Source organism: Coregonus lavaretus, assembly GCF_964263955.1.
Source record: "Coregonus lavaretus genome assembly, chromosome: 1".
In the NCBI taxonomy this organism is placed as follows: Eukaryota; Metazoa; Chordata; class Actinopteri; order Salmoniformes; family Salmonidae; genus Coregonus; species Coregonus lavaretus.
This window is the reverse complement of record NC_139988.1, coordinates 50356050-50500228: the sequence shown is the minus strand read 5'-3', so window position 1 is coordinate 50500228 and position 144179 is coordinate 50356050. Positions and strand designations below refer to the sequence as shown.

Below are 144179 nucleotides of genomic sequence, written 5' to 3'. Positions count from 1 at the left end.
CTAGGTCCAACTCCTGAACATCTAATCAAATGGCTACCCAGACTATTTGCATCGCCCCCCTCCCCCCTCCCTCCCCTTTACGCTGCCTTCTACTCTCTGTTTATTATCTTTGCATAGTCCCTTTAATAACTACCTACATGTACATATTACCTCAATTACCTCAACTAACCAGTGCTCCTGCACATTGACTCGGTACCGGTACCCCCCTTTAAATTCCAAGATGGCGTAGTAGTGCAGTTGTGTTTTTATCGTATGTCTGTAAATAGCCTGTAAATACCCTATTTTTCTGTATTTTTCGTACATATTTCCCTATCAGACTTTTCATCCTTCTACAAAATATACTTTCCTGCAACCCGCCTCACTCAATGTGGAACGGATTCTATTATTGACTTACCTTTATCTAGAATCTAGAATATCCAGTTGAAACTAGCTACCCAGCTAGCCAGCTAACTAGCTACTTGCTATTAGCCACAGCTAGCGGTATTTCACCCAGAACATTTGATTTTTTTTCTGCGGGATTAATTTTAATCACTGGACATTAATCACCGGATATTCGGCCAGTCTGCACAGCGCGTTATCGACCCAGAACATATCAGTTTTTCCGCCGGAATCACTGAATCACTGGACCTTTAACTCCGGATTCATCGCTACCAGCTAGCTACAACAAAACGGACGCTGTGGTCTGGCTAATCATCCTGAGCTAGGCCCATCTCCCGGCTATCTACCTCTATGTCAACCGGACGGGACCACCTAGTGTTGACCCGCCGATCCTACACGACTGGTCTGCCGACGAATTCGTCTGATGTGGTTACGACGTTAACCACGAAGATTCCATCCATCTGCTAGCCCCGGCCCGCTAGCACACGCTAGCTGTGGCCTCTTACTCACTAGTGCTTTACCACCGGACCTTATGATAACTCAGCTATACAGCTGATGTCTGCTGGACTGTTCCTTTTTACGGTACTACATCCTGTTTATTGTTTAGCCTCAGCCCAAACATGGTTAGTTTATTGTTGTTTCGGTTATTTCTAATTGTACTATATCACTGTAGACCCCCCAGCCTAGCTAAACCTGCCTTAGATAGCTCCTTTGCCCCTCCCCCTATACACGCGGAGACCGACTCAATTGATGCCTCCTGCGATGCTATCTCTTTCATTGTTACCCAACGCTTAGGTTTACCTCCACTTTACTCATATCCTTCCATATCCTTGTCTGTACATAATGCCCTGAATCTTTTCTATAACACCCGGAAATCTGCCCCCTTTATTCTATGTACCCAACGCACTAGAAGACCAGTTCTTAAAGCCTTTAGCCGTATCCTTATTCTAGTCCTCCTCTGTTCCTCTGGTGATGTAGAGGCTAACCCAGGCCCTGCAGCCCTCAGTATCACTCCTACTCCCCAGGCGCTATCATTTGATGACTTCTGTAATCGCAAAAGTCTTGGTTTCTTGCACATAAATATCAGAAGTCTACTTCCTAAGTTTGAGTTATTCACTGCGTTAGCACACTCTGCCAACCCTGATGTTCTAGCAGTGTCTGAATCCTGGCTCAGGAAGGCCACCAAAAATTCTGAAATTTCCATCCCCAACTATAACATTTTCCGTCTAGATAGAACTGCCAAAGGGGGTGGAGTTGCAATCTACTGTAGAGATAGCCTGCAGAGCTCTATCATACTATCCAGGTCTGTGCCCAAACAGTTTGAGCTTCTACTTCTAAAAATCCACCTTTCCAGAAATAAGTCTCTCACTGTTGCCGCTTGCTACAGACCCCCCTCAGCCCCCAGCTGTGCCCTGGACACCATATGTGAATTGATTGCCCCCCATTTATCCTCAGAGTTTGTACTGCTTGGTGACCTAAATTGGGATATGCTTAATACCCCAGCCATCCTACAATCCAAGCTAGATGCCCTCAACCTCACGCAAATTATCAACGAACCTACCAGGTACAACCCTAAATCCGTAAACATGGGTACCCTCATAGATATCATCCTGACTAACATACCCTCTAAATACACCTCAGCTGTCTTCAACCAGGATCTCAGCGATCACTGCCTTATTGCCTGCGTCCGTAACGGGTCCGCGGTCAAACGACCACCCCTCATCACTGTCAAACGCTCCCTAAAACACTTTAGCGAGCAGGCCTTCCTAATTGACCTGGCCCAGGTATCCTGGATGGATATAGATCTCATTCCGTCAGTAGAGGATGCCTGGTTGTTCCTTAAAAGTAATTTCCTCTCAATCTTAAATAAACATGCCCCATTCAAAAAATACAGAACTAAGAACCGATATAGCCCCTGGTTCTCCTCAGACTTGACTGCCCTTGACCAGCACAAAAACATCCTGTGGCGTACAGCATTAGCATCAAATAGCCCCCGCGATATGCAACTTTTCAGGGAAGTTAGGAACCAATATACACAAGCAGTCAGGAAAGCAAAGGCTAACTTTTTCAAACAGAAATTTGCATCCTGTAGCACTAACTCCAAAAGGTTTTGGGACACTGTAAAGTCCATGGAGAATAAGAGCACTTCCTCCCAGCTGCCCACTGCACTGAGGCTAGGAAACACTATCACCACCGATAAATCTACAATAATCGAGAATTTCAACAAGCATTTTGCTACAGCTGGCCATGCTTTCCATCTGGCTACCACTAACCCGGCCACCAACTCTGCACCCTCTGCTGCAACTTGCCCATGCCCCCCCCGCTTCTCCTTCACACAAATTCAGACAGCTGATGTTTTGAAAGCGCTGCAAAATCTAGACCCCTACAAATCAGCTGGGCTAGACAATCTGGACCCTTTCTTTCTAAAACTAGCCGCCGAAATTGTCGCAACCCCTATTACTAGTCTGTTCAACCTCTCTTTCATAACGTCTGAGATCCCCAGAGATTGGAAAGCTGCCGCGGTCATCCCCCTCTTCAAAGGGGGTGACACTCTAGATCCAAACTGCTACAGACCTATATCCATCCTGCCCTGCCTTTCGAAAGTATTTGAATGCCAAGTTAACAAACAGATCACCGACCATTTCGAATACCACCGTACCTTCTCCGCTATGCAATCCGGTTTCCGAGCTGGTCACGGGTGCACTTCAGCCACGCTCAAGGTCCTAAACGATATTATAACCGCGATTGATAATAGACAGTACTGTGCAGCCGTCTTCATCGACCTGGCCAAGGCTTTCGACTCTGTCAACCACCGCATTCTTATTGGCAGACTAAATAGCCTTGGTTTCTCAAATGACTGCCTCGCCTGGTTCACCAACTACTTCTCAGATAGAGTTCAGTGTGTCAAATCGGAGGGCCTGTTGTCTGGACCTATGGCAGTCTCTATGGGGGTGCCACAGGGTTCAATTCTTGGGCCGACACTTTTCTCTGTGTATATCAATGATGTCGCTCTTGCTGCTGGTGACTCTCAGATCCACCTCTACGCAGACGACACCATTTTGTATACATCTGGCCCTTCATTGGACACTGTGTTAACAAACCTCCAAACGAGCTTCAATGCCATACAACAATCCTTCAGTAGCCTCCAACTGCTCTTAAACACTAGTAAAACTAAATGCATGCTCTTCAATCGAACGCTGCTGGCACCCGCCCACCCGACTAGAATCACCACTCTCGACGGGTCTGACCTAGAGTATGTGGACAACTACAAATACCTAGGTGTCTGGTTAGACTGTAAACTCAACTTCCAGACTCACATAAAGAATCTCCAATCCAAAGTTAAATCTAGAATCGGCTTCCTATTTCGCAACAAAGCCTCCTTCACTCATGCTGCCAAACATGCCCTCGTAAAACTGACTATCCTACCGATCCTTGACTTCGGCGATGTCATTTACAAAATAGCCTCCAACACTCTACTCAGCAAATTGGATGTAGTCTATCACAGTGCCATCCGTTTTGTCTCCAAAGCCCCATACACTACCCACCACTGTGACCTGTACGCTCTTGTTGGCTGGTCCTCACTACATGTTCGTCGTCAAACCCACTGGCTCCAGGCCATCTATAAATCACTGCTAGGCAAATCCCCGCCTTATCTTAGCTCATTGGTCACCATAGCAGCACCCACCCGTAGTCTGCGCTCCAGCAGGTATATCACACTGGTCATTCCCAAAGCCAACACCTCCTTTGGCCGCCATTCCTTCCAGTTCTCTGCTGCCAATGACTGGAACGAATTGCAAAAATCTCTGAAGCTGGAGACTCTTATCTCCCTCAATAACTTTAAGCATCAGTTGTCAGAGCACCTTACCGATCACTGCACCTGTACACAGCCCATCTGAAATTAGCCCACCCAACTACCTCATCCCTATATTGTTATGTATTTTGCACCCCAGTATCTCTATTTGCACATAATCTCTTGCACATCTAGCATTCCAGTGTTAATACTATTGTAATTATTCTGCACTATAGCCTATTTATTGCCTTACCTCCATAACTTGCTACATTTGCACACACTGTATATATATTTTCTGTTGTATTTTTGACTTTATGTTTTTTACCCCATATGTAACTCTGTGTTGTTTTTATTGCACTGCTTTGCTTTATCTTGGCCAGGTCACAGTTGTAAATGAGAACCTGTTCTCAACTGGCTTACCTGGTTAAATAAAGGTGAAATAAAAAAATAAAATAAAATAAACCCCCTGTATATAGCCTCGCTATTGTTTTTACTGCTGCTCTTTCATCATTTGTTACTTTTATTTCATATTGGTTTTTTTGTTGATTTTTTGGGGGTATTCTTTCTTAAAACTGCATTGTTGGTTAAGGGCTTGTAAGTAATCATTTCACTGTAAGGTCTACACCTGTTGTATTCGGCGCATGTGACAAATACAATTTGATTTGAAATATATTTTGCACAACCAAAAATATTGTATTTTCAGCTGTTTGAAGCTGGTGTACATAACCGAAAGTAAAAGACACAAAACCAAAAATGAATAACGGGAAGCATAGAAATAGTGTACATAGAACAGATGTACCGTTTCTTAGACTTGCTTTCAATGAGAATGACAGATCTATAACACCCATTTCTATGTGAATTTGGTCGGGTCACCCAAAAAGTTACATATTGCAGCTTTAAGTAATAGTAAAATGTATTTTAACAAAAGAGAAGAGAATTATGTAAGGGATAATCAACCTTCCACGGAGTTGCATTATTTTCCTGAGAACGCATAGAGCCCCACGTTGATTATCCCTTTTATACTATGGCTATAATTTAACACATTTTCCACTAGAAATGTGTTCATTTGCAGGTAGAAATGTGTTCAACATCCACTGAAGTAGCTAGGCAGTTTACTAGAGAGCTACAGTAGTTGCCGTGGTAACCAAACAAACAGACTTGCTAGGTTAGCTAACCGAAACTATCAGTCCTAGCTTGCTAATATGAAAATCTAATTCAACAATACCAATAGGCCTACTATTTTTTTTAGACTTTTGCTTTCCAAAGCAGCTCAAACAAAACATGTAAAAATTAACTATAGCCATTGAATTATATCGTGCAAATAACTGTGCGTTATTTAAGCAATAATGCACGAGGAGGTGTGATATATATGGCCAATATACCACGGCTAAGGGCTATACTTAAGCACAACGCAATGCGGAGTGCCTGGATACAGCCCGTACCCGTGGTATATTGGCCATATATCAAACCCCCGAGGTGCCTTATTGCTATTATAAACTCGTTACCAACGTAATTAGAGCAGTAAAACGTAATGTTTTGTCATACCTGTGGTATACGGTCTGATATACCATGGCCGTCAGCCAATCAGCATTCAGGGCTCAAACCACCCAGTTTTAACAGAAATAATGCACGCTCTAGGATGCCCTTCAAGCCAATCAGAAAGGACTATTCAACAATGTAATGTGAGCATTTTATTTTTAAAGGCAATTACTTTATATGAACATGTATTGCAATCTGAAACATGCATTTCAAGACGAAACACTGATTAGGTTGTGAAAAAGTGACTGATTTAATTGAAAATGTGCTTAGAGTTATGAAACTTCTGCCCTTTTGATGATCTGTTTTGAGTTTTGTACTAAGGGTTGTGAAAATGTACCATATAGGCCTACTTGTGAAATTTGCACCAAAGCTATTGAAAAAACAGTATTATTTGTATTTGTACAAAGAATCTCTGCATTCTTGGGAAGGGCTCATAAGCATTTCACAATCAAGTCTACACCTGTTGTATTTAGGGCATGTGACAATGTGTTTTTATTTTATTTGATTTAGAAGTAGGAATAAACAAAACCATTTCAATCATTATTATCTCCCAGTAGAATGAAAAAAGGCAGTTGCCCATAATTGCCCACCTTGCAAAGAAAAATATAGCCTGTCATGCATTAACAGACTAGTCATAGTTCGTTCTAGCCCAGTATTGGACTAAAGGATCCTAACGTGGCTCCTTAGTCCAAGGACATTACATGTTCTGTTTAAAGGGCTAATTGGCTCTGGAAGACAAAACAGCCAAATACTCCAGCTAAACATGAATCGATTCCCAATTGCGGTACGGTCCTAGAAACATAAAGTCCTCTACTTTCATATCACACAAATATAATTTCACAAATACAAAATACACACTTAGTGTACACCACAGGCTGCCGATGGCACCTTAAATGGGGAGGAGGGGCTCATAGTAGGCCTAAAGGTTGTAACAGTATACATGGAATGGTAAGGAACACATCAAACACATGGTTTCCATTTATTTGATACCATTCCAGCCATTATTATGAGCCGTCCACCCCTTTGAAGCTTCCTGCGCTGTACACTCAGTTGCAGCCTACAGTATATTTCAGTTACAACACATTTGTGGCATCAGTCTTCCCTTTACACACGCGTTCAGAGATGCATAAAGCCTATTAGCACAGGTAGTCCACTGTCTTCCATCCGTTTTCCGTAAACAAGCGCTGTAACATGGAAATATGGCCGTGTGGGAACCCTAACCCTAGGTGTGTATCAATTTAACCTTTTGTTAAAAAATTAAATAAAATGTTGCCAATATAAAAGATAACCTCCCTTATGCTTCCAAAACCGTACCGCAAGTGATGCTTGTTAATGTTCAGACCGAGCACACGGCTCTTAACAAACCCTCCCCCTTACAGAAGACGACTTCATCCAATGACTTGTGAAATGTAATGGAACTGAGTCATGATCAAGGGCTAAGTTCATTCTATCACAAATTGATCAATACTAGGCAGCAGGCTCCTTGGCGTGAAGTAACAGGCGTGAGTCGGCTATGCTTCACCATGGGAACCAGCCATGACGAAACAAAGATCAGGTAAAATAGAAGAAAGAAAAGGCTACAAAGTAGCCTATCCAAACTATCCACTTTTCGCGCACTCTAGGAACTAAAACCGTTACTATGTAGCGTTAGCCTATGCATTTGTAAAGAATTGCCATTTAGCCATTCTCTGACAAAGAACAGGCTAGCCTAATAATAATTGAATTGCTCTTACCGTTAACAGTAGCCTACACCGAAGCCTCTAAAAATAGTCACGGCTGGTCCAACATCAGCATCGGATAATGTTTTATCATTTTGAAAAGATTAAGATGGGTCCGTCTGTCTCGGTGTTCTTTTATGAAAACGGGTCATGTTTCCATAGCTCTTCTCTATAAAGTGACCACAAGTAGATATATGCGTGGCGGGTGAAATCTCCCTCCTTCGGTGGGCTACAGAGTGAAGAGCTATCTCAATATCCTCCTAGCGTCCACTGGAGGCTGGCGTCTCCGGTACGGAAAACGGAAAGCGAGGCTACACTGTGCTTTGATGCTTAGCGCGAGCCTTGGGAAATTTGAAGAAAACGGGCGCGTTCTTCTGCACAGGCGTTGCTGACGCAGCCCTGATCTTACAACGCTTGGAAAGGAATTTTAAGTATCAGCTAACCATATCATAATAAATAGGAATCTGTCAGTCGATTACACAGTTGATGACGTGGCACGCAACCATTGGTTGATGCATGCAACGTCTGAGCAGGGGAATGCAACCATTTTCATGCTGGAGGCTCAATCTCGCAGCCCCTACTGGTCAGGCAGTTGTCTATTTGTGTGTAAAATGTTTGGACATGTAAGAAGTGTCTGCAGACAGGAGAAGCCGAGATATAGGATGTGTGGGAAAGACCACTATGAAGGAGATTTTGCATGTTTAATAGAAGAGAATGGTCAAGGAGCAAAATGTTGTAACTGTGGTGGAGCACATGAAGCACAATCCTTGGAGTGCCCAGTTAGGGTGAAAGAGAATGAGGTTGCTAAAATCAGGGCAGCTGAGAGAGTCTCCTATGCAGTCTGTCAAAAGGGTATAAAGATCGTGAAGACCAGTAGACCTACAATGGAGCCTACACCGCAGCCTGAGTATCAACAGCAGGATCCAGAAATTCTTCATGTGAAGAAAGTGGACTTTCTATCATTTTGAACAATGATGATAAATGGAACTGCACAGGTTAAAAGGAATTCAAGAACGATCAATTTTGTTTCTGCAGCTAAACTCTTTCTGGGCTTCATGAGCTTCATGATGTACTGTCTCGTGCGGTCCCACCCTGTCAGGCCCCAGAGCCTGAGCAGGGTATTTTAGTTTTTGAAGGAGTGGGAATGTATACTGAACAAAAATATAAACATGTAAAGTGTTGGTCCCATGTTTCATAGCTGAAATAAAAGATCCCATACATTTTTGAGGGAGTGCGCAAATGGCATACTGACTGCAGGAATGTCCACCAGAGCTGTTGCCAGAGAATTGAATGTCAATTTCTCTACCAACGTCGTTTTAGAGAATTTGGCAATACGTCCAACTGCCCTCACAACTGCAGACCACGTGAAACCACGCCAGCCCAGGACCTCCACATCCAGCTTCTTCACCTGCGGCACCGTCTGAGACCAGCCACCCGGACAGCTGATAAAACAGAGTATTTTTGTCTGTAATATAGCCCTTTTGTGGTGATAAACTTATTCTGATAGGCTGGGCCTGGCTCCCGAGTGGGTAGGCCTGACTCCCAAGTGGGTGGGCCTATGCCCTCCCAGGCCTACCCATGGCTGCGCCCCTGCCCAGTCATGTGAAATCCATAGATTAGGGCCTAATTAATTTATTTCAATTGACTGATTTCCTTATATGAACTGTAACTGAGTAAAATCGTTGAAATTGTTGCATGTTGCGTTTATATTTTTGTTCAATATATATATTTTTGTTAATATTTTTTGGGGAGTGTGTGGATTTATCTAAATTTTCCCATCCCCTAATGGAATGTACAGTCGTGGTCAAAAGTTTTGAGAATGACACAAGTATTGGTCTTCACAAAGTTTGCTGCTTCAGTGTTTTTAGATATTTTTGTCAGATGTTACTATGGTATACTGAAGTATAATTACAAGCATTCCATAAGTGTCAAAGGCTTTTATTGACAATTACATTAAAGTTTATGCAAAGAGTCAATATTTGCAGTGTTGACCCTTCTTTTTCAAGACCTCTGAAATCCGCCCTGGCATGCTGTCAATTAACTTCTGGGCCACATCCTGACTGATGGCAGCCCATTCTTCCATAATCAATGCTTGGAGTTTGTCAGAATTTGTGGGTTTTTGTTTGTCCACCCGCCTCTTGAGGATTGGCCACAAGTTCTCAATTGGATTAAGGTCTGGAGAGTTTCCTGGCCATGGACCCAAAATGTCGATGTTTTATTCCCCGAGCCACTTAGTTATCACTTTTGTCTTATGGTAAGGTGCTCCATCATGCTGGAAAAGGCATTGTTCGTCACCAAACTGTTCTTGGATGGTTGGCAGAAGTTGCTCTCGGAGGATGTGTTGGTACCATTCTTTATTCATGGCTGTGTTCTTAGCCAAAATTGTGAGTGAGCCCATTCCCTTGGCTTAGAAGCAACCCCACACATGAATGGTCTCAGGATGCTTTACTGTTGGCATGACACAGGACTGATGGTAGCACTCACCTTGTCTTTTCCAGACAAGCTTTTTTCCGGATGCCCCAAACAATCGGAAAAGGGATTCATCAGAGAAAATGACATTACCCCAGTCCTCAGCAGTCCAATCCTTGTACCTTTTGCAGAATATCAGGCTGTCCTTGATGTTTTTCCTGGAGAGAAGTGGCTTCCTCGCTGCCCTTCTTGACACCAGACCATCCTCCAAAAGTTGTCACTTTTGCACTCACACCTGCCTGCTGCCATTCCTGAGCAAGCTCTGCACTGGTGGTGCCCCTATACCGTAGCTGAATCAACTTTAGGAGACGGTCCTGGTGCATCCTGGACTTTCTTGGGCGCCCTGAAGCCTTCTTCACAACAATTGAACCTCTCTCCTTGAAGTTCTTGATGATCTGATAAATGGTTGATTAAGGTGCAATCTTACTAGCAGCAATATCCTTGCCTGTGAAGCCCTTTTTGTGCAAAGCAATGATGACAGCACGTGTTTCCTTGCAGGTAACCATGGTTAACAGAGGAAGAACAATGATTTCAAGCACCACCCTCCTTTTAAAGCTTCCAGTCTGTTATTCTAACTCAATCAGCATGACAGAGTGATCTCCAGCCTTGTCCTCGTCAACACTCTCACCTGTGTTAACGAGAGAATCACTGACATGATGTCAGTCTGTCCTTTTGTAGCAGGGCTGAAATGCAGTGGAAATGTTTTTTGGGGGATTAAGTTCATTTTCATGGCAAAGAGGGACTTTGCAATTAATTGCAATTCTTCTGATCACTCTTCATAACATTCTGGAGTATATGCAAATTGCCATCATAAAAACTGAGGCAGCAGACTTTGTGAAAATTAATATTTGTGTCATTCTCAAAACTTTTGACCACGACTGTACTATTCTTTAGTACATGTTTTACCCCAGTCCAGTTGGTGGCGACAATTCTCCTTTTGTAGTTTGCCATAAAACCCAAAGAAGAAAAAGATGCGTTGCTCTTGAGCATCCCACTGCTACTGTTCTAGATGACTGTTGGGAATATACTAGTAGACAAGGCAGTGGTTTTGGTTGGCCAGTTTGCTGATGAGAGTGGTATGAGGGAGTTGGAGGTTGGTCCTTCTGTGGTGATAGGGGATGTTCCTCCATGGTTACTCCCAGATCCTGTTGTTGATCTTACCTTGGTAGAGAAAAGGAAAGATTGGTCAGAAGACAGTGATATACGGAAACTGGTTGACAATTACATTGGTAGAAGCTTTTAAGCTTTTTTACCGCTTTTCACAGATGGATTCAAGGACCCAGATAGTTGGCGCACAGGAGCAGGCGTTTACGTTCCTGAATTTGATGTGCAGATATGTAGAAGACAAACAGATGAACAATCAGTATACTCAGTTGAACTGTTGGCAATAGTAGTTGCCCTTCAGTGGGTGGAGGACATACAACCTGTTAGAATTATAGTATGCTCAGATTCTCTGTCTGTATTGAATAGTTGATCATCTGGTAAATCGAATAGGAGTGACCTACTATTGGAGGTATTCATATTATTATGGAGAATTGAGAGACTGGGTGTAGTAGTGAGATTCTGCTGGGTCCCAGCACATTCGGGTGTGGAAGGGAATGAAATTGTAGACCAGTTAACCAAAAGAGCTTTGAAACGAGATCATTTATATGAATGTTCCACTGGGTAGAGGTGAGATCAAATGTAAGATCAGAGCCATTTTGATAGATGTGTGGCAGAAGAGATGGGACTCTGAGCCCAAGGGCCAGCATTTATATGCCCTCCAAAGAAAGGTTGGTGGACCAAGATTCAAAGGTCAGATTAGGAAGGAAGAGGTGGTGTTTGCTCGATTGCGCTTAGGACATTGTACATTGAACCCGAGTGGTGCAGTGGTCTAAGGCACTGCATCTCAGTGCTTGAGGCGTCACTACAGACCCCCTGGTTCGTTTCCAGGCTGTATCACAACTGGCCGTGATTGGGAGTCCCATAGGGCGGCGCACAATTGGCCCAGCGTCATCCGGGTTTGGCCGGTGTAGGCCGTCATTGTAAATAATAATTTGTTCTTAACTGACCTGCCTAGTAAAATAAAGGTAAAATAAAATAAATAAAAATTACATCTGGTTGGCAAGCATGTGAATGGTTTGAGTCTGGAGTGTATGGTCGATGAAACGGTGGAGCATGTATTGATATATTGTTGTAAGAAAGGTCCAAAAGGCTCCTTAACAGCTTCTACCCCCAATCCAAAAGACTGCTGAACAATTAATCAAATGGCCACCTGGACAATTTATATTGACCCCCCCCCCCCCCCCCCCAGTTTTTACACTGCTGCTACTCGCTGTTTATTATCTATACATAGTCACTTTACCCCTACCTGTACAAATTACCTCGACTAACCTGTACCCCCGCACATTGACTCGGTACCTGTACCCCCTGTATATAGACTTGTTATGTTATTTTATTGTGTTACTTTTTATTTTATTTTTTATTTTATTTTATTTAGTAAATATTTTCTTAACTCTATTTCTGGAACTGCATTGTTGGTTAAGGGCTTGTAAGTAAGCATTTCACAGTAAGGTCTACAACTGTTGTATTCGGCACATGTGACAAATAACATTTGATTTGATTTGATTTGAAGTATGTGAGAAGTGTGCAGAAAGGCATGAGACAAAGGAATGTGTAGCATTGGGGAAAGTAGTGGTATGTGCTAATAGTAGGGGTGCCCATGGGGCTGGGGATCAGAAATGTCCTGTGCGAGAGAGGCAGGTTGAGGTTTCCAGGGTAAGAGTAGTGAAAAAGTTGTCATATGCAGAGGCAGTGAAGAAAGTAGAGGAAGATGGGTCAAGGGGGGGAGTGGTGAGAGTAGTAGACATGTACCAATGCAGAGGGATAGGCCAACAAGTGATATATGTTTCAGTAAGATTGGATTTTTAGCGTTTATAGCAATGGTTAGTAATTGTACTGAAGGGATGGAACATAAGTCGAAGAAAATTGAGGTTGTGGTGGCAGCTGCAGAGAGGTATTTGGGTGTGCGAGACTTGACATCAGAAGAGGTACAGGGAGTGTTAAGTGGTGATGTTCCATCATCTCAGGTTGAGGGCATGAGGTAGGAATGAATATATTTAAATAGTGGAGTAGGGTGGTGTTCATTATTAATAATAATTTTGAATTTGTGAGTGTGGTGTTAGATGGTAGGGTATTTCTTTATTTTATTTTATTTTTCAAGCAAAATATAAGGGAGTTGTACACCAGTCTAGTAGGTGGCGGTAATGCAACAAATTGGATGCCAACCGCCATTAAACCTCATCGAAGAAGAATATTTGAAGTATGTTGAAGAGAGGGAAAGATTGAAGTGTAGGGTGATTGAGGTTGGACGGGGTTGGAAAGGGATTTGGGGGATGGGAGGGTCTATTAGAAGTTAGTAGGACTCTTTTTTATTTTCTCAGAAGTACTGAGTTAGGTAGGAGGATTTAGACATGTTGTAAACCGTGATTGACCACACACTCCACCACAGTAAGTGGCGGCATGCACCTTTAACGTTTGTTTGCGGACCGCCATTATATCATAGAAGAAGAAGAAGATGAAGCTGCGACGCTCTTTGAAACAGTAAATCAAATCTAATTTTATTTGTCACATACACGTGTTTAGCAGATGTTATAGTGGGTGTAGCAAAATGCTTGTGCTTCTAGCTCCGACAGTGCAGTAATATCTAACAATTTCACAACATATACCCAATACACACAAAACTAGTAAGGAATGGGATTTAAGAATATATACATATATGGACAAGCAATGACAGAGCGGCATGGACTAAGATACAGTTGAATATTATAGAATAGAATGCAGTATATACATATGAGATGAGTCGTGCAAGATATGTAAACATTATTAAAGTGACTAGTGTTCCATTTCTTAAAGTGGCCAGTGATTTCCATAGGCAGCAGCAGCCTCTAATGTGCTAGTGATGGCTATTTAACAGTCTGATGGCCTTGAGATAGAAGCTGTTTTTCATTTTCTCGGTCCCAGCTTTGATGCACCTGTACTGACCTCGCCTTCTGGATGATAGCGGGGTGAACAGGCAGTGGCTCGGGTGGTTGATGTCCTTGATGATCTTTTTGGCCTTCCTGTGACATCGGGTGCTGTATGTGTCTTGGAGGGCGGGTAGTTTGCCCCCGGTAATGCATTCGGCAGACCGCACCACCCTCTGGAGAGCCCTGCAGATGCGGGCGGTGCAGTTGCCGTACCAGGCGGTGATACAGCCCGACAGGATGCTCTCAATTGTGCATCTGTAAAAGTCTGTGAGGGTTTTAGGTGCTAAGCCGAATTTCTTCAGCCTCCTGAGGTTGAAGAGGTTCTGTTGCGCCTTCTTCACCACACTGTCTGCGTGGATTAAAGAACAACAACATTGGAACACACGTGGAGAGACAAGAACCAAAACAAAGCGAGGTTGGTGTTCGATTGCTAACTGTGTGCCGACCTTCCTTCACATTTTTATACAGTCATGGCCAAAATTGTTGGCACCCCTGAAATTTTTCCAGAAAATGAAGTATTTCTCACAGAAAAGTATTGAAATTACACATGTTTTGCTATGCACATGTTTATTTCCTTTGTGTGTATTGGAATAACACAAAAAAAAAACAGGAAAAAAGCAAATTTGACATAATTTCACACAAAACTAAAAAAATGGGCCAGACAAAGTTATTGGCACCCTTTCAAAATTGTGGATAAATAAGTTTGTTCCAAGCATGTGATGCTCCTTTAAACTCACCTGGGGCAAGTAACAGGTGTGGGCAATCTAAAAATCACACCTGAAAGCAGATAAAAAGGAGAGAAGTTGACTCAGTCTTTGCATTGTGTTTCTGTGTGTGCCACACTAAGCATGGAGAACAGAAAGAGGAAAAGAGAACTGTCTGAGGACTTGAGAACCAAAATTGTGGAAAAATATCAACAATCTCAAGGTTACAAGTCCATCTCCAGAGATCTAGATGTTCCTTTGTCCACAGTGCGCAACATGATCAAGAAGTTTGCAACCCATGGCACTGTAGCTAATCTCCCTGGACGTGGACGGAAGAGAAAAATTGATGAAAGGTTGCAACGCAGGATAGTCCGGATGGTGGATAAGCAGCCCCAAACAAGTTCCAAAGAAATTCAAGCTGTCCTGCAGGCTCAGGGTGCATCAGTGTCAGCGCGAACTATACGTCGAAATTTGAATGAAATGAAACGCTATGGCAGGAGACCCAGGAGGACCCCACTGCTGACACAGAGACATAAAAAAGCAAGACTACAGTTTGCCAAAATGTACATGAGTAAGCCAAATTCCTTCTGGGAGAACGTCTTATGGACAGATGAGACCAAGATAGAGCTTTTTGGTAAAGCACATCGTTCTACTGTTTACCGAAAATGTAATGAAGCCTTCAAAGAAAAGAACACAGTACCTACAGTCAAATATGGTGGAGGTTCAAAGATGTTTTGGGGTTGTTTTGCTGCCTCTGGCACTGGGTGCCTTGACTGTGTGCAAGGCATCATGAAATCTGAGGATTACCAAAGGATTTTGGGTCGCAATGTAGGGCCCAGTGTCAGAAAGCTGGGTTTGCGTCCGAGATCATGGGTCTTCCAGCAGGACAATGACCCCAAACATACTTCAAAAAGCACCCAGAAATGGATGGCAACAAAGCGCTGGAGAGTTCTGAAGTGGCCAGCAATGAGTCCAGATCTTAATCCCATTGAACACCTGTGGAGAGATCTTAAAATTGCTGTTGGGAAAAGGCACCCATCCAATATGAGAGACCTGGAGCAGTTTGCAAAAGAAGAGTGGTCCAAAATTCCGGGTGAGAGGTGTAAGAAGCTTATTGATGGTTATAGGAAGCGACTGATTTCAGTTATTTTTTCCAAAGGGTGTGCAACTAAATATTAAGTTAAGGGTGCCAATCATTTTGTCCGGCCCATTTTTTGAGTTTTGTGTGAAATTATGTCAAATTTGCTTTTTTCCTGTTTTTTTTGTGTTATTCCAATACACACAAAGGAAATAAACATGTGCATAGCAAAACATGTGTAATTTCAATACTTTTCTGTGAGAAATACTTCATTTTCTGGAAATATTTCAGGGGTGCCAACAATTTTGGCCATGACTGTATATAGTTGAAGTCGGGTTCGATTATTCAATGAACTGTCGCTAGGCCAAAAGGAGCAGAGGGTGCACAAGCATAGATCAGCGTACAAACAGCGGGGGCGTACAGCCGCGAATTGCTCGTTGCGCGGCTGCCACAACACTGGAGCAAAACCTAGGCGACTGCCACAACACTGGAGCAAAACCTAGGACATGGATGCAAGACAGTGGCGTGTATTCATGGATGCCAAGGGAAGCCAGGCTTCCCCCAAAATTTGAAAAATAATTTATCTTTCGTCTCTCTGTGTTTCATAATATTCCTTCAATTAGCAAGAGGCTGAATGTATCTCACCTGAGATATCTGCTCCTCTGTCTGTATGTGTAGCCCATCTATCTGATGCTGTCTGGTCAAAAATAGTATGATATTGTTGCCGCCCGTAGCATTGAATGCAAGGGAAGCCAGAGTGCATTTGGTCTCCCTTGATAAAAAAAACTAATAGCCAATCAGCATTGAGCTCAACTTTGAATGGTCCTGTGCACCAAAAACAAAAGTGTCAAGGGAAGCCAGTTTGGATTTGGCTCCACACCAATCGCATCAAACGCAAAACTTGAATTGTTGCATGTCTATGTCCTCCGGTGGCTAGCTTAAATTGGCCCTTTCCTAAATTAGCCATGGATGGAGATAGGGATTTGGACTTGGGGTTTTACTTAGTTCTCTGTACTGGCCAATAATTATGACAGCGATTCTGATCCAACCATAAATTAATACATTGTGCCCCTGACCTGATGTCACGCCCTGACCTTGAGAGCCCGGTTTTCTCTAGTTGGCTTGGTCAGGGTGTGAATTCTATGTTATGTATTTCTATGTTGGCCGGGTGTGGTTCCCAATCAGAGGCAGCTGTCGATCGTCGTCTCTGATTGGGGATCATACTAAGGTAGCCATTTTGCCTACCTTTAGTTGTGGGATCTTGTTTCTGTGTGTTTGATGTATAGCCTTTAGAACTTCACGTTCAGTTGCGTTGTTATTTTGTCGAGTGTTTATTATTAACATGAAACATGTACGCATACCACGCTGCACCTTGGTCCAATCCTTTACTCAACGAACGTGACAGAAGATCCCACCACCAACTAGAAGACCAGTTCTAGAAGACCAGTTCTTAAAGCCTTTAGCCGTATCCTTATTCTAGTCCTCCTCTGTTCCTCTGGTGTTGTAGAGACTAATCCAGGCCCTGCAGCCCCCAGTATCACTCCTACTCCCCAGGAGCTATCATTTGTTGACTTATGTAACCGTAAAAGCCTTGGTTTTCTGCACGTTAACATCAGAAGTCTACTTCCTAAGTTTGAGTTATTCACTGCGTTAGCACACTCCGCCAACCCTGATGTTCTAGCAGTGTCTGAATCCTGGCTTAGGAAGGCCACCAAAAATTCTGAAATTTCCATCCCCAACTACAACATTTTCCGTCTAGATAGAACTGCCAAAGGGGGTGGAGTTGCAATCTACTGTAGAGATAGCCTGCAGAGCTCTATCATACTATCTAGGTCTGTGCCCAAACAGTTTGAGCTTCTACTTCAAAAAATCCACCTTTCCAGAAACAAGTCTCTCACTGTTGCCACTTGCTACAGCCCCCCCTCAGCCCCCAGCTGTGCCCTGGATACCATATGTGAATTGATTGCCCCCCATTTATCCTCAGAGTTCGTACTGCTTGGTGACCTAAATTGGGATATGCTTAACACCCCGGCCATCCTATAATCCAAACTAGATGCCCTCAATCTCACACAAATTATCAACGAACCTACCAGGTACAACCCTAAATCCGTAAACATGGGTACCCTCATAGATATCATCCTGACTAACTTACCCTCTAAATAAACCTCCGCTGTCTTCAACCAGGATCTCAGCGATCACTGCCTTATTGCCTGCATCCGTAACGGGTCCGCGGTCAAACGACCACCCCTCATCACTGTCAAATGCCGAGCAGGCCTTCCTAATTGACCTGGCCCAGGTATCCTGGATGGATATAGATCTCATTCCGTCAGTAGAGGATGCCTGGTTGTTCTTTAAAAGTAATTTCCTCTCAATCTTAAATAAACATGCACCATTCAAAAAATAAAGAACTAAGAACAGATATAGCCCCTGGTTCTCCTCAGACTTGACTGCCCTTGACCAGCACAAAAACATCCTGTGGCGTACTGCATTAGCATCAAATAGCCCCCGCGATATGCAACTTTACAGGGAAGTCAGGAACCAATATACACAAGCAGTTAGGAAAGCAAAGGCTAGCTTTTTCAAACAGAAATTTGCATCCTGTAGCACTAACTCCAAAAGGTTTTGGGACACTGTAAAGTCCATGGAGAATAAGAGCACCTCCTCCCAGCTGCCCACTGCACTGAGGCTAGGAAACACTATCACCACCGATAAATCTACAATAATCGAGAATTTCAACAAGCATTTTGCTACGGCTGGACATGCTTTCCACCTGGATACCACTACCCCGGCCACCAGCTCTGCACCCTCCGCTGCAACTTGACCATGCCCCCCCTGCTTCTCCTTCACACAAATTCAGACAGCTGATGTTCTGAAAGAGCTGCAAAATCTGGACCCCCACAAATCATCTGGGCTAGACAATCTGGACCCTTTCTTTCTAAAACTAGCCGCCGAAATTGTCGCAACCCCTATTACTAGCCTGTTCAACCTCTCTTTCAAAGGGGGTGACACTCTAGATCCAAACTGTTACAGACCTATATCCATCCTGCCCTGCCTTTCGAAAGTTTTTGAAAGCCAAGTTAACAAACAGATCACCGACCATTTCGAATCCCACCGTACCTTCTCCGCTATGCAATCTGGTTTCCGAGCTGGTCATGGGTGCACCTCAGCCACGATCAAGGTCCTAAACGATATTATAACCGCGATCGATAATAGACAGTACTGTGCAGCCGTCTTCATCGACCTGGCCAAGGCTTTCGACTCTGTCAACCACCGCATTCTTATTGGCAGACTAAATAGCCTTGGTTTCTCAAATGACTGCCTCGCCTGGTTCACCAACTACTTCTCAGATAGAGTTCAATGTGTCAAATCGGAGGGCCTGTTGTCTGGACCTATGGCAGTCTCTATGGGGGTGCCACAGGGTTCAATTCTTGGGCCAACTCTTTTCTCTGTGTATATCAATGATGTCGCTCTTGCTGCTGGTGACTCTCAGATCCACCTCTACGCAGACGACACCATTTTGTATACATCTGGCCCTTCATTGGACACTGTGTTAACAAACCTCCAAACGAGCTTCAATGCCATACAACACTCCTTCAGTAGCCTCCAACTGCTCTTAAACACTAGTAAAACTAAATGCATGCTCTTCAATCGAACGCTGCTGGCACCCGCCCACCCGACTAGAATCGCTACTCTCGACGGGTCTGACCTAGAGTATGTGGACAACTACAAATACCTAGGTGTCTGGTTAGACTGTAAACTCTCCTTCCAGACTCACATTAAGAATCTCCAATCCAAAGTTAAATCTAGAATCGGCTTCCTATTTCGCAACAAAGCCTCCTTCACTCATGCTGCCAAACATGCCCTCGTAAAACGGACTATCCTACCGATCCTTGACTTCGGCGATGTCATTTACAAAATAGCCTCCAACACTCTACTCAGCAAATTGGATGTAGTCTATCACAGTGCCATCCGTTTTGTCACCAAAGCCCCACATACTACCCACCATTGTGACCTGTACGCTCTTGTTGGCTGGTCCTCACTACATATTCGTCGCCAAACCCACTGGCTCCAGGCCATCTATAAATCACTGCTAGGCAAATCCCCACCTTATCTTAGCTCATTGGTCACCATAGCAATACCCACCCGTAGTATGTGCTCCAGCAGGTATATCTCACTGGTCATCCCCACAGCCAACACCTCCTTTGGCCGCCATTCCTTCCAGTTCTTTGCTGCCAATGACTGGAACGAATTGCAAAAATCTCTGAAGCTGGAGACTCTTATCTCCCTCACTAACTTTAAGCACCAGTTGTCAGAGCACCTTACCGATCACTGCACCTGTACACAGCCCATCTGAAATTAGCCCACCCAACTACCTCATCCCCATATTGTTATTTATTTTGCTAATTTGCACCCCAGTATCTCTATTTGCACATCATCTCTTGCACATCTATCATTCCAGTGTTAATACTAATTGTAATTATTTTGCACTATAGCCTATTTATTGCCTTACCTCCATAACTTGCTACATTTGCACACACTGTATATATATTTTCTGTTGTATTTTTGACTTTATGTTTTGTTTTACCCCATATGTAACTCTGTGTTGTTGTTTTTATCGCACTGCTTTGCTTTATCTTGGCCAGGTCACAGTTGTAAATGAGAACTTGTTCTCAACTGGCTTACCTGGTTAAATAAAGGTGAAATAAATAAATAAAACCAACGGACCAAGCAGCGTGAACAGGAAGAGCAGACAACATGGACATGGGAGGATATTTTGGACGGTAAGGGATCCTGGACTTGGGAAGAGATCCAGGCAGGTATGGGTCGCCTTCCTTGGGAGCAGACGGAGACAGCGAGGGAGAATCAACGGCGATGCCGAAGGTGCCGACGACGAATGAGGCCCGAGAGGCAACCCCAATAAAAAAAAATGGGGGGGGGGGGGGCACACGGGGTGGTCGACGAAGCAGCAGGAGGTCGTGAAAAGGCTGACTGTGGAGGAAGAGGAGGCCACTATAGTAGAGGACCTCCAAGACCTGCAGCTCAGCAGTCTGAGAGAGGAGACCACCACATTGCGGGAGCAGGAGTTCTCCCTTCAGAGGGTGGCGCTACAGGAGGCTCACAGGGAGAAGGAGTCAGTGGATGCACTGAGAGAGGAGTTGGCTAGGCAACAGGAGGAGCTGAGAGAGGAGTTAACCCTTCAGCAGCAGAGAACTCAGTACTTAGAGCAGAGGCTGGCGAAACCAGGTTGCAGAGCAGAGCCAACTCCCTGCACTCGCTTTGAGGAGCGTGTGACCATGCAGGCACCAGGCTATACGCCGGCGTTGCGCACTGTGCCGCCAGGGCGCCTTCACAGACCTGTGGTGCGGTAAGGCCCGTGCCTGCTCCTCGCACCAAACCAGTGGTGCGTGTCTCCAGTCCGGTACGGCCCGTGCCTGCTCCTCGCACCAAACCAGTGGTGCGTGTCTTCAGTCCGGCACGGCCCGTGCCTGCTCCTCGCACCAAACCAGTGGTGCGTGTATCCAGTTCGGTACGACCCGTACCTACTCCTCGCACCAAACCAGTGGTGCGTGTCTCCAGTCCGGCACGGCCCGTGCCTGCTCCTCGCACCAAACCAGTGGTGCGTGTCTCCAGTCCGGCATGGCCCGTGCCTGCTCCTCGCACCAAACCAGTGGTGTGTGTATCCAGTTCGGTACGACCCATACCTGCTCCTTGCACCAAACCAGTGGTACGTGTATCCAGTCCAGTATGGCCCGTTCCTGCTCCTCGCACCAAACTAGTGGTGCGTGTCGCCAGCCCGGTACGCCCCGTACCTGCTCCCCGCACCAAACCAAAGGTGCGTGTCTCCAGTCCTGTACGGCCCGTACCTGCTCCTCGCACCAAACCAGTGGTGCGTGTCGCCAGCCCGGTACGCCTCGACACACACACACACACACACACACAGAGAAATCAGAACCATAGACAGCCACATCATATTAAGTTTACGTTGATTGTACTAAATCGTTTTTGGTATCTTTTTGTTGTCACTGCATTAGACTAAGCAGAGGTGTTGATGATGTTGAAATGGTGCTGGAATAGTGGAGGCAGCTCCTGTTTTCTTTGCGACTTGCAGTAACTCTCCGTGGTTCTGAGTCAATAGTTGTTTAGTAGTCAGACAATGTCAGAAACATTAACTTGCTTGACCATGCTGTAGGTCATATACAGTGGGGAGAACAAGTATTTGATACACTGCCGATTTTGCAGGTTTTCCTACTTATAAAGCATGTAGAGGTCTGTTTTTTTCATATCAACTGTGAGAGACAGAATCTAAAACAAAAATCCAGAAAATCACAATGTATGATTTTTAAGTAATTAATTTGCATTTTATTGCATGACATAAGTATTTGATACATCAGAAAAGCATAACTTAATATTTGGTACAGAAACCTTTGTTTGCAATTACAGAGATCATACGTTTCCTGTAGGTCTTGACCAGGTTTGCACACACTGCAGCAGGGATTTTGGCTCACTCCTCCATACAGACCTTCTCCAGATCCTTCAGGTTTCGGGGCTGTCGCTGGGCAATACAGACTTTCAGCTCCCTCCAAAGATTTTCTATTGGGTTCAGGTCTGGAGACTGGCTAGGCCACTCCAGGACCTTGAGATGCTTCTTACGGAGCCACTCCTTAGTTGCCCTGGCTGTGTGTGTCGGGTCGTTGTCATGCTTGAAGACCCAGCCACGACCCATCTTCAATGCTCTTACTGAGGGAAGGAGGTTGTTGGCCAAGATCTCGCGATACATGGCCCCATCCATCCTCCCCTCAATACGGTGCAGTCGTCCTGTCCCCTTTGCAGAAAAGCATCCCCAAAGAATGATGTTTCCACCTCCATGCTTCACGGTTGGGATGGTGTTCTTGGGGTTGTACTCATCCTTCTTCTTCCTCCAAGCACGGTGAGTGGAGTTTAGACCAAAAAGCTCTATTTTTGTCTCATCAGACCACATGACCTTCTCCCATTCCTCCTCTGGATCATCCAGATGGTCATTGGCAAACTTCAGACGGGCCTGGACATGCGCTGGCTTGAGCAGGGGGACCTTGCGTGCGCTGCAGGATTTTAATCCATGACGGCGTAGTGTGTTACTAATGGTTGTCTTTGAGACTGTGGTCCCAGCTCCCTTCAGGTCATTGACCAGGTCCTGCCGTGTTGTTCTGGGCTGATCCCTCACCTTCCTCATGATCATTGATGCCCCATGAGGTGAGATCTTGCATGGAGCCCCAGACCGAGGGTGATTGACCGTCATCTTGAACTTCTTCCATTTTCTAATAATTGCGCCAACAGTTGTTGCCTTCTCACCAAGCTGCTTGCCTATTGTCCTGTAGCCCATCCCAGCCTTGTGCAGGTCTACAGTTTTATCCCTGATGTCCTTACACAGCTCTCTGGTCTTGGCCATTGTGGAGAGATTGGAGTCTGTTTGATTGAATGTGTGGACAGGTGTCTTTTATACAGGTAATGAGTTCCAACAGGTGCAGTTAATACAGGTAATGAGTGGAGAACAGGAGGGCTTCTTAAAGAAAAACTAACAGGTCTGTGAGAGCCGGAATTCTTACTGGTTGGTAGGTGATCAAATACTTATGTCATGCAATAAAATGCAAATTAATTACTTAAAAATCATACAATCTGATTTTCTGGATTTTTGTTTTAGATTCCGTCTCTCACAGTTGAAGTGTACCTATGATAAAAATTACAGACCTCTACATGCTTTGTAAGTAGGAAAACCTGCAAAATCGGCAGTGTATCAAATACTTGTTCCCCCCACTGTAACTGTTTGTTACATGCAATATGCTTTGTGGACTTCACTGGACAGAGGTTGCGCTCTAGTTTTATGATGAAACAAAGGTGTGGTTAAATTTATTCTGCCACTGTCTTATTGTCTTGGCCTTAGGCCTGTGTATTGGTGGCAAGGCATATGAACTAACAGTTTATAGAGCAAACAACGCAATTATCAAATCAAATCAAATCAAATGTTATTGGTCACATGCGCCGAATACAACAGGTGCAGACATTACAGTGAAATGCTTACTTACAGCCCTTAACCAACAGTGCATTTATTTTTAACAAAGAAAGTAAAAATAAAACAACAACAAAAAAAGTGTTGAGAAAAAAAGAGCAGAAGTAAAATAAAATAACAGTAGGGAGGCTATATATACAGTGGGGTACCGGTGCAGAGTCAATGTACGGGGGCACCGGCTAGTTGAGGTAGTTGAAGTAATATGTACATGTGGGTAGAGTTAAAGTGACTATGCATAAATAATTAACAGAGTAGCAGCAGCATAAAAATGATGGGGTGGGGGGGCAGTGCAAATAGTCCGGGTAGCCATGATTAGCTGTTCAGGAGTCTTATGGCTTGGGGGTAGAAGCTGTTGAGAAGTCTTTTGGACCTAGACTTGGCACTCCGGTACCGCTTGCCGTGCGGTAGCAGAGAGAACAGTCTATGACTAGGGTGGCTGGAGTCTTTGACAATTTTGAGGGCCTTCCTCTGACACCGCCTGGTATAGAGGTCCTGGATGGCAGGAAGCTTGGCCCCAGTGATGTACTGGGCCGTACGCACTACCCTCTGTAGTGCCTTGCGGTCGGAGGCCAAGCAGTTGCCATACCAGGCGGTGATGCAACCAGTCAGGATGCTCTCGATGGTGCAGCTGTAGAGTTTTTTGAGGATATGAGGACCCATGCCAAATCTTTTCAGTCTCCTGAGGGGGAATAGGCTTTATCGTGTCCTCTTCACGACTGTCTTGGTGTGTTTGGACCATGATAGTTCGTTGGTGATGTGGACACCAAGGAACTTGAAGCTCTCAACCTGTTCCACTACAGCCCCGTCGATGAGAATGGGGGCGTGCTCAGTCCTCTTTTTTTTTCCTGTAGTCCACAATCATCTCCTTTGTCTTGGTCACGTTGAGGGAGAGGTTGTTGTCCTGGCACCACACGGCCAGGTCTCTGACCTCCTCCCTATAGGCTGTCTCATCATTGTCGGTGATCAGGCCTACCACTGTTGTGTCGTCGGCAAACTTAATGATGGTGTTGGAGTCGTTCCTGGCCATGCAGTCATGGGTGAACAGAGAGTACAGGAGGGGACTGAGCACGCACCCCTGAGGGGCCCCCGTGTTGAGGATCAGTGTGGCAGATGTGTTGTTACCTACCCTTACCACCTGGGGGCGGCCCGTCAGGAAGTCCAGGATCCAGTTGTAGAGGGAGGTGTTTAGTCCCAGGATCCTTAGCTTAGTGATGAGCTTAGAGGGCACTATGGTGTTGAATGCTGAGCTGTAGTCAATGAATAGCATTCTCACGTAGGTCTTCCTCTTGTCCAGGTGGGAAAGGGCAGTGTGGAGTGCAATAGAGATTGCATCATCTGTGGATCTGTTGGGGCGGTATGCAAATTGGAGTGGGTCTAGGGTTTCTGGGATAATGCTGTTGATGTGAGCCATAACCAGCCTTTCAAAGCACTTCATGGCTACAGACGTCAGTTCTACGGGTCGGTAGTCATTTAGGCAGGTTATCTTAGAGTCCTTGGGCACGGGGACTATGGTGGTCTGCTTGAAACATGTTGGTATTACAGACTCAGTCAGGGACATGTTGAAAATGTCAGTGAAGACACTTGCCAGTTGGTCAGCACATGCTCGGAGTACACGTCCTGGTAATCCGTCTGGCCCTGCGGCCTTGTGAATGTTGACCTGCTTAAAAGTCTTACTCACATCGGCTACGGAGAGCGTGATCACATAGTCATCCGGAACAGCTGGTGCTCTCATGCATGCTTCAGTGTTGCTTGCCTCGAAGCGAGCATAGAAGTGGTTTAGCTCGTCTGGTAGGCTTGTGTCACTGGGCAGCTCGCGGCTGTGCTTCCCTTTGTAGTCTGTAATAGTTTTCAAGCCCTGCCACATCCGACGAGCGTCAGAGCCAGTGTAGTACGATTCAATCTTAGTCCTGTATTGACTCTTTGCCTGTTTGATGGTTCGTCGGAGGGCATAGCGGGATTTCTTATAAGCGTCCGGGTTAGAGTCCCGTTCCTTGAAAGCGGCAGCTCTATCCTTTAGCTCAGTGCGGATGTTTCCTGTAATCCATGGCTTCTGGTTGGGGTATGTACGTACGGTCACTGTGGGGACGACATCATCGATGCACTTATTGATGAAGCCAGTGACTGATGTGGTGTACTCCTCAATGCTGTCTGAAGAATCCCGGAACATGTTCCAGTCTGTGTTAGCAAAACAGTCCTGTAGCTTAGCATCTGCGTCATCTGACCACTTTTTTATTAACCGAGTCACTGGTGCTTCCTGCTTTAGTTTTTGCTTATAAGCAGGAATCAGGAGGATAGAGTTATGGTCAGATTTGCCAAATGGAGGGCGAGGGAGAGCTTTGTATGCGTCTCTGTGTGTGGAGTAAAGGTGGTCTAGAGTTTTTTTTTCCTCTGGTTGCACATTTAACGTGCTGGTAGAAATTAGGTAGAACGGATTTAAGTTTCCCTGCATTAAAGTCCCCGGCCACTAGGAGCGCTGCATCTGGATGAGTGTTTTCCTGTTGATTTATGGCCTTGTACAACTCATTCAGTGCAATCTTAATGCCAGCATTGGTTTGTGGTGGTAAATAGACAGCTATGAAAAATATAGATGAAAGTTCTCTTGGTAAATAGTGTGGTCTACAGCTTATCATAAGATACTCTACCTCAGGCGAGCAAAACATAGAGACTTCCTTAGTATTTGATTTTGTGTACCAGCTGTTGTTTACAAATATACACAGACCGCCACCCCTTGTCTTACCGGAGTCAGCCGTTCTATCCTGCAGATGTAGCGTATAGCCCGCTAGCTGTATGTTATCCATGTCGTCGTTCAGCCACGACTCTGTGAAACATAAGATATTACAGTTTTTAATGTCCCGTTGGTAGGATAACCGTAATCTTAGGTCATCCAATTTGTTATCCAATGATTGAAGATTGGCTAATAGGATTGATGGAAGAGGCAGTTTACTCGCTCGCCGTCGGATCCTTACAAGGCACCCCGATCTACGTCCACGATATCTCCGTCTCTTCCTCACGCGAATGACGGGGATTTGGGCCTTGTCGGGTGTCTGTATGATATCCTTCGCGGCCGCCTCGTTGAAGAAAAAATCTTCGTCCAATACGAGGTGAGTAATCGCTGTCCTGATATCCAGAAGCTCTTTTTGGTTATAAGAGACGATGGCAGAAACATTATGTACAAAATAAATTACAAATAACGCGGAAAAACACACATAATAGTACAAATGGTTAGAGGGCTGTAAAACGGCAGCCATCTTCTCCGGCGCTGTTCTCCTTCAAAAAAAATAAATATATATATATAAAAAAATAAGATTTTAAATAAAAAATAAAAAAATAAAATGTTGTAATATGGCTCTTATTTCTGGCTTGGCTTCCCCAGTGATTATTTTTATTTATTCATTTTTGTATTTTACCCCCTTTTTCTCCCCAATTTCGATCTTGTCTCATCGCTGCAACTCCACAACGGACTCGGGAGAGGTGAAGGTCGAGTCATGCGTCCTCCGAAACATGACCCGCCAAACCGCGCTTCTTAACATCCGCCCACTTAACCCGGAAGCCAGCTGCACCAATGTGTCGGAGGAAACACAGTTCAACTGACGACTGAAGTCAGCCTGCCACAAGGAGTCGCTAGAGTGTGATGAGCCAAGTAAAGTCCCCCCGGCCAAACCCTCCCCTAACCCGGACGACGCTGGGCCAATTTTGCGCCGCCATATGGGACTCCCGGTCATGGCCGGTTGTGACGCAGCCTGGGATCGAACCCTTAGACCGCTGCGCCACTCGGGAGGCCTTCCCCAGTGATTTTACCCACGCACCGCTATTGATGCAAGGAGAATGTTTTGAACATAAACCCAAAGCAGAATTTCCTTGCTCTAAATTGTATAGTTTTTATAGTATGCCAAGTGGTGAAGACAAAACGAATGTGGCTCAAGTCGTTGAATTTGAAGAACCCGCCACAGAGTGTTTGTTCTTTCCACTTCATCGACAAGAAACCCACTGCTGAAAATCCCTACCCCAGTGAAAACGGAAGACAAAGCTGAAAAGTAACAACGACGTTGTAATTGGTAAATCAGTGCTATACTGTGTGTTATTATAGCTTCAAAAAGTATATTAAACTCGAGATTGAGTGGTGCCTATTGTATTTGATATAAGTAAAAGCAAGGGAAGCTCACTTTTGCAACATGTCTCTATCTGCAACAGTTTGTTCATGTAAATCAAACCCACAATGGTAAGACTAGTGTAAATTAAATCCATCCATATGCAGTGAGTGGCAAAATAATCTCATCCACATACCTAAGGAGACATTATAGGAAGAAACATCCCACAGAAAAACCTCCACTTGTTGACAAATCGAGAATTGGGAAAAGGTATCCATGTATACTGTGTTAATAATTTAGTAACATAAACAGATATCTGAGGACACATTTCAGAAAAAGAGTCGGAAAGAGACCAAGGGAATAAGTGTGCTGTCTGTGCGAGAAGATAACAAATCAATTATCTAACTATACTGCAATTCCAACCACAAAACGTCATAGTTTTACAACAACAACTTGCCTAGCTAACAGCTAAATGTCTGTTTTTGTCTTTGTTATACAGTGAGGGAAAAAAGTATTTGATCCCCTGCTGATTTTGTACGTTTGCCCAGTGACAAAGAAATTATCAGTCTATCATTTTAATGGTAGGTTTATTTGAACAGTGAGAGACAGAATAACAACAACAAAAATCCAGAATTCGAATGGTCATGCAACTCGGAATTCCATCTCGGGAACTCTGGCCTCTTTCTAGAGCTCTGACTTTCTGACCTGAAGATCACTGACGTCATGATTTGACCTTGTATTTTTCAGAGTTCCCAGTTGTCTTGAACACACCATGGGAATTCGGGACAAATCATGACGTCAAATCATGACGTCAATGATCTTCAGGTCGGAAAGTCGGAGCTCTAGAAAGATGCCCAAGTTTCCGATTTGGAATTCCAAGATTTTTCCCAGTTGGTGCTGTTTTTTTTCATGAGTTACCAGTTGTCTTGAACGCATTGAAGTCGGAAGTCTGAGATTTCCGAGTTACCAGTTCCCAGTTGCTTTGAACGCGGCACTAACAGATCAGCTAGCTTGCCACTGTAGCTAACTAGTTAGCTGGCTAACATTATAGGTTTACAGAGTCACGGTTTAACAATCATAAAAAAAAATATATAAGCCATTTTGGGTTAATAATTTATGATTCTTGTTAATACTTTTTATGCATATGCTTATGGTGTGATTCACTTTTTCACAAGTCGAAAATGTTTGTTTACTCCGCTGCTATGGTCACCTGCGGCTGTCGTCCTCACTAGTTAACACAGCCACAGAGTCATAATTATGGCTAAACCAAATCATATTTTATTTCTCACATGCACTGAATACAATAGGTGTAGACCTGACCGTGAAATGTTTACTTACAAGCCCTTAACCAACAATGCAGTTTTAATAAATTGTCAATGCAAATAGTCTGGGTGGCCATTTGATTAATTGTTCAGCAGTCTTATGTTTTGGGGGTAGAAACTGTTAAGGAGCCTTTTGGACCTAGACTTGGTGCTCCGGTACCACTTGCCGTGCGGTAGCAGAGAGAACAGTCTATGACTTTGGTAACTGGAGTCTTTTACCATTTTTTGGGCCTTCCTCTGACACTGCCTAGTATAGAGGTCCTGGATGGCAGGAAGCTTGGCCCTAGTGATGTACTGGGCCGTATGCACTACCCTCTGTAGCGCCTTACGGTCAGATGCCGAGCAGTTGCCATACAGTTCCAACCGGTCAGATGGAGCAGCTGTAGAACTTTTTGAGGATCTGGGGACCAATGCAAAATCTTTTCAGTGTCCTGAGGGGGAATAGGCGTTGTCATGCCCTCTTCACGACTGTCTTCGTGTGTTTGGACCATGATAGTTTGTTGGTGATGTGGACACCAAGGAACTTGAAACTCTCAACCCGCTCCACTACAGCCCCGTCGATGTGAATGGGGGCGTGTTCGGCCCTCCTTTTCCTGTAGTCCACAATCAGCTCCTTTGTCTTGTTCACATTGAGGGAGAGGTTTTTGTCCTGGCACCACACTGCCAGTTCTCTGACCTCCTCCCTAAAGGCTGTCTCATCGTTGTGTCAGCAAACTTAATGATGGTGTTGGAGTAGTGCTTGGCCACGCAGTTCTGGGTGAACAGGGAGTACAGGAGGGGACTAAGCACACACCCCTGAGGGGCCCCTGTGTTGAGGATCAGCGTGGCAGATGTGTTGTTGCCTATCCTTACCACCTGGGGTCGGCCCGTCAGGAAGTCCACGATCCAGTTGCATATGGAGGTGTTTAGTCCCAGGGTCCTTAGCTTAGTGATGAGCTTTGTTGGCACTATGGTGTTGAACGCTGAGCTGTAGTCTATGAACAGCATTTTCACATAGGTGTTCCTTTTGTCCAGGTGGTAAAGGGCAGTGTGGAGTGCAATAGAGATTGCGTCATCTGTGGATCTGTGGGGGCGGTTGGAAATTGGAGTGGGTCTAGGATTTCCGGGATGATGGTGTTGATGTGAGCCATGAACAGTCTTTCAAAGCACTTCATGGCTACTGACATGAGTGCTACGGGGCGGTAGTCATTTAGGCAGGTTACCTTCTCGTTCTTGAGCACTGGGATTATGGTGGTCTGCTTGAAACATGTCGGTATTACAGACTCAGTCAGGGAGAGGTTGAAAATGTCAGTGATGACACTTGCCAGTTGGTCAACGCATGCTCTGAGTACACGTCCTGGTATTTAGTCTGGCCCTGCGTCCTTGTGACTGTTGACCTGTTTAAAGGTCTTGCTCATATCGGCTACGGAGAGCGTGATCACACAGTCGTCCGGAACAGCTGGTGCTCTCATGCATGCTTCAGTGTTGCTTGCCTCGAAACGAGCATAAAAGGCATTTAGCCCGTCTGGTAGGCTCATGTCACTGGGCAGCTCATTGCTGGGTTTCCCTTTGTAGTCCATAATAGTTTGCAAGCCCTGCCACATCCGACAAGCATCAGAGCTGGTGTAGTAGGATTCAATCTTAGTCCTGTATTGACGCTTTGCTCTAAACCCTGCCTACTTGTACAATTTATTTTCTTAAAATCTGATTTAAAACGTAACCCTAACCACACTGCTAACCTTACAGTGGGGAAAAAAAGTATTTAGTCAGCCACCAATTGTGCAAGTTCTCCCACTTAAAAAGATGAGAGAGGCCTGTAATTTTCATCATAGGTACACGTCAACTATGACAGACAAATTGAGAAATAAAATCCAGAAAATCACATTGTTGGATTTTTTATGAATTTATTTGCAAATTATGGTGGAAAATAAGTATTTGGTCACCTACAAACAAGCAAGATTTCTGGCTCTCACAGACCTGTAACTTCTTCTTTAAGAGGCTCCTCTGTCCTCCACTCGTTACCTGTATTAATGGCACCTGTTTGAACTTGTTATCAGTATAAAAGACACCTGTCCACAACCTCAAACAGTCACACTCCAAACTCCACTATGGCCAAGACCAAAGAGCTGTCAAAGGACACCAGAAACAAAATTGTAGACCTGCACCAGGCTGGGAAGACTGAATCTGCAATAGGTAAGCAGCTTGGTTTGAAGAAATCAACTGTGGGAGCAATTATTAGGAAATGGAAGACATACAAGACCACTGATAATCTCCCTCGATCTGGGGCTCCACGCAAGATCTCACCCCGTGGGGTCAAAATGATCACAAGAACGGTGAGCAAAAATCCCAAAACCACACGGGGGGACCTAGTGAATGACCTGCAGAGAGAGGGACCAAAGTAACAAAGCCTACCATCAGTAACACACTACGCCGCCAGGGACTCAAATCCTGCAGTGCCAGACGTGTCCCCCTGCTTAAGCCAGTACATGTCCAGGCCCGTCTGAAGTTTGCTAGAGTGCATTTGGATGATCCAGAAGAGGATTGGGAGAATGTCATATGGTCAGATGAAACCAAAATATAACTTTTTGGTAAAAACTCAACTCGTCGTGTTTGGAGGACAAAGAATGCTGAGTTGCATCCAAAGAACACGATACCTACTGTGAAGCATGGGGGTGGAAACATCATGCTTTGGGGCTGTTTTTCTGCAAAGGGACCAGGACGACTGATCCGTGTAAAGGAAAGAATGAATGGGGCCATGTATCATGAGATTTTGAGTGAAAACCTCCTTCCATCAGCAAGGGCATTGAAGATGAAACGTGGCTGGGTCTTTCAGCATGACAATGATCCCAAACACACCGCCCGGGCAACGAAGGAGTGGCTTCGTAAGAAGCATTTCAAGGTCCTGGAGTGGCCTAGCCAGTCTCCAGATCTCAACCCCATAGAAAATCTTTGGAGGGAGTTGAAAGTCTGTGTTGCCCAGCGACAGCCCCAAAACATCACTGCTCTAGAGGAGATCTGCATGGAGGAATGGGCCAAAATACCAGCACCAGTGTGTGAAAACCTTGTGAAGACTTACAGAAAACGTTTGACCTGTGTCATTGCCAACAAAGGGTATATAACAAAGTATTGAGAAACTTTTGTTATTGACCAAATACTTATTTTCCACCATAATTTGCAAATAAATTCATAAAAAATCCTACAATGTGATTTTCTGGATTTTTTTTTCTCATTTTTTCTGTCATAGTTGACGTGTACCTATGTTGAAAATTACAGGCCTCTCTCATCTTTTTAAGTGGGAGAACTTGCACAATTGGTGGCTCACTAAATACTTCCCCCACTGTATATTAAGCCCAAAAATCAAATTTTCATTCATTTTTACGATAGAGACTTTTGACTTTGTGACTGTGTTATCTAGTGGAAACCCAGTCTTCTTATGAAAGTGATGCAAACGGATACAAATAGTGGAATCATTCCATATTTGGACTAGGTAATGCAAAAAAAAGTTGGAATGTTGTTACATAATTTAAAATTAAGTGCATTCGGAAAGTATTCAGACCCCTGGACTTTTTCCACATTTTGTTACGTTACAGCCTTATTCTAAAATTGATTACATAACATTTTTTCCTCATCAATCTACACATAATACCCCATAATGACAAAGCGAAAACAGGTTTTTAGACATTTTTGCAAATGTATTAAAAATAAAAAACAGAAATACCTTATTTACATAAGTATTCAGATCCTTTGCTATGAGACTCGAAATTGAGCTCAGGTGCATCCTGTTTCCATTGATCATCCTTGAGATGTTTCTACAACTTGATTGGAGTCCACCTGTGGTAAATTCAATTGATTGGACATGATTTAGAAAGGCACAAACCTGTCTATATAAGGTCCCACAGTTGACAGTGCATGTCAGAGCAAAAACCAAGCCATGAGGTCGAAGGAATTGTCCGTAGAGCTCCGAGACAGGATTGTGTCGAGGCACAGATCTGGGGAAGGGTACCAAAACTTTCTGCAGCATTGAAGGTCCCCAGAAACATAGTGGCTGATGGTTTTAGTAAACTATTGGATAAACAAAGTTAAATCACAGACGTGACGAACATATAGTCAGGATTCTCTGTTGCTAGCCAAGAACTTGAATGGTTCCTTTAACTGGGCTTGGGTGTGTGTGTGAAGTGGGGATCTGACCTAGGGTCGAATTGCTCGCTCTTACCTAAATCCATGGCTGTCCTACCTTATCAGAGACTGAAACCAGACTGTTGCCTAATGCATCTCTCCTCAAACAAAGTAGAAAGAGCGGCACCAGAGTTGAACAGAGTTTAGACTAATCATGAGTAATTACAGCATGACAGGAGGGAAGAGAGGAGTGGGTTTGGGTACGTTTGAGAGATTGAGTGTGGACCTGTCATGTCCAACAATCGATCTTCAGGGTGAGCCGGGGTTGAACAGAGTTTAAAACTGAACATGATTGTTTTTGCATGACAAGGGCGTGATTGATTGTAATAATATTGTTTCTAAACTGAATGAAAGTCAAATTTAGCCCTATCATAGACTAAGGAAGTGGGCGGAGCGGTAGAGAGAGGGAAACTGAAGATAATGGTGTGGGAACCCAAGAGGGAGGGGCTTTGAGCTAGGATGTATGTGAATGTGACTATATAGACGGAGAGCGGAGAGGGAGACTGGAGGTGCTCTGCAGATCATCTCTGCTTACATTACTGTGTGTAATACAAAAACTCTGGAAGAACTTTGATTTTTAATAAGTATAGTGATAATTTACCACAACATATTCTCCATCATTCTTAAATGGAAGAAGTTTGGAACCACCAAGACTCTTCCTAGAGCTTTCCACTCTGCGAAACTGAGCAATCGGGGGAGAAGGGCCTTGGTCAGGGAGGTGACCAAGAACCCGATGGTCACTCTGACAGAGCTCCAGATTTCCTCTGTGGAGATCGGAGAACCTTCCAGAAGGACAACCATCTCTGCAGCACTCCACCAATCAGGCCTTTATGGTAGAGTGGAAGCCACTCCTCCTCGGAAGCCACTCCTCAGTAAAAGGCACATGACAGCCCGCTTGGAGTTTGCCAAAAGGCACCTAAAGGACTCTCAGACCATGAGAAACAAGATTCTCTGGTCTGATGAAACCAAGATTGAACTCTTTGGCATGAATGCCAAGCGTCACGCCTGGAGGAAACATGGCACCATCCCTACGGTGAAGCATGATGGTGGCAGCATCATGCTGTGGGGACGTTTTTCAGCGGCAGGGACTGGGAGACTAGTCAGGATCGAGGGAAAGATGAATGGAGCAAAGTACAGAGAGATCTTTGATGAAACCCTGCTCCAGAGCGCTCAGGACATCAGACTGGGGCGAAGGTTCACCTTCCCAACAGGACAACAACCCTAAGCACACAGCCACAGGAGTGGCTTCGGGACAAGTCTCTGAATGTCCTTGAGTGGCCCAGCCAGAGCCCAGACTTGAACCCGATCAAACATCTCTGGAGAGACCTGAACATAGCTGTGCAGCGACACTCCCCATCCAACATGCCAGAGCTTGAGAGGATCTGCAGAGAATAATGGGAGAAACTCCCCAAATACAGGTGTGCCAACCTTGTAGCGTCATACCCAAGAAGACTCGAGGCTGTAATCGCTGCCAAAGGTGCTTCAACAAAGTACTGAGTAAAGGGTCTGAATACTTATTTTTAAAATACAATTGCAAACATTTCTAGAAACTTGTTTTTGCTTTGTCATTATGGGGTATTGTGTGTAGATCTGATGAGGGGAAAAAAACAATTTAATACATTTTAGAATAAGGCTGTAACAAAATGTGGAAAAAGTCAAGGGGTCTGAATACTTTCTGAATGCACTGTAGGCTATACGTCCACTAGGGCAGAAGGTTTCTGACCTGGAGCTCAATATGACCCACAAGGACATGGTGATTGTGACCGACAAGGATACAGAGATCACTGCAGACCTCGTCATCTGCTGCACAGGGATGAAAATCAACACTGCTGCCTAAAGTTCCAACCTGAGTAAGTTAATGCTGAGTAATAGTCTTTCTTGGCCACTAGGGGGAGGCTTTGTGCCATCTGTGATTCCAAGGCAGCCAAAACCCCATGATATACTGCTCAAAGCGCTGTTGATATAACTACTCCTAGAGAGTCCAAGATCTATGTAAAATAGTTTTGCTGGATATAAAACAAAAACTTGTTTTATTCATCACAGTAATGCCCATGAAAGCTAGCTGGTTAGAGAAACCATATATACAGTACCAGCCAAAAGTTTGGACACACCTACTCATTCCAGGGTTTTTCTTTATTTTTACTATTTTCTACATTGTAGAATAATAGTGAAGACATCAAAACTATGAAATAACACATATGGAATCATGTAGTAACCAAAAAAGTGTTTAAGAAATCAAAATATATTTTATATTTGAGATTCTTCAAAGTAGCCACCCTTTGCCTTGAACTGGCCTATTTAATGTTTGTTTTACCTGGGTACATACACATACTGTATGTTACATCATGATAACGAACCTCACTTGAAATTTAGCTCATTGGTCATGTACAGTAGTGGCTAGGCTAGCTATGCTAATTTTTTTGGGAAGACTATCCAGTCCTAGCCTTAGAATATTGTGTACTGGGAGCAGTGGTGTAAAGTACTTAAGTAAAAATACTTTAAAGTACTACTTAAGTAGTTTTATGGGGTATCTGTACTTCACTATTTATATTTTTGACTACTTTTACTTTTACTTCACTACATTCCTAAAGAATATATTGTACTTTTTACTCAATACATTTTTGTGAAATTCGCACACTTATCAAGAGAACACGTGGTCATCCCTACTGCCTATGGTCTGGCGGACTCACTAAACACAAATGCATCTTTTGTAAATATTGTTTGAGTGTGCCCCTGGCTATCGGTCAATTTTTAAACAAGAAAATGGTGCCGTCTGCTTTGCTTAATATAAGGAATTTGAAATGATTTATACTTTTACTTCTAATTTTGATACTTAAGTATATTTTAGCAATTACATTTACTTTTGATACTTAAGTATGTTTAAAACCAAATACTTTTAGACTTTTCCTGAAGTAGTATTTAACTGGGTGACTTTCCCTTTGTTTTGTTACCCCTATTTTGTGATATCCACTTGGTAGTTACAGTCTTGTCCCATCGCTGCAACTTACGTATGGACTCAGGAGAGGCGAAGGTTGAGCACCATGCGTCCTCCGAAACACAGCCTGGGATCGAACCCGGGTCTGTAGTGATGCCTCAAGCACTGCGATGCAGTGCCTTAGACCGCTGCGCCACTCGGGAGGCCCGTGACATTCACTTTTACTTGAGGAACTTTCTATTAAGGTATCTATACTTTTACTCAAGTTTGACAATTGGGTACTTTTTCCACCACTGACTGGAAGTCATTCAGGTGGGTATATAAACTATTGTACAATGTGTATGCCTCAACCCTGTATTGTGCTATCTACATACATTTACTGTTGTTTCGCTGTTGATATTTCAGATGGATGCCTAGCAGGGAATGGGTCCCTGAAAGTGAATGAGCACCTGCAGGTGGAGGGTTATGACAACGTGTATGCGGTTGGGGGCAGTGCTAACGTCAACGAGCCCAAGATGGCGTATCACGCAGGTCTCCACGCTGGGGTTGCTGTTACCAACATCAACAACAGTCTGATGGGGAAGCCCCTGATATCTTACACTACATGACCAAAAGTATGTGGACACCTGCTCATCGAACATCTAATTCCAAAATCATGGGCATTAATATGGAGTTGTTCCCCCCTTTGCTGCTATAACAGCCTCCACTCTGCTGGGAAGGCTCTCTACTAGATGTCGGAACATTGCTGCAGGGACTTGCTTCCATTCAGCCACAAGAGCATTAGTGAGGTCGGGCACTGATTTTTGGCAATTAGGCTGGCTCGCAGTCGGCGTTCCAATTCATCCCAAAGGTGTTCAATGGGGTTGAGATCAGGGCTCTGTGCAGGCCAGTCAAGTTCTTCCACACTGATCTTGACAAACCATTTCTGTATGGACCTTGCTTTGTGCACGGGGGCATTCTCATGCTGAAACAGGAAAGGGCCTTCCACAAAGTTGGAAACACAGAGTTGTCTAGAATGTCATTGTATGCTGTAGCGTTAAGATTTCCCTTCACTGAAACTAAGGGGTGTAGCCCGAACCATTATTCCTCCTCCACCAAACTATACAGTTGGCACTATGCATTTGGGCAGGTAGTGTTCTCCTGGCATCCACCAAACCCAGATTTGTCAGTCGGACTGCCAGATGGTGACGCGTGATTCATCACTCCAGAGAATGTGAGTCCAATGGTGCGAGCTTTACACCACTCTAGCCGACGCTTGGCATTGCGCATGGTGATCTTAGGCTTGTGTGTGGCTGCTCGGCCATGGAACAGTTATTGTGCTGACGCTGCTTCCAGAGGCAGTTTGGAACTTGGTAGTGAGTGTTGCAACCGAGGACAGATGATTTTTACGCGCTACACGCTTCAGCACTCAGCGATCCCATTCTGTGAGCTTGTGTGGCCTATCACTTCGCGACTGAGCCGTTGTTTCTCCTAGACGTTTCCACTTCACAATAACAGCACTTACAGTGGACCGGGGCAGCTCTAGCAGGGCAGAAATTTGACGAACTGACTTGTTGGAAAGGTGGCATCCTATGATGGTGCCACGTTGAAGGTCACTGAGCTCTTCAGTAAGGCCATTCTACTGCCAATGTTTGTCTATAGAGATTGCATGGCTTTGTGTTCAGTTTTATACACCTGTCAGCAATGGGTGGCTGAAATAGCTGAATCCACTAATTTGAAGGGGCGTCCACATACTTTTGGATATATAGGGTATTTCCCAGGTAAGTTGGCCTCACTCTCCTCTTCCCTTTCCTCTCCTGTAAGCCCTTGTCCCGTCAGAATGTTATTGTTTTGACCTTGATCTCTGACTATACTCATCAGTATCGTACCAATCAATCTTCAAAACAGTTTTTCCCTAGTATTGTTTTTGACAAAGCTGTCAGTGCCTGTTCTCAGATTTGCCTCTGGTTCCTCTTTGATCCAACCAGATGATTGGAGGTAACATAGCACAGCACTGTAAATAACATTTTATCGTGGTTATCTGTCCAGCTGTTGTCCTGACAGGGAGTGTGACCATGCTGTTGGACATGGGCCATAATGATGGAGTGGGCCAATTCAATGGGCTAAGATTTTCCCGCTGCCTCATCACCCAGGGAAAGAGCAAGAACCTACTGCTGTGGAAGAGCTGGAAGGAGATGGGCCAGAAAGCTCCTTAACAAGCCATACAGAACATTCTGGAGCAAAGAGAGTGCCGGCACAGCCATGAATGAGTGCCTTACTCCGGTGACAGCTTTCAGATGGTTTGGTGTTCTTACATCTTGATATTAAACCAGTGGCATATCTGAAAATGTCTTTATATTTTGTAAAGTACATTGTATATATTTGCCATTTAATGCTAGTGTGTCTTCTTGAAACATTTTTCAGCATTTCATTATTATAAATCTGTAATTTGTTACAATTTAAATAAATGTTTAAACGTAAACAGAATTCTTCACCAGCACCACACCACATACTGTAAGTGCTGTACGAACATTAATAGCTCTCACTTACCTGCTTACTCATCAACTCTTTTCTTTCCATCTTTGTCAAAAATACTACACTGAACAAAAATATAAACTGAACATGTAACAATTGCAAAGATTTGACTGAGTTACGGTTCATGTAAAGAAATCAGTCAATTGAAATAAATTCATTGGGCCCTAATCTATGGGTTTCACATGACTGGGAATAGAGATATGCATCTGTTGGTCACAGATACCTTTAAAAAAATGTTGGGGTGTGGATCAGAAAACCAGTCAGTATCTGGTGTAACCGCCATTTGCATAGAGTTGGTCAGGCTGTTGATTGTGGCCTGTGGAATGTTGTCCCACTCCTCTTCAACGGCTGTGAGAAGTTGCTGGATATTGGTGGAAACTGGAACATGCCGTCGTGCACGTCGATCCAGAGCATCCCAAACATGCTCAATGGGTGACATGTCTGGTGAGTATGCAGGCCATGAAAGAACTGGGACATTTTCAGCTTTCAGGAATTGTGTACAGATCCTTGCGACATGGGGCTGTGCATTAACATGCTCAAACATGAGGTGATGGGGGTGGATGAATAGCACGACAATGGGCCTCAGGATCTCGTAGCTTATGCCTGCCCATAACATAACCCCACCGCCAACATGGGGCACTCTGTTCACAATGTTGACATCAGCAAACTGCTAGCCCACACAACACACGCTGTCTGTCCAATACAGTTGAAACCGGGATTAATCCGTGAAGAGTACACTTCTCCAGCAGTGGCCATCGGTGAGCATTTGCCGGTTACAACGCCGAACTGCAGTCAGGTCAAGACCCTGGTGAGGATGACGAGCACGCAGATGAGCTTTCCTGAGACGGTTTCTGATAGTTTGTGCAGAAATTATTCAGTTGTGCAAACCCACAGTTTCATCAACTGTCCGGGTGGCTGGTCTCAGACGATCCTGCATATGAAGCCCGATGTGGAGGTCCTGGGCTGGCGTGGTTATATGTGGTCTGCAGTTGTGAGGCCGGTAGGACGTACTGCCAAATTCTCTGAAACAACATTGAAGGCGGCTTATGGTAGAAAAATGAACATTCAATTCTCTGGCAAAAGCTCTGGTGGACATTCCTGCAGTCAGCATAACAATTGCACACTGCCTCAAAACTTGAGACATGTGGCAATGTGTTGACAAAACTGCACATTTAAGTGGCCTTTAATCCCCAGCACAAGGTGCAACTGTGTAATCTGCTTCTTGATATGCCACTCCTGTCAGGTGGATGGATTATTTTGGCAAAGGAGAAATGCTCACTAACAGGGATGTAAACATTTGTGCACAACATTGAAAAAGAAGCTTTTGTGTATGGAACATTTCTGGCATCTTTTATTTCAGCTCATGAAACCACTTTACATATTGAGTTTCTATTTTTGTTTAGTGTAGGTAAATTGTCCTTATGTAGCAATGAAAGCCAATACTGAATTACTGTACATTGGTCCTTGTTTTTCCCCCCATAATACTGTCACTAACCAACTGTAGTTACTTGGCTGTATAACTGAACAATGATTGAAATACTTGAAAGAACTTGCCACATTTATATCTGACTGTAGCTAGAAATGAAAGTAGCTAAAAACAAACATCTCATTTGGGATACAAGTACAGTGCCTACTGCCACTGGCAACTACAGGGAGGGAAAAAAGTATTTGATCCCCTGCTGATTTTGTACGTTTGCCCATTGACAAAGAAATGATCAGTCTATAATTTTAATGGTAGGTTTATTTGAACAGTGAGAGACGGAATAACAAAAAAATCCAGAAAAACGCATGTCAAAAATGTTATAAATTGATTTGCATTTTAATGAGGGAAATAAGTATTTGACCCCCTCTCAATCAGAAAGATTTCTGCCTCCCAGGTGTCTTTTATACAGGTAACGAGCTGAGATTAGGAGCACACTCTTAAAGGGAGTGCTCCTAATCTCAGCTTGTTACCTGTATAAAAGACACCTGTCCACAGAAGCAATTAATCAATCAGATTCCAAACTCTTCACTATGGCCAAGACCAAAGAGCTCTCCAAGGATGTCAGGGACAAGATTGTAGACCTACACAAGGCTGGAATGGGCTACAAGACCATCGCCAAGCAGCTTGGTGAGAAGGTGACAACAGTTGGTTCGATTATTCGCAACTGGAAGAAACACAAAATAACTGTCAATCTCCCTCGGCCTGGGGCTCCATGCAAGATCTCACCTCGTGGAGTTGCAATGATCATGAGAACGGTGAGGAATCAGCCCAGAACTACACAGGAGGATCTTGTCAATGATCTCAAGGCAGCTGGGACCATAGTCACCAAGAAAACAATTGGTAACACACTACGCCGTGAAGGACTGAAATCCTGCAGCGCCCGCCAGGTCCCCCTGCTCAAGAAAGCACATATACAGGCCCGTCTGAAGTTTGCCAATGAACATCTGAATGATTCAGAGGAGAACTGGGTGAAAGTGTTGTGGTCAGATGAGACCAAAATCGAGCTCTTTGGCATCAACTCAACGTGTTTGGAGGAGGAGGAATGCTGCCTATGACCCCAAGAACACCATCCCCACCGTCAAACATGGAGGTGGAAACATTATGCTTTGGGGGTGTTTTTCTGCTAAGGGGACAGGACAACTTCACCGCATCAAAGGGATGACGGACGGGGCCATGTACCGTCAAATCTTGGGTGAGAACCTCCTTCCCTCAGCCAGGGCATTGAAAATGGGTCGTGGATGGGTATTCCAGCATGACAATGACCAAAAACACACGGCGAAGGCAACAAAGGAGTGGCTCAAGAAGAAGCACATTATGGTCCTGGAGTGGCCTAGCCAGTCTCCAGACCTTAATCCCATAGAAAATCTGTGGAGGGAGCTGAAGGTTCGAGTTGCCAAACGTCATACTCGAAACCTTAATGACTTGGAGAAGATCTGCAAAGAGGAGTGGGCCAAATCCCTCCTGAGATGTGTGCAAACCTGGTGGCCAACTACAAGAAACGTCTGACCTCTGTGATTGCCAACAAGGGTTTTGCCACCAAGTACTAAGTCATGTTTTGCAGAGGGGTCAAATACTTATTTCCCTCATTAAAATGCAAATCAATTTATAACATTTTTGACATGCGTTTTTCTGGATTTTTTTGTTGTTATTCTGTCTCACTGTTCAAATAAATCTACCATTAAAATTAGACTGATCATGTCTTTGTCAGTGGGCAAACGTACAAAATCAGCAGGGGATCAAATACTTTTTCCCCCTCACTGTACTTGCTCGTTTACCAGGGTTATAGCAAATAGTCACAGGATTTAAACAGATTGCAAAAGAGACTGCTTTATTATAATACATTTCAAATATTACAAGGCCTTAGTTTGTCCGTTTTCATTTATAACACGTAGTACATGTCATGTCAAACACTTCAGATCAGGATCAAAGTAGAATTCATAGGCTGATGGCCATCTGCTCAATATGGCAATACATACAGATGAGAAACAGATCGTCATAATATTGACATAGGGTTGTTCAGCATCATTTGGCACATCTTAAAATACATTTAGCTTTTTCTGCTGCACATTTTAACAAAATGTAAATATAGCAATCAAATTCCACTGGCAAGTTTTGGTAGAGTGAAAATGGTGTTGAACTCTGAGCATAATAAAAGTATCTTGCTCAGCATCTCACCCCCACAGGTACAACATACATTCATATGCAATCCCTTTAATCTGTAAAGTAAGCCCAATAAATATGCTTAAATAAACAGAACTGAATTAACAGCAAGACAACAAATAAAGTTAACCATGTCAAGATACCAAATCGGTTTCCAGCTACTTAAAACAAAGCTCAAAACATCCCCTTTCTAAAAACCAGTCTTAATTTATTTTAGAATGAGGGACAAAAATACCTGACATTTCCACAGCAGAACAGGCTTCTCTTTTAGTTAGGAATTCCATTCAGGATACACAGCATTCTCACCAGATTGCCAGAAAGTGACAGTGAAACCAAAAACCACTCCTGTGATGCATCAGAAAAAAGCAACATGGCATCACTTGCATCCTAAGAATATACAAATAAATAACTTCATCTCTGGTGCAATAATCGAATAATTGTGCAGTGAGAGACCATGGGAAAGTTGGACTTTTCCGGCACTATTCCAGCTGCCATCATACGATCAAATGAATTAATAAATACAGTTATATTATATGAACACCCAACAAGTAGCTGCTTTCAGAGGGATTCCTTCGAGCCAGAACACAACTACTCCTCCGTTCAAAAAAGTGACAAATATCTCAGTGTGAATTTTGGAAACAAGTTTAGAGAAACCGAAGGCCCACACCAACACCTAAGAGACAGTCACAATGAGATATGCTGATGTAGGCTAATCCAAGGTAATGAATGAGAATTGCCAAATATTGGGGTTGGGTATGGGCGTACCAGCTGTCTGTCCTCTTAGTAGTTAGTTGACAAGTTCATTAGAGCACCATGGAACTGTATGAAAACCAGTCGCACCAGTCTGAACAGAAACTCGCAGGGGATGCCATTACATGTGCCTTTTGAAAAGCACAGATCGGAACTTTATGATACAAAGAAAAAAATGTACGGCTAAAAACAGATGAGTCAACATCTTCATGAAAACATTTCTGGAAACACTTCAGACAGTGGATGTCACTTGACGGGTTCTGAAAAATAGTTCACTGCTGGTAAACTAATGGCATAAGGTGTATAGAGAATGGACAGAGACTTATCGCTGCCATTGTTGCGAAAAGCTTAAAAATGGACCGTGTCAGGCAATGTAGCAATCCCTCCCCCCACAATTTAGTCTTTCTTGGAGCTCTTGCCACCTTTGCCTTTCATGTAGGTCTGGTAGAAGAAGGAGGAGAAGAGGACCAGGTAGCTGAGGTACATGAGGGAGCTCCACACAATGTTGTTCAGGTAGGAGTGGCAGTCCCCCTCCTGCATCCAGTGGTAGACCAGCCAATTGACCGTCAGCCCCATGGCCATCTGAGCAATCTGGAAGGTGGTGATGACCATGGCAAAGGGGCGTGGCACACGGTAGCCGGCCGCCCGCACTGCGTAGTAGCTGTACATGAGTGCGTGAACAGAGTAGTTCATGGTCATGAACCAGCCGCCTCCAGCCACCTGGTCCTTGTAGGAGTACCAGGAGTAGAGCAGCACGGTAATGTGGTGGTACCAGTGCAGGAAGATCAACCGCTGCTTACGGAGCACAATGAATGCAGTGTCACCTGCGGAGGTCATGGAGAGAACACATCAGGACCGGCAAAGTTATGGTCCCAGCCATGCAGACACACTTAACATTTACTGCATATCTTTGACTAAGTTATATGGTTTGTCAAAAATTAGACACTCATGGTAGAGTGGACAAAATACCAAGTTCAGACAAATGACTGGCAGTTCCATCCCCGGTTCTTACCCAGTTCAGGGCCTTTGCTCAGGACAAAGGCATAGGCCCAGAACTTGCTCACTGGCCCGTTGTAGAAGCTCTGGTCACATATAGACTGTCTGAAACCACTGGTGGAGAGGATATACAGCATGTACCATCCTGTTCGAATTGCTCCAATGATACTGCAATTAAAATAAAGTTAAGCATTGCACTAAATGGCAAGGGCAAAACTAAACAAGTTATACTAGCCTTGCATCACAGCCTTGCACAAATGAGTATTTCATAGGGATGGTTTGTTTTGAGACAGTGATAAGATTTAACACATTTTGGAAGGTTTTGTTTTGGGAACTCTGACCAACATTGGTCACCATCCCATTAGCCAGACACCTGTAATGACACCTGAGGGGTATACTATGACTGAAGCTAGATCTAAATCAGGGTTTTCTAAAGCTAGCTTCACATTCCAGCTCGGGTTTCATCCGCACTATGATGGTGGATATTGCTCGTCCGCTTGCCGCCAACTCTAGCAGGCTTATAACTGCATGTGCATGTCGCACGTGGCTAGTCGAACACCAAACTTTTCATTGAGACAATGCTGAAACATCAATCCATGGATGAGTTGGTGCCAAATTTTCATTTGTGCCAAAATCAAAATGAAAGAGGCTATGGTGTGAAATAGGCTTGTTGAAGTGCCATCTTTATTTGTATTATCTTTAACGCAGTCATTGGTGTGCTTATCAACGCACAAGCACCTTTTAAATCACCAAGCCTATCGATAAAATAATTATATTAAGTCATACAAGTTTCACCATGTGAAAAGTGTGAAGTTTCAATGCATTCTGTAATCACTAAATCTATGTGATAAATAGTAATATTAAAATACCTAACAAAAATGAAGGGGATGATGCAATGTTTGCGAGAGGGAGGGAATCTGATGTCTTTGGTCCTCAACTCACATGTCAGACACTTCAAGATAAATGGAGTTGGCCCCGAGTTAGCCTGCCCGTGAGCAGGTTAGTTCTGAAGGATTCGTTGCCATAGAAATGTACCTGGCTAAAAAGGTGAACCACTTGTGGTACCAGTTTCCGAGTTGAACTCTGAGTTCACTAAAGTTATGTCGCTAACTCCTCCAACCACGTACGTAGTATAGGGCTCGTTGACCCTGTTCCTGAAGAGCTACCCTCCTGTAGGTTTTAACTAACCCGATTCAGTTTATCAACCAGCTAATTATTAGAGTCAGGTGCGCTAGATTAGGGTTGGAGTGAAAACCTACAGGATGGTAGCGCTCCAGGAACAGGGTTGGAGAGCCCTGCACTAGGGAAACATATGTAGTAAGGTCACGTTGGTGTCTAGGAAACTGCCCTAACAAAGCAGTGCACATGTATGCTTAGTTCCACCACGTTAAAAGCAGCTCCATGAGGGTGCTTTTTGCACAAATAATGCATCATTTCAGCACAAATTGTAATCTTAAAACAGTAACATAGGAGTAAGATTTTTAAACGCTTAACAAATGATTGTGACAGCCATCTTTCTACCATCAGGATTGTTAACAGATGGATGCATAATGAAAAAGTGACTTGTTGGCAGATGTAAAACAAAAAAAGCTCACTATAGATTTGGAGCTTTGGGTATTTAAGTTTCCAGAGACATGACATGATTACTGTATTCATTCACTCAAATGTCAGCGGTAAATGTGGGTGTTCTGTGCTTTAACTCACCTGAAGATGGCCAGGCTGAGTGACCACAGCACCAGTGGTCTGCGCAGACTAAGTTTAGGCCTCTCCTTCATGAAATGTTGGCCTCCAAAGACCAGCGCTGCATATAGGCCACAGAACACAAAGGCCTTGCTCCTGGTGAGAGAGAAACAAAAATCAACAATGTCAGTAAAAATGTCCTTAATTGTGCTCATGGCAAGGTTACTCAGCTGCAAAGGTATTTCAGTGATTGAGCACACCCTTTAATGAAGTGACGTTTTTACATACTCATGCTAAAGGTATTTAACATGGCACACCCAGTTTGCTATGGTGATAAGTGAAATGTATTGACTAAAGCAAATCAGCCCTAGCCACTTTGGTTAATCTTAGCTGGCTTGAATTTTTTTTTAATGTTACATTTGTACAAGAAACCATAAAATCTTTCTGCATGCAGTTTAGCTGACATTTATTTTTTACTTTTCTACTAGACATCCTGATTAAACCACTACTAGATGTTGATATTCTAATTTCAAAGCAAGAACAGGACAATGTGGCTGCTATTTGAATAATAAGGTGGTAAAGTAAATGGTATAATATTTGGCTTCAACCTTAGGCTGTCAGCATTGGGATGTCACACCTGACACTATTCAACTTATGAAGTGATCAAGGGCTTCAGCTGTCCTGTTCGACAACACGAACAAGATGAATTCATAATTATTTTGAAAAACAAACAATGTTATAACATACTCACCAGTTCTCCTGCATCCATTCGATAGCGCCTCGCTCGTCAAATTGCTGCTCGAAACCATATTGGGAAAGTGGTAGTTGATGATATTCAGTCTTATTCATTTTCGAGCTTACTCACTCTAAACTAGGCTATGTAGAACTTATTCTCTGTGATTTAAAACCCCCAGTAGATAGTAGACTACATAGACTAATGTTTGTTAGATTGGTCCTAAGTGAAAGCACACAGGCGTGCTCTCCACCACTACTTTACTCGCACCTGATTTCATTTACGCGCAAATAAAACCTTTTATATACGGGCGTGGACTATGATGGCCTTCTGCCCTGCCCTCTCTCCTCCCACTGTGGGAGGATACTTTGGGGATTTTGGTTTCGACAGAGGTCGTCATAAAATGCTTAGCAAAAGAAAACCTCACAGAAGTAATTGTAGGCCTATAATTGATTATTCAGGTATGCTAACTTTGTAGGCTACAGATTATTACTTTGTAGCTGCGAAAATGCCGAGGCATGTGGCAGACACAGACAATTGTGCCGCGGATAATTGGTTGCCAGATTTGGTCAGATAGATCTGAACATGTCCAAAGGCTTTGACCACATAGTACAAAATTATAACCTGGCAACTCTGCCGAATTTGAAAAGATTCTTTGAGCAGACAATTTGATAGATGTCATAAATAGTGACGACAGTTGGTTACCGCGCCAACGGGCAAGCTAGGCACATGAAATAGCTCCAGAATGTTCAATTTCCCACACACTTAATTGTATAACACACAGCTAGTCAGCTAGTAGTTTGAGTTGTAATGTTTAGTCATTGTCTTTGAAAATTTGGCTATATTTGTAATCAAAATGGCACAGCGCGCCCACAAGGAAGGGCTGTGCAATATCAACATTTTATGTTTGGCATTTATTTTCTGTCTCATAAGGCCAGTTGATGCAAAGCCACTTCCTGCAAATGTTTTGCCTTCTTCATCCTCGCTGGAGCACATGACTTTGATCAACCCTGTTCAGAACAACCCCGATGTCACAACTCCAAAACAGACCAATTTTTTAAACACATTGCTTGGACAATTTGAGAGTTTGCTGGTGAAAGGTGAGACAGGAATCCAGAAATTAGCCTAGGCCTAGCGTTAACAGAGAGAAGTCAGAGAGGCAAATGTCTAAGCTTGAGTTGGGGCAACATTTGACATTTACCTCTGATTTTCCACAGATGGTACTTCTCCAGGTAATGTGGACCAGGTGACTCAAGGATATCCCGAACCCTACACAAATGCTAAAGACCCCCAGAGGCATGTGAAGGCCCTAATGTCTGTTCTACAGACTTACAAGACGCAAACAGCATCACATGGTGATTTGCCCTTTATTCTGTTCCTACTCTTTGTGTGAATGCGCAAACCTGTGTGAATTTCACAATTGTTGAATTGTAAAATCCATTGTGAAATGGATTTTGAAATGGATTGTACATTTTGTTCCGATGCAGGTAATGATCACGTCTTCAAACTGTGGGGAAAAGCTCCAAAAGCAAAGAAGAGCACCAATGAAATCAAATCCAGAGTCAACATATTGACAGACCCCACTTACTCCGAGCCACTTGTGAAAGTTAACATGATTTTGGGCATCTTTTTCTACGGCTTCATCGTGATAGGTAGCTACATAACATTTTGCTGTCTTTTTACTGCATGGAAATGTATTGTTCTGCTTCATGAGTTGATATTGACATAGCTATAATGTAGAATGTTCTGCTTTGTATGTTAACATGAGCAACAGCTGGGGTTTGTTCCAGCTACAATGTTATCGTGTTTGTTCTGTGCCTGGGACTTTTTCATCAGTGTTTATCTATGACTCTGTCCGAGTCTCCATGGAGGCCAGAAGGAGATCTGATGCTCTAGCTGCTGCCAGGCTGAAGAGAAAAGAACCACCCCCTTTTGAACCACAGTCAACTTTATCCAAATGTACAATCTCTATGATACCTTACTCTGTGTGCCGTTAACTTGCTTGGGGCTTACATTAGTAATAAACATATCTTGCATTCAAAATCTAGGCCTATGTGAAAGTTGTTTTTGGTATATATGATTACTTCTATTTTAATTTATTTCTTGATTACTTATTAAAATGTAAAAAGAGAATGGTAAAATATTAAATTAACATTGTTTGTTAGTTACAAATACAATTGTGTTGTAAATGCTGTACATTATTTCCATTATTATGTTTGTTTTTAAGACTGTTATTATGCAAAAATCAATATAGCAATATTATACTGTTGCTCATTTTAGGTTTCCTATGTGTTAGTTAGGCCTAACCTTTTTCCCAAAGAGAGATATGACTTATCTCCTCTGATGTCATAGGAGCTCTATTAAACAATATTTATCCAACAGCTCCCTAGTTTACCATACTATACACCACAGGAGGCTGCTGAAGGGAGGATGGCTCATAATAATAGCTGGAACGGAGCAAATGGAATGGCATCAAACAGCCATTATTTATTGAACATTTGAGCCCATCAAGCTAATCTTCCCCTTTTGGCATAGCTTATGAATGAGCTGTAGTTTATTACAGTGTATGTGACATTCCTATGATGACAGAGCAACAGAACCTACCCAGTTAAACAATGTAGTTAGCCTGGTTCTGTTTTATCTTAATTACCATTCTTCCAGAAGAGCCTAGTTCTTGGAAAGGATTTACTTCGTCAACCTCAGGTTGGTGTCTCAGAGATCAATAATGTCTCATATACTGTAGGAATACGCTGACCACATGATTACATACAAAAGTGGGGATGAAAGTGAGAAATGCTTCCATCTGCTGGAGAAGACTATAAAGAGGTTGTCAGCCACGGTATCTGACTGGTTCATCAAGACTCCTTGGGTGTGTAATCATTAGTCCAAACCGTAGCAAACAATTGCATTTTGCAACGAAAACTAGAGTTTCTATTGGTCAAATTCTGTTAGGTCCCTCCCGTTTTTTCCCTTCCGTTTTCTTCAGTTTGGTTCTGTTTGGTTCCTAGTGAATAGGAAACAGTGAGTGATGAGATGAAAAAGTATTGTGGGTTGGATACAAATAGGCCTAGTATTTTGAAAATCTGGTTTAGGAGAGGAATAATTAAAAAATGTCATTTACAGGCTAGAATGGGCTCCCTAGGGTGTGATTTCTGTGCACCAAGCCAATCTGCAGGGCTTGTGGGCTGGGTGAGAGTCACCTCTGTGTGCAGCAGAAAACACCATATACATTCCCACTATTCAAACAGGGCTGAGGTGTGGGTGGTTTTTTCAGGGAGACCTATACGTGGGTGGTTTCTCTCTCCGAGCACTAAACTTACTTCTGACAGGCCACAGCAAACTACACACCAGTTTTTGCACAGAAAGAGGATATAGAGAAAGGAGAGGGGCTTTGGACAGGGCTTAGTGGAGTTTTTATATGAGAAGTTGTGTTTGAAAAACCATGAGTTATGGGTGGCCTTACACCTTTACATAGTGCATATCATGGTTCACTGCTGTTTTCCTTCAGCTGAGCTCAGAGGAACAATAAGTGTGTAGTGATGAGACAGTAGAACAGGGGTCACAGAGGGAGATTTAAGAAGGATTCCCCAGTGAGTGAGGTTGTTTCCACCCAGCCACTTCAGCTCACGGTCCTCTCTCATAGCATGTCCAAAACTGAAGAATAATGCAATGTCATCGTGGCTTTAAACGAATGACAGGGAATTGCTTGAGGGATGCTTACATTACACTTGGGCTCTGCAATGCCTGGATAGCTATAGAGGGGATGAGACCGGTACAAAAAGATGGTTTATTTACTGAGCAAAAGCTGTGAATATTATTATGGGACTATTACTAGTAGGCTATGTGGTCAGAGTGGATGACTCATCCCAGGTAGCAGCCATGGCAACATGCTGCAGGTGAGAGATTATTTGTATTTGTCTCTGTTCTATCTACAGTGCATTCAGAAAGTATTCAGACCCCTTCACTTTGTCCACATTTTGTTAAGTTACAATCTAATTCTAAAATTGATTAAATTGTTTCTCCCCCCTCATCAATCTACACACAATACCCCATAATGACAAAGCAAAAACAAGTTTTTATAAATTTTTAAAAATCTATTTAAAAAAAAGTTATAAATGAAATATGACATTTACATAAGTATTCAGACCCTTTACTCAGTACTTTGTTGAAGCACCTTTGGCAGCGATTACAGCCAAAGGTTGTCTTCTTGGGTATGACGCTACAAGCTTGGCACACCTGACTTTGGGGAGTTTCTCCCATTCTTCTCTGCAGATCCTCTCAAGCTCTGTCAGGTTGGATGGGGAGCGTCGCTGCACAGCTATTTTAGATCTCTCCAGAGATGTTCGATCGGGTTCAAGTCCGGGCTCTGGATGGGCCACTCAAGGACTTTCAGAGACTTGTCCTGAAGCCACTCCTGTGTTGTCTTGGCTGTGTGCTTAGGGTCGTTGTCCTGTTGGAAGGTGAACCTTCACCCCAGTCTACGGTGCTGAGCGCTCTGGAGCAGGTTTTCATCAAGTATCTCTCTGTACTTTGCTCCGTTCATCTTTCCCTCGATCCTGACTAGTCTCCCAGTCCCTGCCGCTGAAAAACATCCCCACAGCATGATACTGCCACCACCATGCTTCACCATAGGGATTCCTCCAGACATGACGCTTGGCATTCAGGCCAAAGAGTTCAATCTTTGGCAATCAAAAATGTCTAAAAACCTGTTTTTGCTTCGTCATTATGGGGTATTGTGTGTAGATTGCTGAGGAAAATAAATACATGTAATCCATTTAAGAATAAGGCTGTAACGTAACAAAATGTGGAAAAAGTCAAGAGGTCTGAATACTTTCCGAATGCAAGTCGGAACTGTTTTGATTGATTTACTTTTGTGTGGTATGTGTGAACATGTGCCAATAATTGTGTGGTGGAGTCGGTGGCTAGGTAAGCACTCATTATGGTCACACAGTGGGTGGTGTAAGGAGATATGGATGAAGGAGAGGTGGACTCACTGGAGACAGAACCTCAGAGGAGAAAGAGGGTAGAATTGATGAGTTGAGATGTACAGTACAAGAAGAGAAAGAGAGAGAGGGAGAGAGAGAGAGAGAGAGATGTGAGCGTCAAATTATGTAGACAGGCCCAAATGTGCACAGTTTACCCCAGGCAATACCCACACAACATGTTTAGGCAATACTCAATATGAAATCCGCTCAATGCAACGAATGTCATCTATGCAAAACAGCGAAGTTTATTAACTACCCCCTGTGTGCCTTAGTATAGGGATTATACCCATGATCCCCACCACATTCTTTTTGCCATGTTTTAGTGTTTGATCAGGTGCCAACAACGAGTCTACGGTAAATTAGCAAGGTCATGGAAATTGTTAAAAGCTTTTAAAAACAATTCTAATACATGCAACATTTGAACAATGGATGAAGATACTCCAAACGTTTAGAATTGTATAATCCATTCGATATTGACTAAATTATAGCACATAAAACATTTTATTGGCACAGACAAATAATGAATGGAGTTTTTTCTTAGAATGCAATCATATATACATTTTCTTATATTTTGTGTTCAAATAAAGAAAATTATGTGTGCCTCATTTGCATAAATACCATGGGTGTATTTACATATATGAGAACATTAACATAAAGGGGTGGAACAGGGCTGCAACCATCAAACGCTCTGTCTACCGTACCTGCACTCACCTGCGCTGTCTAGAATGCCTCATTAGGTACTGTTGTTTTCATGTTCTGTTGCATAATTCAACAAGTGTGTCAATAGCAGGATACCCTTGGATAAAAAATTAACACTTGGCTCTAGATTACAACTATCTAAACATACTTTGCAATGTTTGCAAGATCAGACATAATATAATATGAGTGTTCATTTTCAGAAGTTGCTTTCAGTTCAGCACATCTAATTTGTAAAAATGCCAACTGTATTAAATCATTACTTTTTTCAATTCCACAAAAAATGAACACCCATCAAAATAAAGTTATCTTGCTTCTCTAAAGCAATCGATCCAGCGAGATTTAAGTGACAAGTGTATTTTGCACCCCTTAAACACAGGAAATACACTATATATACAAAAGTATGTGGACCTCCCTTCAAATTAGTGGATTCGGCTATTTCAGCCACACCCGTTGCTGACAGGTGTATAAAATCGAGCACACAGCCATGCAATCTCCATAGACAAACATTGGCAGTAGAAAGGCCTTACAGAAGAGCTCAGTGACTTTCAACGTGGCTCCGTCATTGGATGCCACCTTTCCAACAAGTCAGTTCGTCAAATTCCTGCCCTGCTAGAGCTGTCCCGGTCAACTGTAAGTGCTGTTATTGTGAAGTGGAAACGTCTAGGAGCAACAAAGGCTCAGCCGTGAAGTGGTAGGCCACACAAGCTCACAGAACGGGACCGCCAAGTGTTGAAGCACGTAGCGTGTACAAATCGTCTGTCCCTGGTTGCAACGCTCACTACCGAGTTCCAAACTGCTTCTGGAAGCAAAGTCAGCACAAGAACTGTTCGTTGGGAGCTTCATGAAATGGGTTTCCATTGCCGAGCAGCCGCACACAAGCCTAAGATCACCATGCGCAATGCCAAGCGTCGGCTGGAGTGGTGTAAAGTTCGCTGAAACGCGTTCTCTGGAGTGATGAATCACGCTTCACCATCTGGCAGTCTGACGGACAAATCTGGGTTTGGCGGATGCCATGAGAACGCTACCTGCCTCAATGCATAGTGCCAACTGTAAAGTTTGGTGGAAGAGGGATATAATAATAATAATAATAATATGCCATTTAGCAGACGCTTTTATCCAAAGCGACTTACAGTCATGCGTGCATAAATTTTTTTGTGTATGGGTGGTCCCGGGGATCGAACCCACTACCTTGGCGTTACAAGCGCCGTGCTCTACCAGCTGAGCTACAGAGGACCACAGGGACCACAGGGATAATGGTCTGGAGCTGTTTTTCATGGTTCGGGCTATGCCCCTTAGTTCCAGTGAAGGGAAATCTTAACGCTACAGCATACAATGACATTCGAGACGATTCTGTGCTTCCAACTTTGTGACAACAGTTTGGGGAAGGTCCTTTCCTGTTTCAGAATGGTAATGCCCCCCGTGCACAAAGCGAGGTCCATACAGAAATGGTTTGTTGAGATCAGTGTGGAAGAACTTGACTGGCCTGCACAGAGCCCTGACCTCAACCCCATCGAACACCTTTGGGATGAATTGGAACGCTGACTGCGAGCCAGGCCTAATCGCCCAACATCAGTGCCTGACCTCACTAATGCTCTTGTGGCTGAATGGAGGCAAGTCCCGCAGCAATGTTCCAACAGTGGAAAGCCTTCCCAGAAGTGTGGAGGCTGTTATAGCAGCAAAGGGGGGACCAACTCCATATTTAATGCCCATGATTTAGGAATGAGATGTTTGACGAGCAGGTGTCCACATACGTTTGATCATGTAGTGTATATGGCTGAAAGAGACAGGGCATGTACAGTAAGTTGCTAGGTAAAGAGATAGCCGCCTAATATCCATTATTTCGTATAATAGTTGACCTACTATGCTATTTTTGAAATAAGTTAGCCTAGTAGTAGTAAGCCGTGAGTGCTATCTGGTCTGTCTGTTAGATAGGCTAATACAGATTCAAGTCCGTTTTTAGTGCAAGTTGCATTGTTAACACTCCTTCGAGGAGGCGTAAATAGCACGCGCTCTGTGAGAGAGGAGCTGTTGATGCTCGCGCTAGGAGGGTGCGCGTGTGTGAGCGGCGCGCATGGCGTGCTCCTCTTCAGGAGTAGAGGTGTGTCAGAGGAGCTGTCCGTTTCAGAACGATTTAGCTATGAATGGAAAGCTGTTTTTCAACCAAGGTTACTACGTCAACCTACTCAATGCAGAAAAAGGGGATAACCAGCAGCGAATGAAAACACGCCTACTCCGTGGCTCTATCGGGATTCTGCTGCATCTTATATAATTAGCATTCATGTAATGGCAGGGGTAAGTGACTATCTTTCTTCATGAACCGTGACAAGCTTGCAGTGTGGCTTGTTATTGTAGGCTAGCAATGCTACTCTTCATTAATTAATGAAAAGATCTCTCCAGGAATTGTTCCAGCTATAATAGCCTATTGTTTTCTGTTTTAAGATAGCTCTTGTGTTGAAGCCTATCATTTCCATCTGCGCCCAATTCTCCAGTTCACCCAACAACATCACTTTACAGTTCTGTCGCAGAACAGTTGCCATAGGGCAGATGCTAGTTGTTTGGGACAGATTTTAAGGTGCATAGCTCACCTGTAAACTATTGATATGACAGTATTCCCCATTGCAGACCTACAGTATCTTAAAATCTGACATAGGCCTAACTCCATTCAAAACTTTTCAGTGGTCTGTTATTTTTGTTGCTCAAGCCATTGGCAATGCAGATTTATGTTTGGATAATCAAACACCTCATCCCTACTGAAGTATTATTTCACTAAAGGCATTCAACAACCATAGGGAATTACAAGACTGAACATAGCAATCTTCCTTTGTGTCAGAGATGTCTACCAGACATTCATGTGCAATTATTCTGCCATGTCAAACTGTTGCCCCTAACTGGTAACCTGTGTTGCGACCTGGTATCATTGCTGTTCACAAACCACAAAAAAGATTATTTCAATATCGATGTGTCTGACAAGCCTTTTGAAGTTCAGAGGCAGTAGGCCTATTCCATTTCCTCCAGCCTATCGGATGACAGTTTTTCTATAAACTGCACTTCACTGACTTCAGTCCCCTGGCCCAGTTGCTACTCAGTCAGCAAGGCTGTTGTATGATACTTCTGGGTCTCTCTCTCTCTCTCTTACACACACAAACACACTTTTTTCTCTCTCACTCTCACACACTCTGTCCTTCCTTGTACTGTACATCTCAAATCAAATCAAATTGTATTTGTCACATGCGCCGAATACAACAGGTGTAGACCTTACCGTGAAATGCTTATTTACAAGCCCTTAACCAACAACCAACATCTCACCTCATCAATTCCACCCTCTTTCTCCTCTGATGCTCTGTCTCCAGTGAGTCCACATCTCCTTCATCCACATCTCCGTCCACCCCCCACTGTGTGGCCATAATGATTTATGCAGCTGTTGCCTGGCTGATAAGAGCAGTGTGCATGCCTGATAGATAGATACAGGAGCCTATGACACAGTGTTAATGCTGATGATATTTCAGCAGTCCTTATAGGCCCATAACCTGTATGTTACCCTGTTATTGCTTCATTATAGTGTGTGTTGTAGGAACCACATTTCTGCTGAAATCCTAGAAGACCTGTATAATATTCCCTGGAGGAATCAGAATTATATTGTCACCTGGAGGTGACAGACTGAATGTATTCTAAAAATGCCCCCGTTCCCCCTCTTAGAAATTCCCTTCTCCCAATGTCCCACCCACTGGGCACACACTGGTTGAGTCAATGGTGTTTTAAACATAATTTGTCAATGTATTGTGACGTGGAATCAACCAGTACTGTTTTTGAGATTAGGGTAAAACTTCAACTTAAATACATTGACTTAACCTGATTAACAGGTTGTTATATCAATCTAATTTCAACATAATCATCAGAACTATGTATACGTTGAAATTGCATTGAAAATTCCATATATATATACATTTTTTTTTTCATCCTATATGTTTTGTACTGAGTGTAGAAAACATTTGGAACAACTGCTCTTTCCATGACAGACTGACTAGGTGAATCCAGGTGAAAGCTACAGTATGATCCCTTATTGATGTCACCTGTTAAATCCACTTCAATCAGTGTAGATGAAGGGGAGGAGACAGGTTAAAGAAGGCTTTTTAAGCCTTGAGACAATTGAGACATGGATTGTCTATGTGTGTCATTCAGAGGGTGAATGGGCGAGACAAAATATTTAAATGCCTTTGAGCGGGGTATGGTAGTAGGTGCCAGGCGCACCGGTTTGAGTGTGTCAACCCCGCTGGGTTTTTCACACTCAACAGTTTCCCTTGTGTATCAAGAATGTCCACCACCCAAAGGACATCCAGCCAACTTGACACAACTGTGGGAAGCATTGGAGTCAACATGGGCCAGTATCCCTGTGGAAAGCTTTCGACACCTTGTAGAGTCCATGCCCTGATGAATTCAGGCTGTTCTGAGGGCAAAAGGGGGTCCAACTCAATAATGTTATGGACACTCAGTGATTGGGTAGTTGAAATTATGTTGAATTTTAGATTTGATTCGATATATTTTATTTGACCTTGTTTCAATGTTGATAGGAAAATGGTTTGAATCAGCATCATTGTTTCAATGTCATGCTATCAACCTAGCCTAGGCAGCCGATAGTGGCCGCTATCCCTTGGCTGAACGCGGTGTGCAACATCCTAAATTGTCAGAAAATCAGAAAATGGTGGTGGAAAGTTGTGTTTTATTAAGACAGCACACACATTTTTGCCTTTGCAACCTGAGTGGAGGATGCTTTATGTACGAGCCGGACCACAGGGGACATGACTGTATTACCATGAATGCACATCAATCCTAGACTATAGTGCTGATCTAGCGGCCACTATCGGCTGCCTAGGCTACCATCAACCTAAAGAAAATGTGAAGCCACAGTCCAATGATTTGTGCCTGAACAGTGACTCCTACTGGTATATGATATGCACTTCAGTTAGAACTCTTTTATATGAAGGATGATTGGTTGATTTAAAATGTAATCTACAAGTTAATAATATGTTGGATTCACGTCTCTATCTCTTTTACCTTTGGATATTGTATTTTATTTATGTTATTCACAATATACAGTGTATATAATATCCAAGCAGATATACATCTCCTTTAAATGTTAATATTTGGTTGCCTTCTGTCACGGTTTCGGCCGAGGCTGCTCCTCTTCCTTGTTCGGGCAGGCTTCGGCGGTCGTCGTCTCCGGAGTACTAGCTGCCACCGTTCTATGTTTCATGTTCTTTTGGTTTTGTCTGTTCATAACACCTGTCCCTTATTTGTGTCTTAATTGTTCCCTTATTTAGTTCGTGTGTTTGGGTCAGGTGTTATGCGTGATTGTTCATTGTCAGCCTGCCTCTGTGAAGTTTATATTATTCTCTCGTTGTGTTTTCCCGAGAGCTCGCACTGCGTGCGCTTTTCTTGTTTTGACGCACTGTGTATTTTGTGCGTAATTGTGTGCGCCACCCGGTTGGGTTGGCGACTCCTTGTTCTCGTTGCTTTGGGAACATTACTAAAGACGGTTGAAGTCATCCTGGGTCCTGCGCTTGATTCCTTCCACTCACCTACACACACCACTCTGACAGAATCACGCATCAATCATGGAATCAGCAGGAGCGACCACGCCGACAGCCGAGATGGCTGAACGTCTTCGTGGTCAGGAGGACCGCATCAATCAGGTCTGTCACGCCCTGGAGGGGGTGATGAATACTCTGCACCGATGGGAGACCAGCGGGGTTCCCACACCTCCACGAACCGAACCAGCCCCATCGGTCAGCCCCCCTGTCTCATCTCCGGAACCTAGTGGGATTCGGCTCTCGCTACCGAGGGCGTACGACGGCTCCACTGCCGGGTGTCAAGGATTCCTGCTGCAGGTGGAGCTCTACCTCGCCACCGTACACCCGGCGCCCTCGGGACACGAGAGCGTCTCAGCCCTCATCTCCTGTCTCACCGGCAAGGCGTTGGAGTGGGCCAACGCCGAGTGGAGGAGAATGGACGCCGCTACCACGAACTATGCGGAGTTCTCCCGCCGCTTCCGTGCTGTGTTCGACCATCCACCGGAAGGGAAGGCGGCGGGGGAACGTCTATTCTACCTCCGACAGGGGATGAGGAGCGCCCAGGACTTTGCCTTAGAGTTTCGGACCCTAGCGGCTGATGCAGGGTGGAATGAGCGGGCCCATATCGACCATTTCCGCTGCAGCCTCCGGGAAGACGTCCAGCGAGAGTTGGCGTGCAGGGACACGTCGTTGACGTTCGACCAGCTGGTCGACATGGCCATCCGGCTGGATACCCTGCTCGCCACCCGTGGGCGTTCCGGAGGGGGGGGTTCGCCCATTCCACTCTCCAGCACCTCCGAGCCGAGCCCTATGGAGCTCGGAGGTGCTGGCGCTAGGGAACGGAGGAGGAGGAGCCCGAGGGGACCCGGCCCTTGCACCAACTGTGGTCGTGGAGGGCACACCACGGCTAGGTGTTGGGGCGGGTCCTCCAGTGAGGGAGATGGCAGGTCACGCATTGGGGGGTCCCCCCAGGTGAGTAGGCGCCCTGCTTACCCAGAGCTTTCTGTCGTGCACCTAACCTTGCCTGTTTGTTTCCCACAGGTTGCACCTCGTTCCCAGCATAAGGCGCTGGTAGATTCAGGCGCAGCTGGGAATTTTGTAGATCGCCAGTTCTGTATAGAGTTAGGGATTCCCCTCCTTCCAGTGGATAAGCCTTTCCCCGTCCATGCCCTAGATAGCCGTCCGTTAGGGTCTGGGTTGATTAGGGAAGTCACAGCACCCATTCAGATGACGGCGCAGGAGGGTCATGAGGAGAGAATTCAGCTCTATCTGATTGACTCTCCTGCGTATCCGGTAGTGCTGGGTCTTCCCTGGTTGATGACTCATGACCCTATTATTAGGTGGCGAGAGAAAGCTCTTAAAGGGTGGTCTGCTCAATGTGAGGGGCGGTGTCTGGGTGTTTCCATAGGGGCGACCTCGGTGGAGAGTCCGAATCTAATGCCAGCACTGCAGATTCCCCCCGAGTATGAGGATTTGGCACTGGCGTTCAGTAAGACCAGGGCGGCGCAGCTGCCGCCTCATAGACGGGGGGATTGTGCGATAGATCTCCAGTCAGGAGCAGCTCTCCCGCGGAGCCATGTGTATCCCTTGTCTCAAGAGGAGAGAAAGGCTATGGAGACATACATCTCTGAGTCTCTTAGACAGGGATACATACGGGCCTCCGTTTCACCCGCTTCCTCAAGTTTCTTTTTTGTGAAGAAAAAGGATGGAGGTCTGCGCCCGTGTATTGATTACCGCGGTCTCAATCAGATCACAGTGAAGTACAGCTATCCACTTCCTCTGATTGCGACTATGACGGAGTCACTGCACGGTGCGCGGTTCTTTACAAAATTGGATCTTAGGAGCGCATATAACTTGGTACGCATTCGAGAGGGCGATGAATGGAAGACAGCGTTTAGCACGACTTCCGGACACTACGAGTATCTAGTCATGCCATATGGGTTGATGAATGCTCCCTCAGTCTTCCAATCCTTCGTCGATGAGATTTTCCGGGACATGCAGGGACAGGGAGTAGTTGTGTACATCGACGACATTCTGGTGTATAGTCCTACCCGTGCTGAGCATGTAGCCCTGGTGCGCCGAGTATTGAGGAGGCTGTTGGAGCATGACCTATATGTCAAGGCAGAGAAATGTCTGTTTTTCCAGAAGTCGGTCTCCTTTCTGGGTTACCAGTTATCTGCGTCAGGGGTGAAGATGGAGGTAGACCGGGTGTCAGCTGTGCGTAATTGGCAGACCCCAACCACTGTGAAGGAGGTGCAACGGTTCTTGGGTTTTGCGAATTATTACCGGAGGTTTATCCGGGGTTTTGGACAGGTGGCAGCTCCCATAACGTCTCTGTTAAAGGGGGGTCCGGTGCGCTTGCGGTGGTCAGCTGAGGCGGACAGGGCATTTGGGAGACTAAAGGACCTGTTTACCTCGGCGCCGGTGTTGGCGCATCCGGATCCCTCTTTACCGTTCCAAGTAGAGGTGGACGCGTCAGAAGCCGGGATAGGGGCCGTTCTTTCCCAGCGTTCTGGCACTCCACCTAAACTCCGTCCCTGTGCGTTCTACTCTAAGAAGCTCAGTCCGGCGGAGCGGAATTATGACGTAGGAGACAGGGAGCTGTTAGCCGTGGTACAGGCCCTAAAGGTGTGGCGGCATTGGCTCGAGGGGGCTCAACACCCTTTCCTCATTCTAACTGACCATCGTAACCTGGAGTACATCCGGGCAGCTAGGAGACTGAATCCTCGCCAGGCTCGCTGGACTATGTTCCTAGCCCGGTTTGTGTTTAAGATCACATACATCCCTGGGTCCCAGAACGGGAAGGCAGATGCTCTGTCTCGGCGGTATGACGCAGAGGAGAGGTCAGTTGAGTCCACGCCCATACTACCGGAGTCTTGTCTGGTTGCTCCGGTGGTGTGGGAGGTTGATGGTGAGATCGAGCGGGCGTTACGCACCGACCCGAGTCCTCCACAGTGTCCTGTGGGTCGGACGTACGTTCCGCTCGAGGTACGTGATCGCCTCATTTGTTGGGCTCATACGTCCCCCTCCTCTGGCCATCCGGGTATCGGCCGGACAGTGCACTGCCTTAGCACGAAGTACTGGTGGCCAACGTTAGCTAGGGATGTGAGGATTTATGTCTCCTCCTGTTCGGTGTGTGCCCAGTGTAAGGCACCCAGACATTTGCCCAGGGGTAAGTTACAACCCCTGCCTATTCCACAACGACCCTGGTCCCACCTCTCGGTGGATTTTGTTACTGACCTTCCCCCCTCACAGGGGAATACTACCATCCTGGTCGTTGTGGATCGGTTCTCAAAGGCCTGTCGTCTCCTTCCCATGCCGGGTCTACCCACTGCCCTACAGACCGCTGAGGCTCTGTTCACCCATGTCTTCCGGCATTACGGGGTACCCGAGGATATAGTGTCTGACCGAGGCCCCCAGTTCACCTCTAGAGTGTGGAGAGCATTTATGGAACGATTGGGGGTTTCGGTAAGCCTTACCTCGGGGTACCACCCGGAGAGTAATGGGCAGGTTGAACGTGTCAACCAGGATGTGGGTAGGTTTCTGAGGTCATACTGTCAGGGCCGGCCGGAGGAGTGGGCAAGATATGTGCCCTGGGCCGAGATGGCACAGAACTCTCTTCGCCACTCCTCCACCCAACTAACCCCTTTTCAGTGTGTGTTAGGGTACCAGCCGGTTCTGGCACCATGGCATGAGAGCCAGATCGAGGCCCCCGCTGTGGATGAGTGGGTGCGGCGCTCGGAGGAGACGTGGGACGCTGCACACGTCCATCTGCAGCGTGCCATACGTCGACAGAAGACGAGCGCCGACCTACACCGCAGTGAGGGGCCAGTGTACGCACCTGGAGATCGAGTCTGGCTCTCAACCAGAAACCTGCCCCTCCGCCTGCCCTGCCGGAAGCTGGGTCGGCGGTTTGTGGGGCCATTTAAAGTCCTGAGGAGATTGAACGAGGTGAGTTATAGGTTAGAACTACCTGTTGATTACAAAAATATTAACCCCTCGTTCCATGTGTCTCTCCTCAGGCCGGTGGTAGCTGGTCCACTCCAGGACTTTGAGATTGAGGAGACTCCTCCGCCCCCGTTGGACATCGAGGGGGCTCCGGCGTACACCGTGAGGTCCATCCTGGACTCGAGACGCCGGATGGGGGGTCTTCAATATCTCGTGGAGTGGGAGGGGTACGGCCCGGAGGAGCGGTGCTGGGTGCCAAGGAGGGACGTATTAGACCAGTCCCTACTGACCGATTTCCATCGGGGTCATCCTGCGCGCCCTGCTCCGCGTCGTCCGGGTCGTCCCCGAGCTCCGGGTCGGCGCACGGCTGGAGCCGCGCGTCAAGGGGGGGGTACTGTCACGGTTTCGGCCGAGGCTGCTCCTCTTCCTTGTTCGGGCAGGCTTCGGCGGTCGTCGTCTCCGGAGTACTAGCTGCCACCGTTCTATGTTTCATGTTCTTTTGGTTTTGTCTGTTCATAACACCTGTCCCTTATTTGTGTCTTAATTGTTCCCTTATTTAGTTCGTGTGTTTGGGTCAGGTGTTATGCGTGATTGTTCATTGTCAGCCTGCCTCTGTGAAGTTTATATTATTCTCTCGTTGTGTTTTCCCGAGAGCTCGCACTGCGTGCGCTTTTCTTGTTTTGACGCACTGTGTATTTTGTGCGTAATTGTGTGCGCCACCCGGTTGGGTTGGCGACTCCTTGTTCTCGTTGCTTTGGGAACATTACTAAAGACGGTTGAAGTCATCCTGGGTCCTGCGCTTGATTCCTTCCACTCACCTACACACACCACTCTGACACCTTCAAAATTCAATGTCCAGTTGGTCTACACATTTTTTACAATGCTGATTGAAATGAGATGAAAACAGGACTGGTTGATGACTTTTTTCAAATCCAAGGTATTTTCCACATTGATTCCACGTCACAATATGTTGACAAATTACGTGAAAACAACATTGATTCAAACAGTGTGTGCCCAGTGGGTGCGGCCATGGGCATTTTTTTAATACATTCAGTCTGTCACCTCCAGGTGACAATAGAATCCTGATTCCTCCAGGGAATATTATACAGTTCTTGAACGTTGATTCAACCAGTGTGTGCCCAGTAGTCAGGGTCCCCACTGCAGCCTGACTTGGCACTGCATCTCCTCAGAGAATAGATTGCTCCAATAACAGAGGTAGTGCATTGCGCCATTCTCCAGTCCAGATTGATCTGACTGTGTAAGGCACTTGGTTAAGCATATGAGCCATCGATCTGTCTGCCAGTGCATAAAGTGGGATTTCAGGGCCATAAAACATTCTGATGCGCTATAGCTGGACTGAAGTCAATGCAGGGGCATTCTGTGGTTAATGTTTTCATTCACAGGCTGTGATGTTTTTCTTAGAATCTAAGCTATGATGATGGAGCTTTTAAACTGTCTTCAGATGAAATGGCTCACTCTGCATGGTCAGTGGACGTGACTGTAATTCCGTGTAGGGTGATAACGTGGGGAAGTCAACCTGAGCATCCACAAATCAAGTTTGTCATTTCCAAATGAAACCACGTTCATAATTTTCCTTAAGGTGTATATCAGCCACCTCCAACCCTGTTCCTGGAGAGCTACCGTTCCTGTAGGTTTTCACTCCAACCCTGTTCCTGGAGAGCTACCGTTCCTGTGGGTTTTCACTCCAACCCTGTTCCTGGAGAGCTACCGTTCCTGTAGGTTTTCACTCCAACCCTGTTCCTGGAGAGCTACCGTTCCTGTAGGTTTTCACTCCAACCCTGTTCCTGGAGAGCTACCGTTCCTGTAGGTTTTCACTCCAACCCTGTTCCTGGAGAGCTACCGTTCCTGTAGGTTTTCACTCCAACCCTGTTCCTGGAGAGCTACCGTTCCTGTAGGTTTTCACTCCAACCCTAATCTAGCGCACTTGATTCTAATGATTAGCTGGTTGATAAGCTGAATCAGGTTATATACAACTTGGGTTGGAGCGAAAACTGACAGGAGGGTAGCTCTCCAGGAACAGGGTTGGAGAACCCTGGTCTATATGCTGGAGTTCAGGCTTTATTTAAAAAGTTTAAGTAGGAAATTGCATGAATTTTGACCATTACAGACAATGTGTCCAAGTCTGAAAAAAAGCTTTTCAGTCAGTCATATCTTATGGCTTTTAAAAAGGTGTCACAGAGCTTGTTTTTCCATTCACAGCTTTCCCCAGTATTAGTTATGAAGATGAGCTGTTAATGAAGCAATACAGACCAAATCCAAGTGTCTACAGACCAAATTCAATGGAGGTAAATGGGACATACAATGTGACATCCGTAAAGTTTTTTAGGAAAGGTTTTTGTAAAACATGCACCTTACATCGGATCATCATGCAACTTTTTCTGTAAAGCTAACTTACGTCAAGGTTTTGTATGGTCTATAATTGGATTCTCTCTTTTCATTATCAGTCTCCTTTTCCAGTGTTATGATATCCGTAATCCATAGTGGTTGTGGATGTGATGGGTATTGATGCATCATATCTTAGCTTCAGAATGTTGTGCATTCACCACATTGTGTGTGCTTGTTCTGAGATGTATTCTTCAGACGTTTAATGAAGCAATTGTTGATATGTTGAAAATTATGTGTTCTTGCTAATATTCTCTTGGAAAATATGTTGAAATCCATTTCTCATACATGACAGTACTATTCTTTAGATAGAAAGATGAGAACAGGCCTAGTATTTTTCAAATGAAAGCCCCGCAAAATATACTGACTTCATCCAGTGTCCAGAAAAGTGGATTTGCAGTATACATTTACATTTTAGTCATTTAGCAGACGTTGTTATCCAGAGTGACTTACAGGTAGTGCATTCATCTTAAGATAGCTTGGTAGGACAACCACATATCTCAGTCATAATAAGTAAATTTTTCCACAATAAAGTAGCTAGTAGCTAGCAAAGGCAGTGCTAGTAAGGGGATACAAGTCAAGTGCGAGTTTTAGTTCACAATTTGGGTGGGGGGGAGGGTGCTGTCTGTCTATCTATCTCTTATATTTGATATACAGGACCAGTCAAAAGTTTTGACACACCTACTCATTCAAGGGTTTTTCTTTATTTTTACTATTTTCTACATTGTAGAATAATAGTGAAGACATCATAACTATGAAACAACACATATGGAATCATGTAGTAACCAAAAAAGTGTTAAACAAGTCAAAATATATTTTATATTTGAGATTCTTTAAAGTAGCCACCCTTTGCCTTGATGACAGCTTTGCACACTCTTGGCATTCTCTCAACCAGCTTAACCTGGAATGCTTTTCCAACAGTCTTGAAGGAGTTCCCACATATGCTGAGCACTTGTTGGCTGCCTTTCCTTCACTCTGCGGTCCAACTCAGCCCAAACCATCTCAATTGGGTTGAGTTTGGGTGATTGTGGAGGCCAGATCATCTGATGCAGCACTCCATCACTCTCCTTCTTGGTCAAATAGCTCTTACACAGCCTGGAGGTGTGTTGGGTCATTGTCCTGTTGAAAAACAAATTATAGTCCCACTAAGCGCAAACCAGATGGGATGGTGTATCGCTGCAGAATGCTGTGGTAGCCATGCTGGTTAAGTGTGCCTTGAATTCTAAATAAATCACCAACAGTGTCACCAGCAAAGCACCCCCACACCATCATACCTCCTCCTCCATGCTTCACGGTGGGAACCACACATGCGGAGATCATCTGTTCACCTACTCTGCATCTCACAAAGACACAGCGGTTGGAACCAAAAATCTCAAATTTGTACTCATCAGACCAAAGGACAGATTTCCACTGGTCTAACGTCCATTGCTTGTGTTTCTTGGCCCAAGCAAGTCTCTTCTTCTACACCTGTTTTTTTACGAATCAGATGACGAATAACATTTGATTTGATTTGAACGGGTGGAATCCTATTAGGCTGTTTTTTTTCTGTACTCTGCCTAACTGCCCTGCTTATCAGGGTGTGTGGGGTGTGCTCCATCGTGTGTAGGTGAACAGATGATCACCACATGTGTGGTTCCCACCGTGAAGCATGGAGGAGGAGGTATGATGGTGTGGGGGTGCTTTGCTGGTGACACTGTTGGTGATTTATTTAGAATTCAAGGCACACTTAACCAGCATGGCTACCACAGCATTCTGCAGCGATACACCATCCCATCTGGTTTGCGCTTAGTGAGACTATAATTTGTTTTTCAACAGGACAATGACCCAACACACCTCCAGGCTGTGTAAGAGCTATTTGACCAAGAAGGAGAGTGATGGAGTGCTGCATCAGATGATCTGGCCTCCACAATCACCCAAACTCAACCCAACTGAGATGGTTTGGGCTGAGTTGGACCGCAGAGTGAAGGAAAGGCAGCCAACAAGTGCTCAGCATATGTGGGAACTCCTTCAAGACTGTTGGAAAACCATTCCAGGTTAAGCTGGTTGAGAGAATGCCAAGAGTGTGCAAAGCTGTCATCAAGGCAAAGGGTGGCTACTTTAAAGAATCTAAAATATAAAATATATTTTGATTTGTTGAACACTTTTTTGGTTACTACATGATTCCATATGTGTTATTTCATAGTTTTGATGTCTTCACTATTATTCTACAATGTAGAAAATAGTATAAATAAAGAAAAACCCTGGAATGAGTAGGTGTGTCTAAACTTTTGACTGGAGAAAAAAATTACCTATTAGGGTGTGGTGCCTTGCCTTGTATACTATTCAGACTACCTGTAATGATGCAATCCTAAAGTACTATGCCTTTTGCTGACATTTTAAAAACATCCCAAATGACAACAAATCTGTTATATTGGATTTTGACCAAGACACCTTTAAGATTTGAATGTCTATTTCAGACTCTGTAACGTCCATAACTGAGGGTGTAACATCCATAACGGTAGTTTTTTCTCTTAAGTAATCATTGAAATTTTAAAATTTTTTAATTTATTTTTGTCATTTAGCAGACGCTCTTATCCAGAGCGACTTACATGAGCAATTAGGGTTAAGTGCCTTGCTTAAGGGCACATCGACAGATTTTTCACCTAGTCGGCTCAGGGATTAGAACCAGCGACCTTTCGGTTACTGGCACAACGCTCTTACCCACTAAGCTATCTGCCGCATGACAATGACAATCTGATGACAATCAGATTTTTTGAAAATGACAATCATTTAAAAAAAATAGTTTTTGTGTTCAGCCAAACCTTTCCTTTGAAATGCCTATTCATGTTTTGACCTAAGACTTACAAACTCAAAGACTTATGCTAATATATTCAGTCTCCCCAAAAAGCTTGTCCATTTCATGTAACATCCATAACGCATCTTTATTTGCATTATGTCTCCAACATGCCAATATTTAGAAGTCCGCTTTTTGGGGTATACACTCCCCCGAAGGGGGACTATAGACACACTCATCAAACGTTTAATTAAAAAAATTGTGTAAATTATGTGAGACATTAAAGTTTTGATTTTGCATGCAAATGTAATGTCCATAACGCTGGACCCTTAACAATTGACTGTTGGTGATAAGCATCTTGGTGAGTAAGGGGTTGATTGTTCCATTCTGTATATTGAATTGATCTGCTTATATGCTCAGCTGCTGTTGGGTCAAAAGATTAGGAAATAGCTACATACAATTGACTTTAGGGTCAGTCTTGTGACATTAAATTGAATCTGTCTCACGTGAATCTGTCTCAGTTTATAGGCTCCATTGTTTTGAAATCGGACATTGTGTTTGGGTCTGAGGAGACTCTGAATCCCACTTGGTGTCAGCCAAGTGAAGTCAAACCAGTCACACGTTAACTTCAGCGAAGCCACAGCACCATTTATAGCTTCTAAAGATCACCATTTGTAAAGCTTGTTTTCCGAGTCTGGATTTTGGATTTTGCATTGTCGGGGTAAGCTCTCTGTCTGGAAAGCCAAATCCCAGAGAGGAAATGCAGACACAGACCTTTCCCCTCGTTCTTGTCTGGAAGGATCGAACACCAGCCAGGAGAAGATTGACTGCAGCCAAGCCACAGAAAATAGAGAGTGGGGCAGGGTGGCAGGGTGGGAGGGGTAGGACTGGCACAATACAGTGGGGTGCCATTTATTAAGTTGTCACTTCCATGTGGCAGCGAGAGGACAATAACTTACATGGTCTCTGCTCTGCTATTTATCTGTCATCAAACGTGATTGACAGAATGTATTACATACAATTCCCAAGTCCAGAACCTTCTAGTGAGGTATAGAGACAAGCTACAGCCAGCCAATCAGTGTTGATACCTAGAGAGAGTGCTAGTAGGGTTATCAGAGGGATAGAAAAACGGACTTTCTGTCCAAGGGTGAGCGTGTGAAGCTGACGCCCCGGATTTGTCTATCTTTGTAGTTCCTCAGAGGATCACAACTTTTACCCCGGCCTCTACGACTCAAATTAGCCCCCTGTCTCTTTATCCTGGCGTGCCAGTCCTGTCTGACCTTGTTATCTTCACACGAACTATAAGCTGCACTGTCCTCCACCATCTGTTAGTGCTAAACATACTACTTTACACTACTAGCCATTGGGCCGGTAAGACAGCACTGGATCAAGGGATCTGATTGGTCGAGAACTCTTCCTGGAGGGAGGGACACAGCACCATGAGTGGCAGGAGGTGGAAGACAGAGCTCTATTGGACTTAGGGAGTCTAGAGGAGGAGGAAGAAGAGGGAGGGAGGAGCACACACTGAGGAGTGTGGAAGGCGTAAATCCAGTATGGATGAGCTGGCAAAGCGGACAGCCACTGTGAGTTTAGAGGTGGTGAAGAGGAGAAAGGGAGATGAAAGAGAGAGGGAGGAAGAAGGAAGGAAGGAGGCAGTCCCAGCCTGTGTTGCTGCCACTCAGGGGATGCTGTTAGCAAGATGAGGAGTCTGAGGTAAAGGAGTTCTGTGTTATAGTAGGACTGTGTGTACAGTGTGTGTGCCTGTGGATTGAACAAATCAAATCAAATTATTCATCACATGCTTTGTAAACAACTGGTGTAGACTAACAGGGAAATGCTTACTTACTTTTAGTCTACACCTGTTGTTTACGAAGCAGGTGACAAATAACATTTGATTTGATTTGAACGGGGTGGGGTGGGGGGGGTGGAATCCTATTAGGCAGAGTACAGAAAAAAACGGCCTAACTGCCCTTCTTATCAGGGTGTGTGGGGTGTGCTCCATTGTGTGTGTGTGTGTGTGTGTGTGTGTGTGTGTGTGTGTGTGTGTGTATGAGAGATAATGTGTGAGAGAGAAAGAAGGAAGGGTGGGGTGGGGGACACATGTTGATCCTTGAGTGTGTTTTTATGAGGTTGTACTCTACTCTGTGTGCCTTTTTCAACAACCAGTTCAACATGTGACTGTGTGATGTTATTAATATGAAGGTCTATTGGCCTCCTTGTTTTAGAAATACTTTGATATGTCAACGGTTTTTTAATTGACAGATGTGTTTTTAAATTCTATACATAGTTGCTAGTCTGTGGAAAACAAAAAAACACAGACATGATTTTTGAGGCGTTATGATTTAGGAGCAAGCGTTTTTATAATCAAATCTCCCTAATTATCTTCCATCTAGTCATCGGGAGATTGATATGCGTGATAATTGGGGTTTGAATTGGATGAAAGGAAATGGATCTGACATTTTAAAAGGCTATAAAATAAAAATGATAGTTATGTCTCATGGTTGTAATAGTCTCCAGCAGTATGGTTGATGTCCTCAGTCAGGGCAAAATCTAGATAGATAACTTTAGAAAAACTGGGCCCTGGATTTATTCCACTTCACACAGGCCCAACTAACTAAACTATTTATACAGCCTTTCCTCCATTGTTCACGTCCGACTCCTGCCAGACTACTTTGTATTCAGTGACGTAAGCGCGGGTCCCCGTCTCAAGAACAGTTAGTTAACCTTGTTGTCTAATTCGATACAGAAATAACCAAACTATAGATTTAGTATATCTAAGTAGTCTTCATTTTTACATGCATAAGGACATCAAAACGTTTTCTGGCAAGCCAGCCAGAAGTTATTTGGACTAAATTCTTTTGACTCATTTTCCCCCCTGTTGTTTTGTGTTTTTTGTAAAACTCAGTCACCCAGCAGTTCTATTACACAAGTAGGTGTCCAGTTCAGGTTGTTGTCAGTTACCTTGGCATTCACATATTGTGTTACAACTTGTCTTGTGACTCGACTCTTCATTGCCTCTCCATGTGTTCTGTAGTTAACACAAAACCTTACTATTCTTGACCAGTGTGTAGGGATAGCTGAGGTGAACTACTGTATGTGTTGTGGTCTCAAACAGCAATGTTGTACAGTGGGTATCATAAGTATTCACCCCCCTTGTATTTTTTCACATTTTGTTGCGTTACAAAGTGGGATTGAAATATATTTATTCATTTTTTGTCAGGGATCTACACAAAATACTAATGTCAAAGTGGAAGAAAAATTATATATTTTTTAAGAAAAGATGAATGAAAAATAAAACATTAATTTACCTTGATTAGATAAGATTAGCAGTTTCCTTCCTGCCCTGCATCTCAGTTCAGAAGGACGACTGTATCTTTGATGTGTCTGGGTGGTTTAATACATTATCCACAGCATAATTATTAACTTGACCATTCTTAAACATTGAACATTTTAGTCATTTAGCAGATGCGCTTATCCAGAGCGACTTACAATTAGTGCATTCATCTTAAGATAGCTAGGTGAGACAATACATCACAATTGTATCAAGTACATTTTCCCTCAACAAAGTATTTATCAGCAATGTCAGTGCTAGTGGGAAAAGAGAAGTGCCTTTTTTTTTGTCGGTAGGGGGCGTCGATGGCGCTGTGAGAGTTATTTAAGATACTCATCAAAGAGGTAGGGTTTCTGACATTTTCTAAAGATGTGCAGGGACTCCGCTGTCCTGACTTTAGGGGGAAGCTTGTTCCACAATTGGGGTGCCAGGATAGATAAGATCTTTGACTGGGCTGAGCGGGAGCTGTCCTCCCATAGGGGTGGGAGGGCCAAGAGATCAGAGGTGGCGGAACGGAGTGCTCGGTGTAGGGTTTGAGCATAGCCTGAAGGTAAGGAGGGGCAGTTCCCCTTGCTGCTCCGTAGGCAAGCACCAGGTTCTTGAAGATGATGCAAGCTTCTACTGGAAGCCAGTGGAGTGTGCGGAGAAGCAGGATGACATGGGAGAACTTAGAAAGGTTGAAAACCAGGCGGGCTCCGGCATTGTGGATAAGTTGCAGGGGTTTGATGGCACAAGCGGGGAGCCCAGCCAACAGAGAGTTGCAGTAGTCTAGACAGGAGCTGACAAGTGTCTGGATTAGGACCTGCGCCACTTCCTGTGTGAAGAAAGGTTATACTCCACGAATGTTGTAGAGCATGAACCTGCAGGAGCGAGTCACTGCTTTGATGTTTGCAGAGAACGACAAGGTGTTGTCCAGGGTCACGCCAAGGTTCTTTGCACTCTAAGAGGGGGACACAGTGGAGTTGTCAACCGTGATGGAGGGGTCCAGGAGTGGGCAGGCCTTCCCCGGGACGAAGAGCAGCTCCGTTTTGTTGAGGTTGAGCTTGAAGTGGTGGGCCGACATCCAAGCTGAGATATCTGCCAGGCACGCAGAGATCCGTGTCGCCACCTGGGTGTCAGAAGGGGGGAAGGACGAGTAGTTGAGTGTCATCCGCATAGCAATGATGGGAGAGACCCTGTGAGGATTTGACAGAGCTGAGTGACATGGTGTAAAGAGAAAAGAGGAGATGGCCTGGAACCAAGCCCTGGGGGACACCAGTAGTGAGAGCACATGGTGCAGACACAGATCCTCCCACGCCACCTGGTAGGAGCGACCTGCAGGTAGGATGCAATCCAGGAGTGTGCAGAGCCTGAGATGCCCAACCCTGAGAGAATGGAGAGGAGGATCTGATGGTTCACTGTGTCGAAGGCAGTGGATAGATCTAGGAGGATGAGAACAGAGGAGAGCAAGTCAGCTTTGGCAGAGCGGAGAGGTCTCAGTTGAGTGTGCCGCCTTGAAGCCTGACTGGTTAGGGTCAAGAAGATCGTTCTGAGAGAGATAACGAGAGAGTTGGTCAGAGACAGCACGCTCAAGTGTTTTGGAAAGAAAAGAAAGAAGGGATACCGGTCTGTAGATTTTGAGGCCAGAGGGGTCGAGTGTTGGTTTCTTGAGGAGGGGAGTGACTCTGGCCATCTTGAAGTCAGAGGGGACGCCAGTGGTCAGGGAAGTGCGGAATGGGAGAAGGTCTCCAGAGATGGTCTGGAGAAGGGAGGAGGGGATGGTCAAGCAGGCAGGTTGTCGGGAGGCCGGACATCCCTAGTCGCAGGATTTCATCTGGAGAGAAAGGGGAGAAAGATGTCAAGGCGTAGGGTAGTTCTGTGTGAGTGGGACCAGTGGACTCAGTAGGCTGAGTGAATGAGGAGCAGATGTCGTCAACCTTTAAAAAAAGCTACATTGAGGGGGGTTGCAAATGTCTGATTGGTTATTGTTACCATCTACAAATCAATGCCGTTCTTTATGAGGCTTTCAAAAAGCTCCTTGGTCTTTTTTAGTTGAATCTGTGCTTGACTGAGGGACCTTACAGATGTACAGTATGTATGGGGGAAAGAAGGGGTAGTCATTCAAAAATAATGTCAACCCCTATTATTTCACACAGAGTGAGTCCATGTAACTTATATGTGATTATGTGATTTGTTAAGCAAAATTGTACTCTATAATTAATTTAGGCTTGCCTAAACAAAGACATACTTATGCCACGACTATATTTTTGTTATATATTTTGTAAATTAATTTGTAAAAATTTGTAGAATTTTCTTTTCACTTTGACATTATAGAGTATTTTGTGCAGATCAATCTATTTCAATCCCACTTTGTAATGCAACAAAATGTGAAAAAATCCAAGGCGGGTGAATGCTTATGATACCTTCTGTAGTTTAGTATTTGGCACTGTGGGGGGCCCTACCTGCTTTCCTGAAATGCAGCCCTCTCTGTGCTGTTGTTCAGAGAGGTGCAATGAAACAGGTTTATTCTTTCTGTTCTCAGGTTAGTGTATGACCCTGCTAAATTTGGTTGCATGTTCATATTTCTCCCCAGGATTTTTCACTATGACATTGTGGAGTATTTTGTGTAGATCAATCACAAAGAAATACATTTAAATATATTTCAATCCCCCTTGGTAACGCAACAAAATGTGAAAAATATCCAAGGGGGGTGAATACTTATGATACCTACTGTACAGGGCTAAAAGTTAAAGTGCACCGGGAGGCTCAGGCCAAAAGATGAGGGTAAATGGTGCTGGGGAATTTGATTAGCAAGATGGTCACGTAGCCTAACTGCAGTCAATTCAACAGGTTCGTAATCACAAAGGCCATGCATTTATAACAGACATCTTCTCAGAACACTCCTATTAGAGTACGTGTTTGTATGAGTGTGTGTGTCAATGTGGATCTCTCTGTATAATTTATAATATGCTGTGATCTTGACATTTCATTACATTTTCTACAGTGTGAGACCAGAGGCTGCTGTGTTGAATCACTAATAAAGATTTTGTCCCTTCTCTTTATAAAGGTTGTTGGACACTGTACAGGCCAGGGTAGGATAGCTGATATACTACTGGAAAGCATCCCTCCCTTCCCTGTGTGTTAGTGTGTGTCTGCAGTGACTGTGCATCTGTGGGTGTGTGACGCACATGTGTGACTACCCTCTACCATGTCTGGCACTTTCCCAGGAGAGTCATTACACAACCCAACTTTTCCTGGGATCTCGGATAGTCATGATCAGCCCCTGCATCCAGCTGTTGTGTGTGTGTTTAGGGTCTGAGATGCCCAAAGGGCATTTCGAGGCCTACATACACAGATGTGTGAGATACTGCTGAAATGGGAGATTATTGTTTATCTTTTGTGATCCAATTTCCAGACAAAAAAGCATAATAATCTTTTCAAACTATTCATTACTTTGCCTTAATTACCATTATCTGGCCTTGGTAACTACCTGCTACACTATAATCATTGGTGTCTCTGAGTGTCTGTACGTGGTGTGTGAGGATCAGACTGACAACATTGCGTCCGGTTGGAGCTAATATTAGAGCAGTGTGCTGGCAGTGGCAATGGTTGGGGCTTTCCTCCTCCTACTTATGATTTGTATGGTAATGACTGTCCTGCCATGACTAAGGTAAAGACGATGTGGAGACAACATAGAGAGAACAAGTTCCTCTAAAGGTGGGCCCATGACCTCTGATGTAGAACTGAAAATATTAAGAGGTTGACACTGTCAGAGCCACTATCGAATTTAACCAGACATTATATCAATTTCAATATCAGAATTTGTTGCCTCTCTCTGGTATCTGTGTAATCAAACTCAAACTGAGGGAATATCACACTTGCTATTCTAAACTGAGGACATGATGTGAGTGTGAACTTGACAGACATTTGGATTGATAATGAAAAACTTGGAATGTTTTGGGTAACCACAGTAACTGCCTGCTGTTGTGTCTCTTGTTTTGGTTCATTCTGAGCCTCCAAGTTCAAGGATCCCTCACCTTTTGAAAATAGCTTTGAACAGAGCTCTAACAGGTTGTTTCCAACTAGCAATCAGACACATTTGTGGAGTCCATCACAGATACAACCATCCAAGCAAGACCTGTACTGTATGATAACCAATTGTTTACAGCCAGGAGCCATCACTTATGATACTATGATACATTACTATTTCTGGCAAGACATTTTCAGGTTTTGCTCTTCTGATGCACTATTTTGACAGGGGTCAGGCTGTTCTCTGTAGTTGAGGATTCTCTGGTAACAACAAATGACTCACTCTCACTCCCTCAGGCCTGTGAGAAGGATACAGAACACCTAACAGAGCTGAGAACACCAGAACACTACTCTTACCTACCTCCACAGACACTCCAGCTGCTTCGCCATGGCTATTAATAGCAGGAATAGAAGGCACATGTGGAAGTCCATGCCAGTCAGCCTGACAGCCAAGGACGCCTTGCTTTGTAGACCAGGGTGTCTCTAGAACAGCCTACCTCTGGCTTCTGCTGAGACTAGATACAGCCTTGTGTTACCATATCTAATAGCTGTTAGGATATGGAAATGTTGTTTAGGTCGGCATTTGAACAATTAGCCAGGGAATAGTGAGATGATAATGGTTGTGTGGAAAAAAAACTTGATGTATGTATTAAGTGTTGACTGTGCTGTGGTTGATGTTGAGTTTTAATCGATGAGTCAGTTACAAGACGTTAGTACTCTATGCATGCACTTTCTCCAGCATTTCTCTATGCACAATTGTGCTCGACTGGTTGATAAGGATACAGCAGGACCTGACCCGACTAACCATGATAGTAGGGTCAGAGGTAACAAACTTGAGCCTCACCAAAAATGACTGGGAGTAGCTGTTTATTCGAGATATGTGTTGCCTACAGTCACCCGCCCAGGGGGTCAGGGGAAAGCACCATGACCACAGAGTAATGCTGTGACTCAGGTAGACAATGGCAAGACCGAATCACCTCAGGTTACGCAAATGGAAGTGGATCAGAGGTCTTTATATAGCATAACACGCATTCGGCTCCTCCAAGACAAACCTAGGTGAACACACACAAACAAAACACACACATTCAGCCATGGATTCTGAATACATTAACAGTCTCTGATATCCTTCTGTGTCAGTTTGTTTTATTGTCTTTCTTCTAAATGTTCCTAATATATTATTGACTCTTTTTCTTTCTCTTTGGCAGACTGAAAAGAAGAGACCTGCCAATCATCCTCCAGCTTACTGACCCTCACCAAATGGACCCATTTTGTTAAATTTTGGGTTAGAAAGGAGGTTCAGGATAAGAGCACTAGTACTATCAAAGACTAAAAAATAAAATAAAAGGGACAGAAGCCTCCACTGAGGCTCGTGTGGGGACCATGTCTCAATCAGGCAAGATCCTGCACCTGTATGTGGAGGTGAGGTCTGTCCCGGAGGAGGAGGGGGAAAGGAAGGAGTTGGGTGGTGGTGTGGAGGGGATGCACCCACTAGTGCTCCAAGGGCCTGACATCCTACCTCAGTCCCAGCGCACCCCCAGCCACTCCACCTCCACCTCTAGCTGTACCTGCACTTGCCCCTCTACCTCCACCCCCAGCCCAGCCTCCATGTCCCCAGGGGTGTTGCATAAAGATGGGGGCAGCAGTCCCAGCCTCACCTCCAAGTCCTCCTCCAGACACTCTGTCAGTTTCCAGCTGGACCTACCGGACAACTCCGGACCGCCCACACACCACAGGCAGAGTCTGCCTTACAAGGGGATTGGTCAGCTGCTCTCCACTCTCCAGCCTGCACCCAATGGGCCGCAGCATGGCACTCTGGTGCGTGGCCGCTCCTCAGATATTGAGCACTACCACGGGAGGGTGCCCCTATCCCCTGCCTCCTCTGGGAGAATAATGTCCCCCTCGACTCCAACCAGTGGGCGCAGGTCCTATGATGGCTCTGGTGTGGGGGACGGGGGCAAGTGCTCTGTGGTCAGCTTTAGCTACATAGAGAAAGCCAGCATTAAGTCTGTGGACAGCCCCCACAGTGCTGTGTGCCAAAGTGTACCTGAGAACCCTTTCAGTAGAGGCATGGAGGAGAGGCATATGCCTGCCCACCTTAGGAAGAGGCTCAGTGACCCTGTGTGGTCAGACAGCTGGCAGCCCTCCGGTAGCTCCAGCACCAAACTGTCCTGTCCCACCTCGGGCAGGTCCCCCAGGAGCTCCCCTTGTCTCCGCAGGGCCACTCTGGACACTGTAGCCAGAGAGGCCACCTACAGGGCCATGGAGGAATTTGGCTCCCCGGAACTGAGGCGCAGACTGGCAGCCTACAGCCCAGACAGAAGCCCAAGCCTGCCTTGGCACTACCAGCAGCAGCCCCGCTGCCAGTCCTGTGGTGGGTCCCCGGACCTGCCTAGGGGAGCCAAAACACTGCCAGTCAATGCACACCTCATAGACTCAGACAGGAACCGTGGTTTGAATGGCCTCCCCAGAAGCCCAGCTTCTCACCAGCTCTCTGTTCAAGCCAGGCAGTCCTACTACAACTACACCATGTCCCCTACCAGTGTTAGCCGCCACCATGGTGTCCAGAACCACAGGCTGTGGCTAGGGGACGAGAGTCCTAGGTTGTCCTCAAAATGTGGGGACGAGAGTCCCAGGTTGTCCTCCAAGTTTGGGAACGAGAGTCCCAGGTTGTCCTCCAAGTTTGGGGACGAGAGTCCCAGGTTGTCCTCCAAGTTTGGGGACGAGAGCCCCAGGTTGTCCTCCAAGTTTGGGGACGAGAGCCCCAGGTTGTCCTCCAAGTTTGGGGACGAGAGTCCCAGGTTGTCTTCCAAGTTTGGGGATGAGAGCCCCAGGTTGTCTTCCAAGTTTGGGGACGAGAGTCCCAGGTTGTCTTCCAAGTTTGGGGATGAGAGCCCCAGGTTGTCTTCCAAGTTTGGGGATGAGAGCCCCAGGTTGTCCTCCAAGTTTCGCCCACCTTTACCTGCAGGCAGGCCCACTGCAATTCAGCATGAAATACCAGCAAGCATGATTACCAGCACTTCAGCCTCTTGCGACCAGAGGGCTAGCAGCCACACCAGCAGCCACACTCCTAGCGATAGTCCCTGCTTACCCAACAAGGTCAACTCCAAACAGTCAGGTCAGTCAAATGACAGCAAGATGGGAGAGGGAATGAACCAGACGAGTGACAGAAGAAGTATCTCCCCGGCCACTAGCCCTCACATGGCCTGTAAGCTGGCGGAGGAGGCTACCAAGTTGTCCACCATCTTCATGGACAGGAGGACTCCCTCCCACACCCCGTCCCAGGCTGACTCCACCAGGTCAGAGAGCCCCAAGCCTGGCTACATCTCCAGGGAGTCTCAACCCTACGCCACCCTCCAGGGCCAGGGTTCTCCAGCACAGCCCCACCCTGAACCTAACACCAACACACACCTACAGGACCATAGGTGGACAGACAAGGAGTCTCCTAGAGCTGGACCCCACTACAGAGAGTACAGACCAGGTCAAGAACCGGGGCAAGCCTCCCCCCTCCTACAGCAGAAGGATATCTCCTCCCCTGCTATGCCAGCAACACTGCACCTAGTGGTGGCGTCCCACACCCCTATCATAGACCCTCGGCTGCAGAGAGCTGAGCTGCTGACAAAAGACAGCCCAACCCTGCACCGCCATCAGCCCCCGCAGTACATGGGAGACCTGGGCTCCCCCAGCCTGGAGAGGAGACAGTATGACACCCGCTTCGACAGAGGGGGTCCGAGGGACAGCCCGGAGAGCAGCAGGCGCCTGGTTATAGGACTCGACATGGAGCCACCAGAGAGCTGGAGCTCCAGGATGCAGCAGTGGAGGGAGAATGGGTCCGTTGCGGACAGGGAGGAGTCCATTAGAGAGAATCTGACTGTTGATGGTGATGAAGTGTATGTGGTGACCAAGGAGGAGCTACAGCAGAGGAGGGATGGAACAGCTGTGTTGGGGTATCAGGGGTATAAACATGGGGTAAACAGGGAGCAGAGGGGGGAGACCCAGGACCATAGCGGGGCACTGGGGTCTTCCCAAAGCTCCAGTGGAGTGACAGGCAGTCTGGGGGAGAGCAGTCAGCCAGAGAGGGACTGTCTCTCTCCAGAGACATCCAGCCAGTCCAGCCAGAAGAGCAATGACACTGAAGAGACTGCTTCTGGGATGCAGGTGTGTGTGTGTGTGTGTGTGTGTGTGAGACCGTTTACAAGTGTACATTATACCTTATGTATCACCTACTCAATCATTCTGAATGTCTGTCGTGTTGTAGTCGGACAGCGGTTCCTCTGTGCTGGGCCCGTCCTTGCACTCCCAGAAGATTGCCCGTGCCAAATGGGAGTTCCTGTTCGGACAGCCCATAGAGGACAGCCATGATTCTAAAGGTGCGTGGTCCTGAAGGAGGTCTAATGCTGCATTCATAACCAAGTGAGAAGGTGGTATTTACCATATACGACTGGTAAAAATCCACTTGAATGCCCCTCCAACTGGTAATTACTAGTGGGAAACTCGTCTATCATCCCTGAGCTCTGACTTCTCCCACATGCTGACCTCTGACGTCACCTACTAAGGAAATTACCTTGATAACAGCATTTTCGGCAGTTACATTAAATGCAACAACAAAACATTATTTATAAAAAGCAATCTACACTGAGTGTAGAAAACCTGCTCTTTCCATGACATAGACTGACCAGGTGAATCCAGAGGCTATGATCCATTATTGATGTCACCAGTTAAATGATGAAGTGTAGGAGACAGGTTAAAGAAGGATTTTTAAGCCTTGAGTCATCGCTTGTGTATGTGTGCCATTCAGAGGGTGAAAGAGCAAGACAAAAGATTTATGTGCCTTTGAGCGGGGTATGGTAGTAGGTGCCAGGCGCACCGGTTTGAGTGTGTCAAGAACTCAACGCTGCTGGGTTATTCATGCTCAATAGTTTCCCATGTGTATCAAGAATGGTCCACCATCCAAAGCCAACTTGGCACAACTGTGGGAAGCATTGGAATCAACATGGGCCAACATCCCTGTGGAATGCTTTCAACACCTTGTAGAGTCCATGCCCTGATGAATTCAGGCTGTTCTGAGGGCAAAAGGGGGTCCAACTCAATATTACGAAGGTGTTCCTAATGTTTTGTACACTCAGTGTATATGTTTTGTAACATGCATGAAAGCTGTACTTTTAGTTTATGGTTGATGCAGCTTATTGGCCATTAGCCAATCAGCGTTTTTCCAACTAGTTCAAAGCATGTGAATGCATCCAACTGGTATTTACAATTTCACAAATGGAAAGTATCACCTTCCCACTTGGTTATTAACGCAGCATTTGCCTCTCTGTCTTACTCCTCCTCCTCTAGTTCAGACTTCCTAGTTCGTCAGCCCCTTCTCGTAAACAAGCAGCTACTTTCACAATACTCCTGTAATCCAATTAGCTCTGGCTAGCTTTGGCTTTAGCGCCATCATGGCCTGGCATCAGCTCTGTCCCTATTAAACTCTGACTGACTCTCTTCCTTCTCTAGCAACACAAACACTTTCTTTGTTTATCTTTATTGATAGTTTAGAGTTTAGACATCTCTGCATCACACACGGCTAATGTGTTTCATTGAATGTGTACTTTCCTGTTAAGTATTTAGACTTTAGAGAATCTGTTCCCTTGCTTTTGATTACATTTTCTTTATCCCTTCTCTGCATCTCTCACTCATTTTCCATCAGTCCCTGTTATGTTACAGTACTCAGCTCATCACAGACAGTCTGTTATAGGCCCCAAAACAGTGAATGTCAATAAACGGTACCATCATAATAACAATCTATAAATTTAGAACAGGTAATTTTATTACATTTTCATGTTTTTTAGAACAGGTAATTTTACTAAATGCTACCAAAACATGTAATGTTATTACCGTAGTCGGTCCTCTCAATAATCAATCATAATGGAATACAATCAAAAAAATTACTACTGATCTTTAAAACAGGACTTAAAAAAAAACTATTTTTGCATGGTTTTTAGAACAGGCTATTTGTTCAAAATTATTCCTACCCACTTTTACATACTCTCTTTGTCTCTTTCGATATCCCAGACTACTCTCAAGCCCCCCCTAGTGGCACCCCCAGTGAGTCTCCCATGCCCACCCCTCCCTCCTCCCTGCTCCTGAAGCCCACAGGTCACTGGAAGGTGTGGGACGATGAGGGTCAGAGTTTACCCTATCACGATGTCCAGCAGGTGGTGAAGTTGGTGACTCCGCTCACGATCGCTGTGGTTGGCTTCTCGCCCAAGACGGGCATCATCCGGAGAGCCATCAACTACGCTGAGACGGACTTAGACGCAGTGCCCCTGAAATGCTATAGGGAAACAGATCTAGATGAGGTGATATTGGCTGAGGCAGAGCGAGAGCAGGAGGAGGTGGACTCTGCCTTTGGGAGTAACCGCAGCGTGATGGGCACCTCTGCCTCCAGCGCCAGTACCATAGTACGCACTGATGGAGAGGAGGATGAGCTGGAGGAGGAGGAGGAGGAGGAGGAGGATGAGGAGGTGGTGAGCTGGGCCAGTGTGAGGATGCAGGGGGATAAGAAGAGACAGCATGCCACCCAGGAGGATAATCAGGTGTACAGTCTGCTGCTGAAGGGGTGAGACATTCATTGCAGTTCAGACGCACCACACCCTGTAGTCGGTATGTAAAGCATTTATAGAGACACGAATATAGTAGATACAGCGACCCAAGCACTGTCGCTAACACCTCATACCTCGTGTTACTTGTTCCTAATACGTTCTACATTGTTTCTTCCTGTAGTTGTACCCTGGACCACATATCAGATGCCCAATCAGCCCTGAAGTCCCCCATCTCAGTGACCAGCCCTCGCAGGACCTCAGTGGACAGCCTGGACTCCTTCAGCCGCCACTTCGAGAGGATCATGGAGTCTCACCGAGCCAAGGGCACCTCTTACAGCAGCCTGGACAGCGTTGACCTCTTGACCTCCAGCTGCCCGCCTGTATTCACCTTTGACCTACCCACCCTCACCCCTGAGATCCAGAGCCAGATTTGTGAGAATGCGCGTCATATCATCGAGCTGAGTTTTGCCCCCCTGGCCCATACAGAGCTCCCCAGTGTGTCTGAACCCACCTGCTCTGAGAACACCCTGGACCCCACAGGAGAGGGGCTCAGCAGCACCTCTGAGCAGGGTTATACTTCAGGAGGGAAGTCCCGGTTGGAGAAAGACTGCTTGCGAACTAAGTCTAATTTAGACTTGCCTCTCATCAGGTGAGTGACACAAACATGGCAGTTTCATAATGATAAACAGCTTATGCTGCATTGGTAATAAATCTCTTTACTGCTGCTAGACGACCACTGTCACTAAAATCTCATGCCATGTGTTGTCCCTGGAATGGCTGTTCCCAATGACTTTGATTACATCTGGAGTTTAGGGCCTATAATCCTAAGAATGTGTGACTGGCATATGTTTGGTCTGGCATTTCCAATATTGACAGTTAGTGTCTGCTTTGCATATAGCTGTTTTGATCAGCATATGACTGACCTGACCAAATGATCAAATTAACCATGTAGACATACACTACATGACCAAAAGTATGTGGACAGCTGCTCGTCAAACATCTCATTCCAAAATCATGGGCATTAATATGGAGTTGGTCCCCCCTTTGCTGCTATAACAGTCTTCACTCTTCTGGGAAGGCTTCCATTCAGCCACAAGAGCATTAGTGAGGTTGGGCGCTGATGTTGGGTGATTAGGCCTGGCTCGCGGTCGATGTTCCAATTCATCCCAAAGGTGTTTGTTGGGGTTGAGGTCAGGGCTCTGTGCAGGCCAGTCAAGTTCTTCCACACCGATCTCGACAAACCATTTCTGTGTGGACCTCGCTTTTTGCACGGGGGCATTGTCATGCTGAAACAGGAAAGGGCCTTCCCCAAACTGTTGCCACAAAGTTGGAAGCACAGAATAGTCTCGAATGTCATTGTATGGTGTAGCGTTAAGATTTCCCTTCACTGGAACCTTGTGTGTGGCTGCTCGGCCATGGAAACCCATTTCATGAAGCTCCTGACGAACAGTTATTGTGCTGACGTTGCTTCCAGAGGCAGTTTGGAACTCGGTAGTGAGTGTTGCAACCGAGGACAGACGATTTTTACGCGCTACGCGCTTCAGCACTCGGCTGTCCCGTTCTATGAGCTTGTGTGGACTATCACTTCGCGGCTGACCCGTTTTTTCTCTTAGACGTTTCCACTTCACAATAACAGCACTTACAGTTGACTGGTGCAGCTCTAGCAGGGCAGAAATTCGACAAACTGACTTGTTGGAAAGGTAGCATCCTATTACGTTGCCACGTTGAAAGTCACTGAGCTCTTCAGTAAGGCCATTCTACTGCCAATGTTTGTCTATGGAGATTGCATGGCGGTGTGCTCAATTTTATACATCTGTCAGCAACGGGTGTGGCTGAAATAGCGAATCCACTAATTTGAAGGGGTGTCCATATACTTTTGTGTATATATAGTGTACTTTAAATGCTGTGGAACTCAACCGCAGAGATTCAGTTGTACCACTAGATGAGGCCAGAGAGCCACTGTTTCTTTTATTGAATGTTTATCCAGAAATGAGTTGTTAGTACAGTACTCTCTGTAATATGGAGGGATTGAGTGTGTTCTTCTTCTTCTTTGATGTCCTGTGGTTTAGGCTCAGCGGTATGATACCTCTGGTTAAAGTAGAGTGTAGAGTAAGTTGGTATAATTTTCATTGCAAGTTGTAGTATATCAACCCTGCTAAGAATGGAGTTATTATAACTTTGTTTACGAGACAAATTCTATTAATATGGTCCTGAGAAAATGTAGGTACTCGGGCCCTACTAGTGAATGTTCATATATGCATACGTGTACATTATATAAAACATACAATGAATATACCAAACATTAGGAACACCCCCCTCTTACAGCACTTACAGTTGACTGGGGCAGCTCTGGCAGGGCAGAAATTCGACGAACTGACTTTATTTTTAAGGTTTTACATTTGAGTCATTTTTAGCACACGCTCTTATCCAGAGCGACTTACAGTTAGTGAGTGCATACATTATTATTATTATATTTTATTCATTGTTGGAAAGGTAGCATCCTATTACGATGCCACGTTGAAAGTCACTGAGCTCTTCCACAGGGAGGCTGGCCCATGTAGACTCCAATGCTTCCCACAGTTGTGTCAAGTTGGCTGGATACACAATTGAAACTGTTGAGCGTGAAAAACCCAGGAGCGTTGCAGTTCTTGACACAAACCGGTGCGCCTGGCACCTACTACCATATCCCTTTCAAAGGCACTTAAATATTTTGCCTTGCCCATTCATCCTCTGAATGGCACCCACACACAATCCATGTCTCAATTGTCTCAAGGCTTAAAAATCCTTCTTTAACTTGTCTCCTTCCCTTCATCTACACTGATTGTAAGTGGATTTAACAATTTACAGTAATAAGGGATCATATCTTTCTCCTGGTCAGTCTATGTCATTGAAAGAGCAAGTGTTCTTGTGCATGTTCTCCTATGTGTAGACCTACTCATATCCATTGTATCTTCCCATCCAGTTCAGTGAGCGAGCTTGTCCATGTGTGTATTGTGTTTAACATCACTGGTTTCACTGAAAGTTAGTCAAACCCCTTCTGCAATGCCACTTGACTCCTTGGTTGCACCCCCTTTCATGTCAAGCAGCCAATCAGATCTGCAGCTCAGCCAGACGTACTTGGTAACCTTGGCAACTGCAGATTACCTTCCAGGACCATGTGATTTCAGGGTATTTTCTAAAATAGAAAATAAAAAGTTGAAAAGAGAGTGTGAGATCGACCACTGTTTTGGACGATGAAGTCACAGGATACAGTATCAACAGCAGTGGGACCACTGACACAACTATTTTAAAAAGTCAAACCATAGCTCCCATGATTTCCTTAAGTCTTTTGATCAAACTACAAAAGGCAGTTTGATCGAATCAAAAGCTGATTTAACGATCCGTCCAGGTTTACAAGTTGATTTTGAGAAAATCAAGTTTACCTCAGTTGGCTTTTGATCCAAGACAAGAGACCCATTGTTCTAGGACCGGATTTGTTGGACTCAGGAGTCTGGGGGGAGTCTTATGTTTGGCTAGACTCTTTATTTTTTTGTGCCAGCAGCCATGTCAACAGTGTCTTCAAAATATGAATAAGTAAAACCATAAGAAACCATAATACCTTCAATGTACACTACCGTTCAAAAGTTTGGGGTCACTTAGAAATGTCCTTGTTTTCGAAAGAAAATCATTTTTTTTGTCCATTAAAATAACATCAAATTAATCAGAAATACAGTGTAGACATTGTTAATGCTGGAAATGGCTATTGTAGCTGGAAATGGCAGATTTTTAATGGAATATCTACATAGGCGTACAGAGGCCCATTATCAGAAACCATCAGTCCTGTGTTCCAATGGCACGTTGTGTTTGCTAATCCAAGTTTATCATTTTAAAAGGCTAATTGATCATTAGAAAACCCTTTTGCAATTATGTTAGCACAGCTGAAAACTGTTGTGCTGATTAAAGAAGCAATAAAACTGGCTTTCTTGAGACTAGTTGAGTATCTGGAGCGTCAGCAATTGTGGGTTCGATTACAGGCTCAAAATGGGCAGAAACAAATAACTTTCTTCTGAAACTCGTCAGTCTATTCTTGTTCTGAGAAATTAAGGCTATTCCATGCGAGAAATCGCCAAGAAACTGAAGATCTCGTACAACGCTGTGTACTACTCCCTTCACAGAACAGCGCAAACTGTCTCTAACCAGAATAGAAAGAGGAGTGGGAGGCCCCGGTGCACAACTTTTGAACGGTAGTGTATTTATAAAGTAACAGATATGTTGTCATCAGCCTGGATGTCATTGCTGTAGGCTACTTTGATTAGCTTTCATTCATATTTGTTTGGGTTTACTGAAACATTATCTGTTCCTTGATTGTTGCTTTAAATCTGATACGTGTATTTTCAGAGAGATAGGAGCTGACTGAGATGTAAAATCAGAAAGTAGGTTAGAAACATAGAAAGGGGATCAGTGGGAGAGAGGGAATGTAAGGGGAGACAAAGAGAGGAAGAGAAGAGCTAGGGGAAAGGAGGGGGGTTTGCAGCCATGGAGAGAGGAAATGCATACCTTCTCCAGCAGCGGAAAATAGCCCAGCTGATGAGCGATTCGCAGAGAGAGGCACACACAGACAGATACAGACCAAGAGAGCTAGAGGGCAGTGAGAGAGTGAAAGACTGAGACTGACCAAGTGTAACTTTGAGTTCAACAAAGATCCTGCCAAGTTATTACCACATACTGTGTCCACCAGCTTGGATACTTCAAAGTTCGGAATGAGAGAGCTACAGGGAGCTGGATAGGGAGGAAGGACTGAGAGTGCGAGAGAGAGTTACAGAGAGAGTGGCAGACGGGACGGCAGGGGAGGGCAGCAACAGAGTAAAGGCAACAGATTAGGTCGCCAAATAAGGCAGAGAGGGAATCCAGACACAAAGGAGGGGAAATGGAAGAGAAGATGTTGTGAAATGCACAATGAGGATCCTGCTAGACTCAGGTTGAGAGCAGTACAGTTTCGGGCGTGTGGCTAGACAGTGGGCAGAGGATCGATGTGGTCAGTAGGTCCGACTGTTGACTGCCAGGGTTAGCTCACCGCTGAATGCCGTGGTTGGGTGCGACAGGGGCGTGGCTCTGGGGACAACATGGCACACTATTTGCTCTGCTGGGGGGGCGGGGCTTTGGAAGACATGTACCTGGATGCCCCCTACCCGGCCATCTACCGGTGAGTTCCTCACTTCACTGTACTTTACCTCCATTGGTCGGTCTGTTTGTTTGTCTGTCTGTCTGAGGTGTGTGGACCCAGACAGTGTTAAAGGGATAGTTCACCCAAATGACAAAATTAGATATTTGTTTCCTTACTCTGTAAGCAGTCTATGGACAAGGTATGACAGCAATCCATGGTTTGGTTTAGTTTCCCTGGCACTGTTTCCAAATACTAACGTTTTAGCATTTGTGGCATCAATCCCATTCAAGTCATGGGACCGATATTAGCCTTTTTCACGCATCATGTCCAAATAATCCGAAAGTATCTAAAATTGATTGTGAAGCTCACTAAAGTCACTTACCGATGATTTGAACGTGATGTGCGAAAAATGCTAATATCATGACCGTTAGCATTTGGAAACAGTGCTTGCCACTGCCCAGGAAACTAAACCAAAGCATGGATGGCTGTCATACCTTGTACGTAGGCTACTTACAGGGTAAGGAAACCAATTTGTAATTTGGGTGAACTATCCCTTTAAGGCAGTGTTTCCCAAACTCAGTCCTGGGTGCCTCAAGTGGTGCATATTTTGGTTTTTGCCCTAGCGCTACACAGCTGATTCAATTAATCAACTCATCATCAAGCTTGGATTATTTGAATCAGCTGTGTAGTGCTAGGGCAAAAAACTAAGTGCACCCCTGGGAGGCCCCAGGACCGAGTTTGGGAAACGCTGCTTTAAGGACTCAGAGAAAGCGGAGGCTTACTTTATCATGTGCTTGTTGTTAATGAATGGTCCAATGTTATGAATGTTTAAGTGTGAGAGGATTATCTGTGTTGCTGTGACTCCTAGCTGGCTGGACAATGTTATACAGTGTCTGGGAAGAGAGGGTGCTGTACATTCAATTGATTTACAGGGTGAGAGAGTGACAGTGTGTTATGTGAATTATTTAACAAACTATTTCAGTGTCTCCGTGCGTCTCCCAAAAGGTTGTAAGTCTTTTGGATTTAAGAAACGGACAGGGTCCCGGTCTGCATAGTCAGAGATTTATTCATTGAGAATTCTGCCATCACAATTTCAGAGTCCATCTTTTATACTCATACGTCATACAAAAATCCCTCCCCACTTTAGGCAGGCTGTAGTTTTCCACTTTATAATTGCTCTCCTGACCATCAGTTCACACACACACTTTATTATCATAGCCTACTCCCTGCATTCCTCAGTTATCGCCGTTCTCACAATATTCTGCACCATGTTTCATACTCCTTAAAAAACCTAACAGTTTCTCTCCTCTTTATCTTGGTTTCTCAGTTGTCTGTAGACAGCTCTCCTTGTCCTTTGTTGTCTGGTCTAACTCTTACTCACATTGCTAAATAGTAGATCAATGTCATAAACCTACACTCACACATTACCAGGTAGTAGATTCTAATACGTCTCACACAGTTTCAGAGTGTAATAATTAGTCATTAATAATTATTCTATCAATCCACCCTTTGACTAAATATGACACACATACTCACAAAATATATGTTGTTATAGAAGTGAATCACACACATTGAAGCATATACAGTGGGGAAAAAAAGTATTTAGTCAGCCACCAATTGTGCAAGTTCTCCCACTTAAAAAGACGAGAGAGGCCTGTAATTTTCATCATAGGTACACGTCAACTATGACAGACAAAATGAGAAAAAAAATCCAGAAAATCACATTGTAGGATTTTTAATGAATTTATTTGCAAATTATGGTGGAAAATAAGTATTTGGTCAATAACAAACGTTTCTCAATACTTTGTTATATACCCTTTGTTGGCAATGACACAGGTCAAACGTTTTCTGTAAGTCTTCACAAGGTTTTCACATACTGTTGCTGGTATTTTGGCCCATTCCTCCATGCAGATCTCCTCTAGAGCAGGGATGTTTTGGGGCTGTCGCTGGGCAACACGGACTTTCAACTCCCTCCAAAGATTTTCTATGGGGTTGAGATCTGGAGACTGGCTAGGCCACTCCAGGACCTTGAAATGCTTCTTACGAAGCCACTCCTTCGTTGCCCGGGCGGTGTGTTTGGGATCATTGTCATGCTGAAAGACCCAGCCACGTTTCATCTTCAATGCCCTTGCTGATGGAAGGAGGTTTTCACTCAAAATCTCACGATACATGGCCCCATTCATTCTTTCCTTTACACGGATCAGTCGTCCTGGTCCCTTTGCAGAAAAACAGCCCCAAAGCATGATGTTTCCACCCCCATGCTTCACAGTAGGTATGGTGTTCTTTGGATGCAACTCAGCATTCTTTGTCCTCCAAACACGACGAGTTGAGTTTTTACCAAAAAGTTATATTTTGGTTTCATCTGACATTCTCCCAATCCTCTTCTGGATCCTCCCAATCCTCAGCGGCGTAGTGTGTTACTGATGGTAGGCTTTGTTACTTTGGTCCCAGCTCTCTGCAGGTCATTCACTAGGTCCCCCCGTGTGGTTCTGGGATTTTTGCTCACCGTTCTTGTGATCATTTTGACCCCACGGGGTGAGATCTTGCGTGGAGCCCCAGATCGAGGGAGATTATCAGTGTTCTTGTATGTCTTCCATTTCCTAATAATTGCTCCCACAGTTGATTTCTTCAAACCAAGCTGCTTACCTATTGCAGATTCAGTCTTCCCAGCCTGGTGCAGGTCTACAATTTTGTTTCTGGTGTCCTTTGACAGCTCTTTGGTCTTGGCCATAGTGGAGTTTGGAGTGTGACTGTTTGAGGTTGTGGACAGGTGTCTTTTATACTGATAAGAAGTTCAAACAGGTGCCATTAATACAGGTAACGTGTGGAGGACAGAGGAGCCTCTTAAAGAAGAAGTTACAGGTCTGTGAGAGCCAGAAATCTTGCTTGTTTGTAGGTGACCAAATACTTATTTTCCACCATAATTTGCAAATAAATTCATAAAAAATCCTACAATGTGATTTTCTGGAAAAAAAATCTCAATTTGTCTGTCATAGTTGACGTGTACCTATGATGAAAATTACAGGCCTCTCTCATCTTTTTAAGTGGGAGAACTTGCACAATTGGTGCCTGACTAAATACTTTTTTCCCCCACTGTGTATATATAATATATATATTTTTTGTAATTCGTTATACCATAGGCCACAAAGTGTTTCCTAACCTGCTCTACCATCCATCCCTCCCGTTGACACATGGCTCTGCCCGTGTGTCAATATTGCAGCATATCTAAACAGTAATTTCGGGAGAATTGGTAAGCTGTGTTTGACCCATATTCCTTCCTTATTTACTGCGCCTTGCTTCCCATCTGTGAACTTCCTTAATTGGGGCCCTACTGTAGCTCTTTATAAGTAGATCTCTATCTATCGAAACTTCCTCTTTTGACAGCTGACTGGGACCAGAGAAGTGTGTTAACCCTGCTGACAACATTTGATAATACCTCAACTTACTTCTATCCCGTAAAAGTAATCCAAGATTAGTACAATTTACTAGCAACAGCTATTCAGGGAAAGCTCTCTCTCGCTCTCTTCTGTTATTTTATGGTTCAAATCATATATATTATTACCAAATTATAATCTTCACACTTTTCACAGTATTATAAATTACCCTCAACTTGGTAAAATAAACTATCTTAAAGTCCTCCTCTCATGCCTTTTAGAATTACCAGTGTGGATGATTAATTAACACCAGAAAGTCAAAACAGAGTTCAGAGGCAATTGAAATCATTCAACGAACTGTTCCATCCTATAGTATACTAAATATTACCATCATTCTAAATATTTCATAAATGTTACTTATCCCAAGTGTTCATTAAGTCCTCATGACATTTATTCTCATAAGAAATCATATATACCCTAAACCCAGTCAAAACAGAAACTCCATAAAATTCACTGTGTGTGCTCCTTTAAGACTTATCACCTTTGACCTGTTGAAAACCCCCTAAAATCAAAATAACAAGGCTTTATAAACATCATACTAGGTGTGTTGTTTCTTATTTGAAAACCCCAATTAAAAAACAACAAACCAAAATAGCCAGGTCATGAGGACTCCTGATTTCCATTTGCATACACATAACTAGAAAGCATGAATTTAATACCATTCTTGCTTAAACAATGCAATTCAACATTTCTCATCACCCAATTTCTATTACTTTTTTCACACAGGAAACCCTGTACAATCTCTATCCTCTATTGCTGACTTTCCATCTAACATTACTTTTCAACATTTCTCAAATCTAATTACCTCTGTTGTCAAATAAAATTATAGCCACCTCTTATGAAACCCCCAATCTGTCATTGTTTAGAATACAGCAGATATAGGTAACTGTCCTTTCTAAGTAGGCTACAAATAACACCAAACACATGCCGTAGTTGACCAGCATATATTGAATTTATCTCCATAGTATTAATATCCAATGTAGTGATTGACTTTCCTTAATGGAAACCCTAAATTGGCTTTGTACAATATTAAATTAATTATGTCTCACCCATGACGCATGTCTACGTTTGGGTGAGCAAGTTAATATACACTGCTCAAAGAAATAAAGGGAACACTTAAACAACACATCCTAGATCTGAATGAATGAAATAATCTTATTAAATACTTTTTTCTTTACATAGTTGAATGTGCTGACAACAAAATCACACAAAAATTATCAATGGAAATCAAATGTATCAACGCATGGAGGTCTGGATTTGGAGTCACCCTCAAAATTAAAGTGGAAAACCACACTACAGGCTGATCCAACTTTGATGTAATGTCCTTAAAACAAGTCAAAATGAGGCTCAGTAGTGTGTGTGGCCTCCACGTGCCTGTATGACCTCCCTACAACGCCTGGGCATGCTCCTGATGAGGTGGCGGATGGTCTCCTGAGGGATCTCCTCCCAGACCTGGACTAAAGCATCCGCCAACTCCTGGACAGTCTGTGGTGCAACGTGGCGTTGGTGGATGGAGCGAGACATGATGTCCCAGATGTGCTCAATTGGATTCAGGTCTGGGGAACGGGCGGGCCAGTCCATAGCATCAATGCCTTCCTCTTGCAGGAACTGCTGACACACTCCAGCCACATGAGGTCTAGCATTGTCTTGCATTAGGAGGAACCCAGGGCCAACCGCACCAGCATATGGTCTCACAAGGGGTCTGAGGATCTCATCTCGGTACCTAATGGCAGTCAGGCTACCTCTGGCGAGCACATGGAGGGCTGTGCGGCCCCCCAAAGAAATGCCACCCTACACCATGACTGACCCACCGCCAAACTGGTCATGCTGGAGGATGTTGCAGGCAGCAGAACGTTCTCCACGGCGTCTCCAGACTCTGTCACGTGTGCTCAGTGTGAACCTGCTTTCATCTGTGAAGAGCACAGGGCGCTAGTTGCGAATTTGCCAATCTTGGTGTTCTCTGGCAAATGCCAAACGTCCTGCACGGTGTTGGGCTGTAAGCACAACCCCCACCTGTGGACGTTGGGCCCTCATACCACCCTCATGGAGTCTGTTTCTGACCGTTTGAGCAGACACATGCACATTTGTGGCCTGCTGGAGGTCATTTTGCAGGGCTCTGGCAGTGCTCCTCCTGCTCCTCCTTGCACAAAGGCGGAGGTAGCAGTCCTGCTGGGTTGTTGCCCTCCTACGGCCTCCTCCACGTCTCCTGATGTACTGGCCTGTCTCCTGGTAGCGCCTCCATGCTTTGGACACTACGCTGACAGACACAGCAAACCTTCTTGCCACAGCTCGCATTGATGTGCCATCCTGGATGAGCTGCACTACCTGAGCCACTTGTGTGGGTTGTAGACTCCGTCTCATGCTACCACTAGAGTGAAAGCACCGCCAGCATTCCAAAAGTGACCAAAACATCAGCCAGGAAGCATAGGAACTGAGAAGTGGTCTGTGGTCCCCACCTGCAGAACCACTTCTTTGTTGGGGGTGTCTTGCTAATTGCCTATAATTTCCACCTGTTGTCTATTCCATTTGCACAACAGCATGTGAAATTTCTTCCTAAGTGGACAGTTTGATTTCACAGAAGTGTGATTGACTTGGAGTTACATTGTGTTGTTTAAGTGTTCCCTTTATTTTTTTGAGCAGTGTATAATTATTATTCCAATTACTATTTTATGAAGTCTCTAGCCTCTCATTCAACACAAATCCCCATAATCAAATATACTCCCAGCAGAACTGAAAAAAACAAAACAGACTGTGATTTCCAGGACACTGCCCCTTTGTTTCTGGCCTCACTATCTCCCCGAGAGTTGGCACTCCCTTAAGGTCTCTCTTACTCCTCTTTTTCTCTCCCAATCTGCTCTTGGTAAACTGCATACTTTTTTTTACCTCAATCAGTGTTGCTGTGCTGTTCTCCACCCTATCAAAGTATTTTTAATGGTCCTGCTTATCTCTGGTCTCATTCCACTGACGAACGCTATATTTTTAATTGCTGATGGTAGGGCGTATCATTCCCCTGTCTCTGGTCTGGCTCGGGTATGCCACTGTTTGCGTTAAACACATCTTTAACCCTCTCTAAGTACTGGCTGACAGTCTCACTATCCTCTTGTTTACACTCATGTACTTTAGAGAAGTCTGCATGACGATGGTAATGTTCTCTGAGGCTATTACACAATTCAGTTATTTTCCCAACATACTCTCCGTGATCGGCCCATGGCAAAAGTGCCCTCTGGGCATCCCCTGAAACCCACTGCCCTCTAACGGCAGCCCAATCCTTACTATTCCTGTTTTGGGGTACGTCATTCCTTCTACCGCTCTGGCCACGTTCCTCTGTGTTCATGGCTTGTATACATCTAAAGTTGCTGGGGTCCCTTTCATTCCCCGCCAATAGATTAGGTAAGGCTATCAGTGGGTACTGGCCCCCTCCTACTCTCTCATCTCCTGACTCATACTGACTCCCTCCCGAGCTTAGCTCTGAATCCTCCTGTACCTCTCTTTTCTGTTTCTTTAGATCATTACCACAACTTACATGCATTTGTTTAATCATAGACTCTAGTTTAATTACTCTCTTTTCTGTTTAATTTAGATCAGTACCACAATTTACATGCATTTGTTTAATCATGGATTCCAGTTTAATTACAACAAGTCTCCCAGTAAAGCCTTTTTTTTTTTTTTCCAATTAGGTCCATAATACACATTTCGTTTGTCTCTAATTTCCATGTATTTCTCGTCCCCAGTAAATTCTGGGACCTCTTGTGAGGATTTGCCTCCCATGGTTGGTACTGTTAAAAATCCCTTAGCCACCTCTTCTATATAACAAGTTATTCAAAACAGTTACACACAACAATTGGAATCACCCCTTCCTGTATAGGTACTAGTCCCCCAGAATTATCTCCTACTCTACGGAGGAATTCATCCCCACAATGTAATCTTGATAATTCCTGACAGTCTCATACAACAGGAATGGGTTCTCCCTCCTCTAGCCACCTCTTCTATATAACAAGTTATTCAAAACAGTTTCACACCACACCTGGAATCACCCCTTCCTGTATAGGTACTAGTCCCCCAGAATTATCTCCTACTCTACTGAGGAATTTATCCCCACAATGTAATCTTGATAATTCCTGACAGCCCCATACAACAGGAATGGGTTCTCCCTCTCCTGGTGATCTTAACCGTCTAAATTTACTCAATTATATCCTCTCTTTTCTTTTTGTATTTGTTTAACCCAGATTATTTGTTGACTGTTCTATAATCTCTTACAGGTTACATCCCATAGGTGTACTTTTAATAGTTCCTTCTATTTCAACACCGGGTAGTTTCTTTTGGTAATTGGCCTATTACCGTATTGGCTACCTTAAAATGGCTACGCATTGCTACTTTAAATTATGACGTTACCCTCAGTCAAAATTTTAGCAAGTTCTCAAATCAATTTCACCAAGTAATGAATAAAGACTACTGACCTTATCCTTGCAGCCGAGATTCAATGTAGGTTTGGATTCCGTCACCGTTTCTGTCATTAATCAGGTGTCCTCTGGCCTGTCTTAACTCTTAATGTCAAAGGGCAGGACTTTCTATTTACGAATGTATCATTCGCCCGTCGACGGTTTTCAGAGTTACCTGAAATGACAGAGGCAGGTATTGGATTCCGGCTCAGAAGGACCAAGCTGTAATGTGAATTATTTAACAAACTATTTCAGTGTCTCTGTCTGTTTCTTAAATCCAAAAGACTTATAACCTTTTGGGAGACGCACAGAGACACTGAAATAGTTTAAATAATTCACATAACACAGTTTGTGTTCAGAGAAACTGTGGCAACTCGTGGTGTTATTAATAGTGTGATAAATACCTGTTGGCTCTGGTCCCTACGACAGAGGCTCACCTACAGTGTTCTCAGATCAGCCAGCAGGCCTATCATTTAAGCTAACTTGCAATTTCCTGACCTGAGACTCGTCAACTGAATCAGTAACATAGATTCCTGGTCATTGCCTCTGTAAATAAACTGTAGGGCCTATATTCCCACTCTTTGTAGAATGCAAGATTGAATTATTGATTAGGGTTTATATTTTTGGTTAGAAATGTGTTTAGTGAAACCCTTTTAAGTTAATCATCTGGGTTCTGGCTCTCTGAACCATCTGTACATCCAGGATACGGCAAGGGCTCAATCAATCAATCAATCATTCATAGTACAGACTAGAACTGGTGTAAAATCTCTCTAAGATCTTAACAGGGAAAGGAATTTGACACCTTCAAGTAGGCTGAATAACTTCCCAAACAATTTCTACAAGTTTCTTTGTAGCTGTGGTATCTTAAGGTGAATTCATATATACTATATATGCTGTGTCATCTTTAGTGACTGTGGAATGTGTTGCCCTGAGAAAAAGGTCAAGTCAACAAAGAGAGAGATATCAGTTTTCACTCAGGAGCCTGAATGCTATTCAGTGACCACACACACTCATCAGTCCTGTTGCAGCTCTTTTCTATGACAGAGACTTTGCATAGCCTCAGTCAAAGATCAAATGCATCAGAGAACAGATAAGGCCCATTGTTGAGCTTACTTCGGTTATCTTCTAGATGTAATAGCTTTAAAAATATATACAAAAAGTGCTTCAACTTGGGCTTTGTATGTCCATCTTAGTTGGATGGTGTATCTCAGAGGTGATATGTTGTCAATTGTCAGCACTGTCAGCCCTTGTCAACAAAGGCAAGAAGGAGCACTTTCTCAGCATCTGTGGATTGTGTGTTGACTGTTCTCATGATGCAGCACAACCAGTTTATGAAACTGAGGTTTTGGGGACATAAGATGTTGGCTTGCCATAGAGCCACTTTTTATACTTTACAACCAACGTTTTAAGAACAAACAAACTCTGCCCCCTTCTACTCATCTCCCCACTGTCACGATCGTTGAGAGACGGGTCAGACCAAGGTGCAGCGTGGTATGCGAACATGTTTATTTAATGAATAAACACTCACAACAAAACAACGTAACATGAAGTCCAAGGCTATACACAATACAAGCCTAACACAGGAACAAGATCCCACAAACATAGTAGGCAAACAGGCTACTTAAGTATGATCCCCAATCAGAGACAACGAGCGACAGCTGCCTCTGATTGGGAATCACACCCGGCCAAACATAGAAATACAAATCTAGATCCTACACATAGAAAACATCACATCGATTCCCACACCCTGACTAAACCAACAAGAGTTCCATACGTCAGGGCGTGACAGTACCCCACCCCAAAGGTGCGGACTCCGACCGCACAAACCTGACATAACAGGGTAGGGTCCGGGTGGGCATTCCGCCTCAGGTCTGGTGCGAGGAGCAGGGACGGGCCGTACTGGACTGGGAACACGCACCACTGGCTTGGTGCGAGGAGCAGGCACGGGCCGGGCTGGACTGGGAACACGCACCACTGGTCTGGTGCGAGGAGCAGGAACGGGCCGGGCCGGACTGGCGACACGCACCACTGGTCTGGTGTGAGGAGCAGGAACGGGCCGGGCCGGACTGGGGACACGCACCACTGGTTTGGTGCTAGGAGCAGGGACGGGCCGTACTGGACTGGGAACACGCACCACTGGCTTGGTGCGAGGAGCAGGAACGGGCCGTACTGGACTGGGAACACGCACCACTGGCTTGGTGCGAGGAGCAGTCACGAGGCGTACCGGACTGGGAACCGGCGCTGGAGGTCTACGACTGTACCAGTCCTTTACTCTCCGCGCCCAGTCCTCCTCCAGTGAGGACTCCTCCCTGAGCCCCCACGAGTGCAGTGGTCGGGGCTCTTCTCTATCGATCCCCGACCACCCTTTAGCCCCCCAAACATTTTTTTTATTGGGGCTGTCTCGCGGGCTTCCTCCTCGGCCGACGCCTTCTGTGTTCCTCTCCTGCCTGGGCCTCCTCCTTCGCCCAGGGTCCTTTTCCTGCCAAAATCTCCTCCCATGTCCAAAAACTCTTCCCCACCTGTGTCCAGGGTGTATGCTGCTCCTGGGTACGCTGCTTGGTCCATTTTTGGTGGGATCTTCTGTCACGATCGTTGAGAGACGGGTCAGACCAAGGTGCAGCGTGGTATGCGAACATGTTTATTTAACTAATAAACACTCACGACAAAACAACGTAACGTGAAGTCCAAGGCTATACACAATACAAGCCTAACACAGGAACAAGATCCCACAAACATAGTGGCCAAACAGGCTACTTAAGTATGATCCCCAATCAGAGACAACGAGCGACAGCTGCCTCTGATTGGGAATCACACACGGCCAAACATAGAAATACAAATCTAGATCCTACACATAGAAAACATCACATAGATTCCCACACCCTGACTAAACCAACAAGAGTTTCATACGTCAGGGTGTGACACCCATCCGCCTCCTTTGTGGTGGATCATCCTGTCAGGGGGGGTGACTCAATGGGCCGGTGGAATGAACCAAACACAGCCCATGGATGGGGGTGTTCTATATCCTGAGATCGGTTGCTACCTTATTGTGGAGGTTTGAGAGGAGTCCTGTGTTTGAGGAGAAACTCTCTTGGCTTAAAGCAAGGTGGACCACTAACCAAGGGACCATGCTGTTAATTTGGTAGGGCAGATTACTTCAATTTATTTTGATGGGGAATCACCCACTGTAAATGCATGGGCATGTCTGCAATGAATGGATGTAACTCTACTATGTTGTTGTAGGAAGGACTTGCTGACAGTTCCATCCATGCTCTTAAAGTGGCTCTCTGATTATTTTCTCAAATGCCTGCAGAGACACAAGTCTGACTTTAGTGAATTTGCTTTGTGGCTATCGTGGGTGTCGTTTGTAGATGGAAATGGAAATGTTTAACATTTGAAACAACTCTCTTTTATAGTGAATTTCTTCTTTTGAGAATGAAATTATATTATGGAGATGTATCCTTTCCTTACATGATCCATATCATTGCACACAGATATTCCAGTAGTAAAGAGTTTATAGTAAAGCACATTAACTTTATTCCAGAAATTCTCCAGTACATTTACATTTCAGAAGTACAATAAATAGATAATCATTTTAGACACAACCCAAAAAGCACCAACATTTTCTGATAACTTTTGTCACTTCATTAATAGAGCTGTACTGTTGGGAATAATCATTTGCAATGCATATTATGTTATGAGCTGTAGTTGCACATTCATGCACAAAAACCTTTGAGGTTGTTCATCCTCATAGACCAACATAGCTACTGTAGTACTGTGCCTTCAGAAGGTATTCATATCCCTTAACTTATTCCCCATTTTGTTGTTACACCCTGAATTCAAAATTGATTAAATATATATTTTTCTCACCCATCTACACACAATACCCCATAACGACAAAGTGAAAACATGTTTTTAGAAGATTTTGCATATTTATTGATATTGAAAATACAGAAATATCTAAATTACATAAGTATTCACACCTCTGAGTCAATACATGTTAGAATCACCTTTGGCAGTGATTACAGCTTTGAGTCTTTCTGGGTCTCTAAGAGCTTTGCACACCTGGATTGTACAATATTTGCACATTATTCATTTTACATTTCTTCAAGCTCTGTCAAGTTGGTTGTTGATCATTGCTAGACAGCCATTTTCAAGTCTTGCCATAGATTTTCAAGCCGATTTAAGTCAACTGTAACTAGGCCACTCAGGAACATTCAATGTCGTCTTGGTAAGTAACTCCAGTGTATATTTGGCCTTGTATTTTAGGTTATTGCCCTGCAGAAAAGTGAATTTGTCTCCCAGTGTCTGTTGGAAAGCAGACTGAACCCTTTTTTCATCTAGGATTTTGCCTGTGCTTAGATCTATTCCATTTATTTTTATCATAAAAAACTCCCTAGTCCTTGCCGATGACAAGCATACCCATAACATGATGCAGCCACCACCATGCTTGAATATATGAAGAGTGGTACTTAGTGTTGTGTTGGATTTTCCTTAAACATAACGCTTTGTATTCAGGACATAAAGTTAATTTCTTAGCCAAATGTTTAGCATTTTTACTTTAGTGCCTTATTGCAAACAGGATGCATGTTTTGGAATATTTTTATTCTGTACAGTCTTCCTTCGTTTCACTATGTCGTTTTAGATTAGTATTGTGGAGTAACTACAATGTTGTTGATCCATCCTCAGTTTTCTTCTATCACAGCCATTAAACTCTGTAACTGATTTAAAGTCAGCATTGGCCTCATGGTGAAATCCCCGAGCGGTTTCCTTCCTCTTCGGCAACTGAGTTGCCTGTATCTTTTAGGCTTGCCATAACAAAGGGGTTGAATACTTATTGACTCAAGACATTTCAGCTTTTAATTTTGTATTCATTAGTAAAAAATTCTAAAAACAATTCCACCTTGACATTATGGAGTGTTGTGTGTAGGCCAGTGACACAACATCTCAGTGTAATCCATTTTAAATTCTGGCTGTAACACAACATAATGTGGAAAAAGTCAAGGGGTGTGAATACTTTCAGAAGGCACTGTAGGTCAAAGCTGTGTGATGGAAAACCTTGGTAGAGCATGGGTGAAGTAGGCATTGTGGTGCTCATGTGATTTTCCTTTCTTGTTTGGCTTCAGACCAATGCCTACTTCTCACTTAAAATAGTTTTATTATATATATATATATATATATATATATATATATATATATATATATATATATATATATATATATATATATATATATATATACAGTGAGGGGGAAAAAAGTATTTGATCCCCTGCTGATTTTGTACGTTTGCCCACTGACAAAGAAATGATCAGTCTATAGTTTTAATGGTAGGTTTATTTGAACGGTGAGAGATAGAATAACAACAAACAAATCCAGAAAAACGCATGTCAAAAATGTTATAAATTGATTTGCATTTTAATGAGGGAAATAAGTATTTGACCCCCTCTCAAACAGAAAAATTTCTGGCTCCCAGGTGTCTTTTATACAGGTTACGAGCTGAGATTAGGAGCACACTCTTAAAGTTACCTGTATAAAAGACACCTGTCCACAGAAGCAATCAGATTCCAAACTCTCCACCATGGCCAAGACCAAAGAGCTCTCCAAGGATGTCAAAAATGTTATAAATTGATTTTAATGAGGGGAAATAAGTATTTGACCCCTCTGCAAAACATGACTTAGTACTTGGTGGCAAAACCCTTGTTGGCAATCACAGAGGTCAGACGTTTCTTGTAGTTGGCCACCAGGTTTGCACACATCTCAGGAGGGATTTTGTCCCACTCCTCTTTGCAGATCTTCTCCAAGTCATTAAGGTTTTGAGGCTGACGTTTGGCAACTCGAACCTTCAGCTCCCTCCACAGATCTTCTATGGGATTAAGGTCTGGAGACTGGCTAGGCCACTCCAGGACCTTAATGTGCTTCTTCTTGAGCCACTCCTTTGTTGCCTTGGCCGTGTGTTTTGGGTTATTGTCATGCTGGAATACCCATCCACGACCCATTTTCAATGCCCTGGCTGAGGGAAGGAGGTTCTCACCCAAGATTTGACGGTACATGGCCCCGTCCATCGTCCCTTTCATGCGGTGAAGTTGTCCCTTTAGCAGAAAAACACCCCCAAAGCATAATGTTTCCACCTCCATGTTTGACGGTGGGGATGGTGTTCTTGGGGTCATAGGCAGCATTCCTCCTCCTCCAAACACGGCGAGTTGAGTTGATGCCAAAGAGCTCCAGTTTGGTCTCATCTGACTACAACACTTTCACGCAGTTCTCCTCTGAATCATTCAGATGTTCATTGGCAAACTTCAGACGGGCCTGTATATGTGCTTTCTTGAGCAGGGGGACCTTGCGGGCGCTGCAGGATTTCAGTCCTTCACGGCGTAGTGTGTTACCAATTGTTTTCTTGGTGACTATGGTCCCAGCTTCCTTGAGATCATTGACAAGATCCTCCCGTGTAGTTCTGGGCTGATTCCTCACCGTTCTCATGATCATTGCAACTCCACGAGGTGAGATCTTGCATGGAGCCCCAGGCCGAGGGAGATTGACAGTTATTTTGTGTTTCTTCCATTTGCGAATAATCACACCAACTGTTGTCACCTTCTCACCAAGCTGCTTGGCGGTGGTCTTCTAGCCCATTCCAGCCTTGTGTAGGTCTACAATCTTGTCCCTGACATCCTTGGAGAGCTCTTTGGTCTTGGCCATGGTGGGGAGTTTGGAATCTGATTGTTTGATTGCTTCTGTTGACAGGTGTCTTTTATACAGGTAACAAACTGAGATTAGGAGCACTCCCTTTAAGAGTGTGCTCCTAATCTCAGCGCGTTACCTGTATAAAAGACACCTGGGAGCCAGAAATCTTTCTGTTTGAGAGGGGGTCAAATACTTATTTCCCTCATTAAAATGCAAATCAATTTATAACATTTTTGACATGCGTTTTTCTGGATTTTTTTGTTGTTATTCTGTCTCTCACTGTTCAAATAAACCTACCATTAAAACTATAGACTGATCATTTCTTTGTCAGTGGGAAAACGTACAAAATCAGCAGGGGATCAAATACATTTTTTCCCTCGCTGTATATATAAATATGGCACCTGCCAGTGCCAACCATCTGCTTTACTATGTGCCAAGACAGTTTGTCACATTATTATTTTTGTCCCCCATGATGACGACTTCTTCTTCGTCTTCGTCTTCTTCTTCATACAGTTAAATTAGAGACAGAACCAAACCTTCCCGTTATAATAGTGCTACACCAGCCTCATGTGAGTCATCCCTCCTCTCCTATTGTCGTCTGTCAGGGAGAAGCCAGGCCACTGGGCTCCAGATCCGTTCACACAGCAGGATGTGGGCGAGCGCTTGGCCTTGGGCAGCACAGAGGCCCTGGCCAACGGCAACAAGGCTGACCTGCAGGCCGCCAAGCGCCTGGCCAAACGGCTCTTCAACCTGGATGGCTTCAGGAAGTCTGACGTGGCCAGGCACCTTAGCAAGAAGTGAGTATACTGGAGCAGTACCAGCTGGTCCCAATTTGATCCATACCCTTCCCCTTGGTCCTTACCCTTCAATGTTTGCAGATCTATAAGGTGGAAGTGGAATCTTTACTATTATATTGCTTATAACTATTCAGACCCCTCACATATGCTAACATTGAGGGGTTAGGGCCAAGATAAGGATAGGAAATGATTTGGGACTGGCTGTACATAGGCCAGGTACCTGGTCACTTCTCTCTGCCTTTGTCTTTTGTTTACCTTTCATGCATAGTAAGTATGTTGTGTGTGTCTTTCTGCAGTAATGAATTCAGTCGGATGGTGGCAGAAGAATACCTCAGTTACTTCAACTTTTCAGGCCTTACTATTGACCAAGCACTACGGTAAGATATCTTTCAGTGGAAATTGTTAAAAATGTAGCACAATGACCTAGTAATTTTTTCCCCCAATGAATGGTGAACACTCACAATGCTGTATGGCATCCACAGAGCCTTCCTGAGGGAGTTTGCCCTCATGGGAGAGACACAAGAGAGAGAGCGAGTGCTGGCCCACTTCTCTAGGCGATATCTACAATGCAACCCCAATGCAATGCCTTCTGAAGGTAAGACAGGGTGAAGAGTGTGTGTGGTCCCGTGTAGCTCAGTTGGTAGAGCATGGCGTTTGCAACGCCAGGGTTGTGGGTTCGTTTCCCACGGGGGGCCAGTATGAAAAATGTATGCACTCACTAACTGTAAGTCGCTCTGGAGAAGAGCGTCTGCTAAATGACTAAAATGTAAATGTGTGTGTTCCAAGGTGTCAAAAGTAGCCACTGTGGGGCACTCTTGCACTGATACTGCACTAGAACTCACTGAAACGTCTCTCTTTCTCCCTGCTCCAGACAGTGTCCACACTCTGACCTGTGCCCTGATGCTGCTCAACACAGACCTGCATGGCCACGTGAGTACCTGTGGGGGAGCCAGGGGCTAAAGAGCTGTGAAGGGCTCATGTTGAAATGTGGGTAAAGAGCTTAAAGTTCTCTGGTCAAAAAGAAAGACCATTGGCCTGAGCAGGAAAAACTCTGGGCCCTGGTTACAGCTTAAGACGATGTGATATATACCCTATAACATATAACTACAGCAGTAGTTTTTCCTTGAGGGCTCCTTAAGGAGACATTGCAAGTGAAGGTGCCCCTTTCTCCCTCCTCAGAATATCGGTAAGAAAATGTCCATCCTGCAGTTCATCGGCAACCTGGAAGGGCTAAACGACGGAAAGGATTTTCCCAAAGAACTGCTCAAGGTGTGTTGAATTAGTTAAAACATACTGTAAAAACACATATAGATGTGTCGAACCATGTGCATACAACCACATGCAAACAGTGGGACCCTTGTTTTAGCTGCATTACCTCTATTTGACCACATGATCTCTTGATATCCATGAATCGGTTTCAGGGTTTTCCAGATAGTTTATTGTTGACGTCAGAGTAACTTGCACCACTGATCAGATGATATTGAGAGAGGCATGTCCTAAAGGGTGTCAGAGAGACATAACATTTCTCACCCTCAGCAGTGGAGGCTGCTGAGGGGAGAACAGTGCATAATAATGGCCGGAATGGAGAAAATGGAATGGCATCAAACACATGGAAACAATGTTTTTGATGTATTTGATACCGTTCCACTGATTCTGCTCCATCCATTACTACGAGCCCGTCCTCCCCAATTAAAATGCCACCAACCTCCTGTGCCTCAGATAGTGTGTGTCCTTTTACAGGCATGATCCAGCATGATGTATTTCCTTCGTGTTGTAGTGGAAGGGGTTTCTGTCTCTAAAGGCTTTCAATGTGGTCTGTTGACCACCTCTGAGCTGTTGCGTGAACAGAGCAATATTGTGCAGATCAGAGAGAGAGCGCCAACATGTTCTACCTCCCACTCTCTCTCCCTCCTCTTGTCCTTCCACTCTCTGCCTCGCTCCTGTGAACAGCATCACCTCCTACTCCCTTGTTTTCATCTCTCCCTCCCTCCATGTCTCTGTGTTTATTACAGTCTCTCTCTCTCATTCTGTTACATATCATATCACCCCATGGCAGAACATTTTCCATCTGCTTGCATGTATTCTTCGCTAGTCCTCCATTTTATTTATCAGGTTTGTCCCTCTTTCCCTCCCTCTTTCTCTCTCTCTCTCTCTCTCTCTCTCTCTCTCTCTCTCTCTCTCTCTCTCTCTCTCTCTCTCTCTCTCTCTGTGTCGTATCTCTCTACCGCTCCTCTGCACTCCGTCTGTGATGTTCCTACCTCTCTGTTCCACCTACCTCTGTGGGAGCTCAGCCCAGCTGCCTGCAGCCCACAGAGATGGCCAAGCTGTGTTCCTCCTCAGGCTCTCTCAGTTAACTATTCATATCACAGCTGAGTGCTCCATTAAATATTATGGAACGCTCCGCAATCGCTTCTGTGTCACTATCTTTCACAACAGACCGACCAATTTGCTATATCCATCTCTTCTTCATCTCTTCATCCATCCATGTTTTTCATCATCCATCCATCCATCCATCCATCCATGTCTTTCATCATCCATCTCACCCTCTGTAATGGTTTGTGCTGGTCTGTAAGGGGTATTAAAGCAGCAACCAGAGAGATTGTCCAAGTCAACAGGTCTGTTTCTGTGTCTATTGGTGCAGAGAGGAGGCTGCCACAGTACAGTAGTCTGTGGGGCAGGGCTCATATGGTAAATGACTGGCAATGGGTGAGAGGGAGGACAGGCCTCTTAAGTAAATGGGAATTTGGCTGTCACATGATACCCCCTGCTGCGATGAGCGTTTTGTCATGGTATTATCATACAGGCGTTACAAATCACTCTGTGTCTTCCTTGCTCGCTGCTTCCACCCTTTTCTCGCTCTTTCTCTTTCTATGTTTCTCTCTCTTTCTTCCCTCCATATTCTTCTCCATATCATCTCTTTTCATAACCTTGTTGTCAGTATTTTGTGTAAAGTATGAGTAATGTTTCTGTGTCTCTTGGGTGGTGATTATGCAGGGGATGTTAATGCAGACAGTGTGGTGTACATTTCCACATGTTTTTCTCTGAGTGTCAAGGGCATAGTTCTCTATTGCTGCGCTGCATATTAACACAACTCATTAAAGTGGAGAGGTTCACTTTGCTTCATACAATCAGCACATCACACTGTTTGTTCAGTTCAAGAGTTTTATTCCAAAAAGCTGTATATCAATTTTCTGAAATGTTGGTAAATTTGCTTTTATTATTTAAAGATCTTATGAAAGAAATTGGTTTGTTTTTTCACTATCTAATCATGGCATGGGGGTTGTTCAATTAAAGGAATGTATTTGTTTGAAATGTATCACTTGATGGTTTCATTTCAGAGAGACAATCATGTTCTTTTGCAAAACGCTATATATCTGCCTCACTCTCAGAGAAATAGGTAGTACTGCTAGATATTACACAGTCGAATGTCACAAATAACTACATTATTAATAAAGAACTGTACAAATGATACATTTGTGACATACATAAAAATAAAATCAATACAGTAATGAGATCTGTATGTAAAACATTTACATTTGACATTTTATTCATTCAGCAGATGAAGGTACCCATAAGCAATCACTTCTAGTGAAAAAACACAAATGTGAAAAATGTGTGGATATAGCGTTTTGTAAATAACCTTTGTTATTGTCATAGGAAACATTAACAGTGAGAGTATTGACATTTTACTCTGTAAATGTAGATCATAGTGGGTCAATCAATTTAATCTAATAATATGACCTGTGTCCCCCGACCCAATACTGGGAAATGGACCCGGAAGATCCACTTCAATGGGATAGATTGCTCTAAAAGACATGTGCCCAATCCCTAAACAACCCCTTCCCCCTACCTCGTATGCACTTATGTAGATCTGAAAAGATTGGATAGGTACAGTATAAGCGGTATGAAAATAACTCCACCTTACCCTCTAAGCTAGCTAGCTATCCTATCCAATCCTTTCAGATCAACACAAAGGGGCTAGGAGATAGGGGGTCAATTTGTGGCACAGCAATTTGACTCAGGCAAAAAAAGTGTTTGAAGGTAAGAAGTAAAGCGCTGTCAACATATGAAGTCCTTTGTGTTTTAGCCCCTGTCATTCTCTGTTAAGACAGCTGCTCCTTTTCATTTTGGGCTGGATGAAATATGACCTCTGTATGCATGTCAACCCCCTACCATCCCACTGGACCGACCACATACACACACACACACACAGATTGCAGTGTGTGTTTAAGAGATGGTGAACTGCTGCTCCTCTCCTCCCGGTTGAGAGGTGCCATGTGACAGTGTAGGGAGATGTGCCTGAATGAAGGAGGTCAGGCTTAAGTAAAGCTACAGAACTCAGGGAAGCACTGAAGCTCATAAGGCATCTGGGATCCAGAACTATCTGACAAACGGACAGAGTGAGAGAGAGAGAGGAAGGGATAGGGACCGACAGAGTGAGAGAGAGGGGAAGGGATAGGGACCGACAGAGTGAGGGAGGGAGAGAGAGAGGAAGGGATAGGGACCGACTGAGTGAGAGAGAGGGGAAGGGATAGGGACCGACAGAGTGAGAGAGAGGGGAAGGGATAGGGACCGACAGAGTGAGAGAGAGAGAGAGGAAGGGATAGGGACCGACTGAGTGAGGGAGAGGGGAAGGGATAGGGACCGACAGAGTGAGAGAGAGGGGAAGGGATAGGGACCGACAGAGTGAGTGAGAGAGAGAGAGGAAGGGATAGGGACCGACAGAGTGAGGGAGAGGGGAAGGGATAGGGACCGACAGAGTGAGTGAGAGAGAGAGAGGAAGGGATAGGGACCGACAGAGTGAGGGAGAGGGGAAGGGATAGGGACCGACAGAATGAGAGAGAGGGGAAGGGATAGGGACCGACAGAGTGAGAGAGAGAGAGGAAGGGATAGGGACCGACTGAGTGAGGGAGAGGGGAAGGGATAGGGATAGGGACCGACTGAGTGAGAGAGAGGGGAAGGGATAGGGACCGACAGAGTGAGAGAGAGGGGGCCACTTGATGAATGATTATGATTATCAAAAAATGATACATCTTATTTATGTTGTTAGTCAAACTAAACCAACTCCATTGAGTATGAACATGTAGTTTGCCTTCAACTCTGCACAGTACAAACTGTAGAGAGTCCAGACTGTACAGAGTACGGTACCACCACCCTGGAATTATTTTTAGCCATTACCAGATTGAGGGAGGCTCAGACGGAGGATTATTTTCCTCAGTGACCTGGAAATAGATCTCAATCAGGAGTTTATGACTCTTTTGGTATATACAGATTTGTTTAACAATGGTATTACATTATGTTCTGTACATTGCTCATCCCATAGGTGATACTTTTCTGTCCTTTTTGTACAGCCTACATCTCAGCCCTCAAATTAGTAGCATTATCTGTAATGCAGACTATGAGTTACTGTATTATAAAGGGACCATTGTGTCATACTTCTACCTACAGTGCCAAGTGAAAGTCTACACACCTGTTGCACTGTCTTCAAATTTTATCTAAAAAGGGATTACATTGGATTATTTTCCTACGGATCTACACAACCTACTCCACTTTATATAAATGTTTCCATATTAATAAAATAAACCCCAAAGATTTCCGTGATTGCGTATGTCTTCACACCCCAGAGTTAATACTTGGTGGAATCACTTTTGGCAGCAGTTACAGCTGTGAATCATTTTAAATAATATTCTACCAACTTTGCTCTTAGGGCAACATATACAGTGCATTCGGAAAGTATTCAGACCCCTGGACTTTTTCCAATTTTTTTTACGTTACAGCCTTATTCTAAAATGGATTAAATACAATTTCTTCCTCATCAATCTACACATAATACCCCATAATGACAAAGCGAAAACAGGTTTATAGAAATGTTTGCAAATTTATATAAAGAAAAACAACAAATACCTTATTTACATAAGTATTCAGACCCTTTGCTATGAGACTCGAAATTGAGCTCAGGTGCATCCTGTTTCCATTGATCATCCTTGAGATGTTTCTACAACTTGATTGGAGTCCACCTGTGGTAAATTCAATTGATTGGACATGATTTGGAAAGGCACACACCTGTCTATATAAGGTCCCACAGTTGACAGTGTATGTCAGAGCAAAAACCAAGCCATGAGGTCGAAGGAATTGTCCGTAAAGCTCCGGGACAGGATTGTGTTGAGGCACAGATATGGGGAAGGGTACCAAAAAATGTCTGCGCTCAGGACCTCAGTCTGGGGTGAAGGTTCACCTTCCAACAGGACAATGACCCTTAGCACACTGCCAAGACAATGCAGGAGTGACTTCGGGACAAGTCTCTGAATGTCCTTGAGTGGCCCAGCCAGAGCCCAGACATGAACCCGATCAAACATCTCTAGAGAGACCTGAAAATAGCTGTGAGGCGACGCTCCCCATCCAACCTGACAGAGCTTGAGAGGATCTGCAGAGAAGAATGGGAGAAACTCCCCAAATACTGTCACGATCGTTAGACGGAGTAGACCAAGGCGCAGCGTTGAAAGCAAACATACTTTATTAATCGAATGATAACACGAACAGCGAAACAAAACAACAAATGATACGTGACATCCAAAGGACAAACCTAACTAGGAACAAACCAACTGGAAACAAGATCCCACAACTATTGTGGGAAAACAGCCTCTATAAATATGGCTCCCAATCAGACAACCAGCAACAGCTGACACTCGTTGCCTCTGATTGGGAACCACTCTGGCCAACACAGAAATACAATACATAGAATATACACACCCTGGCTCAACATATAGAGTCCCCAGAACCAGGGTGTGACAGTAACCCCCCCTAAAGGCGCGGACTGCGACCGCGCCTAAACATCAACAAACCAGGGGAGGGCTGGGTGGGCATTCCTCCTCGGAGGCGGTTCCGGCTCCGGGCTTGACCACCACCCTTCAACCATCCCCCCATGGCGCCCCTGGTCCGGTCTGGCCCCGTTGGCTGGAGCTGGACTGGACATCGTAGAAGCGGATTGCTTCAGCTCCGGTGTGGAGCAGCTGACCGGTACCTGACCAGGCACCGGTGACCCAGGCACGGGTTGTGCCGGACTGACGACGCACACTCCTGGCCTGGTGCGTGGAGCAGGGACGGGCCGGACCGGGCTGACGATGCGCACCCCTGGCTTGGTGCGTGGAGCAGCTACGGGCCGGACCGGGCTGACGATGCGCACCCCTGGCTTGGTGCGTGGAGCTGGAACGGGCCGTACCGGGCTGACGATGCGCACCCCTGGCTTGGTGCGTGGAGCAGGAACGGGCCGGCCCGGGCTGACGATGCGCACCCCTGGCTTGGTGCGTGGAGCAGGAACGGGCCGGACCGGGCTGACGATGCGTACCCCTGGCTTGGTGCGTGGAACAGGAACGGGCCGGACCGGGCTGACGATGCGCACCCCTGGCTTGGTGCGTGGAGCAGCAACGGGCCGTACCGGACTGACGATACGCACCCCTGGCTTGGTGCGTGGAACAGGAACGGGCCGGACCGGGCTGACGATGCGCACCCCCGGCTTGGTGCGTGGAACAGGAACGGGCCGGACCGGGCTGACGATGCGCACCCCTGGCTTGGTGCGTGGAGCAGCAACGGGCCGTACCGGACTGACGATACGCACCCCTGGCTTGGTGCGTGGAGCAGGAACGGGCCGGACCGGGCTGACGACTCGCACCCCTGGCTTGGTGCGTGGAGCAGGAACGGGCCGGGCCGGGCTGGCGACGCACACCGTAGGCTTGGTGCGAGGAGCAGGAATAGGCCGGGCCGGGCTGGCGACGCGCACCGTAGGTTTGGTGCGAGGAGCAGGAACAGGCCGGGCCGGGCTGACGACTCGCACCGTAGGCTTGGTGCGAGTGGCAGGAACAGGCCGGGCCGGGCTGACGACGCGCACCGTAGGCTTGGTGCGAGGGGCAGGAACAGGCCGGGCCGGGCTGGCGACGCACACCGTAGGCTTGGTGCGAGGAGCAGGAACCGGCCGGGCTGGGCTGGCGATGCGCACCGGAGGCTTGGTGTGAGGAGCAGGAACAGGCCGGGCCGGGCTGGCGACGCGCACCGTAGGCTTGGTGCGAGGGGCAGGAACAGGCCGGGCCGGGCTGGCGACGCGCACCGTAGGCTTGGTGCGAGGAACAGGAACAGGCCGGACCGTACTGGGAACACACACCACTGGCCTTAAACGGGGATCAGGAACGGGCCGGACCGGACTGGCAATACACCTCAGTACCTCTCGCCGTGCCTCTACAACTTCCTTCCCTCCTCTCACCAATGGCTCCCGTAACCCGGTGGCCTTCTCTCCTCGTCTCCCATTACGCCCTGTGGCAGCCTCCTGCTGCCCAGTCGCCCATGCCGTGTGCCCCTCCCTAAAAAATGTCTGGGGTTGCCTCTCGTCCGTCCGACGACGACACTGTTGACGCCGTTGCTCCTCTCTCGCCAGGGCCTTAATCTTAGCCCATGGCCCTTTGCCCCCGAGCATGTCCTCCCAGGACCACGATTTGCCCACCTGGGCCATCGCCAACCTCTCCAGCTCCTTTCCCGGCGCTTCCTCCAATGTCCAGGCCGCCTGCTCCTGGACACGCTGCTTGGTCCTGGTATGGTGGGATCTTCTGTCACGATCGTTAGACGGAGTAGACCAAGGCGCAGCGTTGAAAGCAAACATACTTTATTAATCGAATGATAACACGAACAGCGAAACAAAACAACAAACGATACGTGACATCCAAAGGACAAACCTAACTAGGAACAAACCAACTGGAAACAAGATCCCACAACTATTGTGGGAAAACAGCCTCTATAAATATGGCTCCCAATCAGAGACAACCAGCAACAGCTGACACTCGTTGCCTCTGATTGGGAACCACTCTGGCCAACACAGAAATACAATACATAGAATATACACACCCTGGCTCAACATATAGAGTCCCCAGAACCAGGGTGTGACAAATACAGGTGTGCCAAGCTTGTAGCGTCATACCCAAGAAGACTCGAGGCTGTAATCGCTGCCAAAAGTGCTTCAACAAAGTACTGAGTAAAGGGTCTGAATAGTTAGGTAAATGTGATATTTCCGTATTTTTTATTTTATATAAATTTGCAAAATTTTCTAAAAGCCTGTTTTTGCTTTGTCATTATGGGGTATTGTGTGTAGATTGATGAGGATTCTTTTTTTTTTTTTAATCCATTTTAGAATAAGGCAGTAACGTAATAAAATGTGGAAAAAGTGAAGGGATCTGAATACTTTCCGACTGCATTGTATCCATTGATTTTGTCAAAATTGCTCAAGCTCAGGAATTGTGGTTAGGAAATCATTAATGAACAGCAATATTCCAACCTTGTCTCTGATTTTCAAGCAGACTGGACCGTTCAGGAACACTCAACAACACCTCTTGGAAAGCCATTCTGGTGTGTCTTTGGCATTAAAATGTGTGTAATACCCACAACATGATGCTGCCACTACAATACTTGAAAATACAGAGGATTAACAACATTGCATTCACTCCACATTACTGGCCTGTATGACAAAGTGAAAAGATGGAAGCCTGTTTTTTTTTAAATCACTTAAAATCATATATTCTGTTTACAACAAGGCCGTTAAGTAATACTGCAAGACAACACGGCAAATAAATACATTTTTGGGCCTAAATTAAAAACTACAGTGAAACCCTCTGTATTTTCAAGTATTGTGGTGGCAGCATCATGTTATGGTTATGCTTGTCAGCGGTAGGGAATGTGTAGAGCAGGTTGTGTAAATCGGCAGAATTTTTTTCTCCCATTTTTGCAAGGGGTTGTAGACTTTCACTAGGCGCTGTAGACTGAGCATTCCTTTATATTACACTGTTAGACTGGTGGAAATGGAGTGTGAAAAAGTCTGCATTTTAAGAAAACTGTGATATGTAGGCAAATGATTGACATTTCAAGGAGGGAGGGATCTGAACAGAAAACATGGACTGGGATTTGTTGCTCAGCCGGAGAGAAATGCGCATAGAGAGAGGGGGGAAAGCGAGAAAAGAGAGGGGAGTGAGAGAGAGTGAGTGAGAAAACAGAGGGAGGAGAGAGTGAGCTCTCGGTCCTAATCATCAGCTTTCTTTTGTCACTGCGATTCTGTCTGCTTTTTCATCTGCAGCACACAGGAAAATAGATTGAAAAGAGAGAGAGATAAAAGGAGGAAAAAGGAGTGCGAAGCACAGAAGATATTTTCTGTCCTGGATCGCATATAGAGGTATTTTCTGAGGGAAATAAGAGACTGACGCATACGGAGGCGAAATAAGTGGATGTGTGGAAACCATTTACAAGTTTGAAGACAAACCTGTGAAGAGGATAGGATCCAGGAACGGAGGGAGAGAGGGGACCTGTTCAGTCCCTCATCCTCAAGCCACCAAACTGTCATTAATAGACAGCAACAGGATAGTCCTAGCCTCCTAGCCTCCTAGCTCCACCTGCCTCTCTCCCACATCTGTATTCTGCAACCTTGGATACAGCATCTGTATTGTCAAGCCTTGGATACATGTTGTTGGGTCCCAGAGGACGTGACAAGGCGTCAGTTTTAGGGTTCTCTTCACAGCTTGCCTGTGAGTGAGTGGGTGGAATTGTCTCCCTCCACCCGCACTCGCTGTGTTGGGAGTGTGTGTGTGCACTGACGTACATGTGCGTGTGAACTCAATTGCTTGTTTGCTCACTGCTGTCTCATGTTTGTTACGATCGTCTTAGGCATTCTTCAGCCTCGTTAACTGGGTTGTGTTCACCTGTGAGTGTGTGTGTGTGTTTGTGTGACTCTCTTGGGTATCATTGGAACTGTATCTATGGTGGAACTGTATGTATGCACCAGCTCTTGCGTAACATGTTGGCAACTGCATGACATCATTCCAGAAAGACTTCCACCTTCATAGACTTGACACGGAATGGTGCTAAAGGATTTGCAGTTGCACAACACTGTTTCTCCATACATACATAATGAATGCATAAGGATCCATTATGCAGGAACTGGAGTCCCCTCGGAGGGCTTGAAGCCCATGTTAACCTCATCAGTAGTTTCCTCAAAAGTCCAGTGAAGCGCTGTTAGTAAGATAGACCCCTGTTGTCTGCCTCTCTGTCTGTCTGAAGAGTGACACCTCTATTTAGAGCCGCCACTTTGTGTCATATTCTCTCTCTCTCTCTCTCTCTCTCTCTCTCTCTCTCTCTCTCTCTCTCTCTCTCTCTCTCTCTCTCTCTCTCTCTCTCTCTCTCTCTCTCTCTCTCTCTCTCTCTCTCTCTCTCTCCCCTATCTTTATCTTAAACTGAATCCAGTACGTTTTGGTGTTACGCTTTGAAAGAGGCCATATAAAGAATCCGTGGAACCTTCGACCAATCTCGCTTTATCCCTCCCTCCAAAAACTCTTACCCTCTAGACCCTGCTCCCATTGGTTCATCATTATGATTAGTGTAAACAGCATCCACTCCGATGGGCGGAATCGCTCCCGCTCTCTTTGCTCTGTGCGTGTTCGGCGGGACTTCAGAGTAATGGACCCCTTCCGCTACCCCCGCGCCCCCCGCTCTCGTTCCCTCAAACCCTTGTCCTTCCCTGACCTGCTGGGAAGGTCCCAAGATGGACAGAACCACCCACAGGCCCGCAAGAAGAAGGCACAGCTTGGAAAATGCAGGGTAAATTTGTGTGGTTTAATTTGGTCGAAGCAGCGATCAGTGTGACTAATAAGATCAGTGTGAACTGGTTTATTCAGGAGCTCTATTGATAGTTGTCCGACATGATACCAGGATGTACCAGGATGACCAAGGGTCCCACCACACTCATTCAACGCACACATGCATGTACACACGTTTTCATATGTGTGACGTCTGTTTTGTCTGGTCTTTTTTTCTAGGCCTTGTACAACTCTATCAGAAACGAGAAGCTCCAGTGGACCATGTAAGTGTACTTAGCAAAAAATAAATATTTTTGTTTCAACTAATTATTATTAAGTAACTGGTTCCACAGCCTTTTCTTCTTTTTTTTTTTACTCAACATTTCGGACCAAGTGTTACCTGAAGAAAAAATAAAAATAAACGGGCCCCAAAAATTCAGTCAACTTAAAATGATGTTTGCTCAACTTGTCTCATATGTTCATTCAACTAGAAATTATTATTTGGGCATCTTACATAAAAAAGGCTGTGGAACTAGTTACACACACAGTGCTTTTACCATACAATGCTTTCAACTTACATTTAATTTATACAGTAACTAATATTATGTCCTCACCTGGGATTTGAACTCCCAACCGCATGTTCACGGCATTCCAATCTTCCTGCTACACCACCATGTCTGTGTCAATGACTGATTTCACCTGTATTGCTACACTTTTCACTTCAAAGTAAATCTCAGCTTTGTTAAAAGTACACTCAAGAAAAACTATTGTATTTATTATAGTTAGTGATTAAGGAGTAACATTTAAAACAGAGTAATATGCCCCACCAACATTAGACAACCATACAGAAAAACCTAAAATTGCTGAAATAAGTAATCAAAATAAATGATGAGAGATTAGTCTGATTAACTGACATTTTAACACAGACATGGTGGCGTAGCAGGAAAATCAGAATGTCATGAACCAAGAGGTTGTGAGTTCAAATCCCAGGTGAGGACGTTGAATAATAATTACTGCATAAAAGAACATGCACAAAAATAATAATATATGTCAATGTGTGTCAAAAATGTAAGTTAAAAACATTGTATGTTAAAAGCACTATGTGTGTAACTAGTTCCACAGCCTTTTTTTAGGTAAGATGCCCAAATAATAATTTCTAGTTGAATGAACATATGAGACAAGTTGAGCAAACACATCATTTTTAAGTTAACAGAATGTTTGCCTACATTTTCTCAATTTGGAGCTAAGATTGGCCAAAGTATTTTTTTGTTTTGTTCAGGTAACACCTGGACTGAAAAGTTGAGAAAACAAAAAAAGACTGTGGAACCAGTTACTTAATAATAATTACTTGAAACAACTAGATTTTCTTTTTCTTTTTTTATAGTGTACGAATGATGTTCATGTTCTCATGAACGTATGGGCATATGTCTGACTTTATTTGCTTGTACTTTCCTTATTTAATCAAAACTGCTGTTCAGGTTTCCTGAATAATGATTCATCTCAGGTTTGGATTCATTTTCTTAATGTTACAAAATCAGCATATCAGACGTTTGTTATTGGAATTAGCGGTAAATCTACTTGTAATCAGTGTACAAGCAATATCCCCCTTACAGAATCAACTACCAACTGTGCCCCTGTAGCATTTGCCGGACTGTGTGTGTGTGCCAAGGGTTGCTATTCTGGACCTAGCCTTTGTGATGCCCTGAGACCCTAATTTAAGACTTAAGCTCTCCAGACTTCGTTGCCATGGATACAGGTCCCTACTTGCCTCTCTCTGTAATTACAGGTCGACGTCTCACTCCGATTCTTAAGCACACACACGCAGGCACGCCTGCTTTTGGGGGTTCAGTCAGCCTCTGAAAGAGAGCAGTGGGAAAAGCATCTTCTCTCACATTCCCTTTTACTCTGCACCACTGCTTGAATCTTTCCCGGTCCCAACATCCCAAGGCTCGCCATGTGCCTTGCTCTATATCCTAGTTTTTCTGCCTGTAGCCTCCTCTCTCTCTCTCGCTTTTACCTCACTCTCTCTGTTTCTCTCTCTCTGTGCCTTTCTACACCTCTTGCTCTTGTGGATTCAGAGAGGTCAGCAGTTACTTAGCAACAGATGAGAGCTTTTGTGTATAGTATGTGCTGACTGGCCGATTCACTTGTCAGAATGAATCTAGCAGTGGCAACACAAGTGGTTAGTTGCTTAGTTTATGCATTGTCTTTTTAAAAATAAATTGATAACATCCTGTAACGCTTGACATTGTACCTGCAGGTATAATGCTATAACTTGTTATTACTTGTCTTACAGTAAGGTTTATTGTGTTATCTATGCATTAATATTTCTACTGACTCAAAATGACAGAAACATTATGAGATGATTCCAAGACATTATTAAAGGGTCATGCATGCTTACGACAAGTCTTGCAATGCATTATAATTGCATCATAATGCATTACACCTACAGGCTTTAAGTGTTACCTATGGCTTTGAGGAGATATTGTGAGAGATAGATAAAAGAAAGATTGATAGAGAGGGAGGTGAGAGAGATGGAGAGTTATTTTAAGACACAGATCCTGGGAGGGTCATACCAGAAGGATGGGCAGACTGCGTGTGTGTGTATGTGTGTGTTTTTGGTTTGTGTCCACAGGTATGTGACTTGTGTGACAGTGGATGATTGAATCTTACAGATCGATTGTGTGTGTGTGTGTGAGCCTCTATTTATATATCTGAGTGTGTCTAGCAGAGAGACAGGAGGTGGACAGTACAGTGTGACACAGCAGCACTCCCACTGTGACAAACAGCAATTTAAAACTCATACATTAATGAATGTTTATGCGAGCAGCTGCAAAGCTTCACTGGTGTACTGATCTGTATTCAGTCAGTGTCTTCAGTGGGTGGGAGACACCATCATCCCCAAATGTCAGTACCGTAGGATTCTCTCTTATAGCATCATGGAACACTCAGACCCCTCAGTTCACGGGAAAATGGCATCTTTAAAAGCCCCACAGTCAGTCAAAGAGATGCCAGGACCTGTTATCTAACAGACAGTGAGTCTCTCACCACTCATACCGATGTGGATCGTTGCACTTACAGCAAAACCATTTCTATGTAACAGATTAATTATAGATATCTGAATGATAATTGACTGGACGAGATATTAGTCGTATTTGGCATATGTTTATGCTTGTCAAAGTGAGTTCTATCAGTTCAGTGTCAGGGCTTATGGCAGGGTTTCAGTTGTTAGCATTGCAGGAGAACTTGGTAAATATTTCTCTGTGATTGGCCAGTAAAATGCAAGTAAGCTGCTCAGCTGGAGCATTATGGGATGTTACCTCTCAGCGTGGGTGACACAGCCAGTGACCCTGAAATCCAGAGGCTCTCACATGAGTGGCATGCTGAGTGCATTAAGACATATGGCCCTCTCACCTCCAAGCTATGAGGACTGATCATTCCATCGTACTGGATCTGAACTGGAGGAGATGATTGAAAAGAGTTTGAGACTAACACATTTTGTTGATGATGAGGGAATTACAATTTGTATTTGATTTTTATCCTCTCCATAGCGATGAGGAGGAGTTGCGCAAGTCCTTCTCCGAGTTGGCCGATTTGCGCACTGACTCCGCCTCCCACACCATGAAGCGAATCGGCAGTAGTCTAGGCGTGGCCCAGAATCCTGACGCCCTGATCTATAAGAACGGCTTCCTGGTACGGAAGGTCCACGCAGACTCTGACGGCAAGAAAAGTAGGTTCCCTCTAACCTCACCTGTCACCTGTGAACCATATCTGTTCCATTTCAAGGTTGATAAATCCGACCATGTTTGTCTAAACATTGCTGTACTATCACTAAGTCTGATTCAAAATCACATTGTGGATATTTACTTTCTTTCTATGGTCTGTTTTTCAGCCCCTCGAGGTAAGAGAGGATGGAAGACATTTTATGTCATGCTGAAGGGACTGGTCCTTTACCTGCAGAAGGTACACCAAACCACACCCCTCCCACCATCCTTACAGTATATCCCACTCTGTGATTGGACGTGTGTGATAACATTCTGCTCTCTGATTGGTCTGTAGGGAGAGTACCGTCCAGATAAGCAGCTGTCTGAAGAGGATCTGAAGAACGCTGTGTCCATCCACCACTCTCTGGCCATGAGGGCAGCAGACTACAGCAAGAGGCCCAACGTCTTCTACCTGCGCACTGCAGATTGGAGAGTGTTCCTCTTCCAAGCACCGTGAGTCTCCTCATCCTCCTCTTCCACCTCCACCCACTCCTCATCTCTACCCTCCTCCACCCATTTCTTATCTCCACCAAGTCCACCTCTTTAATTCCATACAATTAAGAATTTAGTTATCTGACCCAATTTTGTGCTCTGTATTAGCTCTGTATTGGTACATGGCTATTTCTGCCTTCTACAAGGCTGTACTAAGTGCCTCCAAAATAGTAGTGATTGAGTACAGAGTGGGCAGTGCCCCTGTCATAGAGCCCCAGGCTCAGATAGATGATCATGATGTTTTTGTGTCCCTGGAGGACACAGTTGTCTGGGATGTCCTAGATACACACTTTCTTTCAGGGTTGGGATCAATTCCATTTCAATTCAGGAAGTGGAATTAAAAAATCCTCATTGAAAATAAATGTCACTCTTATTCAATTGATAACTGACCCCAAACCTGTCTACCTGCCTGTTTCTATTAGTTGCCTTTTTTGTTTACTGGGGCTGAGAATTGTGGCCTTTATTCTGATAGTCAGTATCCAGATTTTAACTCTCTTGTCCTCCATCTCAGTAATGCAGAGCAGATGCAGTCGTGGATCACCCGTATCAACGTGGTGTCAGCCATGTTCTCAGCGCCACCCTTCCCTGCAGCCATCGGCTCCCAGAAGAAATTCAGCCGCCCGCTGCTGCCAGGCTCCAACACCAAGCTGTCTCAGGTACACAGAGGCCTCCACTCACACCATGACCCTCTCTCTCTTTCTCTCACTCTCTCTGCTTCCCCATACTAGCTCTTAGTCCAAACCTATTACCGCCAGTATCTGTTCTGTAGTTAGATTAACCCAAACATTTTTTTAAACTTGTGTACTTAAGGCAGATCATTAAATACACACTCCTGTATACTTCTTTTTGTGTTAAAAACAGAGAAGAACTGCTATTTACAACCATAAAATTACTAAAATGCGTAAGTAGGCCTCCATGTTGAGCAGAATTCTGTATAAGTTAACCTGACTTTGGTGTAGCCTTATGTTAATGATATACCTTTGTCATGTGACAGGAAGAGCAGGTGAAATCCCATGAGACACGTTTCCGGGCCATCTCCTCTGAGCTGAATGAGTTAACCGCTGTAATTCCAGACAAAAAGGCCAAAGTGTGTGATCTGGAGGAGCACAAGCAACGTGAGGAGTACCTGGAGTTTGAGGTAAGGGATTGTTGTTGTTGTCTGTTTTAATATAGTTATAGGGATTGATCGTTGCAGCCAGAGCTGTAGTCGAGCCGAGTTTGGCAGACTGAGTTTGTTTGATATTCAGAATTTGAATGGCTGCCAAATTGGCTATCAAATGTTTTAAGACAATTCCATTCCAGGCCAGCCAGAATGGAAATAAGAATGCTTTAGTTTGGTGCCAGAATCCAGGACAGATTGCCAAGCTCTATTGCCAAACTATGGCTTTGATCTCAGCTATGCAGAATCCTTGCAGAATCCTGTTTGACATCAAGTACTCTCTCTCTCTCTCTCTCTCTGATCCAGAAAACTCGCTACGGTACGTACGCCATGCTACTGAGGGCTAAGATCCGGAGTGGGGAAGAGGACCTGTCTCTATTCGAGTCGCGTCTCTTTGACAACGGGGGTCTCCAGAGGGCCCACTCCAGCCCCACTCTGCGGGAGGAACACAGCAGCAGCAGCCAGGCCAGCAGTGCTAAGGGTGGGGGCAGCAGCAGTAGTTCCAGCACCAAGGGGAGAAGCAAGACCAAGCGCTCTGAGCCCCAGAGAAACAGCTACAGACAGGCTGTCAAACAGTGAGAGGGACCCTGGAGGGTGTTGGGGTGGACAGGATGGTTTAAACAATTGGATTATCTGTGTTGATCGATAGACAGGGACCACTGGTGTGACTGGAAAATGAGATGGAGGTGGGGAGGAGGAGGAAGATGATGGGTTGGGGGTTGACCTGTTGCATGCTTCTATCCTGAGAAACCACAGGCACGGATGCTCCAGGGCTAATTATACAGTACAGTGGACACTCAGTCCTTCATTTTACTATACAAATGACTAACTTCTGTGTGGTCCTAAATTACGGGTCATATCCACATGTATTTTATTTGAATATTATTTTGGACCAATTCTTGTTGACAGAGATCTAAAGATTACATAGACTAAGCCATTAGATCTGATTATGTTGAGAGTCGTAGGTTATTTTCCTCCTACGAGAGTTCAGTGTCTCCATAAATTCCATCTATGTGATTACTGCACACTGCACAGCCCACCTCGCCACTTGTAAAGTGAGTTGCCGTGCCGACCAGCTAGGATGGACAGAGACAGAGCTGCATCAGCTCATCTGACTGTTACCATGGAGACTAAACGGAGCCTGTGATCATTCCATCCGACCAGAGTGCCAGGACCTCAACCCAACCACAATGCATTTGGAGGAAACTGGAGGAACACTGTGTTCTTCATGAGAGACATGATCAATTGGAAAGAATATAGCAGGTTACTGGACATAATTTATGATGCTGCATGCACATACTAAGTTTGTTTTCAAAGTCTTTGCTATGATTTTATTATTCTAAGGGCTTTTATTGTGGCAAACCGAACCGGCCCAGACCCAGGCCCTTCTACTTTAACTGTGAAGCTCTGCTGGATCTCATTATTATTTCTAAGGACATTTACACACATCAGCTATGGCACCGCCACTAATCTGAGTGATTTGTCATACTAATGTGTTGATAAAGTAGATTGATCACACAGGCTGGCTATCTATCAGTTTAATTCACTTTGAAGAGTAGTATCAGGAGATGGAAGACTCACTCATCGAGGACATGCTTCACTATGGTATTAAAAGACAATCGTTTTTTTTTTATTCTGACGTTATTCACATGGTGTTTTTCATTTGTATAACTGAAAAATGAAACATGACAGTACATCTCAGCTGTTTGTCAAACACGAGTTTGAACGTCTCTACAGGAAAAACTCATCAGATAATTGATGACGAATTTATTTAAATGTTGGTTGAATGTTGATTTAAATTCAGTATCATGAATTGTAATGAGGAAAGAAAATGAGGAGGCCTACCACACCCAATCTAGTATACACTGAGTGTACAAAACATTAGGAACACCTTCCTAATATTGAGTTGCACCCCTTTTTGCCCTCAACAGCCTCAATTCGTCGGGGCATGGACTCTACAAGGTGTTGAAAGCGTTCCACAGGGATGCTGGCCCATGTTGACTCCAATGCTTCCCACAGTTGTGTCAAGTTGGCTGGATGTTCACGGTTGAGTGTGAAAAACCCACCAGCGTTGCAGTTCTTGACACAAACCGGTGCGCCTGGCACCTACTACCATACCCCGTTCAAAGGCATTTCAATATTTTGTCTTGCCCATTCACCCTCTGAATTGCACACATACACAATCCATGTCTCAAGGCTTAAAAATCCTTCTTTAACCTGTCTCCTCCCCTTCATGTACACTGATTGAAGTGGATTTAACAAGTGACATCAATAAGGGATCATAGCTTTCACCTGGCCAGTCTATGTCATGTTTTGTACACTCTGTGCATATGCATAAAATAATGTAACGTGTTAAATACAGTGAGCTCCAAAAGTATTGGGACAGTGAATTTGTTTTGTTTGGCTCTGTACTCAAGCACTTTGGATTTGACATGATACAATGACTGAGATTAAAGTGCCGACTGTCAGCTTTAATTTGAGGATATTTTCATCCATATCGGGTGAACCGTTTAGAAATTACAGCACATACATAAGTTTTGGGACAAATTCACGTGTATTAAAGTAGTAGTTAAAAGTTAATTATTTGGTCCCATATTCATAGCACGCAATGACTACATCAAGCACAAATCCAGTATCATACCCCCAAGAAATGCTAACCTCTCACGATGACAATAACAGCGGAGGTTAGCATGTCTGTATATTTGTGCGTCTAACTTTCTCACTCATCATTATTCACGATTCATTCAGGATTATCTGTAATCATGGTAGCATCCACATTTAATGTAAAAGTGTTTAGGAACATATTCTTATTTACAATAAAAGTGACTCCAAAATTACACAATACATTATTTACCATTCATTTCTATTGGGCACAAAATCTGAAACGCAACCAAAACAAACAACAAATGCATCCAACAAATCACAAGCTTGATGTAGTCATTGCGTGCTATGAATATGGGACCAAATACTTAACTTTTTACTACTTGAATACACATAAGTGAATTTGTCCCAATACTTTTGGTCCCCTAAAATGGGGGGACTATGTACAAAAAGTGCTGTAATTTCTAAATGTTTCACCCGATATGGATGAAAATACCCTCAAATTAAAGCTGACAGACTGCACTTCAACCTCATAGTCATTGAATAATTTCAAATCTAAAGTGCTGGAGTACAGAACCAAAACAACAACAAGAATTGTCACTGTCCCAATACTTTTGGAGCTCACTGTATATATAGAATGTCATGCCATGGCATAGCCATTTTCTTCTCAGGCTGGCGGTGTTGTCTGTAAACCAGTGCAGTAATGCCACCATAGGGTCACCAGAGGTTGCTGTTCCAATGGGAAATGATGGCCTCAGGTGCTAAGAGTAACTGGAGTGTGTGATACAGGATTTATCTGGGTGTCATCATGGACCTACAGTGATCACTGCTTTCCCCCAATATTACAATTTGATCAAGGTGATGTGAAACATGATTCCGTGTGTAAGGACCCCACTGCAAACAGAATGAGATTGTATTATGATTATGTTGAGTTAGGCATCCGCACATATGGCTATTTAAATAAAACCTCACAACATGGCAGAAATGTGTTAGTGTAACGGCGATGGTTCTGTGATGAGTACCCTTGCCTCAAGCCTGAAGAACATACGTTTGCCTCTTGAACTATTATCTAGGCTTTAGCTCAGCGGGCTAACACAGTCTTGTTGCGCAGAGGACACGGTTCAAACTCAGTTGGTCACATTAGCAATATTGGCTGTCAGTGTAATTCTTTAAGGACCATGACAGGGTGAGGCATGATATGTGCAGTCATGCAGAATGTCACAATTACTTTTGGGAGTGTCTCGTTCCCACAGTGTAAATATGTGAGGTGGTATGGTGAGAGACCATGGATAGACAGAACTAAAAGCTGGAGTAGCTTCCAGGCACTTCTGAGTAGGGCTTCTAATGTGATATAAAACAGGGGTTATAATGTATCACACCCTTCTTCCCTTTGGGTTAGGGCCTACTGTTGAAGTAAAGTATCTATTTATTTTCTGCTTATCAGTTAACTTGGTCTTGTTGAGTATTTGTCATGTATACTGCTTCATGTACAGGTTTTTACTGGACTCACTCCCCATAGACACTGCATCTGAATGCTAAAACATAACTAATTTCTATAATTTCCCATTAGCTGTACATATTGTCAATAACTAATTAAGATTTTGCTCTCAGTGAAATATACTAAATGGTTTGTATGTTTCAGGCATAGAGGACAAAAATAAACACATTTTGAAAAGACCCCTTGTGTCAGAAAAGAATCATTTAATTCAACATCGACAAGTTTTTAAAACGTTACATAGCAAACCTTCCACATACATTTGCAATAAGGCTGTATAATTATATTTGGTTGAATGTTAAACCAAATGAATACACAGTATTAGTAAGATATTGTCAGCCAATAAATATGTGTTTAAATAGATTCATTCCATTGATCAATTTGATGTTGCACATTTAGGAATTCTTATTTATACTGGGACTTTTTGGAAAGCATAAATGGACCATTAAAAAAATGCCTTTCAGTCACTTTTACCATCAGAAATAACGGAACGAGATATGACTCCACTTAAAATGATTGTACATTGAGATCTTCTTCCCTTCAGCTCTTCAGGAAAACTCAAACTGGTTGACTGTCAGTCATGGCAGAGAGAGAATTCTGCATTCATCAGTAAAGGCTTGGGTTTGACATCAGATTCACAATGGGTTCCCAATGTGTGAGATGAACAGAGTTAGTCATATCTCCATGATGAAACGTTGGGGTGAAACCTCCCTCACATAAGGGTCTTACCCCTCACCCTTCCTGGTACTCACTGGTTGGCCAAGGCTGGCTCCTCTATCTCCTCCTCCATTGGCTGACTCGCAAAGCCGCTGTCCACTGTCTGATCTGATTAGCAGAGTGAGAACAGTTATTAGGTCTTATCTCATGAGGCATAAACAGAGTCAATTAGAATACATTTATCTGTTTTTGGGAAGGAACTACATACAGTATGTATTTGCAATGTCATAAGTGTATGGTAGAGAGATAGAGATAATGTGTATGTGTATGCCGGGGCATTGTTTATGACTATATTAGTGGTTTAGCAATGTAGGATGAGTTCAGTACCTGTGTTCTGTTTGTCCTCTCTCAGCTCAGCCTGTCTCAGTAGTCTCACTCCTTCAGTCAGACCCAGAGACTGTAGAGCTTCCACCAGCACTTCCACTGGACCGCCACCCAACTACACACAGAGAGATACTGTCAGCTCGCAAACTCACACACTCGGGCACTATTAGCCAAATACTCATCAAGCACAGTCCTGCCATTCTAAAACAGCATACTTAGGGCTCGATCCAATCCATATCACCGAAGTTCAGCGCTGTCGCGCGATTTAAATGCAATGTTCCCACGTTCGGAGACTGCATTCATGGTAAACGCTGCATATGTCCGCTCAATCAGAAATTACCTTTAACTTTCAAGTGCGCTACAGTGCTGAACTTGGGCGATATGGACTGAATTAAGCCCTTAATTAATGCATACTTACCCCTAACTAGACAGACACACACGTACATGCACGCAAACACGTGCGCATGCGCAAATGTGCCCACACAGCCCCCCTGCTCACCTGGTAATTCTCCAGCAGGTTGTGACAGGGCAAGGGACTCTCCTGGTACAGGTGTGCCAGTGAGAGCATGTTGAGTTTCTCTGCCAGCTGTCTCCATGGCACATCGTTCAGACTGAGGAGCTCACACAGCTTACTTAGCGTCTCGCTGTCTAGCTGCCCACTTTCTGCTGAGGGGAATGGGAACAGCAGTTAGATTACTGTATAGACCACAGGTAATGTTCAGAGTCAAAATGGTGGTATGACCGTTCTCTTACCTTCCGTGCTGCTCGGTTTAGGCTTTTTACTTGAGTGTTGGCTGGGCTTGGGACTCTGTCTGGAGTCTAGAAGGTTTCTCACCTGTAGCAGGGGAAGCTTTATGTAAGTGCAATGGCAAAAAGCTCAGTACAGCCTCTCTATCAACACCACAACAGGTACTGTTTTTAATAAATGTTTCGACGCAAAATGTTGGGTTGATAAGACTAATCAATCTCACCTTATGACATTTAGCCAGGTCAAAGGGTGTATGTCCTGTTGCTGATCTCTTACGAGGGTTGACTTGTTCTATCTCTGAAGGTGGTGGTGTGTTTGGTAGCTGTTGGATCGCTCTGAAATCTCTTATTGGTCCATCCTCCTGCTCCTCATCTGACGAAGATGAGCTGAAGAAGAGCGGCTCGTCGTTCTCCAGATTCTTATTGGCTCCTGAGGAGAGAGAGGTAAGTCCTCAGTGTTCTATTTACGTTCATTTACTAGCCATTTAGCAGACACTTTTCCAATAAATAATAAACGTGGTGATCCACAAATTACTGCTCACGCACTTGAATCTTCATTTCACTGTAGCCCCTTTCTAACTGACTGAGATTTTTAAAAAACATTCCATGCATATGACATGCATTGGATGGTTAGTAGGGGGTATGCATCTCACCTGCAGCAATGAGCATAGAGCAGAGAGGGGGGGAGCCCTGACTGGCAGCCAGATGGAGAGGAGTGTTCCCTCCAAAAGTACCCATGTTTACATCTGCTTTCAGCTGTAGGACAGGAGAGGAGAGGACGTGCCAGGTTAGATAACAGAGAGCCAACAGAGTCTGAGTAAGAATAGTATGAGAAGCAAAGTTTATATAAAGTGTGTGTGTGTGTCAAGACAGGTACCTCTGTGATGAGAGTGCAGGCCACTTTGAAGAGGTTCTCTCTAACAGCCAGGTGGAGGGCAGAGCATCCACTCTTCTGCTCTGGGGCGTTGATCTTAGCCCCGCCCTCCACCAGCAGACGCAGACAGCGCTCTCCTCCCTTACGAACAGCCAGGTGGAGAGGATGGAGACCTGAGAAAGAGGGAATGAGCGAGATTAAGACAGTGTACTACAGCAATAAGCACATAGTGAGTCTTAGGCCGGGATTCAATCCAAACGCACTTGAAGACAATGCGTCTTTTAAAGGCATTGTTCCTGCATATGTCGGCTCAATCGGAAATTACCTTTAAAATGTTAAGTGTGCTATTACGGGGATCTAATGCAGATTGGATTGAATCTCGGCCTTAAGTTAACAGAAATACTACAGCTGAGTTTATTACTACTGAGACTAAGCAGCAACCATAAATTGCCTTATACATTGGTAATTCACATAGGGTGAAAATTAGACTGCATTTATCATGCTAAAGTCTCATAAGTGGAATAAACTCCGATTAGCCCCTTCTTTCCACCATCCCAACTCACCATGATAGTCAGCCATGTTGACCAGGTGGACATAGCGTTCTCCTAGGTGCCCCAGCAGGACCCGGAGTGTGACGTCGTCCCCGGCCAGTGCTGCCAGGTGCAGGGCGGTCCGGCCGTCCCGGTCCAGCAGGGTGGGGTCTGCTCCGGCCCTGAGAAGAACATCCACCACCTTAACCTGCCTGGTGATCACCGCCAGATGGAGAGGAGTCTTCAGAGAGAGAGAGATGGCGGACACAGGAGGGAAGACAAGGGCATGTTGTGAATACCACGTCAACACTGAACAGCTAGTGGTCTAGTCCGGGTGTGAGTGGTAGAAGGCTCAGTACCTGGCCAAGGTGGTTGAGCTTGTTGAGGACTTTGTGTTGCTGGATGGTGAAGAGTGTATGAACCAGCTGCTGGGTCACAGCTGACTGCTGGTGAATGATGGACAGGTGCAAAGGACTGTGGGGAGACCAAACAAGTGAGGCACAGCAAACTCAACAGTCAAACACATGAAGGCAGACATTCAACTCAGATCCTTAAAAACTAAAATGTACTGTAAAGGCAGAGTTAGACTCACGTGTCTCCGTTTTCATCCTGGACGCCACATAGGTGTCTCTGCATTGCCAGAAGGACCCGGACGTCCCCAGTGGTGCAGTACTGTAGTAGAGCCCCAGCTGTCTGCTTGGTCATCTGAGTGGCCCTGCTCTGGAGAGTGGCAGCTGGAAACAACAGGATAGTCTCATTAGCATAGCACAACTCTAATGACCATTTCTCCAACAGCTAGTTGCTAGCTAGCTCTAGTTTCCCCCTGCCCCCGCACTGCTCTAAATGTGGCTTACCAATCTGGAAGAGCTGCTGTTGTAGTGGTGAGGCTGTCTGTCCTGGCGTCTGTCCGGCCATCCCTCCTGCCTGCTGCTGCTGGGTCCCCTCAGCCTGGACAGTGGTGCCTGACATCTGCGCTCCACCTCCCCCAAAACCAGTGAATCCACCCCCCATCCACCCCGATCCATTCATCTGCTGGTTAAACTGGAAGCCTGTGGATAGGAAAGAAACGATTAAGTGATGATGACATAGTTGTCACAAGGATTAACGGATGAGGCCAGAGTTTCATCTAATAGCAATGAGATGAAGGGCCGACAGAAAAAGGAGTTCAAGTATGTACAACTAGGTTCCTCACCACCACCTCCTCCTCCTCCGGCCCCTCTCCCTGCACCCCCAGGCCCTCCCAGAGACCCTCTCCATTGGTCATTATAGGAGAAGGGCTTCTGCTTCTTACGCTGCACCTCCTCTTTATCTATGTTACACACACAGAGGAGAGATGGAGAGAGAAGAGAGAGGGAGAGGGGAAGAGAAAGAGTTTAAAGGGTTTGACTCAATCCAATCAGACCTCTGGCTCTGTATTTCATCATTCTTCTCCCTTACAGAAGGGATTGTGAGTAGCAGACTAACTCACCTTGAACTCGAGGAACATAGGTAAACTGCTTGGGGTCACTGCAGTCTCCACCTTTCTTCCTTTTCAACTGGAGGAATACAGTGACTTGACGCTCGATCTCTGTGCTGTGGTACGGCGGCGTCTTAAACACGATGGCGTACTGCACAGGTGGGGGCACATACAGTGACATCAATGAGAGAGGTATGAGTTAGGTGATATATGGTGTGACGTCAACTGTTGTAGTATACCAATACTTATTACTCACGCAAAATCTCCCTGACACACCCACTCCTGAGTAAAGACTCTGTACCTGCTTGTGGACATCAGTTGGAGAGAAATCACCAAAGGCCTCCCAGCTTCCATCATCCTCTTCATAAAAGCGGATCTCAATATCATCTGGAAAGTAGAAAGAAAATATGATAATGAGTGAAATTGTGTCAATTGTTTTCACACAAACTATTGTAAAATCAGTGCAGGCTGAACTGGCCCCCTCTAGCTGAGAGTTGGTCCTTCACCTTTCTGTACTTTGTCACACAGTAGGAATATCTCATCTCCTCCCAGCACTGACCCACTGGTCTTATCCATTCGGGAGATCTTCAGGTTGGAGGCATTGGGTGACTCTGAGTGGAGAAAGCATCATCATGTTAATTACTGATAATAGTAAATAAAATAAAAACAGGGTGGGTATTGGGTATTCACATAGAATGCTCTTAGTTGAATAATATGTATTAGTGCTGGACTGGAACAAAAGCCTGCACACCCAGGACCAGGATTGAAGAACACTGAGGTGAAGGGGCCTGTACTCACTGCTGTCATAGATGGGGTTAGAGACCACCGGCTTCAGGGCCCTAGAGAACCCTCCGTTACTGTCCTGGAGGTAGGCCGTGAACTTTAACCTCACTATGTTCAGGTCCATGATCTTCCCAAGCTCCTTGGCTTCTCTCACTATGGATTGTTCCTCTGCATCTGATTGCGGTCGACAGAGAGAGGGTGTGTTTGTTGCAAGTTTCACAAAGACATTACAGTACCAGTCAAAAGTTTGCACACACCTACTCATTCAAGGTATATTTTTCATTTTTACTATTTTCTACATTGTAGAATAATAGTGAAGACATCAAAACTATGAAATAACACATATGGAATCATGTAGTAACCAAAAAAGTTTTAAACAAATCAAAATATATTTTATATTTGAGATTCTTCAAAGTAGCCACCCTTTGCCTTGATGACAGCTTTGCACACTCTTGGCATTCTCTCAACTATCTTCACCTGGAATGCTTTTCCAACAGTCTTGAAGGAGTTCCCACATATGCTGAGCACTTGTTGGCTGCTTTTCCTTCACTCTGCCGTCCAACTCATCTCAATTGGGTTGAGGTCAGGGGATTGTGGAGGCCAGGTCATCTGACGCAGCACTCCATCACTCTCCTTCTTGGTAAAATAGCCCTTACACAGTCTGGAGGTGTGTTGGGTCATTGTCCTGTTGAAAAAATTATAGTCCCACTAAGCCCAAACCAGATGGGATGACGTATCGCTGCAGAATGCTGTGGTAGCCATGCTGGTTAAGTGTGCATTGAATTCTAAATAAAATCACAGACAGTGTCACCAGCAAAGCACCCCCACACCATAACACCTCCTCCTCCATGCTTTACGGTGGGAACTAAACATGCGGAGATCATCCGTTCACCCACATCGCGTCTCACGGCGGTTGGAACCAAAAATCTCCAAGTAGGACTCCAGACCAAAGGATACATTTCCACCGGTCTAATGTCCATTGCTTGTGTTTCTTTGCCCAAGCAGGTCTCTTCTTCTTTTTGGTGTCCTTTAGTAGTGGTTTCTTTGCAGCAATTCGACCATGAAGGCCTGATTCACACAGTCCCCTCTGAACAGTTGATGTTGAGATGTGTCTGTGACTTGAACTCTGTGAAGCATTTATTTAGGCTGCAATTTCTGAGGCTGGTAACTCTAATGAACTTATCCTCTGCAGCAGAGGTAACTCTGGATCTTCCATTCCTGTGGCTGTCCTCATGAGAGCCAGTTTCATCATAGTGCTTGATGGTTTTTGCGACTGCACTTGAAGAAACTTTCAAAGTTCTTGAAATGTTCCATATTGACTGACCTTCATGTCTTAAAGTAATGATGGACTGTCGTTTCTCTTTGCTTATTTGAGCTGTTCTTGCCATAATATGGACTTGGTCTTTTACCAAATAGGGCTATCTTCTGTATACCACCCCTACCTTCTCACAACACAACTGATTGACTGTAACGCATTAAGAAGGAAAGAAATTCCAGAAATTAACTTTTAAGAAGGCACACCTATTAATTTAAATGCATTCCAGGTGACTACCTCATGAAGCTGGTAGAGAGAATGCCAAGAGTGTGCAAAGACGTCATCAAGGCAATGGGTGGCTATTTGAATCTCAAATATATTTTGATTTGATTAACTCTTTTTTGGTTACTACATTATTCCATGTGTGTTATTTCATAGTTTTGATGTCTTCACTATTATTCTACAATGTAGAAAATAGTACAAATAAAGAAAAACCCTTGAATGAGGAGGTGTGTCCAAACTTTTGACTGGTAGTGTATTTCTATGGACTAACGTGTGTAAGTCATGCATTGAGATTTACACAAATATGTGAGTTGCACGTAGTATATCTCAAGTTAGGAGTCCGTAGTAGATTTCCTCATTTAAAAAGGACAGTGACGTGGAGTTTCAAGCTCTTACCAGTAAAATGGTAGTGCTGCCCCCTTTGCCTCCTCTTCTCATCTCTCAGTCTCTTGCACAATACTTCCCCCACCCCTCTCTTAGTGACATGAAGGATGCCCAGGTTACTGAACCTACAGAGAGAGAAATAGAAACAGGAAGTTAGAGAGATGTTGACATTCACCAGTCACGTTGCAGCTATTGTTCACATATTCCATTCACAGACTATGTTAAATGAAGCCAAGTGGTACACATCTAGCTTGTTATTATTACACAGTCTCAACACAATAAGATATGACAATGCTAAAAGACAGACAACCAATCAGTACTCACTGTGCTGTGAGGTCGTTTGGGCCCACATCCATACTGCATGTGCCGCTCTCTGTGCAGCACTGCCTCCCCACCAGACTGTGAGCGTGGACCTGAGGGGGGTCTGAGTGGGTCACCAGCTGCACCTCTACCCTGGCAATCCCCACATAGTTAGACACCTGGAGATAGAGAGAGCGAGTGAGTGAAAGGGTGAGTTAGACTATTATTAAAGGGAAGCATTTTCATGCCCTATAATGCTAGACTTTCAATACACTATGACACTAATACAATTGTTTTTATTCACAACATGTCTCAAATAATCCTATGATGTCAATATATCACATACAGTGGGGAGAACAAGTATTTGATACACTGCCGATTTTGCAGGTTCTCCTACTTACAAAGGTTGTAGAGGTCTGTAATCTTCCAAAATCCAGAAAATCACATTGTATGATTTTAAAGTATTTAATTTGCATTTTATTGCATGACATAAGTATTTGATCACCTACCAACCAGTAAGAATTCCGGCTCTCACAGACCTGTTAGTTTTTCTTTAAGAAGCCCTCCTGATCTCCACTCATTACCTGTATTAACTGCACCTGTTTGAACTCGTTACCTGTATAAAAGACACCGGTCCACACACTCAATCAAACAGACTCCAACCTCTCCACAATGGCCAAGACCAGAGAGCTGTGTAAGGACATCAGGGATAAAATTGTAGACCTGCACAAGGCTGGGATGGGCTACAGGACAATAGGCACGCAGCTTGGTGAGAAGGCAACAACTGTTGGCGCAATTATTAGAAAATGGAAGAAGTTCAAGATGACGGTCAATCACCCTCGGTCTGGGGCTCCATGCAAGATCTCACCTTGTGGGGCATCAATGATCATGAGGAAGGTGAGGGATCAGCCCAGAACTACACGGCAGGACCTGGTCAATGACCCGAAGAGAGCTGGGACCACAGTCTCAAAGAAAACCATTAGTAACACACTACGCCGTCATGGATTAAAATCCTGCAGCGCACGCAAGGTCCCCCTGCTCAAACCAGCGCATGTCCAGGCCCGTCTGAAGTTTGCCAATGACCATCTGGATGATCCAGAGGAGGAATGGGAGAAGGTCATGTGGTCTGATGAGACAAAAATAGAGCTTTTTGGTCTAAACTCCACTCGCCGTGTTTGGAGGAAGAAGAAGGATGAGTACAACCCCAAGAACACCATCCCAACCATGAAGCATGGAGGTGAAAACATCATTCTTTGGGGATACTTTTCTGCAAAGGGGACAGGACGGCTGCACCGTATTGAGGGGAGGATGGATGGGGCCATGTATCGCGAGATCTTGGCCAACAACCTCCTTCCCTCAGTAAGAGCATTGAAGATGGGTCGTGGCTGGGTCTTCCAGCATGACAACGACCCGAAACACACTGCCAGGGCAACTAAGGAGTGGCTCCGTAAGAAGCATCTCAAGGTCCTGGAGTGGCCTAGCCAGGCTCCAGACATGAACCCAATAGAAAATCTTTGGAGGGAGCTGAAAGTCCGTATTGCCCAGCGACAGCCCCAAAACCTGAAGGATCTGGAGAAGGTTTGTATGGAGGAGTGGGCCAAAATCCCTGCTGCAGTGTGTGCAAACCTGGTCAAGACCTACAGGAAACGTATGATCTCTGTAAATGCAAACAAAGGTTTCTGTACCAAATATTAAGTTCTGCTTTTCTGATGTATCAAATACTTATGTCATGCAATAAAATGCAAATTAATTACTTAAAAATCATACAATGTGATTTTCTGGATTTTTGTTTTAGATTCCGTCTCTCACAGTTGAAGTGTACCTATGATAAAAATTACAGACCTCTACATGCTTTGTAAGTAGGAAACATGCAAAATCGGCAGTGTATCAAATACTTGTTCTCCCCACTGTATATACTTTCGAAAGCTTATTGGGCTGAAAGCAAGGCATCTCAACTCCCTTGAACTAAGACACATGACGAAAAGCAGGCAGAAACAGTGAAGCTAAAAGACAGCCAAGTATCCAACAGTGTGTACTACAGTACAGTAGCTGACCTTGACAGTGGGGTAGGTCCTCCTGTTCCTCTCGCTTGAGGCCCCTGGGAGCCCACCGTGGGACGGACCCTCACACTCATAGCGGAATCTGAAGCCTCTCTGCAGACACGGGGACAAGGAAGTCAAGGGATAATCCCCAACATCAGTGACAGCACTTACTGTAACAAACAGTCACTTTCTAAATCCTGGACTTTCCAACCCACCGTTATATTCTAATGCCATAAAGCAAAGACAGGAGTAGGGGACAAGTCTGTCAAGGCGATTTCTATTTCAACATGCCATTCTAGTTCAAAGGGTATATTCTCTGGGAGAGTTGCGTTAGATCTAAAGTACCTATAGAAAGATGCTTGGTGTGAATCAACTGATTATGTAAATGTCATAGTTTCACAATGAAAAAAGGGAAGAAATTCTGTTCAATCTTATGCAATTATTTGAACAGAAACAGTACAAAAAGATACGACTCTGAGCTCACCTGTTTGGGCTCCTCAATGATCTGAATGTAGGGTCCATGAGCTGTGACAAAGAAACACACAGGGTCACTGTCACTGGAAGAGGGAGGCAACATATCGAGGCTCACATCCAAGCCCTTCAAATAACTAGGGCAGAGAATCCAAAGAACAAAAATATACAGGCAGCATACAGTATCTGCATTGCATAGTGTATAAACGGTTCAATGTGTATGATGTCATAACCATGCACAACATATAAAAATGTGTCGTAAGATCACTTCCACTTGAGTGTCCAGTACCATATGCACATCATATCACTACAACTTGAGTATGCGGTTACCATGTGTACGTAAGGTAGAAAGTAGAAACCCACCGGTCTCAGGTATGTAGGGCTCAATCTTGACATCCACAGGGGGCATGAAATCATACGATAAATTCATCATCAGCTGGGGAGATTACACATGTTGATAAGAGAGTGCTCTTTTTTATTGACACGTTATTACAGCTTTATTACGTTCTTTAACGCTAACATAATATAAGGGACACACTAATACAGCCAGCAAAAACATGTCAATATACTGTAGGTCTTACCTCATTTTCAATCATTTTCATGCTGTACTGAGCTTCATCCATTCTGAAACACGAGGAATACAAATTACCAAATGTACTGGCTTGCCAAGAGTCTTTCCTCCTTTCTGTTCATGAACAATGAGTCTCCCAACCTGTCAGTTATGTACTGTAGAGACGTACACATAGACAGGAAGCTGTTTACTTCAGTACTACTCAATATGAACAGCTCACTTGACTCAGTGTTATTTCCCTCTTTTTCCCCACTCAACTCAAAACCAACATTTAAAGTGAAAGAAAAAAAGAGAACCAACAACAAAACGGAGATAAAGGTTCAATCCCATACACTGGACTCGAACATTGTGGTTTCACTTTCTCATACTCTACAGCAAGTGAACAAGGAAGGGTGTTTCAGTGTTCTGTTCTTTTCTCTCTCTTTCCCCTTCCCTCTTTTACTCACACGTCACTTCCAGTGGAAAACAACAGAGAGGAAAGCCCCCAGAATACCAGCTCAGTGCTGCTGCTGATGTCAGATTGATGCACTACACCAGATAAAAAAGCCTAGTGGTTTTTATAAGAGGCCTCAGCCTCTTTCTTTCTTTAGGATAACATCCAACCTTCAGCATTCCGCCTCTCTCTTTTGCTTTCTGATGGCTTTTCTTCAGCAGTTACCATTCTAAATTGACTCGCAAGCACAGAGAAAAGTTTTCAAAAAAATCCTACTGAACTAAGTATAGAATAAGGCTACTTGGATAAAAAGCCCTCCTGTAGCTCAGTTGGTAGAGTATGGCGCTTGCAACGCCAGGGTTGTGGGTTCGATTCCCACGGGGGGCCAGTATGAAAAATGTATGCACTCACTAACTGTAAGTCTCTCTGGATAAGAGCGTCTGCTAAATGACTTAAATGTAAAATAAAAGTCCTGACTTAAACTGATGTTAACTGAGGGTCACACTCATAGTCGCTCTGGATAAGAGCATCTGCTAAATTACTAAAATGTGAATAGTGAGACTACAACAGCCTGAAAACAGTCTTTCAACTCTGAACAATAGGTAAAATCCCTGCCAACAAAGGGCCCTATTCAAGAATAATGTACCTACAGTATGCATCTCCTGTGCCCTTCAGGTTCTATGGTCTTTGTCAGTGGCTTCCACTCTGACTGGGCCGTCTTCATGTTGTAGGTATATATGAAATGTGTAACGTTATCATGCAAACTGTCAGTGTCATGATGATGAATTGACAGGAAGTCTGAAGTTTGACCAATGCGAGCAGTGACATCTGTCATCTATAACAGAAACTATGGTTGTCACAATACCAGTATCTCGATAAGGAAGGAAGGAAGGAAGGAAAGGAAACAAAACATGAAGCAGACTTAATTTCTTGAGGAAAACAGTCCTAATTTTGGAGAATAAAACAGCCTTGTTGTCACCCAGAGTCACAATTGTTTATTTTGCAAAAGTAGGTTTTAAAGGACCATAGAGTGAAATTTGTGTTTTTGTTTTTGCCAAGGAAAATCTGGTATTGTAGAATCGCGATACAGGTATCGTGACACACTAAACAGAACCGAGCCCTTTGTTTTATAGATTAGATTCCGAGTGGCATAACAGAACGATGTGTGGATATATCAGAACACTCAAGAATGTGCAATTGTGTATGAACAGATTAATACGGCAAAGACAACAACTAGATTAAGTTGGCAAACAACACCCCTGCAGCAGCAGAAAGATTCTCCACCTTTGAGAACGATTTGAACTAACACCGTGAACATAGCCACCATTTAACTCTCAAGACTTCGGCTAGGGCTAGGCCTACTCCACCTGAGCTATCAAAGTGTGAAAGCTAGAGAACAGCAGAACAAGCCCAACAGTAAATTGAGAAGAGTGGTGTCTTCGTGTGTAACTTACTTTTACACCAAAACATGCACAACCATTTACAGTCCATTCCTTTAAAACAGACCTTACTCTCTGCAAATGAGGTCCTTGACCCAAACCCATAGTCCCAGTCTGTTCAAAATGACCCCAATCAATTTGAGAGAACAATCAACTGTCAAAGACTGTAGAGACCACCAACAAGCAGCACAACAATCACAGCAGCAGTACATACCTCAGTGCTCCAGACATGATGCCTGTCAGTGGATCATAGATGATGATATTTCAGACTCACTGTCAGCTCCCTGAAATAAAAGGAACCTGCTGTTATTAGTCCATAGGGTATTTCCTATGGGTTTAACATCATCCCACTGTCTGCCCCTCCAACCTCATCTAGTGGCTCACAGCACAGCAAGTTTGTGTGTTCATATCCAAATGGTATAGACTAATAGGGGAATTTCCAGGCCCTAGTTGCTGAGATGGGGCCAAATCCGCAACCCACTTTTCCCCATGAAACAATCCTGAACAAATTAGAATGCAAATCACAGACAATCAGTTGGAAGCACAGTCTTCATTATACCATTAAAGTTGTGTCATAACTTTAAACCATCATTTATACAATGGCCACAACTTTCCAGCAATATGAGTGATGCTTGAGACTCCGATTTTTCACTTTAAAATGTATTTACTTTAAGAACAATGCAGATGCAAAGTTAGGTAACAGGATGACGGTTTGTGCTGTTTGTGCCGTCATTCTGTTACGAAACTTTGCAACTGCGCTGTTATTCAGGTGTGTGTTTTTGTAAAATGTTCAGTGGACATTGTTAAAAGTTGTCCTTGTGCATAGACTTGTATGGTTTGTTGAACTTTGCAATTATTGGTTTTTGTTTGACATACATTTTCAAGTCAAAAATCTGAGTCTCAGCATCACTATGTTACCGTGGAATTGCCCATTACTCTTGCATACTATAAACTATCACAATCTACTGGTTTTAATGTATATGATTATAAACCTGTAGCAGAGAACAGACAACAATAGGCTACATCACAACACACATCACATAAACTACATTTTGACACAACAGACAATAACTGTTAATGAAATTCCGTACCTTTGAACTCCTTTGAACTTGATCCACCTCTACGCAATGATCAAACCGATTGTGAAATGTCAGGGTGTACATCAAAAGCACACTGTTACACACAGTGTTCACTTAAGTGTTGGCTCAAATCCGGGATTTGTTCCATGTATTTCTCCATCGATTCAACTGTTGATTGTATCCTCTCTACCCATCTGTTAGTTAGACTGTTATGACCCCTGATTGCATTCGATCTATCAAGTCAGCTGGAAAGCCCCGGAGTGCTGGGGGAATTCCGCAGACACACGTGTCAAACTCGAGCTACCGATTGGTTGTGGGAAGTGACCAATGATTTATATATACACTGGATGACTAATAGGGGGCGCTGTGTTGAAGCCACTGTGACTACATCTTGGCAGCCCCACCATTGCAAAAAATATTTTGGAAGCTATAGAAATGCATTTATTAATGTCTACATTCGTTTTTGCCACATGTATTATATTACAAACACCTTAATGCATACTTTTAAATTATATTATGTGAGCTAAACATAAAAAAAGTATATATTTTTAGATTACTAATATTACTTTCCCCACTACAACAAAAAATACTTAAATACATGTAATTTTGTCCTTGAAACATTTAATTTAAATACTGTAGAATTCCATTCATTCCTATGGAGGACTGCTCCTACTGGGGTGTGCCAATATGGCCGAATGGTGGTGTCAAAGCCTCTCAATGGCCAATACATAGCATCAGCAATCCAGGGGTTATATACATGAAGTGAAGTGACTTGCCTACAAATTCCCGCCCTCATTTAAAAAGCTATAAAATGATGTGGCCTGCAATCAAGAGGTGCAAGGAAGAATGTATTGATGTTTGTATTGGCAAGTCATGACAGTAACTTTCAGTAATAAACGTTGATATTATATGACAAAAAAGTATGATATGGTACTATACTGCAAGATTTGTACACTGAAAATAACCTTTTATTTCACATGAGGCAAAGTTATAAAAATTCCAACCAATTCATACAAAAATAAAGCTATTTTACATCTCAGACTAGTACTTTCAGCGATTGTGCCTGAACATACCTCAAAGATCTGTGACTATGATGACTCTGTACTGCTTCAGGTGTTCTCGATCAGAACCAAATATCAAATCTCGATCAGCAGTAAATATATTTGTTTGTAGATATGGTAGATTCTGGTAGAGTAGTACAAACACAGTCCATGTAGCTCAGTTGGTAGAGCATGCCGCTTGCAATGCCAGGGTTGTGGGTTGGATTCCCATGGGAGACCAGTATGAAAAGTCGCTCTGGATAATATGACATTTGGAGTTGATTCAAGTGAGCAGAGAGATACAAATCCAACAGTAGGAAATCCTGGGCAGTGGGGACACTGTTCTCGTCACACAGGAAGTGGCTGCGGACGGTATGGAGGAAGGTGTGTCTGGGAATGGACAGTAAGGAGTAGAACCTCTCAACCACTACCTGGACTAACCTCACATCTGGAGCTGTGAGAGAGAAATAATACTGTTAGTGAGACAGTGTCACAAACTGCAGAAGAGAACGAGATAAGATGGGTTGAACAACACTGGGAAAACACTCCTCCTCTTACCCACGGTCTTGTGCAGCTTGTCAGGAGGAATGTCCAGCCATATAGGTAACACCTGGCTCTCCCCATCCTTCACTGTCAGCATGCCTGGTGTGAACAGAGAAAGTCAGTTTACTAAGCCAAAGAGTCATATTGTATTGGAGCAGTTTACATGATCACCCTGTTAGAAGGTAAGAGTTAATGACTGGCAAATTACATCTCCATTTGGAATGAGCGTGTTTGGTACATCTGAGAAGTGGACACTTTCACAGATAATGAGCCAGTGAGTGAAATATTATTGAGGACTCTGTGTATACCCTATGTAATGTAATCTAATGTTGGTATGAGATGCCCAGTGATGTGTGAGACTGAGTCTGACCTGTAGTAGCGGTGTACTTCAGTGTGGGGCAGACACCGTATCCAGGATACTCTCCAGATGCGCATTGCTGTGCATTCTGGGAGGGGCTGCCTTAAAACTGGAACGCTCTGATGTGAACTCTCAGTTCCACATCCCTTTAGAGGTCAAAAAGCAACAAGTGTTGGTCAGCAACTTCTCAATGGGTTGTGAGAATAGCCATTTAGTGGTGATCTTGCTACTTTTCAATACAGAAATGCATTTACAAAACTCCTGTACATAATCACTCACTATTTATCGATTTCTAAAGTGTTGTAACATTTTGGTTCAGCCAGAGCCAGCCTACATGATGATGAGATCAACTTAAAAATCTGATTGGTTAGATTTGTTGGAGACGATCCAATCGCTGATGAATTTGTTTTGCACTACGCCCCTCATTTTGACGTCACACAAACGACTTCTAGGATGGCAGATCCTAGAAAGTATTCAGACCCCTTGACTTTTTCCACATTTTGTTAGGTTACAGCCTTATTCTAAAATTGATTAAATCGTTTTTTCCCCTCATCAATCTACACACAATAACCCCAAAACTGTTTTTTAGTGCTCTGGAGCAGGTTTTCAGCAAGGATCTCTCTGTACTTTGCTCAATTCATCTTTCCCTCGATCGATCCTGACTTTCCCTTTCCAGTCCCTGCCACTGAAAAACATCCCCACAGCATGATGCTGCCACCACCATGCTTCACCGTAGGGATGGTGCCAGGTTTCCTCCAGACGTGACGCTTGGCATTCAGGCCAAAGAGTTCAATCTCGGTTTCATCAGACCAGAGAATCTTGTTTCTCATGGTCTGAGAGTCTTTAGGGGCCTTTTGGCAAACTCCAAGCGGGCTGTCATGTGCATTTTACTGAGGAGTGGCTTTCGTCTGGCCACTCTACCATAAAGGCCTAATTGGTGGAGTGCTGCAGAGATGGTTGTCCTTCTGGAAGGTTCTCCCATCTCCACAGAGGAACTCTAGAGCTCTGTCAGAGTTACCACCGATTGCTCAGTTTGGCCGGGCGACCAGCTCTAGGAAGAGTCTTGGTGGTTCCAAACTTCTTCCATTTAAGAATGATGGAGGCCACTGTGTTCTTGGGGACCTTCAATGCTGCATAAATGTTTTGGTACCCTTCCCCAGATCTGTGCCTCGACACAATCCTGTCTCGGAGGTCTATGGACAATTCCTTCAACCTCATGGCTTGGTTTTTACTCTGACATGCACTGTCAACTGTGGGGCCTTATATAGACAGGTGTGTGTCTTTCCAAATCATGTCCAATCAATTGAATTTACCACAGGTGGACTCCAATCAAGTTGTAGAAACATCTCAAGGATGATCAATGGAAGCAGGATGCACCTGAGCTCAATTTTGAGTCTCATAGCAAAGGGTCTGAATACTTATGTTTTTTTTTACACCCGCAATAACATCTGCTAAATACGTGTACATGACCAATAACATTAGATTTTGATCCTATTGTATTTTCCTGTGACCATCCAAATAAAGTAATGTTCCTGGCCACAGCCCAGTCTTATGTAGGAATTGCAATGGCCATGAGTCATGACTCACGTCACACGAGTAGGCCCCAACCCACCATTTGGCAAACAAAACCTGTTGTAGCTGCTCACCAGTGTACTTCTGGGACAAGAGTGTGAAGGTCTCTAGGCTGGTGCTGCTATGTTTGGCAGGACCTGGCCTGTAGAACTCCAGCGCCTGCTTGTCGTCAGGAAAGAGGGTTCACAGGAGCCCCAGGGGGTGGAGTACAGCTCCAGCAGGCCTGACGTCATACTCTCCCTCACCAGGAGCACCCGGAACTCCCACAGAGCATCTGCACAGGAGCAGGGGGCGGCAGCTCACTCATACAGCATAATCTAAATAGTTAGTAAATAGCTAGTTGGATTATGTAATGCATATAAGTAGAATGATTGCTAGCACTAACAGAAAAGTCCCAGTAACTCATTCTTACTTGTCCTGACTTTACCTTTGTTCCTGTTGATGCAGATGCATTGCAGCCAGGTCAATGCAGCTCCCCAGAGCACCACTGACCCCTGCTGTCTATCCCCCTGCTTGTGTGGTTGATACCATTCCATTGACCCATTCCAGCCATTATTATGAGCCGTCCTACCCTCAGCAGCCTCCACTGATTCCCAGTCATGTGAAATCCATAGATTAGGGCCTAGTGAATTTATTTTAATTGACCGATTTCCTTATATGAACTGTAACTCAGTAAAATCTTTGAAATTGATGCATGTCACCACATTTAGACACAATGTTTTACAAATGGCTTGTGAATGATGTGGTGTTTCCTGTCTACACAGCCTCACCTAGTGGTGAGCGGATGCCAGTGACCTGGGCCAGGTTTATTTTTTTTATTTTTTTTATTTCACCTTTATTTAACCAGGTAAGCCAGTTGAGAACAAGTTCTCATTTACAACTGCAACCTGGCCAAGATAAAGCAAAGCAGTGCGATAAAAACAACAACACAGAGTTACATATGGGGTAAAACAAAACATAAAGTCAAAAATACAACAGAAAATATATATACAGTGTGTGCAAATGTAGCAAGTTATGGAGGTAAGGCAATAAATAGGCTATAGTGCAAAATAATTACAATTAGTATTAACACTGGAATGATAGATGTGCAAGAGATTATGTGCAAATAGAGATACTGGGGTGCAAATGAGCAAAATAAATAACAATAAAGGGATGAGGTAGTTGGGTGGGCTAATTTCAGGTTGAGTAGCCTGCTGCTGTACAACGACTGCAGCCCCATCTCTCCTCTCCACTTGTCCTCGTTCACCGTCACACCTGTCATGACAACACAAACAGGTAGGTGTTACTGCTATATCATATATAAAATGGATAGTCTATTGGTAGCAAGTTCGAATACTGTATAAGGAACAAATGCGAGGAACTTCCTTGGACCCTTGATTGTTGTTACACATCTCCAGGGTAGACAGTCAGGGCCCAGAACGCTGCCCTCCTCCACAGGACCACCTTAATCTCCACTCCTGATTGTTCAGTAACCACCACAGAGGCCATGTGGATACTGGACCCAGCAGATGCCCCAGACCTCACTCAGATCTCCTTCAGATGACACGGGTGCACCACGGCCACTAAGATGGAGTAACGCACTCCCTGAGTGCCACATCTAGCCAGGAGGGTGGTGGGGCTTTGGGAAGTAACACAACCCTTCCCTGTAGTCTGGTGACCTTTGCGTTCTGGCTGTGGTGTTGGAGACTTTACTTTTTTAGCAACTGGGGGATGCAGGTGAAGTCTGCACAGGGGATCTAGGTGATGGGTTACCCTGAGAGCAGAGCACCCCATCAGCAGTGGTCTCCAGTATCACCCCTCCCTCCTCCTGCCTCTGGCTCAGCAGGGGCTCATAGAAGAGCTCCATGGAGCCCTGCTGGGTCCCTCCTTGGCCCGTCTCTCTGGGGGACTGAGTGGGGGTTGCTGGGCTGTACAGCTCCGGGGAGCTGGTGGTGGTGGAAGTAGATGGTGTGGGTAAAGGTGGTATTTGTGGAAAACCGGCTTTCACAGGGCTGGTCTCTGGCTGTGTCCTCAGCTTTCCTCTCAGGAGCAGGGCCTGGCTGACTGTCCATGCACTGAGGTACTCTGTCTCCACAGACACAGACTGAGCAGGGGCTGGATCTGACTGGAGGTCTGCTCTCTCAGGGGCACACTCAAGCCCTGGGTCAGGCTGCCCCAGCAGGGAAGCAGCTGTCCAGGTACTCCCTCATTGACTCAGAACACAGGTCCTCATCATTACCGACTGCTTGCTCATTCTGGGCAGGTGAGCTCTCCAAAGAGGCCAGCCTGGGTTGTCTCTTTGCAGCCCGGTTCTCTCTCTAAGGGAGATCCGGTTTGGGCGTCATCTCGACCATCACTTCCATGGATCCTCATCCTCCCTCGGCCCCCCTGCCAGCAGAGCTCCATGGTCCTCCACTGACCAGACTGTCCAGGCACTCCCTCAGCAGCATCAGACACAGGTGTGAGTGGAGGGGGGCCGCAGCTGTTTTCACTTAATGCCACATGTCAGTATCTCTTGGGTTCCAACAGATAAGTAACCTGTGAAGAAAACAGTCTATGATATAATGCATGTTGATAATGATTACTTCATCCCTTAGATTACTAATGTTAATTTGGTTCTTAATATGTAGGGCAGGACTAGAAGACTTTCAGGTGGGACACTGTAGAGCCCAAACTCACTGACGTGTGAATTCACCTTGGAGGGGTTAAATACTGTACGTCTGTGGAATTTGACTTTCTCTCTTCAAACAGGGCACATTTTCGTCACAAAAACCTCCAAGGATACTTTTTCATCAAGTCAACATTATATTGACATTGACATTTTAGTCATTTAGCAGACGCTCTTATCCAGAGCGACTTACAGTTAGTGCATACATTTTTTTATTTTTTATTTTTTTTATTTTTTCCTCATACTGGCCCCCCGTGGGAATCGAACCCACAACCCTGGCGTTGCAAACGCCATGCTCTACCAACTGAGCTACATCCCTGCTGGCCATACACCACTATCGGCAGTGTATCAAATACTTGTTCTCCCCACTGTATATATATTAAAACATTTCTCAGACCTCCAAAATGGTCTCCTGATGTGGTTTAAGCATTGTTGTGGACTTAGAACATCACATTTTTGTTGTTTTTCTATTTTAAAAAAGTGTGATTTTGAGAGTGCAAATCTGACTTTGGAGACATGTGTAACGCAAGCCCACTGATGTTTGCGGTTGGACACACCATCTCAATTTATTAGTGATAGATCTACATCCAGATGTCAGATTGGGCGTCACTGGCACAGATGTGACACGACATCCTTCTTCCCTACCAACTGAGCTACATCCCTACTGGATTCGAACCAGGATCTCTAGTGGCACAGCTAGCACTGCAATGCAGTGCCTTAGACCACTGCGCCACTCGGGAGATAATTATTGGAATGTATAACACACATGACTCAGCAAAAATTGTGATTTGAAAAACACATGGTAGAGCCCCCCTGTTCTGAAAACCCAGCTTCACAGGGATTTTAGTGCAGCAGAGGTATACATACCCACAGCTGGCAATGATAACAGAGGTAAATTCTCAGAGACTCTGTTAAATGTACACATTCCTGGCATGTGAGTTTTCTTCTGGGGGAAAATACTAAAAAAGGCAGTGTAATTGAGTAACTCCACAGAACTCACCAACCAGAAGATGGGTGTTGTGAGCACGAGCCAATGATACACCAGAACAGTGCGCTTTGAAACCACACGTTGATTGATTGCAGCCCTCAAACCACAGAACGGTGGGGTTAGAGACAGGAAAAGATGGGAGTGAGGAGAGAGAAGAGAAAGAGATAGAGAGAGGGAAATGAAAGGATTTAAACATGTGGTAAGACTAGAGAGAAGGAAGCCAAGTGAACGTTTTGAAATGACTGAGGTGTGCCTTCTGATTGTCAATGTCGTGAGTGTACTTATACTATAGAAAACGGCCAACGTTTGTGTGTAACGTGTTCCTACAGCGAACTCGTGAAAATAAATATAAAGAGCACTAAATGGAAATGCAAAATTGTATCTTGTTAGAGCAAAAACATTGACATTTTGGACTGGGGAGTGGCTACTCTGATCCCTTAATACCATTCGAATCCAGTAGCTGCAGGTTAAACCGGTTTAATATTTCCTGGAGTCGTGTCCTGGTCTTATTTAATAACCGCCACCACCGTGGAGGATATCATGTGGATATCATCACACATGAGTCATTTCCAACAGTGAAAAGACAAGCACCTCTCCCTGACCTCATGACAATACTCCAAACCATCACGATCCAGTTAATTTAATATGCACAAACAAACTGGCCCATAATGTCTCATACAGTAATTTGGCCAAGGTCCTTTACTAGTCTTACTAGTTGACACACTTCTCTTCCAGAAGCCCCTGGAGAAGAGTTGTGGTTGATTATAGCTAGATTTCTCATTTAAGCAAGTGTGGTGGACTTGACTGTGTGTGTGTGTCCAACCCTAGGGGTGATCTTATCTGTTTACTCAGGGTAGAGTCTACAGCAAGGGGTCAGTGTTCCCTTTACAACTAACACCAGTTT

The 144179-nt window shown here is 44.5% G+C and overlaps 3 protein-coding genes across 4 annotated transcripts; 1 reads left to right on the top strand and 2 right to left on the bottom strand.

Annotated features, from left to right (window-relative positions):
- Positions 1-40071: 40071 nt before the first annotated feature.
- LOC311135734 (very long chain fatty acid elongase 6-like) lies at positions 40072-46815 on the bottom strand. The gene is made up of 5 exons (XM_084169763.1): positions 46562-46815; positions 45835-45966; positions 44147-44298; positions 41992-43958; positions 40072-40417 (listed from the first exon to the last, which is right to left on the bottom strand). The coding sequence occupies exons 1-4, from the start codon at positions 46657-46659 to the stop codon at positions 43531-43533; spliced, it is 810 nt and encodes a 269-aa protein (XP_084025889.1). The 5' UTR covers positions 46660-46815; the 3' UTR covers positions 40072-40417; positions 41992-43530.
- A 28822-nt stretch (positions 46816-75637) lies between these two features.
- On the top strand, positions 75638-120042 carry LOC311133406 (uncharacterized protein; the record flags this gene model as incomplete). Its single annotated transcript, XM_084166901.1, has 16 exons — positions 75638-78412; positions 78513-78624; positions 80312-80858; positions 81023-81463; positions 101138-101329; positions 101626-101706; positions 101812-101924; positions 102201-102259; positions 102509-102598; positions 113170-113213; positions 116481-116659; positions 116822-116892; positions 116989-117146; positions 117697-117841; positions 118180-118323; positions 118651-120042. The coding sequence occupies 16 exons, from the start codon at positions 75638-75640 to the stop codon at positions 118921-118923; spliced, it is 5424 nt and encodes a 1807-aa protein (XP_084023027.1). The 3' UTR covers positions 118924-120042.
- A 2584-nt stretch (positions 120043-122626) lies between these two features.
- Positions 122627-136415, bottom strand: LOC311135965 (nuclear factor NF-kappa-B p100 subunit-like). Of its 2 annotated transcripts, none has more exons than XM_084170010.1 (24): positions 136140-136415; positions 135263-135332; positions 133187-133229; positions 132969-133041; positions 132619-132659; positions 132147-132245; positions 130117-130271; positions 129805-129917; positions 127887-128045; positions 127595-127699; positions 127390-127475; positions 127101-127239; positions 126825-126941; positions 126487-126681; positions 126225-126366; positions 125992-126106; positions 125666-125873; positions 125106-125275; positions 124882-124984; positions 124453-124658; positions 124235-124316; positions 123981-124147; positions 123485-123596; positions 122627-123265 (listed from the first exon to the last, which is right to left on the bottom strand). In XM_084170010.1, exons 2-24 carry the CDS (start codon positions 135277-135279, stop codon positions 123189-123191), a joined length of 2724 nt encoding a protein of 907 aa, XP_084026136.1. In that variant the 5' UTR covers positions 135280-135332; positions 136140-136415; the 3' UTR covers positions 122627-123188. The 2 variants fall into 2 exon arrangements, with proteins under 2 accessions (XP_084026136.1, XP_084026137.1); XM_084170011.1 differs by having other exon boundaries at positions 123981-124144.
- Between the last annotated feature and the right edge of the window lie 7764 nt (positions 136416-144179).

What these genes read in the sequence shown, in the direction of transcription:
- LOC311135734 (XM_084169763.1), bottom strand. Translation starts at nt 46,659, where the DNA reads ATGAATAAGACTGAATATCATCAACTACCACTTTCCCAATATGGTTTC. An exon ending in CTCAGCCTGGCCATCTTCAG is followed by an intron (nt 44,299 to 45,834) that starts GTGAGTTAAAGC and finishes TTTTAATTGCAG; the next exon opens with TATCATTGGAGCAATTCGAA. An exon ending in GAGCAAAGGCCCTGAACTGG is followed by an intron (nt 43,959 to 44,146) that starts GTAAGAACCGGG and finishes TGACCTCCGCAG; the next exon opens with GTGACACTGCATTCATTGTG.
- LOC311135965 (XM_084170010.1), bottom strand. An exon ending in CTCTATGCTCATTGCTGCAG is followed by an intron (nt 124,659 to 124,881) that starts GTGAGATGCATA and finishes CTCTCTCCTCAG; the next exon opens with GAGCCAATAAGAATCTGGAG. An exon ending in AGAGGACAAACAGAACACAG is followed by an intron (nt 123,266 to 123,484) that starts GTACTGAACTCA and finishes TCTGCTAATCAG; the next exon opens with ATCAGACAGTGGACAGCGGC.